The following is a 144,179-nucleotide window of genomic DNA, read 5'->3' on the forward strand; positions in this document are numbered from 1 at the left end:
AACGCTTCTGGTCTAGTTCAAAAGTAAATTACGAAGCGGAATTCCTCAACGCGCAATTGGAGTGACTGCGTGAACCATACCTAGACACATATAGAGAAACTACGGTTGCGTGAGAGCCACTGGAAACGCTTCTGGTCTATTTCAAAAGTAAATTACGAAATGACATTCTTCAATGCGAAATTGGACTGACTGTATAAACAATCCCTAGACACAATAGAGAAACAAAGGGTGTGTGATAGCCACTAGACGCACTTCTGGTCTAGTTCAAAAGTAAATTACGAAGTGAAATTGTTCAACGGGCAATTGGACTGCAGGCATCAACTATCCCTAGACACATATAGAGACACTACGGTTGCGTGAGAGCCATTGGAAACGCTTCTGGTCTAGTTCAAAAGTAAATGACGAAGTGACATTTTTTAACGTGCAGTAGGATTGACTGCATAAACAATCCATAGAGAAATATAGAGAAACAATGGTTGCGTTAGAGCCAGTAGAAACATTCTGGTCTAGTTGAAAAGTAAATTACGAAGTGACATTCTTTAACGCTAAATTGGACTGACTGTATAAACGCTCCCTAGACACAATAGAGAAACAACGGGTGTGTGACAGCCACTAGAAGCTCTTCTGGTCTAGTTCAAAAGTAAATAACGAAGTGAAATTGTTCAACGGGCAATTCGACTGCATGCATAAACAATCCCTAGACACATATAGAGCAACTACGGGTACGTGACAGCCAGTAGAAACACTTCTGGTATTATTCAAAAGTAAATTACGAAGTGAAATTGTTCAACGGGCAATTAGACTGCATGCATAAACAATCCCTAGACACATATACAGATACTACGGGTGCGTGCGAGCCACTAGAAGCGCTTCTGGTCTAGTTCAACAGTAAATTACTTGCGGAATTCTTCAACGCGCAATTGGAGTGACTTCGTGAACCATCCCTAGACACATATAGAGAGACTACGGCTGCGTGACAGCCACTGGAAACGCGTCTGGTCTAGTTCAAAAGTAAATTACGAAGTGACATTATTTAACGCTAAATTGGACTGACTGTATAAACAATCCCTAGACACATAAAGAGAAACCACGGCTGCGTGAGAGCCACTAGAAACGTTTCTGGTCTAGTTCAAAAGTAAATTACGAAGTGACATTCTTCAACACGAAATTGGACTGGATGCATCAACAATCCCTAGACACATATAGAGAATCTACGGTTGCGTGAGAGCCACTGGAAACGCTTTTTGTCTAGTTCAAAAGTAAATTACGAAGTGACATTCTTTAACGCTAAATTGGACTGACTGAATAAACAATCCCTAGACACAATAGAGAAAGTACGGGTGCGTGAGAGCCACTAGAAGCGCTTCTGGTCTAGTTCAAATGTAAATTACGAAGTGGCATTCTTCAACGCGCAATTGTAGTGACTGCGTCAACAATCCCTAGACACATATAGAGAAACTACGGCTGCGTGAGAGCCTCTACAAGCGCTTCTGGTCTAGTTCAAAAGTAAATTACGACGTGAAATTCTTCAACGCGCAATTGGACTGGATGCATAAACAATCCCTAGACACATATAGAGAAACTACGGTTGCGTGACAGCCACTGGAAACGCTTCTGGTCTAGTTCAAAAGTAAATTACGAAGTGACATTCTTTAACGCTAAATTGGACTGACCGTATAAACAATCCCTAGACACAATAGAGAAACTACTTGTGCGTGACAGCCGCTAGAAACGCTTCTGGTATTGTTCAAAAGTAAATAACGAAGTGAAATTGTTCAACGGGAAATTCGACTGCATTCATAAACAATCCCTAGACACATATGGAGAAACTACGGTTGCGTGAGAGCCACTAGAAGCGCTTCTGGTCTAGTTCAAAAGTAAATTACGAAGTGAAATTCTTCAACGCGCAATTGGACTGGAGGCATAATCAATCCCTAGACACATATAGAGAAACTACAATTGCGTGCGAGCCACTAGAAGCGCTTCTGGTCACGTTCAAAAGTAAATTACGAAGTGTAATTCTTCAACGCGCAATTGGAGTGACTGCGTGAACCATCTCTAGACACATATAGAGAAACTACGGTTGCGTGACAGCCACTGGAAACGCTTCTGGTCTAGTTCAAAAGTAAATTACGAAGTGACATTCTTTAACGCTAAATTGGACTGACTGTACAGACAATCCTCAGACACAATAGAGAAACTACGGGTGCGTGACAGCCGCTAGAAACGCTTCTGGTATTGCTAAAAAGTAAATTACGCAGTGAAATTCTTCAACGCGCAATTGGACTGGAAGCATAAACAATCCCTAGACACATAGAGCAACTACGGGTGCGTGAGAGCCACTAGAAGCGCTTCTGATCTAGTTCAAAAGTAAATTACGAAGTGAAATTCTTCAACGCGCAATTGGACTGGATGCATAAACAATCCCTAGACACATATAGAGAAACTACGGTTGCGTGAGAGCCACTGGAAACGCTTCTGGTCTAGTTCAAAAGTAAATTACGAAGTGACATTTTTAACGCTAAATTGGACTGACTGCATGAACAATCTCTAGACACAATAGAGAAACAACGGGTGTGTGATAGCCACTAGACGCACTTCTGGTCTAGTTCAAAAGTAAATTACGAAGTGAAATTGTTCAACGGGCAATTGGACTGCAGGCATCAACTATCCCTTGACACATATAAAGAAACTACGGTTGCGTGAGAGCCATTGGAAATGCTTCTGGTCTAGTTCAAAAGTAAATGACGAAGTGACATTTTTCAACGTGCAAATAGACTGCATGCATAAACAATCCCTATACACATATACAGAAACTACGGGTGCGTGCGAGCCACTAGAAGCGCTTCTGGTCTAGTTCAAAAGTAAATTACGAAGTGAAATTCTTCAACGCCCAATTGCACTGGATGAATAAACAATCCCTAGACACATATAGAGAAACTACAATAGCGTGAGAGCCACTAGAAACGCTTCTGGTCTAGTTCAAAAGTAAATTACGAAGTGGCATTTTTCAACGCGCAATTGTAGTGACTGCATAAACAATCCCTAGACACATATAGAGAAACTACGGCTGCGTGAGAGCCACTACAAACGCTTTTTGTCTAGTTCAAAAGTAAATTACGAAGTGACATTCTTTAACGCTAAATTGTACTGACTGAATAAACAATCCCTAGACACAATAGAGGAACTACGTGTGCACGACAGCCTCTAGAAATGCTTCTGGTCTAGTTCAAAAGTAACTCACGATGTGACATTCTTCAACGCGCAATTGGACTGGAGGCATAATCAATCCCTAGACACATATAGAGAAACTACAATTGCGTGAGAGCCACTAGAAACGCTTCTAGTCTAGTTCAACAGTAAATTGCGAAGTGACATTCTTCAACGCGAAATTGGACTGACTGTATAAACAATCCCTAGACACAATAGAGAAACAACGGGTGCGTGAGAGCCACTAGAAGCGCTTCTGGTCTAGTTCAAATGTAAATTACGAAGTGGCTTTCTTCAACGCGCAATTGTAGTGACTGCATCAACAATCCCTAGACACATATAGAGAAACTACGGGTGCGTGAGAGCCACTGGAAACGCTTCTGGTCTAGTTCAAAAGTAAATGACGAAGTGACATTTTTCAACGTGCAGTTGGATTGACTGCATAAACAATCCATAGACAAATATAGAGAAACAATGGTTGCGTTAGAGCCAGTAGAAACATTCTGGTCTATTTGAAAAGTAAATTACGAAGTGACATTCTTTAACGCTAAATTGGACTGACCGTATAAACAATCCCTAGACACAATAGAGAAACTACTACTGCGTGACAGCCGCTAGAAACGCTTCTGGTATTGTTCAAAAGTAAATAACGAAGTGAAATTGTTCAACGGGCAATTCGACTGCATGCATAAACAATCCATAGACACATATAGAGAAACTACGGGTGCGTGAGAGCCACTAGAAACACTTGCGGTATTGTTCAAAAGTAAATTACGAAGTGAAATTCTTCAACGGGCAATTGGACTGCATGCAGAAACAATCCCCAGCCACATATAGACAAACTACGGGTACGTGAGAGCCACCAGAAGCGCTTCGCGTCTAGTTCAAAAGTAAATTACGATGTGACATTCTTCAACGGGCAATTAGACTGCATGCATAAACAATCCCTAGACACATATACAGAAACTACGGGTGCGTGCGAGCCACTAGAAGCGCTTCTGGTCTAGTTCAACAGTAAATTACGAAGTGGAATTCTTCAACGCGCAATTGGAGTGACTTCGTGAACCATCCCTAGACACATATAGCGAGACTACGGCTGCGTGACAGCCACTGGAAACGCGTCTGGTCTGGTTCAAAAGTAAATTACGAAGTGACATTATTTAACGCTAAATTGCACTGACTGAATAAACAATCCCTAGACACAATGGAGAAACTACGGGTGCGTGAGAGCCACTAGAAGCGCTTCTGGTCTAGTTCAAATGTAAATTACGAAGTGGCATTCTTCAACGCGCAATTGTAGTGACTGCATCAACAATCCCTAGACACATATAAACTACGGCTGCGTGAGAGCCACTAGAAGCGCTTCTGGTCTAGTTCAAAAGTAAATTACGACGTGAAATTCTTCAACGCGCAATTGGACTGGATGCATAAACAATCCCTAGACACATATTGAGAAACTACGGTTGCGTGACAGCCACTGGAAACGCTTCTGGTCTAGTTCAAAAGTAAATTACGAAGTGACATTCTTTAACGCTAAATTGGACTGACCGTATAAACAATCCCTAGACACAATAGAGAAACTACTTGTGCGTGACAGCCGCTAGAAACGCTTCTGGTCTAGTTCAAAAGTAAATTACGAAGTGAAATTCTTCAACGCGCAATTGGACTTAAGGCATAATCAATCCCTAGACACATATAGAGAAACTACAATTGCGTGCGAGCCACTAGAAGCGCTTCTGGTCACGTTCAAAAGTAAATTACGAAGTGTAATTCTTCAACGCGCAATTGGAGTGACTGCGTGAACCATCTCTAGACACATATAGAGAAACTACGGTTGCGTGACAGCCACTGGAAACGCTTCTGGTCTAGTTCAAAAGTAAATTACGAAGTGACATTCTTTAACGCTAAATTGGACTGACTGTACAGACAATCCTTAGACACAATAGAGAAACTACGGGTGCGTGACAGCCGCTAGAAACGCTTCTGGTATTGCTCAAAAGTAAATTACGCAGTGAAATTCTTCAACGCGGAATTGGACTGGAAGCATAAACAATCCCTAGACACATATAGAGAAACTACAATTGCGTGAGAGCCACTGGAAACGCTTTTTGTCTAGTTCAAAAGTAAATTACGAAGTGCAATTCTTTAACGCTAAATTGGACTGACTGAATAAACAATCCCTAGACACAATAGAGGAACTACGTGTGCACGACAGCCTCTATAAATGCTTCTGGTCTAGTTCAAAAGTAACTCACGATGTGACATTCTTCAACGCGCAATTGGACTGGATGCATAAACAACCCCTAGACACATATAGAGAAACTACGGGTGCGTGAGAGCCACTAGAAGCGCTTCTGGTCTAGTTCAAATGTAAATTACGAAGTGGCATTCTTCAACGCGCAATTGTAGTGACTGCATCAACAATCCCTAGACACATATAGAGAAACTACGGGTGCGTGAGAGCCACTAGAAGCGCTTCTGGTCTAGTTCAAATGTAAATTACGACGTGAAGTTCTTCAACGCGCAATTGGACTGGATGCATAAACAATCCCTAGACACATATAGAGAAACTACGGTTGCGTGAGAGCCACTGGAAACGCTTTTTGTCTAGTTCAAAAGTAAATTACGAAGTGACATTCTTTAACGCTAAATTGGACTGACCGTATAAACAATCCCTAGACACAATAGAGAAACTACTTGTGCGTGACAGCCGCTAGAAACGCTTCTGGTATTGTTCAAAAGTAAATAACGAAGTGAAATTGTTCAACGGGCAATTCGACTGCATTCATAAACAATCCCTAGACACATATGGAGAAACTACGGTTGCGTGAGAGCCACTAGAAGCGCTTCTGGTCTAGTTCAAAAGTAAATTACGAAGTGAAATTCTTCAACGCGCAATTGGACTGGAGGCATAATCAATCCCTAGACACATATAGAGAAACTACAATTGCGTGCGAGCCACTAGAAGCGCTTCTGGTCACGTTCAAAAGTAAATTACGAAGTGTAATTCTTCAACGCGCAATTGGAGTGACTGCGTGAACCATCTCTAGACACATATAGAGAAACTACGGTTGCGTGACAGCCACTGGAAACGCTTCTGGTCTAGTTCAAAAGTAAATTACGAAGTGACATTCTTTAACGCTAAATTGGACTGACTGTACAGACAATCCTCAGACACAATAGAGAAACTACGGGTGCGTGACAGCCGCTAGAAACGCTTCTGGTATTGCTAAAAAGTAAATTACGCAGTGAAATTCTTCAACGCGCAATCGGACTGGAAGCATAAACAATCCCTAGACACATAGAGCAACTACGGGTGCGTGAGAGCCACTAGAAGCGCTTCTGATCTAGTTCAAAAGTAAATTACGAAGTGAAATTCTTCAACGCGCAATTGGACTGGATGCATAAACAATCCCTAGACACATATAGAGAAACTACGGTTGCGTGAGAGCCACTGGAAACGCTTCTGGTCTAGTTCAAAAGTAAATTACGAAGTGACATTTTTAACGCTAAATTGGACTGACTGCATGAACAATCTCTAGACACAATAGAGAAACAACGGGTGTGTGATAGCCACTAGACGCACTTCTGGTCTAGTTCAAAAGTAAATTACGAAGTGAAATTGTTCAACGGGCAATTGGACTGCAGGCATCAACTATCCCTTGACACATATAAAGAAACTACGGTTGCGTCAGAGCCATTGGAAATGCTTCTGGTCTAGTTCAAAAGTAAATGACGAAGTGACATTTTTCAACGTGCAAATAGACTGCATGCATAAACAATCCCTATACACATATACAGAAACTACGGGTGCGTGCGAGCCACTAGAAGCGCTTCTGGTCTAGTTCAAAAGTAAATTACGAAGTGAAATTCTTCAACGCCCAATTGCACTGGATGAATAAACAATCCCTAGACACATATAGAGAAACTACAATAGCGTGAGAGCCACTAGAAATGCTTCTGGTCTAGTTCAAAAGTAAATTACGAAGTGGCATTTTTCAACGCGCAATTGTAGTGACTGCATAAACAATCCCTAGACACATATAGAGAAACTACGGCTGCGTGAGAGCCACTACAAACGCTTTTTGTCTAGTTCAAAAGTAAATTACGAAGTGACATTCTTTAACGCTAAATTGTACTGACTGAATAAACAATCCCTAGACACAATAGAGGAACTACGTGTGCACGACAGCCTCTAGAAATGCTTCTGGTCTAGTTCAAAAGTAACTCACGATGTGACATTCTTCAAAGCGCAATTGGACTGGAGGCATAATCAATCCCTAGACACATATAGAGAAACTACAATTGCGTGAGAGCCACTAGAAACGCTTCTGGTCTAGTTCAACAGTAAATTGCGAAGTGACATTCTTCAACGCGAAATTGGACTGACTGTATAAACAAACCCTAGACACAATAGAGAAACAACGGGTGCGTGAGAGCCACTAGAAGCGCTTCTGGTCTAGTTCAAATGTAAATTACGAAGTGGCTTTCTTCAACGCGCAATTGTAGTGACTGCATCAACAATCCCTAGACACATATAGAGAAACTACGGGTGCGTGAGAGCCACTGGAAACGCTTCTGGTCTAGTTCAAAAGTAAATGACGAAGTGACATTTTTCAACGTGCAGTTGGATTGACTGCATAAACAATCCATAGACAAATATAGAGAAACTACGGGTGCGTGAGAGCCACTAGAAACACTTGCGGTATTGTTCAAAAGTAAATTACGAAGTGAAATTGTTCAACGGGCAATTGGACTGCATGCAGAAACAATCCCCAGCCACATATAGACAAACTACGGGTACGTGAGAGCCACCAGAAGCGCTTCGGGTCTAGTTCAAAAGTAAATTACGATGTGACATTCTTCAACGGGCAATTAGACTGCATGCATAAACAATCCCTAGACACATATACAGAAACTACGGGTGCGTGCGAGCCACTAGAAGCGCTTCTGGTCTAGTTCAACAGTAAATTACGAAGTGGAATTCTTCAACGCGCAATTGGAGTGACTTCGTGAACCATCCCTAGACACATATAGCGAGACTACGGCTGCGTGACAGCCACTGGAAACGCGTCTGGTCTGGTTCAAAAGTAAATTACGAAGTGACATTATTTAACGCTAAATTGGACTGACTGAATAAACAATCCCTAGACACAATGGAGAAACTACGGGTGCGTGAGAGCCACTAGAAGCGCTTCTGGTCTAGTTCAAATGTAAATTACGAAGTGGCATTCTTCAACGCGCAATTGTAGTGACTGCATCAACAATCCCTAGACACATATAAACTACGGCTGCGTGAGAGCCACTAGAAGCGCTTCTGGTCTAGTTCAAAAGTAAATTACGACGTGAAATTCTTCAACGCGCAATTGGACTGGATGCATAAACAATCCCTAGACACATATAGAGAAACTACGGTTGCGTGACAGCCACTGGAAACGCTTCTGGTCTAGTTCAAAAGTAAATTACGAAGTGACATTCTTTAACGCTAAATTGGACTGACCGTATAAACAATCCCTAGACACAATAGAGAAACTACTTGTGCGTGACAGCCGCTAGAAACGCTTCTGGTATTGTTCAAAAGTAAATAACGAAGTGAAATTGTTCAACGGGCAATTCGACTGCATTCATAAACAATCCCTAGACACATATGGAGAAACTACGGTTGCGTGAGAGCCAATAGAAGCGCTTCTGGTCTAGTTCAAAAGTAAATTACGAAGTGAAATTCTTCAACGCGCAATTGGACTTAAGGCATAATCAATCCCTAGACACATATAGAGAAACTACAATTGCGTGCGAGCCACTAGAAGCGCTTCTGGTCACGTTCAAAAGTAAATTACGAAGTGTAATTCTTCAACGCGCAATTGGAGTGACTGCGTGAACCATCTCTAGACACATATAGAGAAACTACGGTTGCGTGACAGCCACTGGAAACGCTTCTGGTCTAGTTCAAAAGTAAATTACGAAGTGACATTCTTTAACGCTAAATTGGACTGACTGTACAGACAATCCTTAGACACAATAGAGAAACTACGGGTGCGTGACAGCCGCTAGAAACGCTTCTGGTATTGCTCAAAAGTAAATTACGCAGTGAAATTCTTCAACGCGGAATTGGACTGGAAGCATAAACAATCCCTAGACACATATAGAGAAACTACAATTGCGTGAGAGCCACTGGAAACGCTTTTTGTCTAGTTCAAAAGTAAATTACGAAGTGCAATTCTTTAACGCTAAATTGGACTGACTGAATAAACAATCCCTAGACACAATAGAGGAACTACGTGTGCACGACAGCCTCTATAAATGCTTCTGGTCTAGTTCAAAAGTAACTCACGATGTGACATTCTTCAACGCGCAATTGGACTGGATGCATAAACAACCCCTAGACACATATAGAGAAACTACGGGTGCGTGAGAGCCACTAGAAGCGCTTCTGGTCTAGTTCAAATGTAAATTACGAAGTGGCATTCTTCAACGCGCAATTGTAGTGACTGCATCAACAATCCCTAGACACATATAGAGAAACTACGGGTGCGTGTGAGCCACTAGAAGCGCTTCTGGTCTAGTTCAAAAGTAAATTACGACGTGAAGTTCTTCAACGCGCAATTGGACTGGATGCATAAACAATCCCTAGACACATATAGAGAAACTACGGTTGCGTGAGAGCCACTGGAAACGCTTTTTGTCTAGTTCAAAAGTAAATTACGAAGTGACATTCTTTAACGCTAAATTGGACTGACCGTATAAACAATCCCTAGACACAATAGAGAAACTACTTGTGCGTGACAGCCGCTAGAAACGCTTCTGGTATTGTTCAAAAGTAAATAACGAAGTGAAATTGTTCAACGGGCAATTCGACTGCATTCATAAACAATCCCTAGACACATATGGAGAAACTACGGTTGCGTGAGAGCCACTAGAAGCGCTTCTGGTCTAGTTCAAAAGTAAATAACGAAGTGAAATTCTTCAACGCGCAATTGGACTGGAGGCATAATCAATCCCTAGACACATTTAGAGAAACTACAATTGCGTGCGAGCCACTAGAAGCGCTTCTGGTCACGTTCAAAAGTAAATTACGAAGTGTAATTCTTCAACGCGCAATTGGAGTGACTGCGTGAACCATCTCTAGACACATATAGAGAAACTACGGTTGCGTGACAGCCACTGGAAACGCTTCTGGTCTAGTTCAAAAGTAAATTACGAAGTGACATTCTTTAACGCTAAATTGGACTGACTGTACAAACAATCCCTAGGCACAATAGAGAAACTACGGGTGCGTGACAGCCGCTAGAAACGCTTCTGGTATTGCTCAAAAGTAAATTACGCAGTGAAATTCTTCAACGCGCAATTGGACTGGAAGCATAAACAATCCCTAGACACATATAGAGAAACTACAATTGCGTGAGAGCCACTAGAAACGCTTCTGGTCTAGTGCAAAAGTAAATTACGAAGTGCAATTCTTCAACGCGCAATTGAAGGGACTGCGTGAACCATCCCGACACATATAGAGAAACTACGGTTGCGTGACAGTCACTGGAAACGCTTCTGGTCTAGTTCAAAAGTAAATTGCGAAGTGACATTCTTCAACGCAAAATTGGACTGACTGTACAAACAATCCCTAGGCACAATAGGGAAACTACGGGTGCGTGACAGCCGCTAGAAACGCTTCTGGTATTGTTGAAAAGTAAATAACGAAGTGAAATTGTTCAACGGGCAATTCGACTGCATGCATAAACAATCCCTAGACACATAGAGCAACTACGGGTGCGTGAGAGCCACTAGAAGCGCTTCTGGTCTAGTTCAAAAGTAAATAACGTAGTGAAATTCTTCAACGCCCAATTGCACTGGATGCATAAACAATCCCTAGACACATATAGAGAAAATACAATTGCGTGAGAGCCACTAGGAACGCTTCTGGTCTAGTTCAAAAAAAAATCACGATGTGACATTCTTCAACGCGCAATTGGACTGGATGCATAAACAATCCCTAGACACATATAGAGAAACTACGGGTGCGTGAGAGCCACTAGAAGCGCTTCTGGTCTAGTTCAAAAGTAAATTACGAAGTGACATTCTTCAACACGAAATTGGACTGGATGCATCAACAATCCCTAGACACATATAGAGAACCTACGGTTGCGTGAGAGCCACTGGAAACGCTTTTTGTCTAGTTCAAAAGTAAATTACGAAGTGCAATTCTTTAACGCTAAATTGGACTGACTGAATAAACAATCCCTAGACACAATAGAGGAACTACGTGTGCACGACAGCCTCTAGAAATGCTTCTGGTCTAGTTCAAAAGTAACTCACGATGTGACATTCTTCAACGCGCAATTGGACTGGATGCATAAACAATCCCTAGACACATATAGAGAAACTACGGGTGCGTGAGAGCCACTAGAAGCGCTTCTGGTCTAGTTCAAATGTAAATTACGAAGTGGCATTCTTCAACGCGCAATTGTAGTGACTGCATCAACAATCCCTAGACACATATAGAGAAACTACGGGTGCGTGGGAGCCACTAGAAGCGCTTCTGGTCTAGTTCAAAAGTAAATTACGACGTGAATTCTTCAACGCGCAATTGGACTGGATGCATAAACAATCCCTAGACACATATATAGAAACTACGGTTGCGTGACAGCCACTGGAAACGCTTCTGGTCTAGTTGAAAAGTAAATTACGAAGTGACATTCTTTAACGCTAAATTGGACTGACCGTATAAACAATCACTAGACACAATAGAGAAACTACTTGTGCGTGACAGCCGTTAGAAACGCTTCTGGTATTGTTCAAAAGTAAATAACGAAGTGAAATTGTTCAACGGGCAATTCGACTGCATGCGTAAACAATCCCTAGACACATATGGAGAAACTACAGTTGCGTGAGAGCCACTAGAAGCGCTTCTTGTCTAGTTCAAAAGTAAATTACGAAGTGAAATTCTTCAACGCGCAATTGGACTGGAGGCATAATCAATCCCTAGACACACATAGAGAAACTACAATTGCGTAAGAGCCACTAGAAACGCTTCTGGTCTAGTTCAACAGTAAATTACGAAGTGGAATTCTTCAACGCGCAATTGGAGTGACTGCGTGAACCATCCCTAGACACATATAGAGAAACTACGGTTGCGTGACAGTCACTGGAAACGCTTCTGGTCTAGTTCAAAAGTAAATTGCGAAGTGACATTCTTCAACGCGAAATTGGACTGACTGTATAAACAATCCCTAGACACAATAGAGAAACTACGGGTGCGTGAGAGCCACTAGAAGCGCTTCTGGTCTAGTTCAAATGTAAATTACGAAGTGGCATTCTTCAACGCGCAATTGTAGTGACTGCATCAACAATCCCTAGACACATATAGAGAAACTACAGGTGCGGGAGAGCCACTGGAAACGCTTCTGATCTAGTTCAAAAGTAAATTACGAAGTGACATTCTTTAACGCTAAATTGGACTGACCGTATAAACAATCCCTAGACACTATAGAGAAACTACTTCTGCGTGACAGCCGCTAGAAACGCTTCTGGTATTGTTCAAAAGTAAATAACGAAGTGAAATTGTTCAACGGGCAATTCGACTGCATGCATAAACAATCCATAGACACATATAGACCAACTACGGGTACGTGACAGCCAGTAGAAACGCTTCTGGTATTATTCAAAAGTAAATTACGAAGTGACATTCTTTAACGCTAAATTGGACTGACTGAATAAACAATCCCTAGACACAATAGAGGAACTACGTGTGCACGACAGCCTCTATAAATGCTTCTGGTCTAGTTCAAAAGTAACTCACGATGTGACATTCTTCAACGCGCAATTGGACTGGATGCATAAACAACCCCTAGACACATATAGAGAAACTACGGGTGCGTGAGAGCCACTAGAAGCGCTTCTGGTCTAGTTCAAATGTAAATTACGAAGTGAAATTCTTCAACGCGCAATTGGACTGGATGCATAAACAATCCCTAGACACATATAGAGAAACTACGGTTGCGTGACAGCCACTGGAAACGCTTCTGGTCTAGTTCAAAAGTAAATTACGAAGTGACATTCTTTAACGCTAAATTGGACTGACCGTATAAACAATCCCTAGACACAATAGAGAAACTACTTGTGCGTGACAGCCGCTCGAAACGCTTCTGGTATTGTTCAAAAGTAAATAACGAAGTGAAATTGTTCAACGGGCAATTCGACTGCATTCATAAACAATCCCTAGACACATATGGAGAAACTACGGTTGCGTGAGAGCCACTAGAAGCGCTTCTGGTCTAGTTCAAAAGTAAATTACGAAGTGAAATTCTTCAACGCGCAATTCGACTGGAGGCATAATCAATCCCTAGACACATATAGAGAAACTACAATTGCGTGCGAGCCACTAGAAGCGCTTCTGGTCACGTTCAAAAGTAAATTACGAAGTGTAATTCTTCAACGCGCAATTGGAGTGACTGCGTGAACCATCTCTAGACACATATAGAGAAACTACGGTTGCGTGACAGCCACTGGAAACGCTTCTGGTCTAGTTCAAAAGTAAATTACGAAGTGACATTCTTTAACGCTAAATTGGACTGACTGTACAGACAATCCTTAGACACAATAGAGAAACTACGGGTGCGTGACAGCCGCTAGAAACGCTTCTGGTATTGCTCAAAAGTAAATTACGCAGTGAAATTCTTCAACGCGCAATTGGACTGGAAGCATAAACAATCCCTAGACACATATAGAAAAACTACAATTGCGTGAGAGCCACTAGAAACGCTTCTGGTCTAGTGCAAAAGTAAATTACGAAGTGCAATTCTTCAACGCGCAATTGAAGTGACTGCGTGAACCATCCCGACACATATAGAGAAACTACGGTTGCGTGACAGTCACTGGAAACGCTTCTGGTCTAGTTCAAAAGTAAATTGCGAAGTGACATTCTTCAACGCAAAATTGGACTGACTGTACAAACAATCCCTAGGCACAATAGAGAAACTACGGGTGCGTGACAGCCGCTAGAAACGCTTCTGGTATTGTTGAAAAGTAAATAACGAAGTGAAATTGTTCAACGGGCAATTCGACTGCATGCATAAACAATCCCTAGACACATAGAGCAACTACGGGTGCGTGAGAGCCACTAGAAGCGCTTCTGGTCTAGTTCAAAAGTAAATAACGTAGTGAAATTCTTCAATGCCCAATTGCACTGGATGCATAAACAATCCCTAGACACATATAGAGAAACTACAATTGCGTGAGAGCCACTAGGAACGCTTCTGGTCTAGTTCAAAAGTAAATCACGATGTGACATTCTTCAACGCGCAATTGGACTGGATGCATAAACAATCCCTAGACACATATAGAGAAACTACGGGTGCGTGAGAGCCACTAGAAGCGCTTCTGGTCTAGTTCAAAAGTAAATTACGAAGTGACATTCTTCAACACGAAATTGGACTGGATGCATCAACAATCCCTAGACACATATAGAGAACCTACGGTTGCGTGAGAGCCACTGGAAACGCTTTTTGTCTAGTTCAAAAGTAAATTACGAAGTGCAATTCTTTAACGCTAAATTGGATTGACTGAATAAACAATCCCTAGACACAATAGAGGAACTACATGTGCACGACAGCCTCTAGAAATGCTTCTGGTCTAGTTCAAAAGTAACTCACGATGTGACATTCTTCAACGCGCAATTGGACTGGATGCATAAACAATCCCTAAACACATATAGAGAAACTACGGGCGCGTGAGAGCCCCTAGAAGCGCTTCTGGTCTAGTTCAAATGTAAATTACGAAGTGGCATTCTTCAACGCGCAATTGTAGTGACGGCATCAACAATCCCTAGACACATATAGAGAAACTACGGGTGCGTGAGAGCCACTAGAAGCGCTTCTGGTCTAGTTCAAAAGTAAATTACGACGTGAAGTTCTTCAACGCGCATTTGGACTGGATGCATAAACAATCCCTAGACACATATAGAGAAACTACGGTTGCGTGAGAGCCACTGGAAACGCTTTTTGTCTAGTTCAAAAGTAAATTACGAAGTGACATACTTTAACGCTAAATTGGACTGACTGAATAAACAATCCCTAGACACAATAGACAAACTACGGGTGCGTGAGAGCCACTAGAAGCGCTTCTGGTCTAGTTCAAATGTAAATAACAAAGTGGCATTCTTCAACGAGCAATTGTAGTGACTGCATCAACAATCCCTAGACACATATAGAGAAACTACGGCTGCGTGAGAGCCACTAGAAGCGCTTCTGGTCTAGTTCAAAAGTAAATTACGACGTGAAATTCTTCAACGCGCTATTGGACTGGATGCATAAACAATCCCTAGACACATATAGAGAAACTACGGTTGCGTGACAGCCACTGGAAACGCTTCTGGTCTAGTTCAAAAGTAAATTACGAAGTGACATTCTTTAACGCTAAATTGGACTGACCGTATAAACAATCCCTAGACACAATAGAGAAACTACTTGTGCGTGACAGCCGCTAGAAACGCTTCTGGTATTGTTCAAAAGTAAATAACGAAGTGAAATTGTTCACCGGGCAATTCGACTGCATTCATAAACAATCCCTAGACACATATGGAGAAACTACGGTTGCGTGAGAGCCACTAGAAGCGCTTCTGGTCTAGTTCAAAAGTAAATTACGAAGTGAAATTCTTCAACGCGCAATTGGACTGGATGCATAAACAATCCCTAGACACATATAGAGAAACTACGGTTGCGTGACAGCCACTGGAAACGCTTCTGGTCTAGTTCAAAAGTAAATTACGAAGTGACATTCTTTAACGCTAAATTGGACTGACCGTATAAACAATCCCTAGACACAATAGAGAAACTACTTGTGCGTGACAGCCGCTCGAAACGCTTCTGGTATTGTTGAAAAGTAAATAACGAAGTGAAATTGTTCAACGGGCAATTCGACTGCATTCATAAACAATCCCTAGACACATATGGAGAAACTACGGTTGCGTGAGAGCCACTAGAAGCGCTTCTGGTCTAGTTCAAAAGTAAATTACGAAGTGAAATTCTTCAACGCGCAATTCGACTGGAGGCATAATCAATCCCTAGACACATATAGAGAAACTACAATTGCGTGCGAGCCACTAGAAGCGCTTCTGGTCACGTTCAAAAGTAAATTACGAAGTGTAATTCTTCAACGCGCAATTGGAGTGACTGCGTGAACCATCTCTAGACACATATAGAGAAACTACGGTTGCGTGACAGCCACTGGAAACGCTTCTGGTCTAGTTCAAAAGTAAATTACGAAGTGACATTCTTTAACGCTAAATTGGACTGACTGTACAGACAATCCTTAGACACAATAGAGAAACTACGGGTGCGTGACAGCCGCTAGAGAAACTACGGGTGCGTGACAGCCGCTAGAAACGCTTCTGGTATTGCTCAAAAGTAAATTACGCAGTGAAATTCTTCAACGCGCAATTGGACTGGAAGCATAAACAATCCCTAGACATATAGAAAAACTACAATTGCGTGAGAGCCACTAGAAACGCTTCTGGTCTAGTGCAAAAGTAAATTACGAAGTGCAATTCTTCAACGCGCAATTGAAGTGACTGCGTGAACCATCCCGACACATATAGAGAAACTACGGTTGCGTGACAGTCACTGGAAACGCTTCTGGTCTAGTTCAAAAGTAAATTGCGAAGTGACATTCTTCAACGCGAAATTGGACTGACTGTACAAACAATCCCTAGGCACAATAGAGAAACTACGGGTGCGTGACAGCCGCTAGAAACGCTTCTGGTATTGTTGAAAAGTAAATAACGAAGTGAAATTGTTCAACGGGCAATTCGACTGCATGCATAAACAATCCCTAGACACATAGAGCAACTACGGGTGCGTGAGAGCCACTAGAAGCGCTTCTGGTCTAGTTCAAAAGTAAATAACGTAGTGAAATTCTTCAACGCCCAATTGCACTGGATGCATAAACAATCCCTAGACACATATAGAGAAACTACAATTGCGTGAGAGCCACTAGAAGCGCTTCTGGTCTAGTTCAAAAGTAAATTACGAAGTGACATTCTTCAACACGAAATTGGACTGGATGCATCAACAATCCCTAGACACATATAGAGAACCTACGGTTGCGTGAGAGCCACTGGAAACGCTTTTTGTCTAGTTCAAAAGTAAATTACGAAGTGCAATTCTTTAACGCTAAATTGGATTGACTGAATAAACAATCCCTAGACACAATAGAGGAACTACATGTGCACGACAGCCTCTAGAAATGCTTCTGGTCTAGTTCAAAAGTAACTCACGATGTGACATTCTTCAACGCGCAATTGGACTGGATGCATAAACAATCCCTAGACACATATAGAGAAACTACGGGCGCGTGAGAGCCCCTAGAAGCGCTTCTGGTCTAGTTCAAATGTAAATTACGAAGTGACATTCTTCAACGCGCAATTGTAGTGACGGCATCAACAATCCCTAGACACATATAGAGAAACTACGGGTGCGTGAGAGCCACTAGAAGCGCTTCTGGTCTAGTTCAAAAGTAAATTACGACGTGAAGTTCTTCAACGCGCAATTGGACTGGATGCATAAACAATCCCTAGACACATATAGAGAAACTACGGTTGCGTGAGAGCCACTGGAAACGCTTTTTGTCTAGTTCAAAAGTAAATTACGAAGTGACATACTTTAACGCTAAATTGGACTGACTGAATAAACAATCCCTAGACACAATAGACAAACTACGGGTGCGTGAGAGCCACTAGAAGCGCTTCTGGTCTAGTTCAAATGTAAATAACAAAGTGGCATTCTTCAACGAGCAATTGTAGTGACTGCATCAACAATCCCTAGACACATATAGAGAAACTACGGCTGCGTGAGAGCCACTAGAAGCGCTTCTGGTCTAGTTCAAAAGTAAATTACGACGTGAAATTCTTCAACGCGCTATTGGACTGGATGCATAAACAATCCCTAGACACATATACAGAAACTACGGTTGCGTGACAGCCACTGGAAACGCTTCTGGTCTAGTTCAAAAGTAAATTACGAAGTGACATTCTTTAACGCTAAATTGGACTGACCGTATAAACAATCCCTAGACACAATAGAGAAACTACTTGTGCGTGACAGCCGCTAGAAACGCTTCTGGTATTGTTCAAAAGTAAATAACGAAGTGAAATTGTTCACCGGGCAATTCGACTGCATTCATAAACAATCCCTAGACACATATGGAGAAACTACGGTTGCGTGAGAGCCACTAGAAGCGCTTCTGGTCTAGTTCAAAAGTAAATTACGAAGTGAAATTCTTCAACGCGCAATTGGAGTGACTGCGTGAACCATCTCTAGACACATATAGAGAAACTACGGTTGCGTGACAGCCACTGGAAACGCTTCTGGTCTAGTTCAAAAGTAAATTACGAAGTGACATTCTTTAACGCTAAATTGGACTGACTGTACAGACCATCCTTAGACACAATAGAGAAACTACGGGTGCGTGACAGCCGCTAGAAACGCTTCTGGTATTGCTCAAAAGTAAATTACGCAGTGAAATTCTTCAACGCGCAATTGGACTGGAAGCATAAACAATCCCTAGACACATATAGAGAAACTACAATTGCGTGAGAGCCACTAGAAACGCTTCTGGTCTAGTGCAAAAGTAAATTACGAAGTGCAATTCTTCAACGCGCAATTAAAGTGACTGCGTGAACCATCCCGACACATATAGAGAAACTACGGTTGCGTGACAGTCACTGGAAACGCTTCTGGTCTAGTTCAAAAGTAAATTGCGAAGTGACATTCGTCAACGCAAAATTGGACTGACTGTACAAACAATCCCTAGGCACAATAGAGAAACTACGGGTGCGTGACAGCCGCTAGAAACGCTTCTGGTATTGTTGAAAAGTAAATAACGAAGTGAAATTGTTCAACGGGCAATTCGACTGCATGCATAAACAATCCCTAGACACATAGAGCAACTACGGGTGCGTGAGAGCCACTAGAAGTGCTTCTGGTCTAGTTCAAAAGTAAATAACGTAGTGAAATTCTTCAACGCCCAATTGCACTGGATGCATAAACAATCCCTAGACACATATAGAGAAACTACAATTGCGTGAGAGCCACTAGGAACGCTTCTGGTCTAGTTCAAAAGTAAATCACGATGTGACATTCTTCAACGCGCAATCGGACTGGATGCATAAACAATCCCTAGACACATATAGAGAAACTACGGGTGCGTGAGAGCCACTAGAAGCGCTTCTGGTCTAGTTCAAAAGTAAATTACGAAGTGACATTCTTCAACACGAAATTGGACTGGATGCATCAGCAATCCCTAGACACATATAGAGAACCTACGGTTGCGTGAGAGCCACTGGAAACGCTTTATGTCTAGTTCAAAAGTAAATTACGAAGTGCAATTCTTTAACGCTAAATTGGACTGACTGAATAAACAATCCCTAGACACAATAGAGGAACTACGTGTGCACGACAGCCTCTAGAAATGCTTCTGGTCTAGTTCAAAAGTAACTCACGATGTGACCTTCTTCAACGCGCAATTGGACTGGATGCATAAACAATCCCTAGACACATATAGAGAAACTACGGGTGCGTGAGAGCCATTAGAAGCGCTTCTGGTCTAGTTCAAATGTAAATTACGAAGTGGCATTCTTCAACGCGCAATTGTAGTGACTGCATCAACAATCCCTAGACACATATAGAGAAACTACGGGTGCGTGAGAGCCACTAGAAGCGCTTCTGGTCTAGTTCAAAAGTAAATTACGACGTGAAATTCTTCAACGCGCAATTGGACTGGATGCATAAACAATCCCTAGACACATATAGAGAAACTACGGTTGCGTGACAGCCACTGGAAACGCTTCTGGTCTAGTTGAAAAGTAAATTACGAAGTGACATTCTTTAACGCTAAATTGGACTGAGCGTATAAACAATCACTAGAGACAATAGAGAAACTACTTGTGCGTGACAGCCGCTAGAAACGCTTCTGGTATTGTTCAAAAGTAAATAACGAAGTGAAATTGTTCAACGGGCAATTCGACTGCATGCATAAACAATCCCTAGACACATATGGAGAAACTACGGTTGCGTGAGAGCCACCAGAAGCGCTTCTGGTCTAGTTCAAAAGTAAATTACGAAGTGAAATTCTTCAACGCGCAATTGGACTGGAGGCATAATCAATCCCTAGACACATATAGAGAAACTACAATTGCGTGAGAGCCACTAGAAACGCTTCTGGTCTAGTTGAACAGTAAATTACGAAGTGGAATTCTTCAACGCGCAATTGGAGTGACTGCGTGAACCATCCCTAGACACACATAGAGAAACTACGGTTGCGTGACAGTCACTGGAAACGCTTCTGGTCTAGTTCAAAAGTAAATTGCGAAGTGACATTCTTCAACGCGAAAATGGACTGACTGTATAAACAATACCTAGACACAATAGAGAAACTACGGGTGCGTGAGAGCCCCTAGAAGCGCTTCTGGTCTAGTTCAAATGTAAATTACGAAGTGGCATTCTTCAACGCGCAATTGTAGTGACTGCATCAACAATCCCTAGACACATATAGAGAAACTACAGGTGCGTGAGAGCCACTGGAAACGCTTCTGATCTAGCTCAAAAGTAAATTACGAAGTGACATTCTTTAACGCTAAATTGGACTGACCGTATAAACAATCCCTAGAGAGAAACTACTTCTGCGTGACAGCCGCTAGAAACGCTTCTGGTATTGTTCAAAAGTAAATAACGAAGTGAAATTGTTCAACGGGCAATTCGACTGCATGCATAAACAATCCATAGACACATATAGAGAAACCATGGGGGCGTGAGAGCCACTAGAAACACTTGCGGTATTGTTCAAAAGTAAATTACGAAGTGAAATTGTTCAACGGGCAATTGGACTGCATGCAGAAACAATCCCCAGACACATATAGACAAACTACGGGTACGTGAGAGCCACCAGAAGCGCTTCGGGTCTAGTTCAAAAGTAAATTACGATGTGACATTCTTCAACGCGCAATTGGACTGACTGCATAAACAATCCTTAGACACGTATAGAGAAACTACGGTTTGCGTGAGAGCCACTAGAAACGCTTCTGGTCTAGTTCAAAAGTAAATTACGAAGCGGAATTCCTCAACGCGCAATTGGAGTGACTGCGTGAACCATACCTAGACACATATAGAGAAACTACGGTTGCGTGAGAGCCACTGGAAACGCTTCTGGTCTAGTTCAAAAGTAAATTACGAAATGACATTCTTCAATGCGAAATTGGACTGACTGTATAAACAATCCCTAGACACAATAGAGAAACAAAGGGTGTGTGATAGCCACTAGACGCACTTCTGGTCTAGTTCAAAAGTAAATTACGAAGTGAAATTGTTCAACGGGCAATTGGACTGCAGGCATCAACTATCCCTAGACACATATAGAGAAACTACGGTTGCGTGAGAGCCATTGGAAACGCTTCTGGTCTAGTTCAAAAGTAAATGACGAAGCGACATTTTTCAACGTGCAGTTGGATTGACAGCATAAACAATCCATAGACACAATAGAGAAACAACGGGTGTGTGACAGCCACTAGAAGCACTTCTGGTCTAGTTCAAAGTAAATAACGAAGTGAAATTGTTCAACGGGCAATTCGTCTGCATGCATAAACAATCCCTAGACACATATAGAGCAACTACGGGTACGTGACAGCCAGTAGAAACGCTTCTGGTATTATTCAAAAGTAAATTACGAAGTGACATTCTTTAACGCTAAATTGGACTGACTGAATAAACAATCCCTAGACACAATAGAGAAACTACGGGTGCGTGAGAGCCACTAGAAGCGCTTCTGGTATAGTTCAAATTTAAATTACGAAGTGGCATTCTTCAACGCGCAATTGTAGTGACTGCATCAACAATCCCTAGATACATATAGAGAAACTACGGCTGCGTGAGAGCCACTAGAAGCGCTTCTGGTCTAGTTCAAAAGTAAATTACGACGTGAAATTCTTCAACGCGCAATTGGACTGGATGCATAAACAATCCCTAGACACATATAGAGTAACTACGGTTGCGTGACAGCCACTGGAAACGCTTCTGGTCTAGTTCAAAAGTAAATTACGAAGTGACATTCTTTAACGCTAAATTGGACTGACCGTATAAACAATCCCTAGACACAATAGAGAAACTACTTGTGCGTGACAGCCGCTCGAAACGCTTCTGGTATTGTTCAAAAGTAAATAACGAAGTGAAATTGTTCAACGGGCAATTCGACTGCATTCATAAACAATCCCTAGACACATATGGAGAAACTACGGTTGCGTGAGAGCCACTAGAAGCGCTTCTGGTCTAGTTCAAAAGTAAATTACGAAGTGAAATTCTTCAACGCGCAATTGGACTGGAGGCATAATCAATCCCTAGACACATATAGAGAAACTACAATTGCGTGCGAGCCACTAGAAGCGCTTCTGGTCACGTTCAAAAGTAAATTACGAAGTGTAATTCTTCAACGCGCAATTGGAGTGACTGCGTGAACCATCTCTAGACACATATAGAGAAACTACGGTTGCGTGACAGCCACTGTAAACGCTTCTGGTCTAGTGCAAAAATAAATTACGAAGTGCAATTCTTCAACGCGCAATTGAAGTGACTGCGTGAACCATCCCGACACATATAGAGAAACTACGGTTGCGTGACAGTCACTGGAAACGCTTCTGGTCTAGTTCAAAAGTAAATTGCGAAGTGACATTCTTCAACGCGAAATTGGACAGACTGTACAAACAATCCCTAGGCACAATAGAGAAACTACGGGTGCGTGGAAGCCACTAGAAACGCTTCTGGTATTGTTCAAAAGTAAATAACGAAGTGAAATTGTTCAACGGGCAATTCGACTGCATGCATAAACAATCCCTCGACACATAGAGCAACTACGGGTGCCTGAGAGCCACTAGAAGCGCTTCTGGTCTAGTTCAAATGTAAATTACGAAGTGGCATTCTTCAACGCGCAATTGTAGTGACTGCATCAACAATCCCTAGACACATATAGAGAAACTACAGGTGCGGGAGAGCCACTGGAAACGCTTCTGATCTAGTTCAAAAGTAAATTACGAAGTGACATTCTTTAACGCTAAATTGGACTGACCGTATAAACAATCCCTAGACACTATAGAGAAACTACTTCTGCGTGACAGCCGCTAGAAACGCTTCTGGTATTGTTCAAAAGTAAATAACGAAGTGAAATTGTTCAACGGGCAATTCGACTGCATGCATAAACAATCCATAGACACATATAGAGAAACTACGGGTGCGTGAGAGCCACTAGAAACACTTGCGGTATTGTTCAAAAGTAAATTACGAAGTGACATTCTTTAACGCTAAATTGGACTGACTGTATAAACGCTCCCTAGACACAATAGAGAAACAACGGGTGTGTGACAGCCACTAGAAGCACTTCTGGTCTAGTTCAAAAGTAAATAACGAAGTGAAATTGTTCAACGGGCAATTCGACTACATGCATAAACAATCCCTAGACACATATAGACCAACTACGGGTACGTGACAGCCAGTAGAAACGCTTCTGGTATTATTCAAAAGTAAATTACGAAGTGACATTCTTTAACGCTAAATTGGACTGACTGAATAAACAATCCCTAGACACAATAGAGAAACTACGGGTGCGTGAGAGCCACTAGAAGCGCTTCTGGTATAGTTCAAATGTAAATTACGAAGTGGCATTCTTCAACGCGCAATTGTAGTGACTGCATCAACAATCCCTAGACACATATAGAGAAACTACGGCTGCGTGAGAGCCACTAGAAGCGCTTCTGGTCTAGTTCAAAAGTAAATTACGACGTGAAATTCTTCAACGCGCAATTGGACTGAATGCATAAACAATCCCTAGACACATATAGAGAAACTACGGTTGCGTGACAGCCACTGGAAACGCTTCTGGTCTAGTTCAAAAGTAAATTACGAAGTGACATTCTTTAACGCTAAATTGGACTGACCGTATAAACAATCCCTAGACACAATAGAGAAACTACTTGTGCGTGACAGCCGCTCGAAACGCTTCTGGTATTGTTGAAAAGTAAATAACGAAGTGAAATTGTTCAACGGGCAATTCGACTGCATTCATAAACAATCCCTAGACACATATGGAGAAACTACGGTTGCGTGAGAGCCACTAGAAGCGCTTCTGGTCTAGTTCAAAAGTAAATTACGAAGTGAAATTCTTCAACGCGCAATTCGACTGGAGGCATAATCAATCCCTAGACACATATAGAGAAACTACAATTGCGTGCGAGCCACTAGAAGCGCTTCTGGTCACGTTCAAAAGTAAATTACGAAGTGTAATTCTTCAACGCGCAATTGGAGTGACTGCGTGAACCATCTCTAGACACATATAGAGAAACTACGGTTGCGTGACAGCCACTGGAAACGCTTCTGGTCTAGTTCAAAAGTAAATTACGAAGTGACATTCTTTAACGCTAAATTGGACTGACTGTACAGACAATCCATGGACACAATAGAGAAACTACGGGTGCGTGACAGCCGCTAGAAACGCTTCTGGTATTGCTCAAAAGTAAATTACGCAGTGAAATTCTTCAACGCGCAATTGGACTGGAAGCATAAACAATCCCTAGACACATATAGAAAAACTACAATTGCGTGAGAGCCACTAGAAACGCTTCTGGTCTAGTGCAAAAGTAAATTACGAAGTGCAATTCTTCAACGCGCAATCGAAGTGACTGCGTGAACCATCCCGACACATATAGAGAAACTACGGTTGCGTGACAGTCACTGGAAACGCTTCTGGTCTAGTTCAAAAGTAAATTGCGAAGTGACATTCTTCAACGCGAAAATGGACTGACTGTACAAACAATCCCTAGGCACAATAGAGAAACTACGGGTGCGTGACAGCCGCTAGAAACGCTTCTGGTATTGTTCAAAAGTAAATAACGAAGTGAAATTGTTCAACGGGCAATTCGACTGCATGCATAAACAATCCCTAGACACATAGAGCAACTACGGGTGCGTGAGAGCCACTAGAAGCGCTTCTGGTCTAGTTCAAAAGTAAATAACGTAGTGAAATTCTTCAACGCTCAATTGCACTGGATGCATAAACAATCCCTAGACACATATAGAGAAACTACAATTGCGTGAGAGCCACTAGGAACGCTTCTGGTCTAGTTCAAAAGTAAATCACCATGTGACATTCTTCAACGCGCAATTGGACTGGATGCATAAACAATCCCTAGACACATATAGAGAAACTACGGTTGCGTGACAGCCACTGGAAACGCTTCTGGTCTAGTTCAAAAGTAAATTACGAAGTGACATTCTTTAACGCTAAATTGGACTGACCGTATAAACAATCCCTAGACACAATAGAGAAACTACTTGTGCGTGACAGCCGCTCGAAACGCTTCTGGTATTGTTGAAAAGTAAATAACGAAGTGAATTTTCAACGGGCAATTCGACTGCATTCATAAACAATCCCTAGACACATATGGAGAAACTACGGTTGCGTGAGAGCCACTAGAAGCGCTTCTGGTCTAGCTCAAAAGTAAATTACGAAGTGAAATTCTTCAACGCGCAATTCGACTGGAGGCATAATCAATCCCTAGACACATATAGAGAAACTACAATTGCGTGCGAGCCACTAGAAGCGCTTCTGGTCACGTTCAAAAGTAAATTACGAAGTGTAATTCTTCAACGCGCAATTGGAGTGACTGCGTGAACCATCTCTAGACACATATAGAGAAACTACGGTTGCGTGACAGCCACTGGAAACGCTTCTGGTCTAGTTCAAAAGTAAATTACGAAGTGACATTCTTTAACGCTAAATTGGACTGACTGTACAGACAATCCATGGACACAATAGAGAAACTACGGGTGCGTGACAGCCGCTAGAAACGCTTCTGGTATTGCTCAAAAGTAAATTACGCAGTGAAATTCTTCAACGCGCAATTGGACTGGAAGCATAAACAATCCCTAGACACATATAGAAAAACTACAATTGCGTGAGAGCCACTAGAAACGCTTCTGGTCTAGTTCAACAGTAAATTACGAAGTGGAATTCTTCAACGCGCAATTGGAGTGACTGCGTGAACCATCCCTAGACACATATAGAGAAACTACGGTTGCGTGACAGTCACTGGAAACGCTTCTGGTCTAGTTCAAAAGTAAATTACGAAGTGACATTCTTTAACGCTAAATTGGACTGACCGTATAAACAATCCCTAGACACAATAGAGAAACTACTTGTGCGTGACAGCCGCTCGAAACGCTTCTGGTATTGTTGAAAAGTAAATAACGAAGTGAAATTGTTCAACGGGCAATTCGACTGCATTCATAAACAATCCCTAGACACATATGGAGAAACTACGGTTGCGTGAGAGCCACTAGAAGCGCTTCTGGTCTAGTTCAAAAGTAAATTACGAAGTGAAATTCTTCAACGCGCAATTCGACTGGAGGCATAATCAATCCCTAGACACATATAGAGAAACTACAATTGCGTGCGAGCCACTAGAAGCGCTTCTGGTCACGTTCAAAAGTAAATTACGAAGTGTAATTCTTCAACGCGCAATTGGAGTGACTGCGTGAACCATCTCTAGACACATATAGAGAAACTACGGTTGCGTGACAGCCACTGGAAACGCTTCTGGTCTAGTTCAAAAGTAAATTACGAAGTGACATTCTTTAACGCTAAATTGGACTGACTGTACAGACAATCCATGGACACAATAGAGAAACTACGGGTGCGTGACAGCCGCTAGAAACGCTTCTGGTATTGCTTAAAAGTAAATTACGCAGTGAAATTCTTCAACGCGCAATTGGACTGGAAGCATAAACAATCCCTAGACACATATAGAAAAACTACAATTGCGTGAGAGCCACTAGAAACGCTTCTGGTCTAGTGCAAAAGTAAATTACGAAGTGCAATTCTTCAACGCGCAATTGAAGTGACTGCGTGAACCATCCCGACACATATAGAGAAACTACGGTTGCGTGACAGTCACTGGAAACGCTTCTGGTCTAGTTCAAAAGTAAATTGCGAAGTGACATTCTTCAACGCGAAAATGGACTGACTGTACAAACAATCCCTAGGCACAATAGAGAAACTACGGGTGCGTGACAGCCGCTAGAAACGCTTCTGGTATTGTTCAAAAGTAAATAACGAAGTGAAATTGTTCAACGGGCAATTCGACTGCATGCATAAACAATCCCTAGACACATAGAGCAACTACGGGTGCGTGAGAGCCACTAGAAGCGCTTCTGGTCTAGTTCAAAAGTAAATAACGTAGTGAAATTCTTCAACGCTCAATTGCACTGGATGCATAAACAATCCCTAGACACATATAGAGAAACTACAATTGCGTGAGAGCCACTAGGAACGCTTCTGGTCTAGTTCAAAAGTAAATCACCATGTGACATTCTTCAACGCGCAATTGGACTGGATGCATAAACAATCCCTAGACACATATAGAGAAACTACGGTTGCGTGACAGCCACTGGAAACGCTTCTGGTCTAGTTCAAAAGTAAATTACGAAGTGACATTCTTTAACGCTAAATTGGACTGACCGTATAAACAATCCCTAGACACAATAGAGAAACTACTTGTGCGTGACAGCCGCTCGAAACGCTTCTGGTATTGTTGAAAAGTAAATAACGAAGTGAATTTTCAACGGGCAATTCGACTGCATTCATAAACAATCCCTAGACACATATGGAGAAACTACGGTTGCGTGAGAGCCACTAGAAGCGCTTCTGGTCACGTTCAAAAGTAAATTACGAAGTGTAATTCTTCAACGCGCAATTGGAGTGACTGCGTGAACCATCTCTAGACACATATAGAGAAACTACGGTTGCGTGACAGCCACTGGAAACGCTTCTGGTCTAGTTCAAAAGTAAATTACGAAGTGACATTCTTTAACGCTAAATTGGACTGACTGTACAGACAATCCATGGACACAATAGAGAAACTACGGGTGCGTGACAGCCGCTAGAAACGCTTCTGGTATTGCTCAAAAGTAAATTACGCAGTGAAATTCTTCAACGCGCAATTGGACTGGAAGCATAAACAATCCCTAGACACATATAGAAAAACTACAATTGCGTGAGAGCCACTAGAAACGCTTCTGGTCTAGTTCAACAGTAAATTACGAAGTGGAATTCTTCAACGCGCAATTGGAGTGACTGCGTGAACCATCCCTAGACACATATAGAGAAACTACGGTTGCGTGACAGTCACTGGAAACGCTTCTGGTCTAGTTCAAAAGTAAATTGCGAAGTGACATTCTTCAACGCGAAATTGGACTGACTGTATAAACAATCCCTAGACACAATAGAGAAACTACGGGTGCGTGAGAGCCACTAGAGGCGCTTCTGGTCTAGTTCAAATGTAAATTACGAAGTGGCATTCTTCAACGCGCAATTGTAGTGACTGCATCAACAATCCCTAGACACATATAGAGAAACTACAGGTGCGTGAGAGCCACTGGAAACGCTTCTGATCTAGTTCAAAAGTAAATTACGAAGTGACATTCTTTAACGCTAAATTGGACTGACCGTATAAACAATCCCTAGAGAGAAACTACTTCTGCGTGACAGCCGCTAGAAACGCTTCTGGTATTGTTCAAAAGTAAATAACGAAGTGAAATTGTTCAACGGGCAATTCGACTGCATGCAGAAACAATCCCCAGACACATATAGACAAACTACGGGTACGTGAGAGCCACCAGAAGCGCTTCGGGTCTAGTTCAAAAGTAAATTACGATGTGACATTCTTCAACGCGCAATTGGACTGACTGCATAAACAATCCTTAGACACGTATAGAGAAACTACGGTTTGCGTGAGAGCCACTAGAAACGCTTCTGGTCTAGTTCAAAAGTAAATTACGAAGCGGAATTCCTCAACGCGCAATTGGAGTGACTGCGTGAACCATACCTAGACACATATAGAGAAACTACGGTTGCGTGAGAGCCACTGGAAACCCTTCTGGTCTAGTTCAAAAGTAAATTACGAAATGACATTCTTCAATGCGAAATTGGACTGACTGTATAAACAATCCCTAGACACAATAGAGAAACAAAGGGTGTGTGATAGCCACTAGACGCACTTCTGGTCTAGTTCAAAAGTAAATTACGAAGTGAAATTGTTCAACGGGCAATTGGACTGCAGGCATCAACTATCCCTAGACACATATAGAGAAACTACAGTTGCGTGAGAGCCATTGGAAACGCTTCTGGTCTAGTTCAAAAGTAAATGACGAAGTGACATTTTTCAACGTGCAGTTGGATTGACAGCATAAACAATCCATAGACACAATAGAGAAACAACGGGTGTGTGACAGCCACTAGAAGCACTTCTGGTCTAGTTCAAAGTAAATAACGAAGTGAAATTGTTCAACGGGCAATTCGACTGCATGCATAAACAATCCCTAGACACATATAGAGCAACTACGGGTACGTGACAGCCAGTAGAAACGCTTCTGGTATTATTCAAAAGTAAATTACGAAGTGACATTCTTTAACGCTAAATTGGACTGACTGAATAAACAATCCCTAGACACAATAGAGAAACTACGGGTGCGTGAGAGCCACTAGAAGCGCTTCTGGTATAGTTCAAATTTAAATTACGAAGTGGCATTCTTCAACGCGCAATTGTAGTGACTGCATCAACAATCCCTAGATACATATAGAGAAACTACGGCTGCGTGAGAGCCACTAGAAGCGCTTCTGGTCTAGTTCAAAAGTAAATTACGACGTGAAATTCTTCAACGCGCAATTGGACTGGATGCATAAACAATCCCTAGACACATATAGAGTAACTACGGTTGCGTGACAGCCACTGGAAACGCTTCTGGTCTAGTTCAAAAGTAAATTACGAAGTGACATTCTTTAACGCTAAATTGGACTGACCGTATAAACAATCCCTAGACACAATAGAGAAACTACTTGTGCGTGACAGCCGCTCGAAACGCTTCTGGTATTGTTCAAAAGTAAATACCGAAGTGAAATTGTTCAACGGGCAATTCGACTGCATTCATAAACAATCCCTAGACACATATGGAGAAACTACGGTTGCGTGAGAGCCACTAGAAGCGCTTCTGGTCTAGTTCAAAAGTAAATTACGAAGTGAAATTCTTCAACGCGCAATTGGACTGGAGGCATAATCAATCCCTAGACACATATAGAGAAACTACAATTGCGTGCGAGCCACTAGAAGCGCTTCTGGTCACGTTCAAAAGTAAATTACGAAGTGTAATTCTTCAACGCGCAATTGGAGTGACTGCGTGAACCATCTCTAGACACATATAGAGAAACTACGGTTGCGTGACAGCCACTGGAAACGCTTCTGGTCTAGTGCAAAAGTAAATTACGAAGTGCAATTCTTCAACGCGCAATTGAAGTGACTGCGTGAACCATCCCGACACATATAGAGAAACAACGGGTGTGTGACAGCCACTAGAAGCACTTCTGGTCTAGTTCAAAGTAAATAACGAAGTGAAATTGTTCAACGGGCAATTCGACTGCATGCATAAACAATCCCTAGACACATATAGAGCAACTACGGGTACGTGACAGCCAGTAGAAACGCTTCTGGTATTATTCAAAAGTGAATTACGAAGTGAAATTCTTCAACGCGAAATTGGACTGACTGTACAAACAATCCCTAGGCACAATAGAGAAACTACGGGTGCGTGACAGCCGCTAGAAACGCTTCTGGTATTGTTCAAAAGTAAATAACGAAGTGAAATTGTTCAACGGGCAATTCGACTGCATGCATAAACAATCCCTCGACACATAGAGCAACTACGGGTGCGTGAGAGCCACTAGAAGCGCTTCTGGTCTAGTTCAAATGTAAATTACGAAGTGGCATTCTTCAACGCGCAATTGTAGTGACTGCATCAACAATCCCTAGACACATATAGAGAAACTACAGGTGCGGGAGAGCCACTGGAAACGCTTCTGATCTAGTTCAAAAGTAAATTACGAAGTGACATTCTTTAACGCTAAATTGGACTGACCGTATAAACAATCCCTAGACACTATAGAGAAACTACTTCTGCGTGACAGCCGCTAGAAACGCTTCTGGTATTGTTCAAAAGTAAATAACGAAGTGAAATTGTTCAACGGGCAATTCGACTGCATGCATAAACAATCCATAGACACATATAGAGAAACTACGGGTGCGTGAGAGCCACTAGAAACTTTTGCGGTATTGTTCAAAAGTAAATTACGAAGTGACATTCTTTAACGCTAAATTGGACTGACTGTATAAACGCTCCCTAGACACAATAGAGAAACAACGGGTGTGTGACAGCCACTAGAAGCACTTCTGGTCTAGTTCAAAAGTAAATAACGAAGTGAAATTGTTCAACGGGCAATTCGACTACATGCATAAACAATCCCTAGACACATATAGACCAACTACGGGTACGTGACAGCCAGTAGAAACGCTTCTGGTATTATTCAAAAGTAAATTACGAAGTGACATTCTTTAACGCTAAATTGGACTGACTGAATAAACAATCCCTAGACACAATAGAGAAACTACGGGTGCGTGAGAGCCACTATAAGCGCTTCTGGTATAGTTCAAATGTAAATTACGAAGTGGCATTCTTCAACGCGCAATTGTAGTGACTGCATCAACAATCCCTAGACACATATAGAGAAACTACGGCTGCGTGAGAGCCACTAGAAGCGCTTCTGGTATAGTTCAAATTTAAATTACGAAGTGGCATTCTTCAACGCGCAATTGTAGTGACTGCATCAACAATCCCTAGATACATATAGAGAAACTACGGCTGCGTGAGAGCCACTAGAAGCGCTTCTGGTCTAGTTCAAAAGTAAATTACGACGTGAAATTCTTCAACGCGCAATTGGACTGGATGCATAAACAATCCCTAGACACATATAGAGTAACTACGGTTGCGTGACAGCCACTGGAAACGCTTCTGGTCTAGTTCAAAAGTAAATTACGAAGTGACATTCTTTAACGCTAAATTGGACTGACCGTATAAACAATCCCTAGACACAATAGAGAAACTACTTGTGCGTGACAGCCGCTCGAAACGCTTCTGGTATTGTTCAAAAGTAAATAACGAAGTGAAATTGTTCAACGGGCAATTCGACTGCATTCATAAACAATCCCTAGACACATATGGAGAAACTACGGTTGCGTGAGAGCCACTAGAAGCGCTTCTGGTCTAGTTCAAAAGTAAATTACGAAGTGAAATTCTTCAACGCGCAATTCGACTGGAGGCATAATCAATCCCTAGACACATATAGAGAAACTACAATTGCGTGCGAGCCACTAGAAGCGCTTCTGGTCACGTTCAAAAGTAAATTACGAAGTGTAATTCTTCAACGCGCAATTCGAGTGACTGCGTGAACCATCTCTAGACACATATAGAGAAACTACGGTTGCGTGACAGCCACTGGAAACGCTTCTGGTCTAGTTCAAAAGTAAATTACGAAGTGACATTCTTTAACGCTAAATTGGACTGACTGTACAGACAATCCTTAGACACAATAGAGAAACTACGGGTGCGTGACAGCCGCTAGAAACGCTTCTGGTATTGCTCAAAAGTAAATTACGCAGTGAAATTCTTCAACGCGCAATTGGACTGGAAGCATAAACAATCCCTAGACACATATAGAAAAACTACAATTGCGTGAGAGCCACTAGAAACGCTTCTGGTCACGTTCAAAAGTAAATTACGAAGTGTAATTCTTCAACGCGCAATTGGAGTGACTGCGTGAACCATCTCTAGACACATATAGAGAAACTACGGTTGCGTGACAGCCACTGGAAACGCTTCTGGTCTAGTGCAAAAGTAAATTACGAAGTGCAATTCTTCAACGCGCAATTGAAGTGACTGCGTGAACCATCCCGACACATATAGAGAAACAACGGGTGTGTGACAGCCACTAGAAGCACTTCTGGTCTAGTTCAAAGTAAATAACGAAGTGAAATTGTTCAACGGGCAATTCGACTGCATGCATAAACAATCCCTAGACACATATAGAGCAACTACGGGTACGTGACAGCCAGTAGAAACGCTTCTGGTATTATTCAAAAGTGAATTACGAAGTGAAATTCTTCAACGCGAAATTGGACTGACTGTACAAACAATCCCTAGGCACAATAGAGAAACTACGGGTGCGTGACAGCCGCTAGAAACGCTTCTGGTATTGTTCAAAAGTAAATAACGAAGTGAAATTGTTCAACGGGCAATTCGACTGCATGCATAAACAATCCCTCGACACATAGAGCAACTACGGGTGCGTGAGAGCCACTAGAAGCGCTTCTGGTCTAGTTCAAATGTAAATTACGAAGTGGCATTCTTCAACGCGCAATTGTAGTGACTGCATCAACAATCCCTAGACACATATAGAGAAACTACAGGTGCGGGAGAGCCACTGGAAACGCTTCTGATCTAGTTCAAAAGTAAATTACGAAGTGACATTCTTTAACGCTAAATTGGACTGGCCGTATAAACCATCCCTAGACACTATAGAGAAACTACTTCTGCGTGACAGCCGCTAGAAACGCTTCGGGTATTGTTCAAAAGTAAATAACGAAGTGAAATTGTTCAACGGGCAATTCGACTGCATGCATAAACAATCCATAGACACATATAGAGAAACTACGGGTGCGTGAGAGCCACTAGAAACTTTTGCGGTATTGTTCAAAAGTAAATTACGAAGTGACATTCTTTAACGCTAAATTGGACTGACTGTATAAACGCTCCCTAGACACAATAGAGAAACAACGGGTGTGTGACAGCCACTAGAAGCACTTCTGGTCTAGTTCAAAAGTAAATAACGAAGTGAAATTGTTCAACGGGCAATTCGACTACATGCATAAACAATCCCTAGACACATATAGACCAACTACGGGTACGTGACAGCCAGTAGAAACGCTTCTGGTATTATTCAAAAGTAAATTACGAAGTGACATTCTTTAACGCTAAATTGGACTGACTGAATAAACAATCCCTAGACACAATAGAGAAACTACGGGTGCGTGAGAGCCACTATAAGCGCTTCTGGTATAGTTCAAATGTAAATTACGAAGTGGCATTCTTCAACGCGCAATTGTAGTGACTGCATCAACAATCCCTAGACACATATAGAGAAACTACGGCTGCGTGAGAGCCACTAGAAGCGCTTCTGGTATAGTTCAAATTTAAATTACGAAGTGGCATTCTTCAACGCGCAATTGTAGTGACTGCATCAACAATCCCTAGATACATATAGAGAAACTACGGCTGCGTGAGAGCCACTAGAAGCGCTTCTGGTCTAGTTCAAAAGTAAATTACGACGTGAAATTCTTCAACGCGCAATTGGACTGGATGCATAAACAATCCCTAGACACATATAGAGTAACTACGGTTGCGTGACAGCCACTGGAAACGCTTCTGGTCTAGTTCAAAAGTAAATTACGAAGTGACATTCTTTAACGCTAAATTGGACTGACCGTATAAACAATCCCTAGACACAATAGAGAAACTACTTGTGCGTGACAGCCGCTCGAAACGCTTCTGGTATTGTTCAAAAGTAAATAACGAAGTGAAATTGTTCAACGGGCAATTCGACTGCATTCATAAACAATCCCTAGACACATATGGAGAAACTACGGTTGCGTGAGAGCCACTAGAAGCGCTTCTGGTCTAGTTCAAAAGTAAATTACGAAGTGAAATTCTTCAACGCGCAATTCGACTGGAGGCATAATCAATCCCTAGACACATATAGAGAAACTACAATTGCGTGCGAGCCACTAGAAGCGCTTCTGGTCACGTTCAAAAGTAAATTACGAAGTGTAATTCTTCAACGCGCAATTCGAGTGACTGCGTGAACCATCTCTAGACACATATAGAGAAACTACGGTTGCGTGACAGCCACTGGAAACGCTTCTGGTCTAGTTCAAAAGTAAATTACGAAGTGACATTCTTTAACGCTAAATTGGACTGACTGTACAGACAATCCTTAGACACAATAGAGAAACTACGGGTGCGTGACAGCCGCTAGAAACGCTTCTGGTATTGCTCAAAAGTAAATTACGCAGTGAAATTCTTCAACGCGCAATTGGACTGGAAGCATAAACAATCCCTAGACACATATAGAAAAACTACAATTGCGTGAGAGCCACTAGAAACGCTTCTGGTCACGTTCAAAAGTAAATTACGAAGTGTAATTCTTCAACGCGCAATTGGAGTGACTGCGTGAACCATCTCTAGACACATATAGAGAAACTACGGTTGCGTGACAGCCACTGGAAACGCTTCTGGTCTAGTGCAAAAGTAAATTACGAAGTGCAATTCTTCAACGCGCAATTGAAGTGACTGCGTGAACCATCCCGACACATATAGAGAAACAACGGGTGTGTGACAGCCACTAGAAGCACTTCTGGTCTAGTTCAAAGTAAATAACGAAGTGAAATTGTTCAACGGGCAATTCGACTGCATGCATAAACAATCCCTAGACACATATAGAGCAACTACGGGTACGTGACAGCCAGTAGAAACGCTTCTGGTATTATTCAAAAGTGAATTACGAAGTGAAATTCTTCAACGCGAAATTGGACTGACTGTACAAACAATCCCTAGGCACAATAGAGAAACTACGGGTGCGTGACAGCCGCTAGAAACGCTTCTGGTATTGTTCAAAAGTAAATAACGAAGTGAAATTGTTCAACGGGCAATTCGACTGCATGCATAAACAATCCCTCGACACATAGAGCAACTACGGGTGCGTGAGAGCCACTAGAAGCGCTTCTGGTCTAGTTCAAATGTAAATTACGAAGTGGCATTCTTCAACGCGCAATTGTAGTGACTGCATCAACAATCCCTAGACACATATAGAGAAACTACAGGTGCGGGAGAGCCACTGGAAACGCTTCTGATCTAGTTCAAAAGTAAATTACGAAGTGACATTCTTTAACGCTAAATTGGACTGGCCGTATAAACCATCCCTAGACACTATAGAGAAACTACTTCTGCGTGACAGCCGCTAGAAACGCTTCGGGTATTGTTCAAAAGTAAATAACGAAGTGAAATTGTTCAACGGGCAATTCGACTGCATGCATAAACAATCCATAGACACATATAGAGAAACTACGGGTGCGTGAGAGCCACTAGAAACTTTTGCGGTATTGTTCAAAAGTAAATTACGAAGTGACATTCTTTAACGCTAAATTGGACTGACTGTATAAACGCTCCCTAGACACAATAGAGAAACAACGGGTGTGTGACAGCCACTAGAAGCACTTCTGGTCTAGTTCAAAAGTAAATAACGAAGTGAAATTGTTCAACGGGCAATTCGACTACATGCATAAACAATCCCTAGACACATATAGACCAACTACGGGTACGTGACAGCCAGTAGAAACGCTTCTGGTATTATTCAAAAGTAAATTACGAAGTGACATTCTTTAACGCTAAATTGGACTGACTGAATAAACAATCCCTAGACACAATAGAGAAACTACGGGTGCGTGAGAGCCACTATAAGCGCTTCTGGTATAGTTCAAATGTAAATTACGAAGTGGCATTCTTCAACGCGCAATTGTAGTGACTGCATCAACAATCCCTAGACACATATAGAGAAACTACGGCTGCGTGAGAGCCACTAGAAGCGCTTCTGGTATAGTTCAAATTTAAATTACGAAGTGGCATTCTTCAACGCGCAATTGTAGTGACTGCATCAACAATCCCTAGATACATATAGAGAAACTACGGCTGCGTGAGAGCCACTAGAAGCGCTTCTGGTCTAGTTCAAAAGTAAATTACGACGTGAAATTCTTCAACGCGCAATTGGACTGGATGCATAAACAATCCCTAGACACATATAGAGTAACTACGGTTGCGTGACAGCCACTGGAAACGCTTCTGGTCTAGTTCAAAAGTAAATTACGAAGTGACATTCTTTAACGCTAAATTGGACTGACCGTATAAACAATCCCTAGACACAATAGAGAAACTACTTGTGCGTGACAGCCGCTCGAAACGCTTCTGGTATTGTTCAAAAGTAAATAACGAAGTGAAATTGTTCAACGGGCAATTCGACTGCATTCATAAACAATCCCTAGACACATATGGAGAAACTACGGTTGCGTGAGAGCCACTAGAAGCGCTTCTGGTCTAGTTCAAAAGTAAATTACGAAGTGAAATTCTTCAACGCGCAATTCGACTGGAGGCATAATCAATCCCTAGACACATATAGAGAAACTACAATTGCGTGCGAGCCACTAGAAGCGCTTCTGGTCACGTTCAAAAGTAAATTACGAAGTGTAATTCTTCAACGCGCAATTCGAGTGACTGCGTGAACCATCTCTAGACACATATAGAGAAACTACGGTTGCGTGACAGCCACTGGAAACGCTTCTGGTCTAGTTCAAAAGTAAATTACGAAGTGACATTCTTTAACGCTAAATTGGACTGACTGTACAGACAATCCTTAGACACAATAGAGAAACTACGGGTGCGTGACAGCCGCTAGAAACGCTTCTGGTATTGCTCAAAAGTAAATTACGCAGTGAAATTCTTCAACGCGCAATTGGACTGGAAGCATAAACAATCCCTAGACACATATAGAAAAACTACAATTGCGTGAGAGCCACTAGAAACGCTTCTGGTCTAGTGCAAAAGTAAATTACGAAGTGCAATTCTTCAACGCGCAATTGAAGTGACTGCGTGAACCATCCCGACACATATAGAGAAACTACGGTTGCGTGACAGTCACTGGAAACGCTTCTGGTCTAGTTCAAAAGTAAATTACGAAGTGCAATTCTTCAACGCGCAATTGAAGTGACTGCGTGAACCATCCCGACACATATAGAGAAACAACGGGTGTGTGACAGCCACTAGAAGCACTTCTGGTCTAGTTCAAAGTAAATAACGAAGTGAAATTGTTCAACGGGCAATTCGACTGCATGCATAAACAATCCCTAGACACATATAGAGCAACTACGGGTACTTGACAGCCAGTAGAAACGCTTCTGGTATTATTCAAAAGTGAATTACGAAGTGAAATTCTTCAACGCGAAATTGGACTGACTGTACAAACAATCCCTAGGCACAATAGAGAAACTACGGGTGCGTGACAGCCGCTAGAAACGCTTCTGGTATTGTTCAAAAGTAAATAACGAAGTGAAATTGTTCAACGGGCAATTCGACTGCATGCATAAACAATCCCTCGACACATAGAGCAACTACGGGTGCGTGAGAGCCACTAGAAGCGCTTCTGGTCTAGTTCAAATGTAAATTACGAAGTGGCATTCTTCAACGCGCAATTGTAGTGACTGCATCAACAATCCCTAGACACATATAGAGAAACTACAGGTGCGGGAGAGCCACTGGAAACGCTTCTGATCTAGTTCAAAAGTAAATTACGAAGTGACATTCTTTAACGCTAAATTGGACTGGCCGTATAAACAATCCCTAGACACTATAGAGAAACTACTTCTGCGTGACAGCCGCTAGAAACGCTTCGGGTATTGTTCAAAAGTAAATAACGAAGTGAAATTGTTCAACGGGCAATTCGACTGCATGCATAAACAATCCATAGACACATATAGAGAAACTACGGGTGCGTGAGAGCCACTAGAAACTTTTGCGGTATTGTTCAAAAGTAAATTACGAAGTGACATTCTTTAACGCTAAATTGGACTGACTGTATAAACGCTCCCTAGACACAATAGAGAAACAACGGGTGTGTGACAGCCACTAGAAGCACTTCTGGTCTAGTTCAAAAGTAAATAACGAAGTGAAATTGTTCAACGGGCAATTCGACTACATGCATAAACAATCCCTAGACACATATAGACCAACTACGGGTACGTGACAGCCAGTAGAAACGCTTCTGGTATTATTCAAAAGTAAATTACGAAGTGACATTCTTTAACGCTAAATTGGACTGACTGAATAAACAATCCCTAGACACAATAGAGAAACTACGGGTGCGTGAGAGCCACTATAAGCGCTTCTGGTATAGTTCAAATGTAAATTACGAAGTGGCATTCTTCAACGCGCAATTGTAGTGACTGCATCAACAATCCCTAGACACATATAGAGAAACTACGGCTGCGTGAGAGCCACTAGAAGCGCTTCTGGTATAGTTCAAATTTAAATTACGAAGTGGCATTCTTCAACGCGCAATTGTAGTGACTGCATCAACAATCCCTAGATACATATAGAGAAACTACGGCTGCGTGAGAGCCACTAGAAGCGCTTCTGGTCTAGTTCAAAAGTAAATTACGACGTGAAATTCTTCAACGCGCAATTGGACTGGATGCATAAACAATCCCTAGACACATATAGAGTAACTACGGTTGCGTGACAGCCACTGGAAACGCTTCTGGTCTAGTTCAAAAGTAAATTACGAAGTGACATTCTTTAACGCTAAATTGGACTGACCGTATAAACAATCCCTAGACACAATAGAGAAACTACTTGTGCGTGACAGCCGCTCGAAACGCTTCTGGTATTGTTCAAAAGTAAATAACGAAGTGAAATTGTTCAACGGGCAATTCGACTGCATTCATAAACAATCCCTAGACACATATGGAGAAACTACGGTTGCGTGAGAGCCACTAGAAGCGCTTCTGGTCTAGTTCAAAAGTAAATTACGAAGTGAAATTCTTCAACGCGCAATTCGACTGGAGGCATAATCAATCCCTAGACACATATAGAGAAACTACAATTGCGTGCGAGCCACTAGAAGCGCTTCTGGTCACGTTCAAAAGTAAATTACGAAGTGTAATTCTTCAACGCGCAATTCGAGTGACTGCGTGAACCATCTCTAGACACATATAGAGAAACTACGGTTGCGTGACAGCCACTGGAAACGCTTCTGGTCTAGTTCAAAAGTAAATTACGAAGTGACATTCTTTAACGCTAAATTGGACTGACTGTACAGACAATCCTTAGACACAATAGAGAAACTACGGGTGCGTGACAGCCGCTAGAAACGCTTCTGGTATTGCTCAAAAGTAAATTACGCAGTGAAATTCTTCAACGCGCAATTGGACTGGAAGCATAAACAATCCCTAGACACATATAGAAAAACTACAATTGCGTGAGAGCCACTAGAAACGCTTCTGGTCTAGTGCAAAAGTAAATTACGAAGTGCAATTCTTCAACGCGCAATTGAAGTGACTGCGTGAACCATCCCGACACATATAGAGAAACTACGGTTGCGTGACAGTCACTGGAAACGCTTCTGGTCTAGTTCAAAAGTAAATTGCGAAGTGACATTCTTCAACGCGAAAATGGACTGACTGTACAAACAATCCCTAGGCACAATAGAGAAACTACGGGTGCGTGACAGCCGCTAGAAACGCTTCTGGTATTGTTCAAAAGTAAATAACGAAGTGAAATTGTTCAACGGGCAATTCGACTGCATGCATAAACAATCCCTAGACACACAGAGCAACTACGGGTGCGTGAGAGCCACTAGAAGCGCTTCTGGTCTAGTTCAAAAGTAAATAACGTAGTGAAATTCTTCAACGCTCAATTGCACTGGATGCATAAACAATTCCTAGACACATATAGAGAAACTACAATTGCGTGAGAGCCACTAGGAACGCTTCTGGTCTAGTTCAAAAAAAAATCACGATGTGACATTCTTCAACGCGCAATTGGACTGGATGCATAAACAATCCCTAGACACATATAGAGAAACTACGGGTGCGTGAGAGCCACTAGAAGCGCTTCTGGTCTAGTTCAAAAGTAAATTACTAAGTGACATTCTTCAACACGAAATTGGACTGGATGCATCAACAATCCCTAGACACATATCGAGAACCTACGGTTGCGTGAGAGCCACTGGAAACGCTTTTTGTCTAGTTCAAAAGTAAATTACGAAGTGCAATTCTTTAACGCTAAATTGGACTGACTGAATAAACAATCCCTAGACACAATAGAGGAACTACGTGTGCACGACAGCCTCTAGAAATGCTTCTGGTCTAGTTCAAAAGTAACTCACGATGTGACATTCTTCAACGCGCAATTGGACTGGATGCATAAACAATCCCTAGACACATATAAAGAAACTACGGGTGCGTGAGAGCCACTAGAAGCGCTTCTGGTCTAGTTCAAATGTAAATTACGAAGTGGCATTCTTCAACGCACAATTGGATTGCATGCAGAAACAATCCCCAGACAAATATAGAGAAACTACGGGTGCGTGACAGCCACTGGAAACGCTTCTGGTCTAGTTGAAAAGTAAATTACGAAGTGACATTCTTTAACGCTAAATTGGACTGACCGTATAAACAATCACTAGACACAATAGAGAAACTACTTGTGCGTGAAAGCCGCTAGAAACGCTTCTGGTATTGTTCAAAAGTAAATAACGAAGTCAAATTGTTCAACGGGCAATTCGACTGCATGCATAAACAATCCCTAGACACATATGGAGAAACTACGGTTGCGTGAGAGCCACTAGAAGCGCTTCTGGTCTAGTTCAAAAGTAGATTACGAAGTGAAATTCTTCAACGCACAATTGGATTGCATGCAGAAACAATCCCCAGACAAATATAGAGAAACTACGGGTGCGTGAGAGCCACCAGAAGCGCTTCTGGTCTAGTTCAAAAGTAAATTACGAAGTGAAATTCTTCAACGGGCATGCAGAAACAATCCCCAGCCACATATAGACAAACTACGGGTACGTGAGAGCCACCAGAAGCGCTACGGGTCTAGTTCAAAAGTAAATTACGATGTGACATTCTTCAACGGGCAATTAGACTGCATGCATAAACAATCCCTAGACACATATACAGAAACTACGGGTGCGTGCGAGCCACTAGAAGCGCTTCTGGTCTAGTTCAAAAGTAAATTACGAAGTGACATTCTTCAACACGAAATTGGACTGGATGCATCAACAATCCCTAGACACATATAGAGAACCTACGGTTGCGTGAGAGCCACTGGAAACGCTTTTTGTCTAGTTCAAAAGTAAATTACGAAGTGAAATTCTTCAACGCCCAATTGCACTGGATGCATAAACAATCCCTAGACACATATAGAGAAACTACAATAGCGTGAGAGCCACTAGAAACGCTTCTGGTCTAGTTCAAAAGTAACTTACGAAGTGGCATTTTTCAACGCGCAATTGTAGTGACTGCATAAACAATCCCTAGACACATATAGAGAAACTACGGCTGCGTGAGAGCCACTAGAAACGCTTTTTGTCTAGTTCAAAAGTAAATTACGAAGTGACATTTTTTAACGCTAAATTGGACTGACTGAATAAACAATCCCTAGACACAATAGAGGAACTACGTGTGCACGACAGCCTCTAGAAATGCTTCTGGTCTAGTTCAAAAGTAACTCACGATGTGACATTCTTCAACGCGCATTTGGACTGGAGGCATAATCAATCCCTAGACACATATAGAGAAACTACAATTGCGTGAGAGCCACTAGAAACGCTTCTGGTCTAGTTCAACAGTAAATTGCGAAGTGACATTCTTCAACGCGAAATTGGACTGACTGTATAAACAATCCCTAGACACCATAGAGAAACAACGGGTGCGTGAGAGCCACTAGAAGCGCTTCTGGTCTAGTTCAAATGTAAATAACGAAGTGGCATTCTTCAAAGAGCAATTGTAGTGACTGCATCAACAATCCCTAGACACATATAGAGAAACTACGGCTGCGTGAGAGCCACTAGAAGCGCTTCTGGTCTAGTTCAAAAGTAAATTACGACGTGAAATTCTTCAACGCGCTATTGGACTGGATGCATAAACAATCCCTAGACACATATAGAGAAACTACGGTTGCGTGACAGCCACTGGAAACGCTTCTGGTCTAGTTCAAAAGTAAATTACGAAGTGACATTCTTTAACGCTAAATTGGACTGACCGTATAAACAATCCCTAGACACAATAGAGAAACTACTTGTGCGTGACAGCCGCTAGAAACGCTTCTGGTATTGTTCAAAAGTAAATAACGAAGTGAAATTGTTCAACGGGCCATTCGACTGCATTCATAAACAATCCCTAGACACATATGGAGAAACTACGGTTGCGTGAGAGCCACTAGAAGCGCTTCTGGTCTAGTTCAAAAGTAAATTACGAAGTGAAATTCTTCAACGCGCAATTGGACTGGAGGCATAATCAATCCCTAGACACATATAGAGAAACTACAATTGCGTGCGAGCCACTAGAAGCGCTTCTGGTCACGTTCAAAAGTTAATTACGAAGTGTAATTCTTCAACGCGCAATTGGAGTGACTGCGTGAACCATCTCTAGACACATATAGAGAAACTACGGTTGCGTGACAGCCACTGGAAACGCTTCTGGTCTAGTTCAAAAGTAAATTACGAAGTGACATTCTTTAACGCTAAATTGGACTGACTGTACTGACAATCCATGGACACAATAGAGAAACTACGGGTGCGTGACAGCCGCTAGAAACGCTTCTGGTATTGCTCAAAAGTAAATTACGCAGTGAAATTCTTCAACGCGCAATTGGACTGGAAGCATAAACAATCCCTAGACACATATAGAAAAACTACAATTGCGTGAGAGCCACTAGAAACGCTTCTGGTCTAGTGCAAAAGTAAATTACGAAGTGCAATTCTTCAACGCGCAATTGAAGTGACTGCGTGAACCATCCCGACACATATAGAGAAACTACGGTTGCGTGACAGTCACTGGAAACGCTTCTGGTCTAGTTCAAAAGTAAATTGCGAAGTGACATTCTTCAACGCGAAAATGGACTGACTGTACAAACAATCCCTAGGCACAATAGAGAAACTACGGGTGCGTGACAGCCGCTAGAAACGCTTCTGGTATTGTTCAAAAGTAAATAACGAAGTGAAATTGTTCAACGGGCAATTCGACTGCATGCATAAACAATCCCTAGACACATAGAGCAACTACGGGTGCGTGAGAGCCACTAGAAGCGCTTCTGGTCTAGTTCAAAAGTAAATAACGTAGTGAAATTCTTCAACGCTCAATTGCACTGGATGCATAAACAATCCCTAGACACATATAGAGAAACTACAATTGCGTGAGAGCCACTAGGAACGCTTCTGGTCTAGTTCAAAAGTAAATCACCATGTGACATTCTTCAACGCGCAATTGGACTGGATGCATGAACAATCCCTAGACACATATAGAGAAACTACGGGTGCGTGAGAGCCACTAGAAGCGCTTCTGGTCTAGTTCAAAAGTAAATTACGAAGTGACATTCTTCAACAAGAAATTGGACTGGATGCATCAACAATCCCTAGACACATATAGAGAACCTACGGTTGTGTGAGAGCCACTGGAAACGCTTTTTGTCTAGTTCAAAAGTAAATTACGAAGTGCAATTCTTTAACGCTAAATTGGACTGACTGAATAAACAATCCCTAGACACAATAGAGAAACTACGGGTGCGTGAGAGCCACTAGAAGCGCTTCTGGTCTAGTTCAAATGTAAATTACGAAGTGGCATTCTTCAACGCGCAATTGTAGTGACTGCATCAACAATCCCTAGACACATATAGAGAAACTACAGGTGCGTGAGAGCCACTAGAAGCGCTTCTGGTCTAGTTCAAAAGTAAATTACGAAGTGAAATTCTTCAACGCGCAATTGGACTGGAGGCATAATCAATCCCTAGACACATATAGAGAAACTACAATTGCGTGAGAGCCACTAGAAACGCTTCTGGTCTAGTTCAACAGTAAATTACGAAGTGGAATTCTTCAACGCGCAATTGAAGTGACTGCGTGAACCATCCCTAGACACATATAGAGAAACTACGGTTGCGTGACAGTCACTGGAAACGCTTCTGGTCTAGTTCAAAAGTAAATTGCGAAGTGACATTCTTCAACGCGAAATTGGACTGACTGTATAAACAATCCCTAGACACAATAGAGAAACTACGGGTGCGTGAGAGCCACTAGAAGCGCTTCTGGTCTAGTTCAAATGTAAATTACGATGTGACATTCTTCAACGCGCAATTGGACTGGATGCATAAACAATCCCTAGACACATATAGAGAAACTACGGGTGCGTGAGAGCCACTAGAAGCGCTTCTGGTCTAGTTCAAAAGTAAATTACGAAGTGAAATTCTTCAACGCGCAATTGGACTGGAGGCATAATCAATCCCTAGACACATATAGAGAAACTACAATTGCGTGAGAGCCACTAGAAACGCTTCTGGTCTAGTTCAACAGTAAATTACGAAGTGGAATTCTTCAACGCGCAATTGGAGTGACTGCGTGAACCATCCCTAGACACATATAGAGAAACTACGGTTGCGTGACAGTCACTGGAAACGCTTCTGGTCTAGTTCAAAAGTAAATTGCGAAGTGACATTCTTCAACGCGAAATTGGACTGACTGTATAAACAATCCCTAGACACAATAGAGAAACTACGGGTGCGTGAGAGCCACTAGAAGCGCTTCTGGTCTAGTTCAAAATTAAATTACGAAGTGACATTCTTTAACGCTAAATTGGACTGACCGTATAAACAATCCCTAGAGAGAAACTACTTCTGCGTGACAGCCGCTAGAAACGCTTCTGGTATTGTTCAAAAGTAAATAACGAAGTGAAATTGTTCAACGGGCAATTCGACTGCATGCAGAAACAATCCCCAGACACATATAGACAAACTACGGGTACGTGAGAGCCACCAGAAGCGCTTCGGGTCTAGTTCAAAAGTAAATTACGATGTGACATTCTTCAACGCGCAATTGGACTGACTGCATAAACAATCCTTAGACACGTATAGAGAAACTACGGTTTGCGTGAGAGCCACTAGAAACGCTTCTGGTCTAGTTCAAAAGTAAATTACGAAGCGGAATTCCTCATCGCGCAATTGGAGTGACTGCGTGAACCATACCTAGACACATATAGAGAAACTACGGTTGCGTGAGAGCCACTGGAAACGCTTCTGGTCTAGTTCAAAAGTAAATTACGAAATGACATTCTTCAATGCGAAATTGGACTGACTGTATAAACAATCCCTAGACACAATAGAGAAACAAAGGGTGTGTGATAGCCACTAGACGCACTTCTGGTCTAGTTCAAAAGTAAATTACGAAGTGAAATTGTTCAACGGGCAATTGGACTGCAGGCATCAACTATCCCTAGACACATATAGAGAAACTACAGTTGCGTGAGAGCCATTGGAAACGCTTCTGGTCTAGTTCAAAAGTAAATGACGAAGTAACATTTTTCAACGTGCAGTTGGATTGACAGCATAAACAATCCATAGACACAATAGAGAAACAACGGGTGTGTGACAGCCACTAGAAGCACTTCTGGTCTAGTTCAAAGTAAATAACGAAGTGAAATTGTTCAACGGGCAATTCGACTGCATGCATAAACAATCCCTAGACACATATAGAGCAACTACGGGTACGTGACAGCCAGTAGAAACGCTTCTGGTATTATTCAAAAGTAAATTACGAAGTGACATTCTTTAACGCTAAATTGGACTGACTGAATAAACAATCCCTAGACACAATAGAGAAACTACGGGTGCGTGAGAGCCACTAGAAGCGCTTCTGGTATAGTTCAAATTTAAATTACGAAGTGGCATTCTTCAACGCGCAATTGTAGTGACTGCATCAACAATCCCTAGATACATATAGAGAAACTACGGCTGCGTGAGAGCCACTAGAAGCGCTTCTGGTCTAGTTCAAAAGTAAATTACGACGTGAAATTCTTCAACGCGCAATTGGACTGGATGCATAAACAATCCCTAGACACATATAGAGTAACTACGGTTGCGTGACAGCCACTGGAAACGCTTCTGGTCTAGTTCAAAAGTAAATTACGAAGTGACATTCTTTAACGCTAAATTGGACTGACCGTATAAACAATCCCTAGACACAATAGAGAAACTACTTGTGCGTGACAGCCGCTCGAAACGCTTCTGGTATTGTTCAAAAGTAAATACCGAAGTGAAATTGTTCAACGGGCAATTCGACTGCATTCATAAACAATCCCTAGACACATATGGAGAAACTACGGTTGCGTGAGAGCCACTAGAAGCGCTTCTGGTCTAGTTCAAAAGTAAATTACGAAGTGAAATTCTTCAACGCGCAATTGGACTGGAGGCATAATCAATCCCTAGACACATATAGAGAAACTACAATTGCGTGCGAGCCACTAGAAGCGCTTCTGGTCACGTTCAAAAGTAAATTACGAAGTGTAATTCTTCAACGCGCAATTGGAGTGACTGCGTGAACCATCTCTAGACACATATAGAGAAACTACGGTTGCGTGACAGCCACTGGAAACGCTTCTGGTCTAGTGCAAAAGTAAATTACGAAGTGCAATTCTTCAACGCGCAATTGAAGTTACTGCGTGAACCATCCCGACACATATAGAGAAACAACGGGTGTGTGACAGCCACTAGAAGCACTTCTGGTCTAGTTCAAAGTAAATAACGAAGTGAAATTGTTCAACGGGCAATTCGACTGCATGCATAAACAATCCCTAGACACATATAGAGCAACTACGGGTACGTGACAGCCAGTAGAAACGCTTCTGGTATTATTCAAAAGTGAATTACGAAGTGAAATTCTTCAACGCGAAATTGGACTGACTGTACAAACAATCCCTAGGCACAATAGAGAAACTACGGGTGCGTGACAGCCGCTAGAAACGCTTCTGGTATTGTTCAAAAGTAAATAACGAAGTGAAATTGTTCAACGGGCAATTCGACTGCATGCATAAACAATCCCTCGACACATAGAGCAACTACGGGTGCGTGAGAGCCACTAGAAGCGCTTCTGGTCTAGTTCAAATGTAAATTACGAAGTGGCATTCTTCAACGCGCAATTGTAGTGACTGCATCAACAATCCCTAGACACATATAGAGAAACTACAGGTGCGGGAGAGCCACTGGAAACGCTTCTGATCTAGTTCAAAAGTAAATTACGAAGTGACATTCTTTAACGCTAAATTGGACTGACCGTATAAACAATCCCTAGACACTATAGAGAAACTACTTCTGCGTGACAGCCGCTAGAAACGCTTCTGGTATTGTTCAAAAGTAAATAACGAAGTGAAATTGTTCAACGGGCAATTCGACTGCATGCATAAACAATCCATAGACACATATAGAGAAACTACGGGTGCGTGAGAGCCACTAGAAACTTTTGCGGTATTGTTCAAAAGTAAATTACGAAGTGACATTCTTTAACGCTAAATTGGACTGACTGTATAAACGCTCCCTAGACACAATAGAGAAACAACGGGTGTGTGACAGCCACTAGAAGCACTTCTGGTCTAGTTCAAAAGTAAATAACGAAGTGAAATTGTTCAACGGGCAATTCGACTACATGCATAAACAATCCCTAGACACATATAGACCAACTACGGGTACGTGACAGCCAGTAGAAACGCTTCTGGTATTATTCAAAAGTAAATTACGAAGTGACATTCTTTAACGCTAAATTGGACTGACTGAATAAACAATCCCTAGACACAATAGAGAAACTACGGGTGCGTGAGAGCCACTATAAGCGCTTCTGGTATAGTTCAAATGTAAATTACGAAGTGGCATTCTTCAACGCGCAATTGTAGTGACTGCATCAACAATCCCTAGACACATATAGAGAAACTACGGCTGCGTGAGAGCCACTAGAAGCGCTTCTGGTATAGTTCAAATTTAAATTACGAAGTGGCATTCTTCAACGCGCAATTGTAGTGACTGCATCAACAATCCCTAGATACATATAGAGAAACTACGGCTGCGTGAGAGCCACTAGAAGCGCTTCTGGTCTAGTTCAAAAGTAAATTACGACGTGAAATTCTTCAACGCGCAATTGGACTGGATGCATAAACAATCCCTAGACACATATAGAGTAACTACGGTTGCGTGACAGCCACTGGAAACGCTTCTGGTCTAGTTCAAAAGTAAATTACGAAGTGACATTCTTTAACGCTAAATTGGACTGACCGTATAAACAATCCCTAGACACAATAGAGAAACTACTTGTGCGTGACAGCCGCTCGAAACGCTTCTGGTATTGTTCAAAAGTAAATAACGAAGTGAAATTGTTCAACGGGCAATTCGACTGCATTCATAAACAATCCCTAGACACATATGGAGAAACTACGGTTGCGTGAGAGCCACTAGAAGCGCTTCTGGTCTAGTTCAAAAGTAAATTACGAAGTGAAATTCTTCAACGCGCAATTCGACTGGAGGCATAATCAATCCCTAGACACATATAGAGAAACTACAATTGCGTGCGAGCCACTAGAAGCGCTTCTGGTCACGTTCAAAAGTAAATTACGAAGTGTAATTCTTCAACGCGCAATTCGAGTGACTGCGTGAACCATCTCTAGACACATATAGAGAAACTACGGTTGCGTGACAGCCACTGGAAACGCTTCTGGTCTAGTTCAAAAGTAAATTACGAAGTGACATTCTTTAACGCTAAATTGGACTGACTGTACAGACAATCCTTAGACACAATAGAGAAACTACGGGTGCGTGACAGCCGCTAGAAACGCTTCTGGTATTGCTCAAAAGTAAATTACGCAGTGAAATTCTTCAACGCGCAATTGGACTGGAAGCATAAACAATCCCTAGACACATATAGAAAAACTACAATTGCGTGAGAGCCACTAGAAACGCTTCTGGTCTAGTGCAAAAGTAAATTACGAAGTGCAATTCTTCAACGCGCAATTGAAGTGACTGCGTGAACCATCCCGACACATATAGAGAAACTACGGTTGCGTGACAGTCACTGGAAGCGCTTCTGGTCTAGTTCAAAAGTAAATTGCGAAGTGACATTCTTCAACGCGAAAATGGACTGACTGTACAAACAATCCCTAGGCACAATAGAGAAACTACGGGTGCGTGACAGCCGCTAGAAACGCTTCTGGTATTGTTCAAAAGTAAATAACGAAGTGAAATTGTTCAACGGGCAATTCGACTGCATGCATAAACAATCCCTAGACACACAGAGCAACTACGGGTGCGTGAGAGCCACTAGAAGCGCTTCTGGTCTAGTTCAAAAGTAAATAACGTAGTGAAATTCTTCAACGCTCAATTGCACTGGATGCATAAACAATCCCTAGACACATATAGAGAAACTACGGGTGCGTGAGAGCCACTAGAAGCGCTTCTGGTCTAGTTCAAAAGTAAATTACGAAGTGACATTCTTCAACACGAAATTGGACTGGATGCATCAACAATCCCTAGACACATATCGAGAACCTACGGTTGCGTGAGAGCCACTGGAAACGCTTTTTGTCTAGTTCAAAAGTAAATTACGAAGTGCAATTCTTTAACGCTAAATTGGACTGACTGAATAAACAATCCCTAGACACAATAGAGGAACTACGTGTGCACGACAGCCTCTAGAAATGCTTCTGGTCTAGTTCAAAAGTAACTCACGATGTGACATTCTTCAACGCGCAATTGGACTGGATGCATAAACAATCCCTAGACACATATAGAGAAACTACGGGTGCGTGAGAGCCACTAGAAGCGCTTCTGGTCTAGTTCAAATGTAAATTACGAAGTGGCATTCTTCAACGCACAATTTGATTGCATGCAGAAACAATCTCCAGACAAATATAGAGAAACTACGGGTGCGTGACAGCCACTGGAAACGCTTCTGGTCTAGTTGAAAAGTAAATTACGAAGTGACATTCTTTAACGCTAAATTGGACTGACCGTATAAACAATCACTAGACACAATAGAGAAACTACTTGTGCGTGAAAGCCGCTAGAAACGCTTCTGGTATTGTTCAAAAGTAAATAACGAAGTCAAATTGTTCAACGGGCAATTCGACTGCATGCATAAACAATCCCTAGACACATATGGAGAAACTACGGTTGCGTGAGAGCCACTAGAAGCGCTTCTGGTCTAGTTCAAAAGTAGATTACGAAGTGAAATTCTTCAACGCACAATTGGATTGCATGCAGAAACAATCCCCAGACAAATATAGAGAAACTACGGGTGCGTGAGAGCCACCAGAAGCGCTTCTGGTCTAGTTCAAAAGTAAATTACGAAGTGAAATTCTTCAACGCGCAATTTGACTGGATGCATCAACAATCCCTAGACAAATATTGAGAAACTAAGGTTGCGTGAGAGGCACTGGAAACGCTTCTGGTCTAGTTCAAAAGTAAATTATGAAGTGACATTTTTAACGCTAAACTGGACTGACTGTATAAACAATCTCTAGATACAATAGAGGAACTACGGGTGCGTGAAAGCCACTTCAAACACTTCTGCTCTAGTTCACAAGTAAATCACGATGTGACATTCTTCAACGCGCACTGCATAAACAATCCCTAGACACATATAGAGAAACTACGGTTGCGTGAGAGCCACTGGAAACGCTTCTGGTCTAGTTCAAAAGTAAATTACGAAGTGACATTTTTAACGCTAAATTGGACTGACTGCATGAACAATCTCTAGACACAATAGAGAAACAACGGGTGTGTGATAGCCACTAGACGCACTTCTGGTCTAGTTCAAAAGTAAATTACGAAGTGAAATTGTTCAACGGGCAATTGGACTGCAGGCATCAACTATCCCTTGACACATATAGAGAAACTACGGTTGCGTGAGAGCCATTGGAAATGCTTCTGGTCTAGTTCAAAAGTAAATTACGAAGTGAAATTCTTCAACGCGCAATTGTAGTGACTGCATAAACAATCCCTAGACACATATAGAGAAACTACAATAGCGTGAGAGCCACTAGAAACGCTTCTGGTCTAGTTCAAAAGTAAATTACGAAGTGGAATTTTTCAACGCGCAATTGTAGTGACTGCATAAACAATCCCTAGACACATATAGAGAAACTACAATTGCGTGAGAGCCACTAGAAACGCTTCTGGTCTAGTGCAAAAGTAAATTACGAAGTGCAATTCTTCAACGCGCAATTGAAGTGACTGCGTGAACCATCCCGACACATATAGAGAAACTACGGTTGCGTGACAGTCACTGGAAACGCTTCTGGTCTAGTTCAAAAGTAAATTGCGAAGTGACATTCTTCAACGCGAAATTGGACTGACTGTACAAACAATCCCTAGGCACAATAGAGAAACTACGGGTGCGTGACAGCCGCTAGAAACGCTTCTGGTATTGTTGAAAAGTAAATAACGAAGTGAAATTTTTCAACGGGCAATTCGACTGCATGCATAAACAATCCCTAGACACATAGAGCAACTACGGGTGCGTGAGAGCCACTAGAAGCGCTTCTGGTCTAGTTCAAAAGTAAATAACGTAGTGAAATTCTTCAACGCCCAATTGCACTGGATGCATAAACAATCCCTAGACACATATAGAGAAACTACAATTGCGTGAGAGCCACTAGGAACGCTTCTGGTCTAGTTCAAAAGTAAATCACGATGTGACATTCTTCAACGCGCAATTGGACTGGATGCATAAACAATCCCTAGACACATATAGAGAAACTACGGGTGCGTGAGAGCCACTAGAAGCGCTTCTGGTCTAGTTCAAAAGTAAATTACGAAGTGACATTCTTCAACACGAAATTGGACTGGATGCATCAACAATCCCTAGACACATATAGAGAACCTACGGTTGCGTGAGAGCCACTGGAAACGCTTTTTGTCTAGTTCAAAAGTAAATTACGAAGTGAAATTCTTCAACGCCCAATTGCACTGGATGCATAAACAATCCCTAGACACATATAGAGAAACTACAATAGCGTGAGAGCCACTAGAAACGCTTCTGGTCTAGTTCAAAAGTAACTTACGAAGTGGCATTTTTCAACGCGCAATTGTAGTGACTGCATAAACAATCCCTAGACACATATAGAGAAACTACGGCTGCGTGAGAGCCACTAGAAACGCTTTTTGTCTAGTTCAAAAGTAAATTACGAAGTGACATTTTTTAACGCTAAATTGGACTGACTGAATAAACAATCCCTAGACACAATAGAGGAACTACGTGTGCACGACAGCCTCTAGAAATGCTTCTTGTCTAGTTCAAAAGTAACTCACGATGTGACATTCTTCAACGCGCATTTGGACTGGAGGCATAATCAATCCCTAGACACATATAGAGAAACTACAATTGCGTGAGAGCCACTAGAAACGCTTCTGGTCTAGTTCAACAGTAAATTGCGAAGTGACATTCTTCAACGCGAAATTGGACTGACTGTATAAACAATCCCTAGACACCATAGAGAAACAACGGGTGCGTGAGAGCCACTAGAAGCGCTTCTGGTCTAGTTCAAATGTAAATAACGAAGTGGCATTCTTCAAAGAGCAATTGTAGTGACTGCATCAACAATCCCTAGACACATATAGAGAAACTACGGCTGCGTGAGAGCCACTAGAAGCGCTTCTGGTCTAGTTCAAAAGTAAATTACGACGTGAAATTCTTCAACGCGCTATTGGACTGGATGCATAAACAATCCCTAGACACATATAGAGAAACTACGGTTGCGTGACAGCCACTGGAAACGCTTCTGGTCTAGTTCAAAAGTAAATTACGAAGTGACATTATTTAACGCTAAATTGGACTGACCGTATAAACAATCCCTAGACACAATAGAGAAACTACTTGTGCGTGACAGCCGCTAGAAACGCTTCTGGTATTGTTCAAAAGTAAATAACGAAGTGAAATTGTTCAACGGGCCATTCGACTGCATTCATAAACAATCCCTAGACACATATGGAGAAACTACGGTTGCGTGAGAGCCACTAGAAGCGCTTCTGGTCTAGTTCAAAAGTAAATTACGAAGTGAAATTCTTCAACGCGCAATTGGACTGGAGGCATAATCAATCCCTAGACACATATAGAGAAACTACAATTGCGTGCGAGCCACTAGAAGCGCTTCTGGTCACGTTCAAAAGTTAATTACGAAGTGTAATTCTTCAACGCGCAATTGGAGTGACTGCGTGAACCATCTCTAGACACATATAGAGAAACTACGGTTGCGTGACAGCCACTGGAAACGCCTCTGGTCTAGTTCAAAAGTAAATTACGAAGTGACATTCTTTAACGCTAAATTGGACTGACTGTACAGACAATCCTTAGACACAATAGAGAAACTACGGGTGCGTGACAGCCGCTAGAAACGCTTCTGGTATTGCTCAAAAGTAAATTACGCAGTGAAATTCTTCGACGCGCAATTGGACTGGAAGCATAAACAATCCCTAGACACATATAGAGAAACTACAATTGCGTGAGAGCCACTAGAAACGCTTCTGGTCTAGTGCAAAAGTAAATTACGAAGTGCAATTCTTCAACGCGCAAATAAAGTGACTGCGTGAACCATCCCGACACATATAGAGAAACTACGGTTGCGTGACAGTCACTGGAAACGCTTCTGGTCTAGTTCAAAAGTAAATTGCGAAGTGACATTCTTCAACGCAAAATTGGACTGACTGCACAAACAATCCCTAGGCACAATAGAGAAACTACGGGTGCGTGACAGCCGCTAGAAACGCTTCTGGTATTGTTGAAAAGTAAATAACGAAGTGAAATTGTTCAACGGGCAATTCGACTGCATGCATAAACAATCCCTAGACACATAGAGCAACTACGGGTGCGTGAGAGCCACTAGAAGCGCTTCTGGTCTAGTTCAAAAGTAAATAACGTAGTGAAATTCTTCAACGCCCAATTGCACTGGATGCATAAACAATCCCTAGACACATATAGAGAAACTACAATTGCGTGAGAGCCACTAGGAACGCTTCTGGTCTAGTTCAAAAGTAAATCGCGATGTGACATTCTTCAACGCGCAATTGGACTGGATGCATAAACAATCCCTAGACACATATAGAGAAACTACGGGTGCGTGAGAGCCACTAGAAGCGCTTCTGGTCTAGTTCAAAAGTAAATTACGAAGTGACATTCTTCAACACGAAATTGGACTGGATGCATCAACAATCCCTAGACACATATAGAGAACCTACGGTTGCGTGAGAGCCACTGGAAACGCTTTTTGTCTAGTTCAAAAGTAAATTACGAAGTGCAATTCTTTAACGCTAAATTGGACTGACTGAATAAACAATCCCTAGACACAATAGAGGAACTACGTGTGCACGACAGCCTCTAGAAATGCTTCTGGTCTAGTTCAAAAGTAACTCACGATGTGACATTCTTCAACGCGCAATTGGACTGGATGCATAAACAATCCCAAGACACATATAGAGAAACTACGGGTGCGTGAGAGCCACTAGAAGCGCTTCTGGTCTAGTTCAAATGTAAATTACGAAGTGGCATTCTTCAACGCGCAATTGTAGTGACTGCATCAACAATCCCTAGACACATATAGAGAAACTACGGGTGAGTGAGAGCCACTAGAAGCGCTTCTGGTCTAGTTCAAAAGTAAATTACGACGTGAAATTCTTCAACGCGCAATTGGACTGGATGCATAAACAATCCCTACACACATATAGAGAAACTACGGTTGCGTGACAGCCACTGGAAACGCTTCTGGTCTAGTTGAAAAGTAAATTACGAAGTGACATTCTTTAACGCTAAATTGGACTGACCGTATAAACAATCACTAGACACAATAGAGAAACTACTTGTGCGTGACAGCCGCTAGAAACGCTTCTGGTATTGTTCAAAAGTAAATAACGAAGTGAAATTGTTCAACGGGCCATTCGACTGCATTCATAAACAATCCCTAGACACATATGGAGAAACTACGGTTGCGTGAGAGCCACTAGAAGCGCTTCTGGTCTAGTTCAAAAGTAAATTACGAAGTGAAATTCTTCAACGCGCAATTGGACTGGAGGCATAATCAATCCCTAGACACATATAGAGAAACTACAATTGCGTGCGAGCCACTAGAAGCGCTTCTGGTCACGTTCAAAAGTTAATTACGAAGTGTAATTCTTCAACGCGCAATTGGAGTGACTGCGTGAACCATCTCTAGACACATATAGAGAAACTACGGTTGCGTGACAGCCACTGGAAACGCCTCTGGTCTAGTTCAAAAGTAAATTACGAAGTGACATTCTTTAACGCTAAATTGGACTGACTGTACAGACAATCCTTATACACAATAGAGAAACTACGGGTGCGTGACAGCCGCTAGAAACGCTTCTGGTATTGCTCAAAAGTAAATTACGCAGTGAAATTCTTCAACGCGCAATTGGACTGGAAGCATAAACAATCCCTAGACACATATAGAGAAACTACAATTGCGTGAGAGCCACTAGAAACGCTTCTGGTCTAGTGCAAAAGTAAATTACGAAGTGCAATTCTTCAACGCGCAAATAAAGTGACTGCGTGAACCATCCCGACACATATAGAGAAACTACGGTTGCGTGACAGTCACTGGAAACGCTTCTGGTCTAGTTCAAAAGTAAATTGCGAAGTGACATTCTTCAACGCAAAATTGGACTGACTGCACAAACAATCCCTAGGCACAATAGAGAAACTACGGGTGCGTGACAGCCGCTAGAAACGCTTCTGGTATTGTTGAAAAGTAAATAACGAAGTGAAATTGTTCAACGGGCAATTCGACTGCATGCATAAACAATCCCTAGACACATAGAGCAACTACGGGTGCGTGAGAGCCACTAGAAGCGCTTCTGGTCTAGTTCAAAAGTAAATAACGTAGTGAAATTCTTCAACGCCCAATTGCACTGGATGCATAAACAATCCCTAGACACATATAGAGAAACTACAATTGCGTGAGAGCCACTAGGAACGCTTCTGGTCTAGTTCAAAAGTAAATCGCGATGTGACATTCTTCAACGCGCAATTGGACTGGATGCATAAACAATCCCTAGACACATATAGAGAAACTACGGGTGCGTGAGAGCCACTAGAAGCGCTTCTGGTCTAGTTCAAAAGTAAATTACGAAGTGACATTCTTCAACACGAAATTGGACTGGATGCATCAACAATCCCTAGACACATATAGAGAACCTACGGTTGCGTGAGAGCCACTGGAAACGCTTTTTGTCTAGTTCAAAAGTAAATTACGAAGTGCAATTCTTTAACGCTAAATTGGACTGACTGAATAAACAATCCCTAGACACAATAGAGGAACTACGTGTGCACGACAGCCTCTATAAATGCTTCTGGTCTAGTTCAAAAGTAACTCACGATGTGACATTCTTCAACGCGCAATTGGACTGGATGCATAAACAATCCCTAGACACATATAGAGAAACTACGGGTGCGTGAGAGCCACTAGAAGCGCTTCTGGTCTAGTTCAAATGTAAATTACGAAGTGGCATTCTTCAACGCGCAATTGTAGTGACTGCATCAACAATCCCTAGACACATATAGAGAAACTACGGGTGCGTGAGAGCCACTAGAAGCGCTTCTGGTCTAGTTCAAAAGTAAATTACGACGTGAAATTCTTCAACGCGCAATTGGACTGGATGCATAAACAATCCCTACACACATATAGAGAAACTACGGTTGCGTGACAGCCACTGGAAACGCTTCTGGTCTAGTTGAAAAGTAAATTACGAAGTGACATTCTTTAACGCTAAATTGGACTGACCGTATAAACAATCACTAGACACAATAGAGAAACTACTTGTGCGTGACAGCCGCTAGAAACGCTTCTGGTATTGTTCAAAAGTAAATTACGAAGTGAAATTCTTCAACGCGCAATTGGACTGGAGGCATAATCAATCCCTAGACACATATAGAGAAACTACAATTGCGTGAGAGCCACTAGAAACGCTTCTGGTCTAGTTCAACAGTAAATTACGAAGTGGAATTCTTCAACGCGCAATTGGAGTGACTGCGTGAACCATCCCTAGACACATATAGAGAAACTACGGTTGCGTGACAGTCACTGGAAACGCTTCTGGTCTAGTTCAAAAGTAAATTGCGAAGTGACATTCTTCAACGCGAAATTGGGCTGACTGTATAAACAATCCCTAGACACAATAGAGAAACTACGGGTGCGTGAGAGCCACTAGAAGCGCTTCTGGTCTAGTTCAAATGTAAATTACGAAGTGGCATTCTTCAACGCGCAATTGTAGTGGCTGCATCAACAATCCCTAGACACATATAGAGAAACTACAGGTGCGTGAGAGCCACTGGAAACGCTTCTGATCTAGTTCAAAAGTAAATTACGAAGTGACATTCTTTAACGCTAAATTGGACTGACCGTATAAACAATCCCTAGACACTATAGAGAAACTACTTCTGCGTGAGAGCCACTAGAAACGCTTCTGGTCTAGTTCAAAAGTAAATTACGAAGCGGAATTCCTCAACGCGCAATTGGAGTGACTGCGTGAACCATACCTAGACACATATAGAGAAACTACGGTTGCGTGAGAGCCACTGGAAACGCTTCTGGTCTAGTTCAAAAGTAAATTACGAAATGACATTCTTCAATGCGAAATTGGACTGACTGTATAAACAATCCCTAGACACAATAGAGAAACAAAGGGTGTGTGATAGCCACTAGACGCACTTCTGGTCTAGTTCAAAAGTAAATTACGAAGTGAAATTGTTCAACGGGCAATTGGACTGCAGGCATCAACTATCCCTAGACACATATAGAGAAACTACGGTTGCGTGAGACCCATTGGAAACGCTTCTGGTCTAGTTCAAAAGTAAATGACGAAGTGACATTTTTCAACGTGCAGTTGGATTGACAGCATAAACAATCCATAGACAAATATAGTGAAACAATGGTTGCGTTAGAGCCAGTAGAAACATTCTGGTCTAGTTGAAAAGTAAATTACGAAGTGACATTCTTTAACGCTAAATTGGACTGACTGTATAAACGCTCCCTAGACACAATAGAGAAACAACGGGTGTGTGACAGCCACTAGAAGCACTTCTGGTCTAGTTCAAAAGTAAATAACGAAGTGAAATTGTTCAACGGGCAATTCGACTGCATGCATAAACAATCCCTAGACACATATAGAGCAACTACGGGTACGTGACAGCCAGTAGAAACGCTTCTGGTATTATTCAAAAGTAAATTACGAAGTGACATTCTTTAACGCTAAATTGGACTGACTGAATAAACAATCCCTAGACACAATAGAGAAACTACGGGTGGGTGAGAGCCACTAGAAGCGCTTCTGGTATAGTTCAAATGTAAATTACGAAGTGGCATTCTTCAACGCGCAATTGTAGTGACTGCATCAACAATCCCTAGACACATATAGAGAAACTACGGCTGCGTGAGAGCCACTAGAAGCGCTTCTGGTCTAGTTCAAAAGTAAATTACGACGTGAAATTCTTCAACGCGCAATTGGACTGGATGCATAAACAATCCCTAGACACATATAGAGAAACTACGGTTGCGTGACAGCCACTGGAAACGCTTCTGATGATGATGATGATGATTGTTGTTTATTGGCGCAAGGGCCAGGTGTGGCCAAAGAGCGCCAGGACGATGGTAATGGCTTGTTAGTGTACATGAATAGTGGACTATATGAACATTAAATGTGACATGGCCGTAAATGGGCCTAAAAACAGTCGCTGTAAAGTGCGTAAAATCAATACCTAATAAGATTATGGCAATGACTAATTATGTGTACAATGGACATGAACAATGCTTTGCGAAGGAATGATACGACTTACAAAATATTAAAGATGCGAAAATTAGCCAGAGGCACAAGTGCCTAAACAGAGCTCTTGAAACACAAGGGCCTGGAGGCATGTGCTATAAAAACTATCACAGCAACATCCTCTCGAGAGAGGATGCGCTATGAACTCGTTGGGCTGATAACATGTAGCACAACATCTTTCAAGAATGCGAGGACTGCGTTGGTGTCAAAAAGAGGTTCTTTACTGAGAAACATAGCAGGATGGAGAGGGATACAATAGCGATATGCTAGTGGAAAATGTTTCTTTCTTTCTCTTTCGGCTTCCCGACACTCCAAGAGGACGTGGAGGACGGTGAGCCTCTCGCCACATCTACCACAGGCTGGAGGATCATTACCACTCAATAGAAAGTTGTGAGTACCATATGTATGTCCTATTCTGAGACGACAGAATAGGACGTCAGTTCGCCGTGTTTTCGATGCAGAGGGCCAGAAACCTAACAGTGGCTTTATCAAGTGAAGCTTATTATTTGTTTCCGCATCCCACAAGCGTTGCCAGTGGCTTCGCAGTTTCTTACGCAAGAAAGGTTTCAAATCTGTTACAGGGACAGCAGTTGTAGGATTAATAGCGTGCGATGTTATTGATGTGGCCATTTGGTCGGCAAGAACATTACCCTCAATGTCTCTATGCCCAGGCACCCAGCATATTATGATTTGCTGTTTAGATGCATAAGCAGAGCAAATCAGTGAGTAGAGGTTGATAATTACAGGGTGTTTATGTTTTTGCGGCATCATTAACGCTTTAACAACGCTTAAAGAGTCGGTAAATATTACGGCCTTTTGGAGTTTCAATCTATCAATGTGTTTCACTGCCGATAGTACTGCATAGGCTTCGGCCGTAAAGATACTTGCTTGGGGATAAAGTACATCGGATTCTGAGAAGGACGGACCGACTGCCGCATAGGAAACGCCAGCATGTGACTTTGATGCATCTGTATAAAATTCAGGGCAAGAGTACTTCGACTTTAGTTCTAAAAAGTGCATTTGAATGTGTGCATCTGGCGCGTGTTTTGTGACTTGAATAAACGATGTGTCACATTCAACCAGCAGCCACTGCCACGGCGGTAACAGCTTCGCTGGAGGCATTAGGCAATGTTCAAGTAGTGAAGCACCCATTTCTTCACTGAGCTTTCTCACGCGTAGCGAAAAGGGCTGCTTCGCTGTTGGTCGATTATTGAATAGTGTGGCACATGTGGTATCGTTTATGGTAAAATAGGTAGGATGTGTATGGTTTGAATTTGTTTTAAGGAAATATGTAAAACTGGCATAAGTCCTCCGAAGGTAGAGCGACCACACGTTTGCTTCCACATAAAGGCTTTGTACGGGGCTTGTCCTGAAGGCTCCAGTCGCGAGGCGGATTCCTAAATGGTGAACAGGATCCAACATCTTTAAAGCACTGGGTGCAGCAGACTGATAGACTATCGCGCCGTAGTCAAGTCGTGAGCCGACAAGGCACCTATACAAGTTTAAAATGCATTTCCTGTCACTGCCCCATGTTGTACGTGACAGCAGCTTCAATAAGTTCATTGTTTTCAGGCACTTAGCCTTCAAATATTTGATGTGCGGAACAAATGTGAGTTTCGAGTCCAGTATGATGCCGAGAAACTTGTGCTCTTTGCTTACAGGTAATGTGGTACCAGAGAGCTCAATACACGGGTCTGGTACTATTCCTCTCTTATTAGTGAAAAGTATGCATGTGCTTTTTTGTGGGCTCAACCTAAAACCGTTTTCATCAGCCCATTTAGCCACTTTATTTAAGCCATGCTGGACATGTCGTTCGCAGACAGCAAAGTTGCACGACTTAAAACCAATCTGGACATCATCTACATATACAGAGTAGAACATCGTTCGTGGAATAGCCGTGCGTAGAGAGTTCATTTTAACAATAAATAGTGTGCAGCTAAGCACACCGCCTTGCGGGACACCAGTTTCCTGGGTGAAAGACCTCGACAATGCCCGGCCCACCCTTACACGAAAGGTACGGTTAGAAATGTAGCTTTCGATAGTACTCAACATATTGCCGCGCACACCCATAGCGGATAGGTCTCGGATAATACCGAAGCGCCATGTGGTATCATACGCTTTCTCTAAGTCAAGAAATAAAGATAGAAAAAACTGTTTGTGTATGAAGGCATCCCTTATAATCCCCTCAATACGGACAAGGTGGTCTGTAGTCGACCTACCTTCTCGGAAGCCACACTGGTACGGATCTAGTATTCCATTGCTTTCTAGGAGATAGACAAGGCGCCGGTTAATCATGTTTTCGAAGAGCTTACACAGACAGCTTGTCAAGGCAATGGGTCTGTAACTACTAGGCAAGGACGGGTCCTTGCCTTGTTTAAGTATAGGGATTATTATAGCTTCTTTCCAGGAAGATGGAATGTACCCAGCAGCCCACATGACATTAAAAAGAGACAGGAGGGTCTTTTGTGTTTCAGGGTGTAGGTGCTTGATCATTTCATACATGATACGGTCAGCACCTGGTGCTGAGGTGTTGCAACAAGCGAGAGCAGTTTTAAATTCAGCTAAACTAAACGGGCGGTTGTAATCTTCATTTCGAGCACATTTCCGATTAAGGGGCTGTCGCTCTGCACGTTCTTTGAACCTCATGAATGTTTCTTTGTAATGAGCTGCACTGGATACACATTCAAAGTGTTCGCCCAGACAATCTGCCTGATCTTCCAGGCTATCTCCTTGGGTATTTACTAAGGGCAGAGGGTTCGACTCCCGGCCTTTCAATTTATTCACCCTATGCCATACTTTCGCCTCATCTGTGTAAGAATTTATGCTAGAGAGGTACCTCTCCCAACTCTCTCTTTTTGCACGTCGACGGGTTCTTCTGCCTTGCGACTTAACCTGCTTGAAATTAATGAGGTTTTCGGTGGTTGGAGAATTGCGAAGCAATCCCCAAGCTTTGTTTTGGTTTTTGCGTGCTTTCCTACATTCATTGTTCCACCAAGGGATGCGGCGCTTCTCGGTCAATCCGTTAGTTTGCGTAATAGATCTCGTAGCAGCGTCAATAATAAAACATGTTAGATAAGCCACAGCATCGTCTACATTAAAATCAGCAATGTTATCGCCACATAAACATGTAAGCTCTCGGAACAGTTGCCAGTTGGCCGAGTCCACGTTCCATCGAGGAAAACTTCGCAAGCATCCATCTTGTTTTGTTCAGTTTAACATAATAGGGAAGTGGTCGCTCCCTAAGGGGTTCTTGGGAACAGACCACTCCAGGTACGATATTAGTGTACTCGATACTATACTTAAGTCAATGGATGAGTATGTGTTATGTGTAGCGCTGAAATACGTTGGCTCTTTCTGGTTAAGTATAGATGCACCTGAAGAAAACAGAAAGTTTTCAATTAGGCGCCCTCTCGCATCGCAACGAGAGTCTCCCCACAAAGTGTTATGTGCATTTAAATCTCCGACAACTATATATGGCGGCGGAAGTTCATCTATGTAATTTTGAAACTGTGTCTTGGAAAGTTGATAGCAAGGGGGGATGTAAATCGAACTAACCGTGACTAGTTTACCAAACAGTACTGCTCGGGCAGCAACTGCTTCAAGGGAAGTTCGGAGGTTTAATTGTTGACAGGCAACACCTTTATCGACAATTATAGCGACACCGCCCGACGAGGCGGTAGCGTCGTCACGGTCTTTGCGAAAAACGACGTATTGCTTTAAAAAGTTCGTGTTTCCTGATTTCAGATGCGTCTCCTGGACACACAGCACCCTCGGACTATATTTATGAAGGAGCTCTTTAACGTCATCGAGGTTATGGAGAAGTCCCCTAACGTTCCATTGCAATATTTGCGTGTCCATATTGAGAAGAGGTTTGCGCTGTGTGTGAAGGGACTCTAAATTAGCTTACAGAGCCCTTGTCGGGCCCTGTGATGCGGGGTTTTTCTTTTTTGGAGCGATCGCGAGATTCGCGGAGCTCCTTAGGCGCTGGCGGCGCCGTCTGACCGGTTGTTGTGTCCATCGGCTCTTGCGAGGCGCTGGACACGCGCTCTTGCGAGCGCAGTGTTTGACGTGAGGGCCTCGTCTCGATGGACGAGACCTTTGAGGCCACGAGCCCGGAGGTCGATGGCCCCTTCTTGTGAGATGGCGGAGCAGTGGTAGCCGCAGCCGCCGATAGGGCGGATGGCGTCACCGCCGGCTCACTACGTGTGAGCCGGACAGTAGCCGGAGACCGTTGTGACGCTGCCCCCTGACGCGCCACATCGGCAAAGCTGGTTTTAGACAGGTAGGTCACCCGCCTTCGTGCCTCTTTAAATGAAATATTCTCTTTCACTTTTATAGTAACAATTTCCTTTTCTTTCCTCCAGGGCGGGCAGGACCGCGAGTATGGGGCGTGCTCCCCATCACAGTTCACACAGCGGACAGAGTTTTCACACGATTCAGAGGTGTGTTCCAAGGCACTACATTTAGCACATGTCAGTCGGCCTCGGCAGTTCTGAGAGCTGTGGCCGAATCTTTGGCACTTGAAGCATCGGAGCGGGTTTGGCACGTATGGCCTGACACGTAGTTTGACGTATCCGGCCTCAATGGTCTCGGGTAGAATACTTGAACCAAACGTAAGAATTATGTGTTTTGTCTGAATCTCCTTACCATCGCGCCTCATCTTGATTCGTTTTACAGCCAAAACATTTTGTTCCTTAAATCCTTCCAGAAGTTCATCTTCAGTGAGCTCCAACATGTCGTCATCAGAAATAACACCGCGGGAGGTGTTCATGGTGCGGTGCGGGGTCACAGTCACAGGAAAATTTCCAAACGACACTAGATTCTGTAGTTTATCATGTTGTTTCTTATCGCGGAGTTCCAGAAGGAGATCACCGCTGGCCAACTTCGTCGCCTTGTAACCTGGTCCTATAGTCTCGGTCAGAGTCTTTGCAACAATAAAGGGTGAGATCACTCTCACGGGCTTGTCAGTTTTCTCACTATGTACCACGTGGTATCGTGGAAAGTTCTCAATTTGTCGGCCAAAAAATTGGAATATTTCTTCGGTGCGCCCCCGTTTCGGGCGGCGATCAGCAAGTGCAGGAAAGGAGCTATCCATGTATGTGGGATGAGTTTCGGCGGTGGCGCCAGCCACCCACCATGGAGCCCAACAAGGGGACGCTGCAGAGTCTGTAAGGGACAGGTCCTGCAAGCGCCAACTGTACGCCACCACTATAACCAAATACATATACCCAAGGCAGGATATAATGCACAAGGTTAACCCTTGCTGCCCGCGAAGTCGGAAGTGAAAGGAAAATAAAGAGAGGACAGGAAAGAGTGAAAGTAAGAAAGACGAAGGTTGGAGGGAGAGAGAGACAGGAAAAGGCAACTACCGATTTTCCCCGGGTGGGTCAGTCCGGGGGTGCCGTCTACGTGAAGCAGAGGCCAAAGAGGTGTGTTGCCTCCGCCGGGGGGCCATAAAGGTCCAAACACCCGGCATTGGCTCAACCCCCAGGATCCTCTTTTCCCCGGACACGGCTAAGCCGCGCACGGCTACACGCGGGAGGGTCCAACCCTCGTGTGCTCGGGTACGTGGTGGCGCAACTCACCAAACGCCTGCTTGCGCAGACGCCCCTGCGGGAGAAACGCTTCTGTCTAGTTCAAAAGTAAATTACGAAGTGACATTCTTTAACGCTAAATTGGACTGACCGTATAAACAATCCCTAGACACAATAGAGAAACTACTTGTGCGTGACAGCCGCTCGAAACGCTTCTGGTATTGTTCAAAAGTAAATAACGAAGTGAAATTGTTCAACGGGCAATTCGACTGCATTCATAAACAATCCCTAGACACATATGGAGAAACTACGGTTGCGTGAGAGCCACTAGAAGCGCTTCTGGTCTAGTTCAAAAGTAAATTACGAAGTGAAATTCTTCAACGCGTAATTGGACTGGAGGCATAATCAATCCCTAGACACATATAGAGAAACTACAATTGCGTGCGAGCCACTAGAAGCGCTTCTGGTCACGTTCAAAAGTAAATTACGAAGTGTAATTCTTCAACGCGCAATTGGAGTGACTGCGTGAACCATCTCTAGACACATATAGAGAAACTACGGTTGCGTGACAGCCACTGGAAACGCTTCTGGTCTAGTTCAAAAGTAAATTACGAAGTGACATTCTTTAACGCTAAATTGGACTGACTGTACAGACAATCCTTAGACACAATAGAGAAACTACGGGTGCGTGACAGCCGCTAGAAACGCTTCTGGTATTGCTCAAAAGTAAATTACGCAGTGAAATTCTTCAACGCGCAATTGTACTGGAAGCATAAACAATCCCTAGACACATATAGAGAAACTACAATTGCGTGAGAGCCACTAGAAACGCTTCTGGTCTAGTGCAAAAGTAAATTACGAAGTGCAATTCTTCAACGCGCAATTGAAGTGACTGCGTGAACCATCCCGACACATATAGAAAAACTACGGTTGCGTGACAGTCACTGGAAACGCTTCTGGTCTAGTTCAAAAGTAAATTGCGAAGTGACATTCTTCAACGCGAAATTGGACTGACTGTACAAACAATCCCTAGGCACAATAGAGAAACTACGGGTGCGTGACAGCCGCTAGAAACGGTTCTGGTATTGTTCAAATGTAAATAACGAAGTGAAATTGTTCAACGGGCAATTCGACTGCATGCATAAACAATCCCTAGACACATAGAGCAACTACGGGTGCGTGAGAGCCACTAGAAGCGCTTCTGGTCTAGTTCAATAGTAAATAACGTAGTGAAATTCTTCAACGCTCAATTGCACTGGATGCATAAACAATCCCTAGACACATATAGAGAAACTACAATTGCGTGAGAGCCACTAGGAACGCTTCTGGTCTAGTTCAAAAGTAAATCACGATGCGACATTCTTCAACGCGCAATTGGACTGGATGCATAAACAATCCCTAGACACATATAGAGAAACTACGGGTGCGTGAGAGCCACTAGAAGCGCTTCTGGTCTAGTTCAAAAGTAAATTACGAAGTGACATTCTTCAACACGAAATTGGACTGGATGGATCAACAATCCCTAGACACATATAGAGAACCTACGGTTGCGTGAGAGCCACTGGAAACGCTTTTTGTCTAGTTCAAAAGTAAATTACGAAGTGCACTTCTTTAACGCTAAATTGGACTGACTGAATAAACAATCCCTAGACACAATAGAGGAACTACGTGTGCACGACAGCCTCTAGAAATGCTTCTGGTCTAGTTCAAAAGTAACTCACGATGTGACATTCTTCAACGCGCAATTGGACTGGATGCATAAACAATCCCTAGACACATATAGAGAAACTACGGGTGCGTGAGAGCCACTAGAAGCGCTTCTGGTCTAGTTCAAATGTAAATTACGAAGTGGCATTCTTCAACGCGCAATTGTAGTGACTGCATCAACAATCTCTAGACACATATAGAGAAACTACGGGTGCGTGAGAGCCACTAGAAGCGCTTCTGGTCTAGTTCAAAAGTAAATTACGACGTGAAATTCTTCAACGCGCAATTGGACTGGATGCATAAACAATCCCTAGACACATATAGAGAAACTACGGTTGCGTGACAGCCACTGGAAACGCTTCTGGTCTAGTTGAAAAGTAAATTACGAAGTGACATTCTTTAACGCTAAATTGGACTGACCGTATAAACAATCACTAGACACAATAGAGAAACTACTTGTGCGTGACAGCCGCTAGAAACGCTTCTGGTATTGTTCAAAAGTAAATAACGAAGTCAAATTGTTCAACGGGCAATTCGACTGCATGCATAAACAATCCCTAGACACATATGGAGAAACTACGGTTGCGTGAGAGCCACTAGAAGCGCTTCTGGTCTAGTTCAAAAGTAAATTATGAAGTGAAATTCTTCAACGCACAATTGGATTGCATGCAGAAACAATCCCCAGACACATATAGAGAAACTACGGGTGCGTGAGAGCCACCAGAAGCGCTTCTGGTCTAGTTCAAAAGTAAATTACGAAGTGAAATTCTTCAACGCGCAATTTGACTGGATGCATCAACAATCCCTAGACACATATTGAGAAACTAAGGTTGCGTGAGAGGCACTGGAAACGCTTCTGGTCTAGTTCAAAAGTAAATTATGAAGTGACATTTTTAACGCTAAATTGGACTGACTGTATAAACAATCTCTAGACACAATAGAGGAACTACGGGTGCGTGAAAGCCACTTCAAACACTTCTGCTCTAGTTCACAAGTAAATCACGATGTGACATTCTTCAACGCGCACTGCATAAACAATCCTTAGACACATATAGAGAAACTACGGTTTGCGTGAGAGCCACTAGAAACGCTTCTGGTCTAGTTCAAAAGTAAATGATTACTGTGGTTTATTGGCGCAAGGGCCAGATGTGGCCAAAGAGCGCCAAGACGATGGTAATGGCTTGTTAGTGGTGCGTGAATAGTGGACTATATGAACATTTGATGTGACATGGCTGTAGATGGGCCTGAAAACAGTCGCTGTAAAGTTCGTAAAATCTATACGTAATAAGATTACGGCAATGACTAATTATGCGTACTATGGACATGAACAATGCATTGCGAAGGAATGATACGACTTACAAAATATTAAAGATGTGAAAATTTGCCAGAAGCACAAGTGCCTAAACAGAGCTCTAGAAACACAAGGGCCTGGAGGCATGTGCTATAAAAACTATCACAGCAACATCCTCTCGAGAGAGGATGCGCTATGAACTTATTGGGCTAATAACATGTAGCACAACATCTTTCAAGAATGCGAGGACTGCGTTGGTGTCAAAAAGCGGTTCTTTACCGAGAAACATAGCAGGATGGAGAGGGATACAATAGCGATATGCTAGCGGAAAATGTTTCTTTCTTTCTCTTTCGGCTTCCCGACACTCCAAGAGGACGTGGAGGACGGTGAGCCTCTCGCCACATCTACCACAGGTTGGAGGATCATTACCACTCAATAGAAAGTTGTGAGTACCATATGTGTGTCCTATTCTGAGGCGACAGAATAGGACATCAGTTCGCCGTGTTTTTGATGCAGAGGGCCAGAAACCTAACTGTGGCTTAATCAAGTGCAGCTTATTATTTGTTTGCGCATCCCACAAGCGTTGCCAGTAGCTTCGCAGTTTCTTCCGCAAGAAAGGTTTCAAATCTGTTACAGGGACAGCAGCTGTAGGATTAATAGCGTGCGATGTTATTGATTTGGCCATTAGGTCGGCAAGAACATTACCCTTAATGTCTCTATGCCCAGGCACCCAGTATAATATGAATGAATGTGTGTGGTTTAGTGGCGCAAGGGCCAGGTATGGCCAAAGAGCGCCATGCCAGTGTTTGTTAGTTCGCAGTGAAGTGATGAATTCTGAGAAGTAGATGTGACGGGGCTGTAAAGGGGCCTAAAAATAATCGCTGTAAAGTGCGTAAAATATACATGTACTAAAACCATGGCAATGACTAATGAGGTGTACTATGCAATGAAGAATGCATTGAGAAAGAATGACACGATATTTAAAATATTTAAGATGCAGTGATTATTAAGAAGCACTACTGCCTAGACAGAGCCCTTGAACCACAAGGGCCTGGAGGCATGTGCTATAAGGAACTATCACAGCGGCATCCTCTGGAGAGAGGATGCGTTACGAACTAGTTGGGCTAATAACATGCAGGACCACATCGTTCAAGAAATCGACGACTGCTTTGGCATTAAAAATCGGTTCTTCACCAAGAAACATAATGGGGTGAAGCGGGACATGATATCGGTACGCTTGTGAAAAATATTTCTTCCTTTCTATTTCGGCTTCCCGGCACTCCACGAGGACATGGAGGACAGTCAGCCTCTCACCACATCTACCACAGGTTGGTGGTTCACTACCAGTAAGCAAAAAATTGTGGGTGCCATATGTATGTCCTATTCTGAGACGACAGAATAGGACATCAGTTCGTCGTGTTTTCGTTACGGGAGGCCAGAAACCTAACTGTGGTTTAATAAAGTGAAGCTTATTATTTATTTCAGTGTCCCACAAGCGTTGCCAGTGGCTTCGCAGTTTCTTTCCCAGGAAAGGCTTCAAATCTGTTGAAGGAACAGCAGTTGTAGGGTTGATAGCCTGAGATATAACATATGTGGCCATTTGGTCTGCTCGAACATTACCTTCAATGCCTCTATGGCCTGGCACCCAGCATATAATCACATGCTGGTTAGATATATACGCTTTACACAGAATGGAATAGAGCTCATTAAGTACAGGGATTTTGTGTTTACAGAGTGATTGCAATGCTTTCACAACACTTTGCGAGTCTGTAAATATGATAGTCTTTTTAAGTTTTGATTTCATTATATACTTTAAAGCCGATAATATAGCATAGGCCTCAGCCGTGAAGATACTTGTCTCCGGGTGCAGCACACCGGATTCCGAGAAGGATGGGCCGACGGCTGCATAAGAAACCCCGGCGTGTGACTTAGAAGCGTCTGTGTAATACTCTGTGCACGAGTACTTGGACTGAAGTTCTAGGAAATGCATTTTAATGTGTGCCTCTGATGCGTGTTTCGTGACTTCTATAAATGATGTGTCACAATCTATGAGCTGCCACTGCCACGGAGGTAACAGTTTCACTGGGGCCATAGGACGATGATCAAGCAGCGGAACACCCATTTCCTCACTAAGATTCCTCACACGCAAAGAGAACGGCTTTCTCGCTGCAGGTCGATTGTGGAATAGTGTGGCAGCGGTCACATCGTTTATTGTTGAATAAGACGGATGTTCAATATTTCCTTGCACTTTCAGAAAATATGTAAAACTGCTGTATGACCGCTGCAGATGAAGTGACCACTGATTCGACTCTACGTAGAGGCTCTGGATTGGACTTGTCCTGAAAGCACCAGTCGCGAGGCGGATACCTAAGTGGTGAACAGGGTCTAGTATTTTTAATGCACTTGGCGTTGCAGAATTATAAATTATAGACCCGTAATCAAGGCGTGAGAGGACAAGACTTTTATACAGGTTAAGCAGACACTTTCGGTCACTACCCCAAGTCGTACGTGACAGAAGCTTTAAAAGGTTCATTGTCTTCAGGCATTTGGCCTTAAGATACTTAATATGAGGAATAAATGTAAGCTTGGAATCCAAAATAATGCCTAGAAACTTATGCTCGCTGCTGACAGAGAGTGCATCTCCTTTGATTTGTATACTGGCGACAGGCATTATGCCTCTCTTGTTTGTAAAGAGTACGCAAGTGCTCTTCTGAGCGTTTACTTTAAAACCGTTCTCATCTGCCCATTTGGACAATTTGTTTATTACAAGCTGCACTTGTCGTTCGCAGATGGCAATATTGCATGACTGGAAGGCAATTTGCACATCGTCGACATAAACAGAGTAAAACATTGACCGTGGAATGACTGTGTGCAGGGAATTCATTTTTACAATAAATAGTGTGCAACTAAGCACGCCTCCCTGTGGCACACCGGTCTCTTGGGTGAATGACTTAGACAAAGCGTTGCCCACTCTTACGCGGAATGTGCGGTTAGACAGGTAACTTTCGATTGTGTTTAGCATGTTGCCACGGACACCCATCGCAGAGAGATCTCGGAGAATGCCGTAGCGCCATGTCGTGTCGTAAGCTTTTTCTAGGTCGAGGAACACTGAAAGACAGAACTGCTTATGTATAAAAGCGTCTCTAATATAAGACTCAATGCGAACAAGGTGGTCTGTTGTGGACATACCTTCCCTGAAACCACATTGGAAGGGGTCTAGTAATTTGTTATTTTCAAGGAAACAGATTAAGCGCCTGTTGATCATTTTTTCAAATAGTTTGCACAGACAGCTTGTTAGCGCTATTGGCCTGTAGCTGCTGGCTAGGGACGGGTCTTTGCCTTGTTTAAGCACGGGAATGACTATAGCTTCCTTCCACGAGGACGGGATATATCCATGCGCCCACATCACATTGAAAAGATACAGGAGTGTTTTCAGCGCTTCAGGATTCAGGTGCTTAATCATTTCATATATGACACGATCACCGCCTGGCGCAGAGTTATTGCAGCAAGCGAGGGATGCTTTCAGTTCAGTTAAAGTAAATGGATAGTTGTAGACCTCACTCGATGAACCTTTACGTTTTAGGGGCTGTCGCTCTTCGCGTTCTTTGACTCTCAAAAATGCTTGTGTGTAGTGGGACGCACTGGAGATATATTCAAAGTGTTCGCCCAGACAACCAGCCTGATCTTCCAGGCTCTCTCCTTGAGTACTTACTAAGGGGAGTGGGTGTACCTCCCGGCCTTTTAATTTATTTACTAGATTCCACACTTTCGTCTCATCCGTGTAAGAATTTATACTGGAGATGTACTTCTCCCAACTCTTCCTTTTAGCACGTCGACGTGTTCCTCTAGCCTGGGACTTTATTTGTTTGAAATTAATCAAGTTTTCGGCGGTTGGAGAGTCGCGAAGTCGTCCCCAAGCTTTGTTTTGATTTTTCCGTGCTTCCTTGCATTCTTCGTTCCACCACGGGATACGACGTTTATTAGCCAGTCCGTTAGTTTGACGGATGCATGTTGTGGCAGTCTCAATTATAAAGCCCGTTATATATGCTACAGCATCATCTATATTTAAAAAGGCAATATCATCCCTGCTTAAATAAGTTTGTTCGTGGAAACGTTCCCAGTTAGCCGAGTCAACCTTCCATCGGGGAATGTGTGGGGAACATAGATCTTGTTTTGTGAGTTTTAACATGATTGGGAAGTGGTCGCTCCCAAAAGGGTTCTTCAGAACGGACCACTCCAGGTACGGAATCAGTGTACTCGACACGATACTTAAATCTATGGAGGAGTATGTGTTGTGCGCCATGCTGTAGTAAGTTGGCTCTTTCTTATTAAGTAAACATGCTCCTGAAGAGAAGAGAAAGTTTTCAATTAGGCGTCCTCTCGCATCGCAACGAGAGTCTCCCCACAATGTGTTATGTGCATTTAAATCTCCGACAACTATGTATGGTGCCGGAAGTTCATCTATGTAGTTCTGAAATTCAGTTTTATTAAGATGATAATTAGGAGGGATGTATATAGAGCTAACAGTGTATATAGAGCCTGTCAAACAATACCCCTCGGACAGCAACTGCCTCTAGGGGCGTACGAAGTTTCAGTTCTCGACAGGCAACACCTCTGTCAACTACGATAGCAACACCGCCGGATGACACGGAGGTGTCATCGCGGTCTTTGCGAAAGATGGCGTATTGCCGGAGAAAGTTGCATTGTGTAGGTTTAAGGTGTGTCTCCTGAACACACAGCACCTTCGGATTAAACTTGTGTAGGATTTCTTTGACGTCATCGAGGTTGTGTAGCAGTCCTCTGACGTTCCACTGTATAATTTGTGTATTCATGTTGAAAGTGTTTTTTGTGCTGTGTGTAAAGGAGACTAACTTAAGCTACAGAGCCCTTGTCGGGCCCTGTGATGCGGGCTTTTTCTTTTTTGGAGCGATCGCGAGATTCTCGCGGCTCCTTAGGCGCTGACGGCGCCGTCTGGCCAGTTGTGTCCATCGCCTCTTGCGAGGCGCTGGACACGCGCTCTTGCGAGCGGTTGGTTTGACGGGAAGGCCTCGCCTCGAGGGACGAGGCCCTGGAGGCCACCAGCCCAGAGGTCGATGGCCCCTTCTTGTGAGTTGGCGGAGCAGCGCTAGCTGCAGCCGCCGAGGGGGCGGATGGCGTCACTGCGGGCTCGCTGCTTGCGGGCCGGGCAGGCGCCGGAAGCCGTTGTGTCGCTGCCCCCTGACGCGCCACATCGGCAAAGGTGTTTTGGGGCAGGTATGATACCCGCCTACGTGCCTCCTTGAATGTGATATTTTCTTTGACTTTAATAGTCACAATTTCTTTCTCTTTCTTCCATGACGGGCACGACCGTGAGTATGCGGCGTGCTCACCATCACAGTTGACACAATGTGGAGTGTTATTGCAAGTTTCGGAGGAATGTTCATTGGCACTGCACTTAGCACAAGTTTGCCGGCCTCGGCAATTCTGTGAACTGTGCCCGAATCGCTGGCACTTGAAGCACCTAAGAGGATTTGGCACGTATGGCCTAACACGAAGTCTGAGGTAGCCGGCCTCGATGGACTCGGGCAGGACACTTGAACCAAAAGTAAGTACTAGGTGCTTGGTCTTGATTTCTTTGCCGTCGCGCCTTATCTTAATTCTTTTAACGTTTATCACATTTTGCTCACTAAAGCCCTCCAAGAGTTCAGCCTCGGTTAGCTCCATTAAATCATCATCTGAGATAACGCCACGGGTGGTGTTCATAGTACGATGTGGGGTTACTGTCACTTGGGTGTCCCCAAATGATACTAGATTGGGCAGTTTCTCAAATTGTTTCACATCACGGAGCTCCAAGAGGAGATCCCCGCTTGCCATCCTGGATGCTTTAAAGCCTGGTCCAAAAATATTAGTCAAAGACTTTGAGACAAGAAATGGTGACATTGTTCGTACCTATTTGTTTGAGGTTTCAGAGTGAATGACATGAAATCTGGGGAAATTCTGTGTTTGGCGTCCAAAAAACTGGAACACATCTTCGGTGCGCCCTCTTTTCAGACGGCGATCAGGGAGTGGTGGAAAAGGAGTAGCCATAAGAATATCTGGGTTTTCGGCAGCAACGCCAGCCACCCACCATGGAGCCCAACAAGGGGACGCTGCAGGGCCTGTAAACACAAGGCCTGCAGACGCCAGCTGTACGTCACCACTATAACCAAATATGGAATATCCAAGGTTGGCTACCTACACAAGGTTAACCCTTGCCGCCCAGAAGATCAGAAGTAAAAGGAAGTGAGTAGGAGACAGGAAAGATTGAAAGTCAGAGAGAAAGACGAAGATTGAGGAGGAGGACAGGAAAGGGCGACTGCCGATTTCCCCCGGGTGGGTCAGTCCGGGGGTGCCGTCTATGTGAAGCAGAGGCCGAAGAGGTGTGTTGCCTCCGCCGGGGGGCCTTAAAGGTCCGAACACCCAGCATCGGCTCAACCCCCAGGATCCCCCTTTCCCCAGACACGGCTAAGCCGCGCACGGCTATACGCGGGAGGGTCCAACCCTCGTGTGCTCGGGTACGTGGTGGCGCAACTCACCAAACGCCTGCTGACGCAGACGCCCCTGCGGGGGCCCAGTATAATATGATTTGTTGTTTAGATGCATAAGCAGAGCAGATCAGTGAGTAGAGGTTGATAATTACAGGATGTTTATGTTTTTGCGGCATCATTAACGCTTTAACAACGCTTAAACAGTCGGTAAGTATTACAGCCTTTTGGAGTTTCAATCTATCAATGTGTTTCACTGCCGATAGTACTGCATAGGCTTCGGCCGTAAAGATACTTGCTTGGGGATAAAGTACATCGGATTCTGAGAAGGACGGACCGACTGCCGCATAGGAAACGCCAGCATGTGACTTTGACGCATCTGTGTAAAATTCAGGGCAAGAGTACTTCGACTTTAATTCTAAAAAATTTTAGTGCATTTGAATGTGTGCATCTGGCCCGTGTTTTGTGACTTCAATAAACGATGTGTCACATTCAACCAGCAGCCACTGCCACGGCGGTAGCAGCTTCGCTGGAGGCATTAGGCAATGTTCAACTCACTAGTTGAACATTGCCTCCCAGCACCCATTTCTTCACTGAGCTTTCTCACGCGTAGCGAAAAGGGCTTCCTCGCTGTTGGTCGACTATTAAATAGTGTGGCACATGTGGTATCGTTTATGGTAAAATAGGTAGGATGTGTACGGTTTGAATTTGTTTTAAGGAAATATGTAAAACTGGCATAAGTCCTCTGAAGGTAGAGCGACCACACGTTTGCTTCCACATTAAGGCTTTGTACGGGGCTTGTCCTGAAGGCTCCAGTCGCGAGGCGGATTCCTAAATGGTGAACAGGATCCAACATCTTTAAAGCACTGGATGCAGCAGACTGATAGACTATCGCGCCGTAGTCAAGTCGTGAGCCGACAAGGCATCTATACAAATTTAAAATGCATTTCCTGTCATTGCCCCATGTTGTACGTGACAGCAGCTTCAATAAGTTCATTGTTTTCAGGCACTTAGCCTTCAAATATTTGATGTGCGGAACAAATATGAGTTTCGAGTTCAGTATGATGCCGAGAAACGTGTGCTCTTTGCTTACAGGTAATGTGGTACCAGAGAGCTCAATAGAAGGGTCTGGTACTATTCCTCTCTTATTAGTGAAAAAGACGCATGTGCTTTTTTGTGGGCTCAACCTAAAACCGTTTTCATCAGCCCATTTAGCCACTTTATTTATGATGATTGTTGGAGTTTAGTGGCGCAAGGGCCAGGTATGGCCAAAGAGCGCCATGACAGTATTAGTTCGTATCAATACGATGGTAATGGCTTGTTAGTGGTAGATGAATAGGGAATTATATGAACATTAGATGTGGCATGGCTGTAAAGGGGCCTAAAATCAGTCGCTGTAAAGTGCGTAAAATCTATAAGTAATAAGATTATGGCAATGAGTGATTATGAGTACTATGGACATGAACAATGCATTGCGAAAGAATGATACGAGTTACAAAAAATTTAAGATACAAGAATTGGCCAGAAACACAAGTGCCTAAACAGAGCCCTTGAAACACAAGGGCCTGGAGGCATGTGCAGTTAAAAAACTATCGCAGCAACATCCTCTAGAGAGAGGATGCACTATGAACTTATTGGGCTAATAACATGTAACACAACATCTTTCAAGAAAGCAAGGACTGCGTTGGTGCTAAAAAGTGGTTCTTTACCGAGAAACATAGCGGGATGCAGAGGGACGCAATAGCGATATGCGAGAGGAAAATTTTTCTTTCTTTCTCTTTCGGCTTCCCGACACTCCAAGAGGACGTGGAGGACGGTGAGCCTGTCGCCACATCTACCACATGTTGGGGGATCATTTCCATTCAATAGAAAATTGTGAGTACCATATGTGTGTCCTATTCTGAGACGACAGAATAGGACATCAGTTCGTCGTGTTTTAGTTGTACAGGGCCAGAAACCTAACTGTGGCTTAATCAAGTGGAGTTTATTAGTTGTTTCAGCGTCCCACAGACGCTGCCAGTGGCCTCGCAGTTTCCTTCGCAAAAAAGGCTTCAGATCTGTGGAGGAAATAGCAGCGGCAGGATTAATAGCTTGCGATGTAGTTGATGTGGCCAACTGGTCTGCTAGCACATTGCCCTCGATGCCTCTATGGCCAGGCACCCAGCATATTATTACATGTCTACGAGATTGGTAAATGTTACACAAGAGTGAGTAAAGCTCGATAACAACAGGATTCTTATGCTTTTGTAAAGATGTTAGCGCTTTTACAAGACTCAACGAGTCTGTGAATATTATTGCCTTTTGTAGTTTCAATTTCTCTATATGCTTCACCGCAGACAGTACTGCATAGGCTTCTGCGGTGAAAATGCTTGTTAGGGGGTTTAATACGTCGGATTTTGAAAAAGAGGGGCCAACCGCGGCGTAAGATACGCCAGCATGGGACTTGGATGCGTCGGTATAGAATTCCGAGCACGAGTACTTCGATTGAAGTTCGCGGAAATGCATTGCTATTTCGAGGTCGGGAGCATGCTTTGTGACCTCTACAAAGGATAGATCACATTCTATCACCTGCCACTCCCAGGGCGGTGAAAGCTTAGCTGGAGGCATTAGGCGATGTTCTAGAAGTGGGATATCCATCTCTTCGCTAAGTTCTCTTACACGCAATGAGAAAGGCCGCCTCATAGAGGGTCGATTATAGAAAAGCGTTGCACACTTCAAATCATTAAGGGTTGCAGAACAAGGATGTTCACGATCGGAGTGTACTTTGAGAAAATAGGTGAAGCTGATGTATGTTCTCTGGAAATGGAGTGACCACTCATTGGATTCTACGTATAAACTTTCGACGGGGCTTGTTCTGAATGCGCCAGTGGCCAGGCGGATACCTAGATGGTGGACGGGGTCTAGCATTTTTAGCGCGCTCGGGGCGGCAGAGTGATATACTACGGCACCATAGTCCAATCGTGACCGAATGAGGCTCTTGTGAAGGTTCATTAAACACTTCCTGTCGGTGCCCCAGGATGTGTGAGATAAAATTTTCAGTAAGTTCATTGTTTTTAGGCATTTCGCCCTTAGATGTTTTATGTGGTTAATGAAAGTAAGCTTAGAGTCAAGTATGATGCCTAAAAATTTGTGTTCTTTGTTCACAGGTATTTGTTGTCCATACATTTCGATAGTTGGATCTGCAACAAGACCTTTCTTCCTGGTGAAAAGAACACAAGAACTTTTGTGGGGGTTTACTTTGAAGCCGTTTTCCTCTGCCCACTTAGACACTTTGTTGAGCCCCTGCTGTACCTGTCTCTCGCACACTGCGAGGTTACAGGACTTGAAGCCTATCTGTACGTCGTCCACGTAGATGGAATAAAAGATAGCTGGTGGTAAAGAAGCACGAAGCGTGTTCATTTTAACGATAAAGAGTGTGCAACTGAGCACGCCTCCTTGGGGTACACCAGTTTCCTGCACAAAAGGTCGTGATAAAACATTGCCAACTCGGACACGGAATGTGCGATTCAGCAGATAACTCTCAATCACATTTAACATATTACCACGTATACCAAAGTGGGAGAGGTCTCTCAGTATGCCAAACCGCCATGTGGTGTCGTAGGCCTTTTCTATGTCTAAAAATACAGACAAGAAGAACTGTTTGTGAACAAAAGCTTCGCGTGTCTGCGCCTCAATACGTATCAAGTGGTCAGTGGTGGATCGACGCTCGCGAAAACCACACTGGTATGGATCAAGCAGTCTGTTTGATTCTAGGAAATGTAATAGGCGACGGTTTATCATTTTTTCGAAGACTTTGCAGAGACAGCTTGTTAGCGCTATGGGCCGATAACTCGATACAGAGGATGGATCCTTCCCCTGCTTCAGGATAGGGATCACTATGGCCTCTTTCCAGGCAGAGGGGATCTCGCCGGAGGTCCATATAGAGTTATACAGACAGACAAGGGTTTTCTTCGTTTCAGAGGGTAGGTTCTTCAACATTTCATATAATATGCGGTCAGAGCCTGGGGCAGATTGGTTGCAACAGGCGAGTGATGCATGAAGCTCTGCTAAAGAGAAAGGTAAATTATATGGCTCGTTCCCGGTGCTCTTTCGGTCTAGTTTTTGTTTTTCTATTGCTGCTTTGTATTTTGTGAATTCCGGAGAATAGTGCGATGAACTCGACACATGTTCAAAATGTGCACCCAGGTGGTTCGCTTGGTCTTCCAAGCTGTCGCCCTGTGTATTTACCAAAAGGAGTGAATATGTTTGTCGTCCTCTCACCTTGTTAACCCTGTTCCATACTTTGGCCTCATCTGTATACGAGTGTATACTTGATAAAAACTTCTGCCAACTCTATCTTCTGGCCTTTCGGCGCGTTCTCCTGCCTTGTGACTTTATCTTCTTAAAGTTGATAAGATTCTCCGCAGTAGGTGAATCACGTAGCAACCCCCACGCTTTGTTCTGTTTCCTACGAGAGTTCCTACATTCGTCGTTCCACCATGGGACACGGCGTTTGCATGCCACACCACTTATTTCGGATATGCATTTAGAAGCGGCATCAATTATGAAGGCAGTGAAATACTCTACAGCAGCATCAATTCCTAACGAAGACATGTCAGCCCAGGAGATATTGCTAGTAAGAGTTCGAAATTTCTCCCAATCTGCTGTATCAACCTTCCATCGAGGGGCTTGTGGTGGAGACTTATTTTCTGTGGTTGTTCTCAGTAATATGGGGAAGTGATCGCTCCCGTAAGGATTTTTGGTAACTTCCCATTCAAGTTCAGGAAATAGACACGGGGAAGCTATGCTAAGGTCAATAGAAGAAAAGGTTCCGTTTGCAATACAGTAAAATGTAGGTTCCTTCTTATTCAGGAGGCACGCACCAGACGAGAAAAGAAATTCTTCAACAAGACGACCTCGCGCATCGATACGAGAGTCGCCCCACAGACTGCTGTGCGCATTGAAATCGCCAAGAACAAGATAAGGTTCTGGCAATTCGTCTATAAGGGACTGAAATTCATGTTTCTGTAAGTGGTAATGAGGGGGAATGTAAAGCGAGCAAATGGTGATGAGTTTGTTCAGAAGAACAAGTCGAAAAGGCGAACTGCCACTGCTTCAAGGGGTGTTTGTAGCTGCAAATGTTGACATGCTATGCTTTTGTGAATTATAATGGCAACACCGCCTGATGATGCGATAGCATCGTCACGGTCTTTACGAAACGTAACATAGTGTCGGAGAAAGTTTGTATGTGTTGATTTTAAGTGCGTTTCCTGTACACACAGCACTTTTGGATTGTGTTGGTAAAGAAGTTCTTGGATATCGTCGAGGTTCCTAAGAAGGCCTCTGACGTTCCATTGTATAATTTGTGTATCCATAATGAAATTAAATTGGTGCTGTGTGTACTAAAAACGGAAGTATTGCCTTAGATTACAGAACCCTTTCCAGGCCCTGTAACGCGGGATTTGTCCTTTCTGAAGCGGTCGAGGGAGCCTCGCCGCTCCTGAGGCGCTTGGTGCGCCGTCGGGATGGGTGTAGTGTCCATTGCCTCTTGAGAGGCGCCGGACACGCGCTCTTGCGAGCGAGAAGTTTCGCGAGAGAGTCTCGCCGCGAAGGACGAGACATTTGTGCCCACCAGCCCGGAGGTCGATGGGGCTGCCTTTGGGCCTGAGCTGCGCCGGGTGTTACCACAGCCAGCAATGGCCGGAGAGGGTGAGGCAGCCTTGACTGCACCCACCGTGGGAGCTGCTGGTGGGCCTGCGGGTTCGCTTCGCGTAGCGCAGGCTGCCACCGATGGCTGTTGTGGTGCCGGCAACCCTAGGGTAACCGGGCCTGTTTGCTGGTTAGGTGGAGTAGACTTAGCTACTTCCACCCTGGGGGCAGGAGCCACAAGCGACAGCTCGCTGCGCGCGGGCTGGGCTGGTGGCAGTAGCCGCTGCGACGCTGCCCCTTGACGCGCCGCATCAGCGTAAGTGGTCGTGTGGAATGGTGAGCACCTTTTGCGTGCTTCCCTGAACGATATGTTTTCACGGACTTTCAGTGTTAGAATTTCTTTCTCTTTTTTCCAGCTTGGACAAGACCGGGAGTACGCTGGATGGTCACCATCGCAATTTACGCAGTGAGGTGTAGCCTCGCAATTGTCTGAGGCATGGCCTTGTATTCCACACTTGGCACAGGTGAGTCGACCACGGCAGCTCTGCGAGCCATGGCCGAATCTTTGGCATTGGTAGCATCGTCTAGGATTTGGGATATATGGTCTTACTGCTATTTTTGTGTAGCCTGTTTCGATGCTTTGTGGCAAGACGCTTAATTCAAAGGTAAGTATCAGGTGTTTCGTGGGAATTTCTTTGTTGTCCCGTCTCATAACGATGCGCTGCACATTCGTGACGTGTTTCTCCTTCCAACCTTCCAACAACTCGGTTTCAGATAGGTCGATGAGGTCTGCTTCGGATACTACCCCGCGTACTGTGTTCATGGAGCGATGCGGTGAAACAGTAACTGGGACATCACCAAAAGTCACAAGCTTGCCGAGTCTGTTGTGTTGTTCCTTATCACGTAGCTCAAGCAGAAGGTCCCCGCTTGGCATTTTGGTGACTTTATAGCCAGGGCCTAGCGTGTTCGTCAAGGTTTTCGCAACTACAAATGGGGATATGGTTCTTGCTAGTCTTTCCGTTCTCTCACTATGTACTACTTGATATCGGGGGAAGATGTCTTTAGGCCGGGTGAACAAATTCAGAAACTCATCGGTGCGTCCCCTCTTCTGAGGGAGACGATCAAGAAGTCGAGGAAAAGCGGGCGTTCCCATAACAATTTTGTGTTGTTCGGCAGCAATGGCAGCCACCCACCACGGAGTCCAACAAGGGGACGCTACAGCACTTCACGTGTAAGGCTACAGGCGCCAGCCGTACATTGCTGCTATAACCTTATATAAAAACCCAAGAGAGGGCACCTACACAAGGTTAACCCGAGCCGCCTATGAAAAGTGAGGAAGTAACTGAAGAGAAGAGGTGACAGGACAGTGAGGACAGAAAAATAGAGAAGAAAAAGATCGGAGAGGGGGACAGGAAAAGGCGACCACCGATTTCCCCCGGGTGGGTCAGTCCGGGGGTGCCGTCTATGTGAAGCAGAGGCCAAAGAGGTGTGTTGCCTCAGCCGGGGGGCCTTAAAGGTCCACACACCCGGCATTAGCTCAACCTCCAGGATCCCCCTTTCCCCAGACACGGCTAAGCCACGCACGGCTACGCGTGGGAGGGTCCAACCCCCGTGTGCTCGGGTCCGTGGTGTCGCAACACACCAAACGCCTGCTTCCGCAGACGCCCCTGCGGGCAGCCACTTTATTTAAGCCATGCTGGACATGGCGTTCGCAGACAGCACAGTTGCACGATTTTAAACCAATCTGGACATCATCTACATATACAGAATAGAACATCGTTCGTGGAATAGCCGTGCGTAGAGAGTTCATTTTAACAATAAACAGTGTGCAGCTAAGCACACCGCCTTGCGGGACACCAGTTTCCTGGGTGAAAGACCTCGACAAAGCCCGGCCCACCTTTACACGAAAGGTGCGGTTAGAAAGGTAGCTTTCGATAGTACTCAACATATTGCCGCGCACACCCATAGCGGATAGGTCTCGGATAATACCGAAGCGCCATGTGGTGTCATACGCTTTCTCTAAGTCAAGAAATACAGATAGAAAAAACTGTTTGTGTAAGAAGGCATCCCTTATAATCCCCTCAATACGGACAAGGTGGTCTGTAGTCGACCTACCTTTTCGGAAGCCACACTGGTACGGATCTAGTATTCCGTTGCTTTCTAGGAGATAGACAAGGCGCCGGTTAATCATCTTTTCGAAGAGCTTACACAGACAGCTTGTCAAGGCAATGGGGTCTCTAACTACTAGGAAAGGGCGGGTCCTTGCCTTGTTTAAGTATAGGGATTATTATAGCTTCTTTCCAAGAAGATGGAATGTACCCAGCAGCCCACATGACATTAAAAAGAGAGAGGAGGGTCTTTTGTGTTTCAGGGTGTAGGTGCTTGATCATATCATACATGATACGGTCAGCACCTGGTGCTGAGGTGTTGCAACAAGCGAGAGCAGTTTTAAATTCAGCTAAACTAAACGGGCGGTTGTAATCTTCATTTCGAGCACATTTCCGATTAACGGGCTGTCGCTCTGCACGTTCTTTGAACCTCATGAATGTTTCTGTGTAATGAGATGCACTGGATACATATTCAAAGTGTTCGCCCAGACAATCTGCCTGATCTTCCAGTCTATCTCCTTGGGTACTTACTAAGGGCAGAGGGGTTCGACTCCCGGCCTTTCAATTTATTCACCCTATGCCATACTTTCGCCTCATCTGTGTAAGAATTTATGCCAGAGAGGTACCTCTCCCAACTCTCTCTTTTTGCACGTCGACGGGTTCTTCTGCCTTGTGACTTAACCTGCTTGAAATTAATGAGGTTTTCGGTGGTTGGAGAATGGCGAAGCAATCCCCAAGCTTTGTTTTGGTTTTTGCGTGCTTTCCTACATTCATCGTTCCACCATGGGATGCGGCGCTTCTTGGTCAGTCCGTTAGTTTGCGTAATAGATCTCGTAGCAGCGTCAATAATAAAACATGTTAGATAAGCCACAGCATCGTCTACATTAAAATCAGCAATGTCATCGCCACATAAACATGTAAGATCTCGGAACAGTTGCCAGTTGGCCGAGTCCACGTTCCATCGAGGAAAACTTCGCAAGCATCCATCTTGTTTTGTTCAGTTTAACATAATAGGGAAGTGGTCGCTCCCTAACGGGTTCTTGGGAACAGACCACTCCAGGTACGATATTAGTGTACTCGATACTATACTTAAGTCAATGGATGAGTATGTGTTATGTGTAGCGCTGAAATACGTTGGCTCTTTCTGGTTAAGTATAGATGCACCTGAAGAAAACAGAAAGTTTTCAATTAGGCGCCCTCTCGCATCGCAACGAGAGTCTCCCCACAAAGTGTTATGTGCATTTAAATCCCCGACTATATATGGCGGCGGAAGTTCATCTATGTAATTTTGAAACTGTGTCTTGGAAAGTTGATAGCAAGGGGGGATGTAAATCGAACTAACCGTGACTAGTTTACGAAACAGTACTGCTCGGGCAGCAACTGCTTCAAGGGAAGTTCGGAGGTTTAATTGTTGACAGGCAACACCTTTATCGACAATTATAGCGACACCGCCCGACGAGGCGGTAGCGTCGTCACGGTCTTTGCGAAAAACGGCGTATTGCCTTAAAAAGTTTGTGTTTCCTGATTTCAGATGCGTCTCCTGGACACACAGCACCCTCGGACTATATTTATGAAGGAGCTCTTTAACGTCATCGAGGTTATGGAGAAGTCCCCTAACGTTCCATTGCAATATTTGCGTGTCCATATTGAGAAAGAGGTTTGCGCTGTGTGTGAAGGGACTCTAAATTAGCTTACAGAGCCCTTGTCGGGCCCTGTGATGCGGCGTTTTTCTTTTTTGGAGCGGTCGCGAGATTCGCGGAGCTCCTTAGGCGTTGGCGGCGCCGTCTGACCGGTTGTTGTGTCCATCGGCTCTTGCGAGGCGCTGGACACGCATTCTTGCGAGCGCAGTGTTTGACGTGAGGGCCTCGTCTCGATGGACGAGACCTTTGAGGCCACGAGCCCGGAGGTCGATGGCCCCTTCTTGTGAGATGGCGGAGCAGTGGTAGCCGCAGCCGCCGAGGGGGCGGATGGCGTCACCGCCGGCTCACTACGTGTGAGCCGGACAGTAGCCGGAGACCGTTGTGACGCTGCCCCCTGACGCGCTACATCGGCAAAGCTGGTTTTAGACAGGTAGGTCACCCGCCTTCGTGCCTCTTTAAATGAAATATTCTCTTTCACTTTTATAGTTACAATTTCCTTTTCTTTCCTCCAGGACGGGCAGGACCGCGAGTATGCGGCGTGCTCCCCATCACAGTTCACACAGCGGACAGAGTTTTCACACGATTGAGATGTGTGTTCCAAGGCACTACATTTAGCACATGTCAGTCGGCCTCGGCAGTTCTGCGAGCTGTGGCCGAATCTTTGGCACTTGAAGCATCGGAGCGGGTTTGGCACGTATGGCCTGACACGTAGTTTGACGTATCCGGCCTCAATAGTCTCGGGTAGAACACTTGAACCAAAAGTAAGAATTATGTGTTTTGTCTGAATATCCTTACCATCGCGCCTCATCTTGATTCGTTTTACAGCCAAAACATTTTGTTCCTTAAATCCTTCCAGAAGTTCATCTTCAGTGAGCTCCAACAGGTCGTCATCAGAAATAACACCGCGGGAGGTGTTCATGGTGCGGTGCGGGGTCACAGTCACAGGAAAATGTCCAAACGACACTAGATTCTGTAGTTTATCATGTTGTTTCTTATCGCGGAGTTCCAGAAGGAGATCACCGCTGGCCAACTTCGTCGCCTTGTAACCTGGTCCTATAGTCTCTGTCAGAGTCTTTGCAACAATAAAGGGTGAGATCACTCTCACGGACTTGTCAGTTTTCTCACTATGTACCACGTGGTATCGTGGAAAGTACTCAATTTGTCGGCCAAAAAATTGGAATATTTCTTCGGTGCGCCCCCGTTTCGGGCGGCGATCAGCAATTGCAGGAAACGAGCTATCCATATATGTGGGATAAGTTTCGGCGGTGGCGCAAGCCACCCACCATGGAGCCCAACAAGGGGACGCTGCAGAGTCTGTAAGGGACAGGTCCTGCAAACGCCAACTGTACGCCACCACTACAACCAAATATATATACCCAAGGCAGGGTATAATGCACAAGGTTAACCCTTGCTGCCCGCGAAGTCGGAAGTGAAAGGAAAATGAAGAGAGGACAGGAAAGAGTGAAAGTAAGAAAGACTAAGGTTGGAGCGAGAGAGAGACAGGAAAAGGCAACTACCGATTTCCCCCGGGTGGGTCAGTCCGGGGGTGCCGTCTACGTGAAGCCGAGGCCAAACAGGTGTGTTGCCTCCGCCGGGGGGCAATAATGGTCCAAACACCCGGATTCGGCTCAACCTCCAGGATACCCTTTTCCCCGGACACGGCTAAGCCGCGCACGGTTAGACGCGGGAGGGTCCGACCCTCGTGTGCTCGGGTCCGTGGTGTCGCAACACACCAAACACCTGCTTGCGCAGACGCCCCTGCGGGGAGTTCAAAAGTAAATTACGAAGTGACATTCTTCAACGCGAAATTGGACTGACTGTATAAACAATCCATAGACACAATAGAGAAACAACGGGTGTGTGACAGCCACTAGAAGCACTTCTGGTCTAGTTCAAAAGTAAATAACGAAGTGAAATTGTTCAACGGGCAATTCGACTGCATGCATAAACAATCCCTAGACATATATAGAGCAACTACGGGTGCGTGAGAGCCACTAAAAGCGCTTCTGGTCTAGTTCAAAAGTAAATTACGAAGTGAAATTCTTCAACGCCCAATTGCACTGGTTGCACAAACAATCCCTAGACACATATAGAGAAAATACAATTGCGTAAGAGCCACTAGAAACGCTTCTGGTCTAGTTCAAAGTAAATTACGAAGTGACATTCTTCAACACGAAATTGGACTGGATGCATTAACACTCCCTAGACACATATAGAGAATCTACGGTTGCGGGAGAGCCACTGGAAACGCTTCTTGTCTAGTTCAAAAGTAAATTACGAAGTGACATTCTTTAACGCTAAATTGGACTGACTGAATAAACAATCCGTAGACACAATAGAGGAACCACGTGTGCACGACAGCCTCAAGAAATGTTTCTGGTCTAGTTCAAAAGTAAATCACGATGTGACATTCTTCAACGCGCAATTGGACTGGATGCATAAACAATGCCTAGACACATATAGAGAAACTACGGTTGCGTTAGAGCCACTACAAACATTCTGGTGTTGTTCAAAAGTAAATAACGAAGTGAAATTCTTCAACGCGCAATTTGACTGGATGCATCAACAATCCCTAGACACATATAGAGAAACTAAAGGTGCGTGAGAGCCACTAGAAGCACTTCTGGTCTAGTTCAAAAGTAAATTACGAAGTGAAATTCTTCAACGCGCAATTGGACTGGATGCATAAACAATCCCTAGACACATATAGAGAAACTACGGTTGCGTGAGAGCCACTGGAAACGCTTCTGGTCTAGTTCAAAAGTAAATTACGACGTGACCTTCTTCAACGCGCAATTGGAATGACTGCATAAACAATCCATAGACACATATAGAGTAACTACGGTTGCGTGACAGCCACTGGAAACGCTTCTGGTCTAGTTCAAAAGTAAATTACTAAGTGACATTCTTTAACGCTAAATTGGACTGACCGTATAAACAATCCCTAGACACAATAGAGAAACTACGGGTGCGTGAGAGCCACTAGAAACGCTTGCGGTATTGTTCAAAAGTAAATTACGAAGTGAAATTGTTCAACGGGCTATTGGACTGCGTGCAGAAACAATCCCCAGACACATATAGAGAAACTACGGGTGCGTGAGAGCTACTAGAAGCGCTTCTGGTCTAGTTCAAAAGTAAATTACGAAGTGAAATTCTTCAATGCGCAATTGGACTGGATGCATAAACAATCTCTAGACACATATAGGGAAACTACAATTGCGTGAGAGCCACTAGAAACGCTTCTGGTCTAGTTCAAAACTAAATTACGAAGTGGAATTCTTCCACGCGCAATTGGAGTGACTGCGTGAACCATCCCTAGACACATATAGAGAGACTACGGCTGCGTGACAGCCACTGGAAACGCGTCTGGTCTAGTTCAAAAGTAAATTACGAAGTGACATTCTTTAACGCTAAATTGGACTGACTGTATAAACAATCCCTAGACACATATAAGGAAACTATGGTTGCGTGAGAGGCACTGGAAACGCTTCTGGTCTAGTTGAAAAGTAAATTATAAAGTGACATTTTTAACGCTAAATTGGACTGACTGTATAAACAATCTCTAGACACAATAGAGGAACTACGGGTGCGTGAAAGCCACTTCAAACACTTCTGCTCTAGTTCACAAGTAAATCACGATGTGACATTCTTCAACGCGCAATTGGACTGACTGCATAAACAATCCTTAGACACACATAGAGAAACTACGGTTTGCGTGAGAGCCACTAGAAACGCTTCTGGTCTAGTTCAAAAGTAAATGATTACTGTGGTTTATTGGCGCAAGGGCCAGATATGGCCAAAGAGCGCCAAGACGATGGTAATGGCTTGTTAGTGGTGCATGAATAGTGGACTATATGAACATTAGATGTGACATGGCTGTAGATGGGCCTAAAAACAGTCGCTGTAAAGTGCGTAAAATCTATACGTAATAAGATTATGGCAATGACTAATTATGTGTACTATGGACATGAACAATGCATTGCGAAGGAATGATACGACTTACAAAATAGTAAAGATGTGGAAATTAGCCAGAAGCACAAGTGCCTAAACAGAGATCTTCAAACACAAGGGCCTGGAGGCATGTGCTATAAAAACTATCACAGCAACATCCTCTCGAGAGAGGATGCGCTATGAACTTATTGGGCTAATAACATGTAGCACAACATCTTTCAAGAATGCGAGGACTGCGTTGGTGTCAAAAAGCGGTTCTTTACCGAGAAACATAGCGGGATGAAGAGGGATAGAACAGCGGTATGCCAGAGGAAAATGTTTATTCCTCTCTCTCTCGGCTTCCCTACACTCCAGGAGGACGTGAAGAACGGTGAGCCTCTCGCCACATCTACCACAGGTTGGAGGATCATTACCATTCAATAGAAAATTGTGGGTACCATATGTGTGTCCTATTCTGAGGCGACAGAATAGGACATCAGTTCGCCGTGTTTTTGATGCAGAGGGCCTAACTGTGGCTTAATCAAGTGCAGCTTATTATTTGTTTGCGCATCCCACAAGCGTTGCCAGTAGCTTCGCAGTTTCTTCCGCAAGAAAGGTTTCAAATCGGTTACAGGGACAGCAGCGGTAGGATTAATAGCGTGCGATGTTATTGATGTGGCCATTTGGTCGGCAAGAACATTACCCTCGATGTCTCTATGCCCAGGCACCCAGCATATTATGATTTGTTGTTTAGATGCTTAAAGAGAGCAGATCAGTGAGTAGAGGTTGATAATTACAGGGTGTTTATGTTTTTGCGTCATCATTAACGCTTTAACAACGCTTAAAGAGTCGGTAAATATTACAGCCTTTTGGAGTTTCAATCTATCAATGCGTTTCAACGCCGATAGTACTGCATAGGCCTCTGTCGTAAAGATGCTTGTGTGGGGATAAAGTACATCGGATTCCGAGAAGGACGGACCGACTGCCGCATAGGAAACGCCAGCATGTGACTTTGATGCGTCTGTGTAAAATTCAGGGCAAGAGTATTTTGACTTTAGTTCTAAAAAGTGCATTTGAATATGTGCATTTGGCGCGTGTTTTGTGACTTCAGTAAACGATGTGTCACATTCAACCAGCTGCCACTGCCACGGCGGTAGCAGCTTCGCTGGAGGCATTAGGCAATGTTCAAGTAGTGCAGCACCCATTTCTTCACTGAGCTTTCTCACGCGTAGCGAGAAGGGCTGCTTCGCTGTTGGTCGATTATTAAATAGTGTGGCAAATGTGGTATCGTTTATGGTAAAATAGGTAGGATGTGTACGGTTTGAATTTATTTTAAGGAAATATGTAAAGCTGGCATCAGTCCTCTGAAGGTGGAGCGACCACACGTTCGCTTCCACATAAAGGCTTTGTACGGGCTTGTCCTGAAGGCGCCAGTCGCGAGGCGGATTCCTAAATGGTGAACAGGATCCAACATTTTTAAAGCGCTGGGTGCAGCAGACTGGTAAACTATCGCCCTGTAGTCAAGTCGGGAGCCGACAAGGCACCTGTACAAGTTCAAAATGCATTTCCTGTCACTGCCCCATGCTGTACGCGACAGCAGCTTCAATGAGTTCATTGTTTTCAGGCACTTAGCCTTCAAATATTTGATGTGCGGAACGAATGTGAGTTTTGAGTCCAATATGATGCCTAGCAACTTGTGCTCTTTGCTTACAGGTAATGTGGTACCAGACAGCTCAATAGCAGGGTCTGGTACTATTCCTATCTTATTAGTGAAAAGGACGCATGTGCTTTTCTGTGGGCTCAACCTAAAACCGTTTTCATCAGCCCATTTAGCCACTTTATTTAAGCCATGCTGGACATGTCGTTCGCAGACAGCAAAGTTGCACGATTTAAAACCAATCTGGACATCATCTACATATTGTCACCTGTAGTAGTGGGCATAGGGCAAGCACAGGGGCGCAAGAAGAATGAAGTGTGCGTACTAACCGCCCCGCTCGGTGGTTGCCTCTCGCCGCCGTTTTCGCCAGAGCCCAGCCGCTCTCAATAAACGTCGTCAGCCCCTTTTGAAGACGCGTGGCAAAGTGGTGGAGGTGCGGGGTATTTCTCACTCATGCCACAGACTCCTCCTGGGAGCAGAAGCACCAGCCCTGTGTTAGTCCATACTCCCGTCCATCGGACCAGCCGCAGGATCCGGGGACTGCCCCCTGAAGACACCGTAGTGCTTCAGACTACCCCAACCGGTATGGAACGTGCAATGACGAACCGGTATACGCTTCAGAACCCGCTGGTGCCGAAGTCGTTCCATGGCGACGTCTTCGAAGACGTCGAAGACTGGATGACCGACTTCGAGCGCGTCGCCGAATACAACGAATGGGACGACGCGACTAAACGTAGGAATGTCTACTTTTGCGTCGAGGACGGCGCACGTACATGGCTTCAGAACCGTGAGGAGCAACTGACGTCGTGGCGCGAGTTCCGCCGTCATCTACTGGACACTTACGCCACTCCTGATCGCCGCGAACGAGCCGAACGAGCAATTCAGGTCCGCGTCCAGCTTCCCAACGAAAGCGTTACCGCGTTCGTCGAAGATAAGTCGCGCCTCTTCAGACGAGCAGACCCTGGAATGACCGAGGACAAGAAGTTGCGTCACCTGATGCGAGGGGTGAAGGAGCAGCTCTTCGCTGGTCTGGTGCGCAATCCTCCGAAGACTGTCGCCGAATTTCTATCTGAGGCGGTCAGTATGGAGAAGATGCTTCATCAGCGCTCCAACTTTTACGAGCGGCAAGTGAACGCGACTACGGACATGTCCACGGCCATCGGAAGCCACAATGACAACCTTCGAGACCTCATCCGCACCGTTGTGCGCGAAGAGATACTGAAGGTTTACGGCACCCCACAAGCCACGATGAGCTCCATTGCGAGTGTAATAAGAGATGAAGTGAACCAAGCGCTCCGGTCCACCGTTCCTTTTCCTGGCACCGCGCCTGCACCTTCTGTACACCACCGTGCGACCTACGCAGAAGCCTGATTCGTCCCCGCCGCTGTTTGTTCAGGCCGCTCATCCGGTTACGCTCCCACCAGCCCAACCAGTGCCATACATCGAGGAACGACGCACGCCTCCACCGTTTCCCCATGCCGCTTCTCCGGTTGTGCTTCCGCAAGAGCAACCAGTGCATTACGCCGATGATCGACGCATGTCCCCTCGGAAGTCAGACGTTTGGCGCACTCCGGATCGCTGTCCTCTGTGTTTCCACTGTGGTGAGGCAGATCATTTGTACCGCCAGTGCCCATACCGACGCCTCGGGTTGCGGGGCTTTTCCGCCTATTCGCCGCCACCCCGACTGGGCCAACGCCCTCGGGACATCAAGAATTATCTGGCTCAGCAACGCATGCCACCGCCTACCGGGCGGCAAGGCGGTGGCATGCGTTGCTGAGCCAATCGCTTGCCGTCGCCAAGGCGATTTTCACCATCGCCCCAGCGGTATTCGAGCGGACGGTCGCCAAGTCCCCGCCGGGAAAACTTACAGCGACCTTTGGGGGCGAGGCCGCTGGCAGTCGACGCGCTGAAGACCTCCGATCGACGCGAGTAAACAAGGGCACTGGTCCTACATCAACTGCAGCTGAACGGAATGACCGACTTTCGCTCGACATACCGGTGGTGATCGACGGTTACGCGGTTAGCGCTTTAGTGGATACCGGAGCGGACTATTCTATATTAAGCGGGAAGATGGCGACGTTTCTGAAAAAAGTAGTTACCCCTTGGCATGGCTCCCAGATTCGTACGGCTGGCGGTCACGTCGTTACTCCACTGGGATTCTGCACGACAAGAGTTCGAATTCGAGGATCGACATTCGTGGCGAGTTGCCTTGTCCTACGCGAATGCTCCCGCGACGTCATTCTCGGAGTTGACTTCCTGCAGGAATATAGCGCTGTTATTGACTTACGGGGCGGTGTAGTCACCTTCTCAGCCGACCAAGCAATCGACACAAACGACGACAAACGACGTGACGACGCGCTACGTGTTTCCGCCGAAAGTGTTACGCTTCCTCCACGAGCCAGTGTTCTAGTCGAAGTGATGTGCGGTAGAATGCGCGAAGGTGGAGTGGTCGCGGAAAGTAACTTAGCGCATCTACTGACACAAGGTGTTTGTGCGGCCAGGAGTGTGTTACAGCTTCGTGATGGCCTATCTAAGTTGCTAGTCACCAACTTTAGTAACGAGCATCGACACCTTTTCCGCGGTACTTCGATAGCGTTTGCCGAAGAAATGGAACACGTTGCTGAATGTTTTGCCACTGAACCAGTGAGGCTGGCTGACAAGTGACTGGACACCGTCGACATTAATCCCGAGTTATCTAACGACAAACAGGCAGCACTGCACGAGCTCTTGCTTGAATTCAGGGCATGCTTCGCAAGCTCGTCTAAAGTACGCCAGACTTCGGTTACAAGGCACAGGATCATCACATGCGACGACGCACGCCCGATACACCAGCAGCCTTACCGCGTGTCGGCAAAGGAACGCGCAGTGATTCGTACGCAAGTACAAGAGATGCTTGAAGACGGCGTGATCGAACCTTCCAACAGCTCATGGTCGTCTCCAGTCGTTCTTGTCAAAAAGAAAGACGGAACGCTACGCTTTTGCGTCGACTACCAGAAGCTCAACAACGTAACTAAAAAGGACGTGTACCCACTGCCACGTATCGACGACTCGTTAGATAGACTGCGGCGTGCCCAGTACTTTTCGTCACTCGATTTGAAAAGTGGATACTGGCAGATCGAGGTAGACGAACGGGACCACGAGAAAACTGCCTTTGTGACTCCCGACGGCCTTTACGAATTTTGAGTGCTCCCTTTCGGTTTGTGTTCAGCCCCAGCAACTTTCCAGCGAATGATGGATACTGTCCTAGCTGGATTGAAGTGGCAGACTTGCCTTGTGTATCTTGACGACGTAGTTGTCTTTTCTGAAACATTTGAGCAACATCTTCATCGCCTCCGGCATGTGCTAGAAGCGCTCCGATCGGCTGACCTCACGCTTAAACCAGAGAAGTGCCACTTCGGTTATGAAGAGCTCAAGTTTCTCGGACACGTCGTCAGCGCCAAAGGAGTTCGACCCGATCCCGACAAGCTTGCCGCTGTAGCAGCTTTTCCTCTTCCTGCCGACAAGAAGGCCGTCCGACGCTTCCTGGGCTTGTGTGCGTATTATCGCCGCTTCATAGACAACTTCTCGAAGATTGTGGAACCCCTGACTCGCCTTACCAGGGATGACACGCCATTTGCCTGGAAGAATGAGCAACAAGCGGCCTTCGCTGAACTACGCCAACGCATGCAGTCAGCACCCGTCCTGGCACATTTCGACGAAGAGGCTGACACCGAGGTGCATACTGACGCCAGCAACATCGGCCTTGGCGCAGTACTCGTCCAACGTCAAGACGGCATTGAACGAGGAATAGCCTATGCTAGCCGCTCGCTATTCCGTGCCGAGGCGAACTACAGTACTACAGAAAAAGAGTGTCTCGTGGTCGTCTGGGCGATCACGAAGTTTCGCCCTTATCTCTACGGCCGTTCCTTCAAAGTGGTGACAGACCACCATGCTCTATGTTGGTTGGCGAACATACGCGATCCTTCAGGACGGCTGGCACGGTGGAGCATGCGGCTACAGGATTTCGATGTCACCATAGTATATAAGTCTGGCCGCAAGCACGAAGACGCCGACACGTTGTCGCGTGCTCCCGCCGAATCTTTCAGTCGACAGTCAGAGGACGACGACGGCTTCCTGGGCGCCCTTACTACGTCGGACTTGGTCAAATCGCAGCGTGACGACGCTGAAATTCGACCTCTCATCGACCACTTAGAGGGCCGCGAAACAACCATACCACGCCATCTACGTCGCGTCTTGACGTCCTTCTGTCTACGAGACAATGTGCTGTACAAGAAGAACGCCCGCCCGAATGATCGAGCCTACCTTCTTGTAGTTCCCAAAGACTTGCGGCACGATATTCTTTTCGCTTGCCACGACGAGCCTACATCTGGCCACCTCGGCTCCTCACGAACGCTTGCTAGAGTGCGCGAGATGTATTACTGGCCCGGACTTTCAGCAAGCGTCAAGCAGTATGTGAAAGGCTGCCGTGAATGTCAGCGACGAAAGTCACCTCCCCTGAAGCCCGCCGGGTTATTGCAACCCATTGAACCACCTCATAAGCCATTCGACCAAGTCGGCTTGGACATTCTTGGGCCTTTTCCTCTGTCAACCGACGGCAACAAGTGGGTGATTGTCGCCACTGACTATTTAACCCGCTATGCCGAGACAGAGGCGCTCCCACGAGCCACGGCTTTTGAGGTAGCGCAGTTCTTCATGTGTCACATTGTATTGCGCCATGGTGCCCCAGCCACTGTTATCACAGATAGAGGAACGGCGTTCACGGCACAGCTCACGGACGAAATTTTTCAACTAAGCAACACCAGGCATCGAAAGACGACCGCCTACCATCCGCAGTCCAACGGCCTTATGGAGCGATTAAACAAGACCATCACAGACATGATCTCTATGTACATCGACGTCCAGCACAAAACATGGGATCGTATCCTGCCTTATGTGACCTTCGCGTATAATACCGCCGTACAAGAAACAACGCGCTTCATACCATTTCGTCTTGTCTACGGCCGCGAAGTACAGACGATGCTGGACGCTATGCTTCCGTGCCACGAAGCCGAGAACCTAACTACTGACGCCGAAAAATTTGCTCAACGCGCTGAGGAGGCTCGCCAGCTCGCACGGCTGCACATCGGTGAGCAGCAACACGCAGATGCACGGCGCTATAACATCCGTCACCGGCAAGTGCACTACAGTCCCGGCGACCAAGTGTTGGTGTGGACCCCTGTTCGCCGCCGTGGCCTTTGTGAAAAGTTGCTCAGCCGGTATTTTGGCCCCTACAAAGTGCGGCGCAAACACGGCGCCGACAACCACCTAGTTCTGACGCAGTTCACGTCGTACGCATGAAGCCCTACGTTGCGCGTTAGTGATATTTACGCGCCCATTTGCACCCAATGCACTTACCTCTCCGTATAGTAGAGAATTTTTTCCAGCTACGCTGCTGTAGCTCTCGCTGTGTTCTGTGCGCGAGCATCTTCATTGAGCGTGTGTTGTTTTTTGTTGTTTGTTTTTTTTCCCTTTCCCACACCACTTCTTGAGCATCGAGCCGATGCTCTTTCCGAGGAAGGGGGGAAATGTCACCTGTAGTAGTGGGCATAGGGCAAGCACAGGGGCGCAAGAAGAATGAAGTGCGCGTGCTAACCGCCCCGCTCGGTAGTTGCCTCTCGCCGCCGTTTTCGCCAGAGCCCAGCCGCTCTCAATAAACGTCGTCAGCCCCTTTTGAAGACGCGTGGCAATATACACAGTAGAACATCGTTAGTGGAATAGCCGTGCGTAGAGAATTCATTTTCACAATAAACAGTGTACAGCTAAGCACACCGCCTTGCGGGACACCAGTTTCCTGGGTGAAAGACCTAGACAAGGCCTGGCCCACCCTTACACGAAAGGTACGGTTAGAAAGGTAACTTTGGATAGTACTCAACATGTTGCCGCGGATACCCATAGCGGAAAGGTCTCGGATAATACCGAAGCGCCATGTGGTGTCATATGCTTTCTCTAAATCAAGAAATACGAAGAGAAAAAACTGTTTGTGTATAAAGGCATCCCTTATGATTGCCTCGATGCGGACAAGGTGGTCAGTAGTCGACCTACCTTCTCGGAAGCCACATTGGTAAGGATCAAGTATTCCGTTGCTTTCTAGGACACATATTAGGCGCCGGTTAATCATCTTTTCGAAGAGCTTGCACAGACAGCTTGTCAAAGCAATGGGTCTGTAGCTACTAGGTAAGGACGGGTCCTTGCCCTGTTTAAGTATGGGGATTACTATAGCTTCTTTCCAAGAAGATGGAATGGAACCAGCAGCCCACATGACATTAAAAAGAGAGAGGAGTGTCTTTTGTGTTTCAGGGTGTAGGTGCTTGATCATTTCATACATGATACGGTCAGCACCTGGTGCCGAACCGTTGCAACAAGCAAGAGAAGCTTTAAGTTCAGCTAAACTGAACGGGCAGTTGTAATGTTCATTTCGGGCACATTTCCGATCGAGGGGCTGTCGCTCTGCGCGTTCTTTGAACCTCACGAATGTTTGTGTATAATGAGATGCACTGGAGACATATTCAAAGTGTTCGCCCAGACAGTTTGCCTGATTCTCCAGGCCATCTCCTTGGGTACTCACTAAGGGCAGCGGGTTCGTCTCACGGCCCTTTAATTTATTCACCCTGTTCCATACCCTCCCCCACACGGGACACTAACCAGACCTCAAGCTGTCACACTACGCATGCTTCAGACGGGATCATATCCCAAGCTGAATTTATTTCACTACATCAATCCAGACTGCTTTAGTCCAGACTGCCCTAGCTGCGGACAATGTAGTACTTTGGAACACATGCTCTGGGGATGCCCCTCGTTACAGAGGGGCCCGCATCAATGCACTGCAGAGGAGTGGAGCTCTGCTCTTAGGAGCTCCGACCATTCACGCCAATTTTGGGCTGTCCAGAGAGCCCACGATGCGGCGCTGGAGCTTGGTCTCCCCGTCCCGACGTCGGTGCGGCCCGCGGCTTCGTCGCCTCCCTGAGAGGGGGCAACAGAGCTTCTCAGGACCTCCATTAAAGTTCTTTGTCTGTCTGTCTGTCTGTTCCATACTTTTGCCTCGTCTGTGTAGGAATTTATTCCAGAAATGTACCTCTCCCAACTCTCTCTCTTGGCACGTCGACGTGTCCTTCTGCCTTGCGATTTAACCTGTTTGAAATTAATAAGATTTTCGGGAGTAGGAGAATCGCGAAGCAATCCCCAAGCTTTGTTTTGATTTTTGCGCGCTTTACGACATTCTTCGTTCCACCAAGGAATGCGGCGCTTCTGAGCCAGTCTGCTAGTTTTTTTAATACATTTTGTAGCAGCGTCAATAATAAAACCAGTTAGATATGCTACGGCGTCGTCCACGTTAAGAGCAACAATGTCATCACGGCATAAGTGTGTGAGCTCTCGGAACAGTTCTCAGTTCGCCGAGTCCACGTTCCATCTAGCAGGTGGTGACAAGCATCCATCTCGCTTCGCTGAGTTCAACATAATTGGGAAGTGGTCGCTTCCATAGGGGTTCTTGAGGACGGACCACTCCAGGTATGGCATTAGTGTGCTCGACACTATGCTTAAGTCTATGGACGAGTATGTGTTATGTGTAATACTGTAGTACGTAGGTTTTTTCTTGTTCAATAAACATTCACCTGAAGAAAACAGAAAATTTTTAATAAGGCGCCCTCGCGCATCGCAACGAGAGTCGCCCCACAGGGGGCTATGAGCGTTAAGGTCACCAGCGACTATGTATGGCGGAGGAAGTTCATCGATGAAGCTCTGAAATTCTGTTCTGGAAAGCTGATGGGAAGGGGGAATGTAGATGGAGCTAATTGTGACTAATTTACCAAACAACACTGCTCGGACAGCAACTGCCTCAAGGGACGTTCGGAGGCTTAATTGCTGACATGCAACGCCCTTATCGACCATTACGGCCACACCCCCTGACGAGGCGAGAGCGTCGTCGCGGTCTTTGCGGAAAATGACATATTGCCTTAAAAAGTTCGTCTGTGTTAATTTTAGGTGTGTTTCTTGTACACACATCACCTTTGGACTGAATTTGCGGAGGAGTTCTTTAACATCGTCAAGATTACGTAGAAGTCCTCTCACGTTCCATTGTAATACTTGGGTATCCATATTGGAAAAGAAGTTAGTGATGTGTGTACAGAAAGATATAAGTTAGTTCACGAGACCTTTCCAGGCCCCGTAATACGGGATTTTTCTTTTCTCCCGACGCGCTCCATGGAGCTACGCCGTTCCTTCGGCGCCTGGGACGCCGGAGTAGTGATGATTGCATCCATTGCCTCGTCAGAGGCGCTGGCTGCTGCCCGCTCCGCGGGCACACTAGGGGGTTTTTGGGGCCGGTCTGCACGAGCAGTGGCCCTGGGACCGGCAGGCCCGGAGGACTGCTGGCCCTGCGTTGTAGGGGGCGGAACAGCACTGGCTGCTCCTGCCAGGGGGGCTGATGGTGTCACCGCTGTCACACTCTGTGTGACTCGGGCAGCCGCCGCAGGATGTGACGCTGCCCCCCGGCGCGCCACATCGGTGTAGGAAGGACTGGACTGGTTGTGGGCAGAAAAACGCTTGCGCGCCTGTGGAAAGGGAATGTTTAGCTTGACTTTGAGTTGTTATATTTCTTTTTCTTTCTTCCATGACGGGCACGATCGCGAATAGGCGGGGTGGTCTCCGTTACAGTTGGCACAATGGGTTGTGGAAGTGCAGTTATCTGAGGCGTGTTCTTTATAAGCACATTTTGCACAAGTAGCGCGCCCTCGGCAGCTCTGAGACCCATGCCCAAAACGCTGACACTTCAAGCATCGGCGCGGATTGGGTATGTACGGTCGTACACGGAGCTTATAATATCCCGTCTCGATTGAATCTGGAAGGTCACTTGTTCCAAACGTAATAATTAATGCTTTGTGGGAATTTCCTTGTCGTCACGCCTTAACTTAATTCTTTGAACCTTTACTACGTTTTGGTCTTGCCATCCATCCAACAGCTCGCTTTCGCTGAGTTCTAGAAGAACGTCATCCGAGGTGACACCACGTACAGTGTTCATTGAACTGTGAGGGCCCACTGAGACGGGGATGTCACCAAATGCAACAAGTTTAGACAATTTGTTATACTGGGGTTTATCACGCACTTCCAGAAGGAGGTCTCCGCTTCCCATCTTAGTTACCTTGTAACCTGGGCCGATTGCTTCTGTCAGGCATTTTGCTACGACAAATGGAGATATAGTACAGACTGTCTTCGTTTCGTGTTGGCTATGAATGACATGGTACTTGGGAAATATTTCTTTGGGTTTCATGAAAAAGTTGAAAGTGTCATCGGTGCGCCCCCTTTTCAGGGAGCGATCAGGAAGTGGGGGAAAAGGATTTGCCATATAGAATTGCTAAATTCGGCGTCGATGGTAGCCACCCACCACCGAGCCCAACAAGGGGACGCTACAAGGATGGAATGCTTGCAGACGCCAGCCATGCATCGCCGCTATAACCTAATATAAAATACCCAAGGTTGGATAGCTACACCAGGTTAACCCTTCCCGCCCAGAAATTCGGAAGTGAGAAGAAGTGACTAGAAGACAGGACAGATGGAAAAGTGAGAGCGAAAGACAAAAGATTGAAGAGGGGAACAGGAAAAGGCGACTGCCGATTTCCTCCAGGTGGGTCAGTCTGGAGGTGCCGTCTATGTGAAGCAGAGGCCGAAGAGGTGTGTTGCCTCTGCCGGGGGGCCTTAAAGGTCCAAACACCCGGCATCGGCTCAACCTCCAGGATCCCCCTTTCCCCAGACACGGCTAAGCCGCGCACAGCGACACGCGGGAGGGTCCAACCCTCTTGTGCTCGCGTCCGTGGTGTCGCAGCACACCAAACGCCTGCTCACGCAAACGCCCCTGCGGGCGTGACAGCCACTGTAAACGCGTCTGGTCTAGTTCAAAAGTAAATTACGAAGTGACATTCTTTAACGCTAAATTGGACTGACTGTATAAACAATCCCTAGACACCAGTGCCGTAGCCAGAAATTTTGTTCGGGGGGGGGGGGGGGGGGCTGAAGTTGCAGCGCGGCCTCCTCCTTATAGAATTTGTCGAGGGATCAAATACATGAATAATAACTGCATTGCCAATGCCATTGTATATTAGATGCTGCAAACGAATTATTGAACGCTACGCACTGTCAAGTAAAATATGTGTTTTTTCATAAAAGAATGTATTCGTATGTCCTACAAATTCTGGCAGAAATAACTGATATCAATGCGGCCGCGTTTTTTTTTGTCTATTTAATAAGGAAAGAAAATATCACACGGACATTAGAACTATATGAGTTCGAAACCAGCAAAGCAGTGTATACAGCTGATATGAAGAACGTAAAGGCCATCTAATGAATAAGTTGAGGACAAATATTTTGATGAATCTTCGTCATTCAAGAACCTTGTTTACATTTTTGCACATATGCAACGGCCAGGAAAAAACCTCAATGACGCTGTCCCTCGTTGCAATAGATTGCGCAGGAGCAGCTGTTACCGGTCGTGTATTCTAATTACACCGAGATTATACTCGCAACAGTGAGTACAAATAAAAAGTAGGAGAGAGAGAGAGAAGTCGTAAGGGAAATGCAGGGAGGTTAAACATGCTGAGCCAGGTAGGCGACCCTGCACTGGGGAAGAGGTAGAAGGGATTGAAAGAGAAGGAAGAGAGAAGTTCACAGTTCACACGTTGCACATTTAAAGTTAAGCGTTCATCGCTGAGTTTCGTCACAGGCGGTCATACAGGCTTGTGCACTTCAAAAAACACAGCAGCGCCTTTGTAGCCCTGCACATAGCATACGCACGAGGCCACGCGCCCAAGATATTTTCCTCCGTAAAAAACCTCTCGTTTAAGTGCCCCAAGGCCGTCCGAATGGCAATCCTCTCATCTTCGTATCTGTGGCAGTCACATAAAAGTAGTTCTGCAAAATATACATTAGAAATGCGAAGATAGAATGGAATATACAAATGCGAAGATACAACTCGCTAAGGGCAAAAAAGAGTCGCTAGAAACAAAGTTCAATGCTTGTATACACAACACCTCGCAACAAGATATTTAAATGTACGTCTAAGTCTCTAATAAATCTACGTATTTAAGCAAACTTCACTGTATATTATGCGTCAAACAAGACAAATAAACACGTTGCGGAGTCAGAGATAATAAACTTTGCGCACAGAAAGACAGATGATCTAGGCAAGAACAAAACTATGATCGCAGACATCGTGATATGTACTCGGGCCATGCAGCGGTCGCGACAGCACCATACAGGTAAAATAATACAGGAACAATGCAGACATCAGTACGAAAATGTGTAATTTAACTACCTTCACAGCGGCAACAATTATTCTGCACCCAAAATTGAAGGAGGGTTTTGCTTCGTTTCAAAAAAGAAATAAAAGCAGGTAGCTAAAAAGGAAAGAAAAGGACAAACGAAAGCCACAGATGATGCGGCAAGTTATTACCCAATATCCGAGTGTATTTTTGCCAAATGCATCATGGGCCGGGCTTTCAATGAGCAAGGTCGTCAAAATTGGTTATTGATGTCCTCGTAATTTTCGTATTCGCATGATAATTTTGATCATGATGCTAACTGCTAGAATAAACGGCTAAAATTTCTGCGGTTTTAAAAGCTAACGAACAGTCATACGTTTTCATAATTACGAGCTTACGGACCTGAAGGAATAGAGCTTTTTACTTGCATTGATTTTTGCTGCTTCGCTATCTAAAGGACAAACTTCTCTCGGCGGGGAAGTTGAGAGAAGCGGTCAATGACTTCGGACATGTTGATGCCGACGTCTCTGTGGGTGTATAAAGCACCAGTCTAACCATGCGTTCCACAGACATTGTAGAGCGCAAGTAGTTTTTTAGTAAACTCTTGTAAAAAATATTCTCTCTGCGCTGGCAGTGGTCACTGGAAGGGTGACTAGAATCTGGAACAGTTTGTACACATTTACATAGAACCTGCAGTCTCAATGAGAGATGGGCGTCTATTCCGGTGCTAAAACCTAAAACACTCCCTCGAAGTCGTTGGCATCCTTGTTTAGGTACTTTGCACAAACAGTAGGCTGTTCGATTCCAGCAATATACGTCGTTTCGTCAGGAAGTATGGAGAAGCAGCCTGCTTATGCAACTAGGCTTTCCTTGATAATTTCGCCACAAATTTCTCTAATTTGGTTTTGTGCATCTGGGCATTACGAGGCATTACTGGGGCAACTTTCCAAATGGTTCTTCAGATATGTATCTCCACAATCAGCTCGCATGCGAAGAAGCGCTCTGAAAATACCTGTATTTTCAGGGGGGCCTATGCTTGAATCCATAGGGCCACTGTCCCTGTGGCCAACGAGAGTCAGACATTGTAGCCCGCAAAAAGAATTTCATCAATAATAGGCCATTTCCTTTCTCCTGTTTTCTCAAATTTTACTTTGCCTGACCTAGTCCAGCTGATCGATCACATTGGGCACGCGTCCTGAAAATGTTTGGAGAAAATTATCAGCTGCTAGCTCACAGTCACGGTAATATTTAGTATTTTCGTGTGTGTGGAAGATTGCGAGCGCGTGCTTTCATTTATGGAACGGCTTGGACATGAGGGCTCCAGTGCACGCATGTTGGTCCAAGTTTATAACAGCATTAACCCCATAAAGGTCCAGAATTGAAAATCTTTTGAAGCACGCCTTTGGAAATGTTAGTGCACCTTTCGCGTCAAAAGTTTATGAGAACTTTACACCCAGAAAATTTCGGAAATGAAATCCATGCACTCCGTAGATTCCGCGGCCGCTGCGAGATGCCGCAACGCGCCCGCTCGCTATCGAAAAGCCCTTGAAAGTTTGTGCTCGGATGGGGCTCCCTGCGTTACGTGACTCCAGGTGCAAGGGCGTTGCCACGAAATCCAGCCCGAGTTCGCCATGTTCGTGCCGAAATGTCTTTCGAGCGTGAAAAAGACATTGTAGACAGAATGACGAATGATTGAACATAGCTCGCCTGCAAGAACATGTCGCAGCCTATGACACTAGGACACCTGAACAATGGAACATTCTGCACTCAAGAACGAATTATGGTCAACAAATGCTTCTACATACACTTCCGACTTTACTCAATAACCTCGCCTTACGAGAAACAGACCTTCTGTCCTTATGCAGCCTGCACAACTACTTTCAGTCAAACTAATCCTTGTTCTTTAATGAGTTTGTTCATATGCAATACTGTATGACTTCCCCCCCCCCTTTATTTGCTTTAGTTTATGCTGCACTGAATATAGTGCTATGTTATGTTTTTTTCCTATTTTCCTATAATAAGACTTTTTTATGTAATCTATAATGCTCATGTATATATTCAATATTTCCTTGTTAATGCAGACTACTTGTTTTTCTAATTGTTAAAGTGTATTACTACCTGTCTCGTATACACATTTTTTTTATAATTGACACATTCCCATCTGCATACTCGCATGCGGGCGCCCGACGCCCTCTGTTGCCTTTGATGGGTTTTTGGGCTGGTCAAGTTGCCTGCGTGCAACTGTTTATCCAGAACCCCACCATGTCATTCTTTTTATGGGAAGTAAATTATTATTATTATTATTATTATTATTATTATTATTATTATTATTATTATTATTCCCGGCGTCGGTGGTAGTTTTGGTCGGCGGTGCATGCCGGCACGAAAAAATTTCGGGGGGGGGGGGGGGCTGAAGCCCCATCAGCCCCCCCCCCCCCTGGCTACGCGCCTGCTAGACACATATAAGGAAACTATGGTTGCGTGAGAGCCACTGGAAACGCTTATGCATGGTCTAGTTCAAAAGTAAATTACGAAGTAATATTCTTTAACGCTAAATTGCACTGACTGTATAAACAATCTCTAGACACAATAGAGGAACTACGGGTGCGTGAAAGCCACTTCAAACACTTCTGCTCTAGTTGAAAAGTAAATCACGATGTGACATTTTTCAAGGTGCAGTTGGATTGACTGCATAAACAATCCATAGACACATATAGAGAAACTATGGTTGCGTGAGAGCCACTAGAAACATTCTGGTCTAGTTGAAAAGTAAATTACGAAGTGACATTCTTCAACGCTAAATTGGACTGACTGTATAAACAATCCCTAGACACAATAGAGAAACTACGGGTGCGTGACAGCCACTAGAAACGCTTGTGGTATTGTTCAAAAGTAAATAACCAAGTGAAATTGTTCAATGGGCAATTCGACTGCGTGCATAAACAATCCCTAGACACATATAGAGAAACTATGGGTGCGTGAGAGCCACTAGAAGCGCTGCTGGTGTAGTTCAAAAGTAAATTACGAAGCGGAATTCTTCAAAGTGCAATTGGAGTGACTGCGTGAACCATCCCTAGACACATATAGAGAAACTACGGTTGCGTGACAGCCACTGGAAACGCTTCTGGTCTAGTTCAAAAGTAAATTGCGAAGTGACATTCTTTAACGCTAAATTGTACTGACTGTATAAACAATCCCTAGACACAATAGAGAAACTACTTGTGCGTGACAGCCGCTAGAAACGCTTCTGGTATTGTTCAAAAGTAAATAACGAAGTGAAATTGTTCAACGGGCAATTCGACTGCATGCATAAACAATCCCTAGACACATATAGAGAAACTACGGGTGCGTGAGAGCCACTAGAACCGCTTCTGGTCTAGTTCAAAAGTAAATTACGAAGTGACATTCTTCAACGCTAAATTGGACTGACTGTATAAACAATCCCTAGACTTAATAGAGAAACTACGGGTGCGTGACAGCCACTAGAAACGCTTCTGGTATTGTTCAAAAGTAAATAACCAAGTGAAATTGTTCAACGGGCAATTCGACTGCGTGAACCATCCCTAGACACATATAGAGAAACTACAGTTGCGTGACAGCCACTGGAAACGCTTCTGGTCTAGTTCAAAAGTAAATTACGAAGTGATATTCTTTAACGCGAAATTGGACTGACTGTATAAACAATCCCTAGACACAATAGAGAAACTATGGGTGCGTGACATCCGCTAGAAACGCTTCTTGTATTGTTCAAAAGTAAATAACGAAGAAAAATTGTTCAACGGGCAATTCGAAGGCATGCATAAACAATCCCTAGACACACATAGAGAAAATACGGGTGCGTGAGAGCCATTAGAAGCGCTTCTGTTCTAGTTCAAAAGTAGATTACGAAGTGAAATTCTTCAACGCGCAATTGGAGTGACTGCGTGAACCATCCCTAGACACATATAGAGCAATTACGGGTGCGTGAGAGCCACTAGAAGCGCTTCTGGTCTAGTTCAAAAATAAATTACCAAGTGAAATTCTTCAACGCCCAATTGCACTGGTTGCACAAACAATCCCTAGACACATATAGAGAAACTACAATTGCGTGAGAGCCACTAGAAACGCTTCTGGTCTAGTTCAAAGTAAATTACGAAGTGACATTCTTCAACACGAAATTGGACTGGATGCATTAACACTCCCTAGACAGATATAGAGAATCTACGCTTGCGTGAGAGCCACAAGAAACGCTTCTTGTCTAGTTCAAAAGTAAATTACGAAGTGAAATTCTTTAACGCTAAATTGGACTGACTGAATAAACAATCCCTAGACACAATAGAGGAACTATGTGTGCACGACAGCCTCAAGAAATGTTTCTGGTCTAGTTCAAAAGTAAATCACGATGTGACATTCTTCAACGCGCAATTGGACTGGATGCATAAACAATGCCTAGACACATATAGAGAAACTACGGTTGCGTTAGACCCACTACAAACATTCTGGTATTGTTCAAAAGTAAATGACGAAGTGAAATTCTTCAACGCGCAATTTGACTGGATGCAACAACAATCCCTAGACACATATAGAGAAACTACGGGCGCGTGAGAGCCACTAGAAGCGCTTCTGGTCTAGTTCAAAAGTAAATTACGAAGTGAAATTCTTCAACGCGCAATTGGACTGGATGCATAAACAATCCCTAGACACATATAGAGAAACTACGGTTGCGTGAGAGCCACTGGAAACGCTTCTGGTCTAGTTCAAAAGTAAGTTACGACGTGACCTTCTTCAACGCGCAGTTGGAATGACTGCATAAACAATCCATAGACACATATAGAGTAACTACGGTTGCGTGACAGCCACTGGAAACGCTTCTGGTCTAGTTCAAAAGTAAATTACTAAGTGACATTCTTTAACGCTAAATTGGACTGACCGTATAAACAATCCCTAGACACAATAGAGAAACTACTTGTGCGTGACAGCCGCTAGAAACGCTTCTGGTATTGTTCAAAAGTAATTAACGAAGTGAAATTGTTCAACGGGCAATTTGACTGGATGCAACAACAATCCCTAGACACATATAGAGAAACTACGGGCGCGTGAGAGCCACTAGAAGCGCTTCTGGTCTAGTTCAAAAGTAAATTACGAAGTGAAATTCTTCAACGCGCAATTGGACTGGATGCATAAACAATCCCTAGACACATATAGACAAACTACGGGTGCGTGAGAGCCACCAGAAGCGCTTCTGGTCTAGTTCAAAAGTAAACTACGAAGTGAAATTCTTCAACGCACAATTTGACTGGATGCATCAACAATCCCTAGACACATTGAGAAACTATGGTTGCGTGAGAGCCACTAGAAGCATTCTGGTCTAGTTGAAAAATAAATTTACGAAGTGACATTCTTCAACGCTAAATTGGACTGACTGTATAAACAATCCCTACACACAATAGAGAAACTACAATTGCGTGAGAGCCACTAGAAACGCTTCTGGTCTAGTGCAAAAGTAAATTACGAAGTGGAATTCATCAACGCGCAATTGGAGTGACTGCGTGAACCATCCCTAGACACATATAGAGAAACTACGGTTGCGTGACAGCCACTGGAAACGCTTCGGGTCTAGTTCAAAAGTAAATTACGAAGTGACATTCTTCAGCGCGAAATTGGACTGACTGTATAAACAATCCCTAGAAACAATAGAGAAAATATGGGTGCGTGACAGCCGCTAGAAACGCTTCTTGTATTGTTCAAAAGTAAATAACGAAGTGAAATTGTTCAACGGGCAATTCGAATGCATGCCTAAACAATCCCTAGACACATATAGAGAAACTACGGGTGCGTGAGAGCCGCTAGGAATGCTTCTGGTATTGTTCAAAAGTAAATAACGAAGTGAAATTGTTCAACGGGCAATTCGACTGCATGCCTAAACAATCCCGAGACACATATAGAGAAACTACGGGTGCGTGAGAGCCATTAGAAGCGCTTCTGGTCTATTTCAAAAGTAAATTACGAAGTGAAATTCTTCAACGCGCAATTGGACTGGATGCACAAACAATCCCTAGACACATATAGAGAAACTACAATTGTGTGCGAGCCACTAGAAACGCTTCTGGTCTAGTTCAAAAGTAAATTACGAAGTGGAATTCTTCAACGCGCAATGGGAGTGACTGCGTGAACCATCCCTAGACACATATAGAGAAACTACGGTTGCGTGACAGCCACTGGAAACGCTTCTGGTCTAGTTCAAAAGTAAATTACGAAGTGACATTCTTTAACGCTAAATTGGACTGACTGTATAAACAATCCCTAGACACAATAGAGAAACTACGGGTGCGTGACAGCCTTGGAAACGCTTCTGGTCTAGTTCAAAAGTAAATTACGAAGTGACATTCTTCAGCGCGAAATTGGACTGACTGTATAAACAATCCCTAGACACAATAGAGAAACTAGTTGTGCGTGACAGCCGCTAGAAACGCTTCTGGTATTGTTCAAAAGTAAATAACGATGTGAAATTGTTAGACGGGCAATTAGACTGCATGCATAAACAATCCATAGACACATATAGAGAAACTACGGGTGCGTGAGAGCCACTAGAAACGCTTGCGGTATTCTTCAAAAGTAAATTACGAAGTGAAATTGTTCAACAGGCAATTGGACTGCATGCAGAAACAATCCCCAGACACATATAGACAAACTACGGGTGCGTGAGAGCCACCAGAAGCGCTTCTGGTCTAGTTCAAAAGTAAATTACGAAGTGAAATTCTTCAACGCACAAGTTGACTGGATGCATCAACAATCCCTAGACACATTGAGAAACTAAGGTTGCGTGAGAGTCACTGGAAACGCTTCTGGTCTCGTTCAAAAGTAAATTATGAAGTGACATTTTAACGCTAAATTGGACTGACTGTATAAACAATCTCTAGACACAATAGAGGAACTACGGATGCGTGAAAGCCCCTTCAAACACTTCTGCTCTAGGTCACAAGTAAATCACGATGTGACATTCTTCAATGCGAAATAGGACTGACTGTATAAACAATCCCTAGACACAATAGAGAAACAACGGGTGTGTGACAGCCACTAGAAGCACTTCTGGTCTAGTTCAAAAGTAAATTACGAAGCTACATTTTTCAACGTGCAGTTGGATTGACTACATGAACAATCCATAGACACATATAGAGAAACTATGGTTGCGTGAGAGAAACTAGGAACATTCTGGGCTAGTTGAAAAGTAAATTACGAAGTGACATTCTTCAACGCTCAATTGGACGGACTATATAAACAATCCCTAGACACAATAGAGAAACTACGGGTGCGTGACAGCCACTAGAAACGCTTGTGGTATTGTTCAAAAGTAAATTACGAAGTGAAATTGTTCAACGGGCAATTGGACTGCATGCGTAAACAATCCCTAGACACATATAGAGAAACTACGGTTTGCGTGAGAGCCACTAGAAACGCTTCTGGTCTAGTTCAAATGTAAATTACGAAGCGGAAATCTTCTACGTGCAATTGGAGTGACTGCGTGGACCATCCCTAGAGACATATAGAGAAACTAAGGTTGCGTGAGAGCCACTGGAAACGCTTCTGGTCTAGTTCAAACGTAAATTACGAAGTGACATTCTTCAACGCGAAATTGGACTGACTGTATAAACAATCCATAGACACAATAGAGAAACAACGGATGTGTGAGAGCCACTAGAAGCACTTCTGGTCTAGTTCAAAAGTAAATAACGAAGTGACATTCCTTAACGCTAAATTGAACTGACTGTATAAACAATCTCTAGACACAATAGAGGAACTACGGGTGCGTAAAAGCCACTTCAAACACTTCTGCTCTATTTCAAAAGTAAATCACGATGTGACATTTTTCAACGTGCACTTGGATTGACTGCATGAATAATCCATAGACACATATAGAGAAACTATGGTTGCGTGAGAGCCACTAGAAGCATTCTGGTCTAGTTGAAAAATAAATTTACGAAGTGACATTCTTCAACGCTAAATTGGACTGACTGTATAAACAATCCCTACACACAATAGAGAAACTAAAATTGCGTGAGAGCCACTAGAAACGCTTCTGGTCTAGTGCAAAAGTAAATTACGAAGTGGAATTCATCAACGCGCAATTGGATGATGATGATGATATTTGGTGTTTTGTGGCGCAAGGGCCAAGTGTGGCCAAAGAGCGCCAAGACAATGAATGGTATGTTTGCCATGATCAGTGAGTTCCGATGACAGGATGCAATGTGGCTGTAAAGGGGCCTAAGAACAAATCGCGGTATAGAAGCGTAAAAACATATATCGAATAGAATTATGGCAGTGACGTGTGGAATGATCTATGGGTAGTGAACGGATGAGAAATGGTCATGGTGCTTAGAGTATTAAGAATATAAAAGTAGCACGACGCCTACAGGAAGCCTTTGTAGACAAAGACCAGGAGGCACGTGCTTTCTTAAAAAAAAAAAATACCGCAGCAGCGGCCTCTCCAGAGAGGCCGTGCTACAAGTCACCTGCATATATAACACGAAAGTTAGGTATATCCTTTAAAAACGCGATAACGGATTGGTATTTAAAAAGAGGTTCATTGCCCAAAAACATACATGGATGTTATGGTAGGTTCTGCCGTAATGATAATGAAAAATGTATTTTCCTCTGAGGCTCCAGTTCAGGGCATTGCAGGAGGACGTGAAGTACACTGAGTGGCTCGCCACATTCATTACAGACAGGCGGATCGCCACCGGACAATAAGTATGCGTGTGTACTGTATGTGTGTCCTATTCTGAGTCTGCAAAGTGTAACTTGTGTGCGGCGTGTCTTCGATTCTGGTGGCCAATGAGCGAGATGAGGCTTGATAGTGTGTAATTTGTTGCTCGTTTCTCTGTCCCACAGACGTTGCCAGTAGGCCCTGACCTTTTTCTTGAGAAAGGGTTTTAGGTCCATTACAGGGACAGCTATGGGTGAAGTGGCAGCGTCTGTTTGAACGGATGTGGCTAGCTTGTCGGCCAACTCATTCCCTTCGATCTCGCGGTGCCCTGGCACCCAGCAGAGCACAATTTGCTGCTTCGATATATACGCGGTGCAAATGGTGGAATAAAGAGCTACAATTACGGGGTTTCTGTGCCTTAGAGTTTTTAAACATTTCAATACGCTCAAAGAGTCAGTATAAATGACTGCCTTGGGTATGTCTAACTGTTTGATGTGTTTAACCGCCGCCAGGATGGCGTAGGCCTCCGCTGTAAAGATGGTTGTATTTGGGTGTAGAGCTCCCGCAGCCGAAAAGGATGGACCGACCGCCGCGTAAGACACGCCAGCGAGCGACTTTGAAGCGTCAGTAAAATATTCTGGACAAGAGTACTTGTGCTGCAATTCGAGGAAGTGCATACGGATATGTACGACCGGCGCATGCTTTGTGACCTCAATGAAGGACAGATCACAGTCAATCAGCTGCCACTGCCATGGCGGCAGCTGTACAGGAGGGGGCATGACATTGTGCTCGTGGAGCGACACATTCATTTCTTCGGCAAGACTTCTTACTCGCAGTGCGTAAGGCCTTCTCACGGAGGGGCGGTTCTGAAAGGTTTGGGCACTGGACAGATCATTTATGGTTGTGTAGGTAGGGTGCGTATTGTTTGAGTTCACTTTTAGGAAATATGCAAAGGATAAGTACGTTCTCTGCAGATGGAGCGACCATTCATTTGATTCAGCGTAGAGGCTTTCTACGGGGCTTGTTCTGAACGCACCTGTAGAAAGGCGGATACCCAGATGGTGGACAGGGTCCATCATCTTCAAGGCGCTCAGCGTCGCAGAGTGATATATAATGGAACCGTAGTCTATACGGGATCGGATGAGGCTCTTATAGAGATTCAATAGACATTGTGTGTCACTACCCCACGCAGTGCGAGACAACACTTTCAGGATGTTCATTGTTTTCATGCACTTGTTTCTTAGGTACTTTAGATGTGGGATAAATGTTAGCTTCGCGTCTAGAATTACGCCCAAGAATTTGTGTTCTGTTTTTACAGGTAGACCCTCACCCTGCATCTCGATGTTGGGATCAGGGTGCAGACCTCTTTTTCTGGAAAAGAGGACGCATGTGGACTTTTGTGGGTTAAGCCTAAACCCATTCTCGTCTGCCCACTTAGACAGCTTGTTCAGACCAAGTTGAACTTGTCGCTCACAGATTGCAAGGTTACATGAGGTGAACCCTATCTGTACATCGTCGACATATACTGAATAAAATATGTTGCGTGGGATGTACAGACGCAGAGAGTTCATTTTTATGATAAAAATGGTGCAACTGAGCACACCACCCTGTGGTACTCCAGTTTCCTGCACATATGGTACTGATAAGGCATTACCCACACGGACACGGAATCTGCGGTTGGACAGGTAACTTTCAATGATATTCAGCATATTTCCACGTATTCCAAAGTGTGCGAGGTCTCTCAGTATTCCGAACCGCCACGTGGTGTCGTATGCTTTTTCCATATCGAGGAAAACAGACAGGAAGAATTGCTTGTTGACAAAAGCCTCACGAATCTGAGCCTCTATGCGTATCAGATGGTCAGTGGTGGATCGGCCATCACGAAACCCACATTGGTATGGGTCAAGCAGCTTATTTGATTCTAGGAAATGTATCAGACGGCGGTTTATCATCTTTTCGAAGACTTTGCAGATGCAGCTTGTTAGAGCTATGGGCCGATAGCTGGATACGGACGATGGGTCCTTGCCCTGCTTTAGGATAGGGATCACTATGGCCTCTTTCCAGGCAGAAGGGATCTCGCCGGAGGTCCACATAGAGTTATAGAGACAAAGAAGGGTTTTCTTCGTTTCACTGGACAGGTTTTTCAACATTTCGTATAGTATGCGGTCAGAACCTGGGGTAGATTGTTTGCAACAGGTGAGTGATGCATGCAGCTCTGCAAGAGAGAAAGGCAAGTTATATTGCTCGTTACCGGTGCTCTTTCGGTCTAGTTTTTGTTTTTCTATTGCTGTTTTGTATTTTATAAATGCTGGAGAATAGTGTGATGAACTGGACACATGTTCAAAATGTGCACCCAGATGGTTCGCTTGGTCCTCCAGGCTGTCTCCCTGCGTGTGTACCAGGGGAGGCGGATTTGTTTGTCGCCCTCTTACTCTATTGACCCTGTTCCAAACCTTGGCCTCATCCGTGTACGAATTGATGCTTGATAAGAATTTTTGCCAGCTGTCTCTTCTGGCTTGTCTGCGCGTTCTCCTACCTTGGGATTTTGTTTTCTTGAAATTGATGAGGTTTTCAGTGGTAGGAAAATCGCGAAGCTGCCTCCATGCTTTGTTCTGCTCCCTACGTGCGTTCCGGCATTGTTCATTCCACCACGGGACACGGCGTTTGCTAGAAAGTCCACTTGTTTGTGGAATACATTTAACAGCTGCATCAATTATGAAATTAGTGAAATATTCGACGGCACGGTCAATTCCGAGTGATGAAATGTCTGCCCACGAGAGCGTACTGGTAAGTGTTTGGAATTTCTCCCAGTCCGCTGCATCGGCCTTCCACCGGGGAGCGTGTGGTGGAGATTCGTATTGTCTTGGTGTTCTCAGCAGTATGGGGAAATGGTCGCTCCCATAAGGGTTTTTTTATAACTTCCCATTCAAGTTCAGGAAATATAGATGGAGAAGCTATGCTGAGATCTATAGAAGAAAAAGTTTTGTTTGCAAGACAATAATATGTAGGTTCTTTTTTGTTCAGCAGACACGTACCGGATGAGAAAAGAAAATCTTGAATTAGACGGCCTCGCGCATCGATGCGAGCGTCGCCCCACAGATTGTTGTGTGCATTGAGATCGCCCAGAACAAGATAGGGCTCTGGCAATTCGTCTATCAAGGACTGAAATTCGTGTTTGTGTAAGCGGTAATGTGGGGGTATGTAAAGCGAGCAAATTGTGACGAGTTTGTTTAGGAGAACGAGTCGGACTGCCACTGCTTCAAGTGGCGTTTGCAGCTTCAAACGTTGACACGCTATGCTTTTGTGAATTATAACGGCAACACCGCCTGAGGATGCACGAGCATCATCGCGGTCTTAACGAAACGTAATATACTGTCGGAGAAAGTTCGCATGTTCCGATTTTAAGTGAGTTTCCTGTACACACAGCACTTTTGGATTATGTTCGTGGAGAAGTTCTTGTACATCATCGAGGTTCCTAAGAAGGCCTCTGATGTTCCATTGTATGATTTGTGTATCCATACTGAATGTAAATGGGTGCTGTGTGTACTAAAAAAGGAAGTGTTGCCTTAGATTACAGAGCCCTTTCCAGGCCCTGTAACGCGGGATTTGTCCTTTCTGAAGCGGTCGAGCGAACCTCGCCGCTCCTTAGGCGCTTGGTGCGCCGTCAGGATGGGTGTGGTGTCCATTGCCTCTTGTGAGGCGCCGGACACGCGCTCTTGCGAGCGAGAAGTTTCACGAGAAAGTCTCGCCGCGAAGGACGAGACATTTGCGCCCATCATCCCGGAGGTCGATGGGGTTGCCTTTGGGCCTGAGCTGCGCCGGCTGTTGCCAGCGCCAGCAGGGGCCCGTGAGGGTGTGGCAGCCTTGACTGCACCCACCGTGGGAGCTGCTGGCGGGCCTGCAGGTTCGTTACGCGTAGCGCAGGCTGCTACCGAGGGCTGTTGTGGTGCCGGCAACCCTAGGGTAACCGGGCCTGTTTGCTGGTTGGGTGGAGTAGACTTCGCTACTTCCACCCTAGGGGCAGGAGCCACAAGCGACAGCTCGCTGCGCGCGGGCTGGGCAGGTGGCAATAGCCGCTGCGACGCTGCCCCTTGACGCGCCGCATCAGCGTAAGTGGTCGTGTGGAATGGTGAGCACCTTTTGCGTGCTTCCTTAAACGATATGTTTTCACGGACTTTGAGAGTGATAATTTCTTTTTCTTTCTTCCAGTTCGGACAAGACCGGGAGTAAGCTGGATGCTCACCATCACAGTTTACACAGTGAGGTGTCGCTTCACAGTTGTCTGAGGCATGACCTTGGGTTCCACATTTCGCACATGTCAATCTGCCACGGCAGCTCTGCGAGCCGTGGCCAAATATTTGACATTGGAAGCATCTTCTGGGATTAGGAATGTATGGCCTGACAGCTATCTTCGTATATCCGGTTTCTATGGTTTGTGGCAGATCGCAAGTGGCGATCTGCCACAGTGTCAAGTCAGGATGAGCTGTTTGTGGGAATTTCTTTATTGTCTCTTCTGATAACGATGCGCTGTACGTTTGTTACGTTTTGTTCTTTCCAGCCTTCCAATAGTTCGGTTTCGAACAAGTCGATGAGATCTGCATCAGACACTACTCCACGTGCTGTGTTCATAGACCGATGCGGTGAAACGGTAACAGGTATGTCGCCAAATGCCACAAGCTTGTTTATTTTACTGTGCTGTTCTTTATCACGGATCTCAAGGAGGAGGTCCCCGCTCGCCATTTTGGTAACCTTATAACCAGGGCCAAGGGCTTCAGTCAGGCCTTTTGCGACTAGAAAAGGTGATACGGTTCTAGCTGGTTTTTCTGTTTTTTCGCTGTGAACAACTTGGAAACGGGGAAAGATTTCTCTCGGTTTGAATAGGCTCATTAGTTCTTCGGTGCGTCCCCTCTTGTGAGGGTGACGATCAAGTAAACGGGGAAATGCAGGCGTTCCCATATTATTTTCGTTTATTTCGGCGGCAATGGCGGCCACCCACCACGGAGCCCAACTAGGGGACGCTGCAGCACTTAACGTGTAAGGCTGCAGACGCCAGCCGTGCATTGCTGCTATAACCCAATATAAAATACCCAAGGGAGGGCACATACACAGGGTTAACCCAAGCCACCTATGAAAATGTAGAAGTAACAGAAGAGAGGAGATGATAGGATAGTAAAAGAAAGGAGACAGGAAAGCAAAAGTTTGGAGAGGGGGATAGGAAAAGGCGACCACCGATTTCCCCCGGGTGGGTCAGTCCGGGGGTGCCGTCTACGTGAAGCCGAGGCCAAAGGGGTGTGTTGCCTCTGCCGAGGGGCCTTAAAGGTCCAAACACTCAGCGTCGGCTCAACCCCCAGGATCCCCTTTTCCCCGGACACGGCTAAGCCGCGCACGGTTAGACGCGGGAGGGTCCAACCCTCGTGTGCTCGGGTCCGTGGTGTCGCAACAAACGCGCAATTGGAGTGACTGCGTGAACCATCCCTAGACACATATAGAGAAACTACGGTTGCGTGACAGCCACTGGAAACGCTTCGGGTCTAGTTCAAAAGTAAATTAGGAAGTGACATTCTTCAGCGCGAAATTGGACTGACTCTATAAACAATCCCTAGACACAATAGAGAAAATATGGGTGCGTGACAGCCGCTAGAAACGCTTCTTGTATTGTTCAAAAGTAAATAACGAAGTGAAATTGTTCAACGGGCAATTCGAATGCATGCCTAAACAATCCCTAGACACATATAGAGAAACTACGGGTGCGTGAGAGCCACTAGAAGCGCTTCTGGTCTGGTTCAAAAGTAAATTACGAAGTGAAATTTCTTCAAAGCGCAATTGGACTGGATGCATAAACAATCCCTAGACACATATAGAGAAACTACGGTTGCGTGAGAGACACTGGAAATGCTTCTGGTCTAGTTCAAAAGCAAATTACGACGTGACCTTCTTCAACGCGCAATTGGACTGGATGCATAAACAATCCCTAGACACATATAGAGAAACTACAATTGTCTGCGAGCCACTAGAAACGCTTCTGGTCTAGTTCAAAAGTAAATTACGACGTGGAATTCTTCAACGCGCAATGGGAGTGACTGCGTGAACCATCCCTAGACACATATAGAGAAACTACGGTTGCATGACAGCCACTGGAAACGCTTCTGGTCTAGTTCAAAAGTAAATTACGACGTGACCTTCTTCAACGCGCAATTGGACTGACTGTATAAACAATCCCTACACACAATAGAGAAACTACAATTGCGTGAGAGCCACTAGAAACGCTTCTGGTCTAGTGCAAAAGTAAATTACGAAGTGGAATTCATCAACGCGCAATTGGAGTGACTGCGTGAACCATCCCTAGACACATATAGAGAAACTACGGTTGCGTGACAGCCACTGGAAACGCTTCGGGTCTAGTTCAAAAGTAAATTACGAAGTGACATTCTTCAGCGCGAAATTGGACTGACTGTATAAACAATCCCTAGACACAATAGAGAAAATATGGGTGCGTGACAGCCGCTAGAAACGCTTCTTGTATTGTTCAAAAGTAAATAACGAAGTGAAATTGTTCAACGGGCAATTCGAATGCATGCCTAAACAATCCCTAGACACATATAGAGAAACTACGGGTGCGTGAGAGCCACTAGAAGCGCTTCTGGTCTGGTTCAAAAGTAAATTACGAAGTGAAATTTCTTCAACGCGCAATTGGACTGGATGCATAAACAATCCCTAGACACATATAGAGAAACTACGGTTGCGTGAGAGCCACTGGAAATGCTTCTGGTCTAGTTCAAAAGCAAATTACGACGTGACCTTCTTCAACGCGCAATTGGACTGGATGCATAAACAATCCCTAGACACATATAGAGAAACTACAATTGTCTGCGAGCCACTAGAAACGCTTCTGGTCTAGTTCAAAAGTAAATTACGACGTGGAATTCTTCAACGCGCAATGGGAGTGACTGCGTGAACCATCCCTAGACACATATAGAGAAACTACGGTTGCATGACAGCCACTGGAAACGCTTCTGGTCTAGTTCAAAAGTAAATTACGAAGTGACATTCTTTAACGCTAAATTGGACTGACTGTATAAACAATCTCTAGACACAATAGAGGAACTACGGGTGCGTAAAAGCCACTTCAAACACTTCTGCTCTAGTTCAAAAGTAAATCACGATGTGACATTTTTCAACGTGCATTTGGATTGACTGCATAAATATTCCATAGACACATATAGAGAAACTATGGTTGCGTGAGAGCCACTAGAAGCATTCTGGTCTAGTTGAAAAATAAATTACGAAGTGACATTCTTCAACGCTAAATTGGACTGACTGTATAAACAATCCCTAGACACAACAGAGAAACTACTTGTGCGTGACAGCCGCTAGGAACCCTTCTGGTATTGTTCAAAAGTAAATAACGAAGCGAAATTGTTCAACGGGCAATTCGACTGCATGCCTAAACAATCCTTAGACACAATGGAGAAACTACGGGTGCGTGACAGCCGCTAGGAATGCTTCTGGTATTGTTCAAAAGTAAATAACGAAGTGAAATTGTTCAACGGGCAATTCGACTGCATGCCTAAACAATCCCTAGACACATATAGAGAAACTACGGGTGCGTGAGAGCCATTAGAAGCGCTTCTGGTCTATTTCAAAAGTAAATTACGAAGTGAAATTCTTCAACGCGCAATTGGACTGGATGCACAAACAATCTTTAGACACATATAGAGAAACTACAATTGTGTGCGAGCCACTAGAAACGCTTCTGGTCTAGTTCAAAAGTAAATTACGAAGTGGAATTCTTCAACGCGCAATGGGAGTGACTGCGTGAACCATCCCTAGACACATATAGAGAAACTACGGTTGCGTGAGAGCCACTGGAAACGCTTCTGGTCTAGTTCAAAAGTAAATTACGACGTGACCTTCTTCAACGCGCAATTGGAATGACTGCATAAATAATCCATAGACACATATAGAGAAACTACGGTTGCGTGACAGCCACTGGAAACGTTTCTGGTCTAGTTCAAAAGTAAATTACTAAATGACATTCTTTAACGCTAAATTGGACTGACCGTATAAACAATCCCTAGACACAATAGAGAAACTACTTGTGCGTGACAGCCGCTATAAACGCTTCTGGTATTGTTCAAAAGTAAATAACGAAGTGAAATTGTTCAACGGGCAATTCGACTGCATTAATAAACAATCCATAGACACATATAGAGAAACTACTGGTGCGTGAGAGCCACTAGAAACGCTTGCGGTATTCTTCAAAAGTAAATTACGAAGTGAAATTGTTCAACGGGCAATTGGACTGCATGCAGAAACAATCCCCAGACACATATAGAGAAACTACGGGTGCGTGAGAGCCACCAGAAGCGTTTCTGGTCTAGTTCAAAAGTAAATTACGAAGTGAAATTCTTCAACGCGCAATTTGACTGGATGCATCAACAATCCCTAGACACATTGAGAAACTAAGGTTGCGTGAGAGTCACTGGAAACGCTTATGGTCTAGTTCAAAAGTAAATTATGAAGTGACATTTTTAACGCTAAATTGGACTCACAGTATAAACAATCTCTAGACACAATAGAGGAACTACGGGTGCGTGAAAGCCCCTTGAAACACTTCTGCTCTAGTTCACAAGTAAATCACGATGTGACATTCTTCAACACGCAATTGGACTGACTGCATAAACAATGCTTAGACACATATAGAGAAACTACGGTTTGCGTGAGAGCCACTAGAAACGCTTCTGGTCTAGTTCAAAATTAAATTACGAAGTGGAATTCTTCAACGCGCAATTGGAGTGACTGCGTGAACGATCCCTAGACACATGGAGAAACTATGGTTGCGTGAGAGTCACTGGAAACGCTTCTCGTCTAGTTCAAAAGTAAATTACGAAGTGACATTCTTCAATGCGAAATTGGACTGACTGTATAAACAATCCCTAGACACAATAGAGAAACTACGGGTGTGTGACAGCCACTAGAAACGCTTGTGGTATTGTTCAAAAGTAAATTACGAAGTGAAATTGTTCAACGGGCAATTGGAGTGACTGCATGAACCATCCCTAGACACATATAGAGAAACTACGGTTGCGTGACAGCCACTGGAGACGCTTCTGGTCTATTTGAAAAGTAAATTACGAAGTGACATTCTTTAACGCTAAATTGGACTGACTGTATAAACAATCCTTAGACACAATAGAGGAACTACGGGTGCGTGAGAGCCACTACAAACATTCTGGTATTGTTCAAAAGTAAATTACGAAGTGAAATTCTTCAACACGCAATTTGACTGGATGCATCAACAATGCCTAGACACATATAGAGAAACTACGGGTGCGTGAGAGTCACTAGAAGCGCTTCTGGGCTAGTTCAAAAGAAAATTACGAAGTGACATTCTTTAACGCTAAATTGGACTGACCGTATAAACAATCCCTAGACACAATAGAGAAACTACTTGTGCGTGACAGCTGCTAGAAACGCTTCTGGTATTGTTCAAAAGTAAATAACGAAGTGAAATTGTTCAACGGGCAATTCGACTGCATGCATAAACAATCCCTAGACACATATAGAGCAACTACGGGTGCGTGAGAGCCACTAGAAGCGCTTCTGGTCTAGTTCAAAAGTAAATTACGAAGTGAAAAGTCGTTGGAAGTGGTCAAGTTGGTATCAATAGGTGGATTCAAAAGCTGCACATACGCAGTACCACATACCCAGTGAACCAAGCTGGCGTCAACGAGGTTCATTGAAGTGTGACATATGCGCTGTTGGACATACCCGGTGACCCATGGTGTCAAAGTTCATTCACGCACGACACATACCCTACCGCATATCATTGGAAGTGGTCAAGTTGGTATCAATTGGTACATTGAAAAGTGGCACATACACAGTGCTACATACACAGTGACTCAAGATTGCATCAAAGAGGCTCATTGAAGTGCGGCATAAGCGCTGTTGCTCATGCCGAGTGACCCAAGTTGATGTCAAAGTTGATTCAGGTTCGACAAGTACCCTGCTGCATCTCGTTGGAAGTGGTCAAGTTCGTATCAATAGGTAGATTTAAAAGCGGCACATACACAGTCCTTGCAATAACTTGCAATAACACTCCACATTGTATCAACTGTGATGGTGAGCACGCCGCATACTCACGGTCGTGCCCGTCATGGAAGAAAGAGAAAGAAATTGTGACTATTAAAGTCAAAGAAAATATCACATTCAAGGAGGCACGTAGGCGGGTATCATACCTGCCCAAAAGCACCTTTGCCGATGTGGCGCGTCAGGGGGCAGCGACACACCGGCTTCCGGCGCCTGCCCGGCCCGCAAGCAGCGAGCCCGCAGTGACGCCATCCGCCCCCTCGGCGGCTGCAGCTAGCGCTGCTCCGCCAACTCACAAGAAGGGGCCATCGACCTCTGGGCTGGTGGCCTCCAAGGCCTCGTCCCTCGAGGCGAGGCCTTCCCGTCAAACCAACCGCTCGCAAGAGCGCGTGTCCAGCGCCTCGCAAGAGGCGATGGACACAACAACTGGCCAGACGGCGCCGTCAGCGCCTAAGGAGCCGCGAGAATCTCGTGATCGCTCCAAAAAAGAAAAAGCCCGCATCACAGGGCCCGACAAGGGCTCTGTAGCTTAAGTTAGTCTCCTTTACACACAGCACAAAAAACACTTTCAACATGAATACACAAATTATACAGTGGAACGTCAGAGGACTCCTACACAACCTCGATGACGTCAAAGAAATCCTACACAAGTTTAATCCGAAGGTGCTGTGTGTTCAGGAGACACACCTTAAACCTACACAATACAACTTTCTCCGGCAATACGCCATCTTTCGCAAAGACCGCGATGACACCTCCGTGTCATCCGGCGGTGTTGCTATCGTAGTTGACAGAGGTGTTGCCTGTCGAGAACTGAAACTTCGTACGCCCCTAGAGGCAGTTGCTGTCCGAGGGGTATTGTTTGACAGGCTAGTCACTGTTAGCTCTATATACATCCCTCCTAATTATCATCTTAATAAAACTGAATTTCAGAACTACATAGATGAACTTCCGGCACCATATATAGTTGTCGGAGATTTAAATGCACATGAGACATTGTGGGGAGACTCTCGTTGCGATGCGAGAGGACGCCTAATTGAAAACTTTCTATTTTCTTCAGGAGCATGTTTACTTAATAAGAAAGAGCCAACTTACTACAGCATGGCGCACAACACATACTCCTCCATAGATTTAAGTATCGTGTCGAGTACACTGATTCCGTACCTGGAGTGGTCCGTTCTGAAGAACCCTTTTGGGAGCGACCACTTCCCAATCATGTTAAAACTGACAAAACAAGATCTATGTTCCCCACACATTCCCCGATGGAAGGTTGACTCGGCTAACTGGGAACGTTTCCACGAACAAACTTATTTAAGCAGGGATGACATTGCCTTTTTAAATATAGATGATGCTGTAGCATATATAACGGGCTTTATAATTGAGACTGCCACAACATGCATCCGTCAAACTAACGGACTGGCTAATAAACGTCGTATCCCGTGGTGGAACGAAGAATGCAAGGAAGCACGGAAAAATCAAAACAAAGCTTGGGGACGACTTCGCGACTCTCCAACCGCCGAAAACTTGATTAATTTCAAACAAATAAAGTCCCAGGCTAGAAGAACACGTCGACGTGCTAAAAGGAAGAGTTGGGAGAAGTACATCTCTAGTATAAATTCTTACACGGATGAGACGAAAGTGTGGAATCGAGTAAATAAATTAAAAGGCCGGGAGGTACACCCACCCGCCTTAGTAAGTACTCAAGGAGAGAGCCTGGAAGATCAGGCTGGTTGTCTGGGCGAACACTTTGAATATATCTCCAGTGCGTCCCACTACACACAAGCATTTTTGAGAGTCAAAGAACGCGAAGAGCGACAGCCCCTAAAACGTAAAGGCTCATCGAGTGAGGTCTACAACTATCCATTTACTTTAACTGAACTGAAAGCATCCCTCGCTTGCTGCAATAACTCTGCGCCAGGCGGTGATCGTGTCATATATGAAATGATTAAGCACCTGAATCCTGAAGCGCTGAAAACACTCCTGTATCTTTTCAATGTCATGTGGGCGCATGGATATATCCCGTCCTCGTGGAAGGAAGCTATAGTCATTCCCGTGCTTAAACAAGGCAAAGACCCGTCCCTAGCCAGCAGCTACAGGCCAATAGCGCTAACAAGCTGTCTGTGCAAACTATTTGAAAAATGATCAACAGGCGCTTAATCTGTTTCCTTGAAAATAACAAATTACTAGACCCCTTCCAATGTGGTTTCAGGGAAGGTATGTCCACAACAGACCACCTTGTTCGCATTGAGTCTTATATTAGAGACGCTTTTATACATAAGCAGTTCTGTCTTTCAGTGTTCCCCGACCTAGAAAAAGCTTACGACACGACATGGCGCTACGGCATTCTCCGAGATCTCTCTGCGATGGGTGTCCGTGGCAACATGCTAAACACAATCGAAAGTTACCTGTCTAACCGCACATTCCGCGTAAGAGTGGGCAACGCTTTGTCTAAGTCATTCACCCAAGAGACCGGTGTGCCACAGGGAGGCGTGCTTAGTTGCACACTATTTATTGTAAAAATGAATTCCCTGCACACAGTCATTCCACGGTCAATGTTTTACTCCGTTTATGTCGACGATGTGCAATTTGCCTTCCAGTCATGCAATATTGCCATCTGCGAACGACAAGTGCAGCTTGTAATAAACAAATTGTCCAAATGGGCAGATGAGAACGGTTTTAAAGTAAACGCTCAGAAGAGCACTTGCGTACTCTTTACAAACAAGAGAGACATAATGCCTGTCGCCAGTATACAAATCAAAGGAGATGCACTCTCTGTCAGCAGCGAGCATAAGTTTCTAGGCATTATTTTGGATTCCAAGCTTACATTTATTCCTCATATTAAGTATCTTAAGGCCAAATGCCTCAAGACAATGAACCTTTTAAAGCTTCTGTCACGTACGACTTGGGGTAGTGACCGAAAGTGTCTGCTTAACCTGTATAAAAGTCTTGTCCTCTCACGCCTTGATTACGGGTCTATAATTTATAATTCTGCAACGCCAAGTGCATTAAAAATACTAGACCCTGTTCACCACTTAGGTATCCGCCTCGCGACTGGTGCTTTCAAGACAAGTCCAATCCAGAGCCTCTACGTAGAGTCGAATCAGTGGTCACTTCATCTGCAGCAGTCATACAGCAGTTTTACATATTTTCTGAAAGTGCAAGGAAATATTGAACATCCGTCTTATTCAACAATAAACGATGTGACCGCTGCCACACTATTCCACAATCGACCTGCAGCGAGAAAGCCGTTCTCTTTGCGTGTGAGGAATCTTCTCGCTGTCAGGAAACACTCGCTGTCAGATACATTTAAAAAATCGATTACGGCTGAAGAATCTTTGGTTAGGAAAGGATCCACCACCTCGAGGAGTCTCAGGTTAGTTTGCAGGAATTCCGCGACGCACTTCTGCCATGTCCCAGATTCGGAAACAATGACACGAAAAGGACAGTCATCCTTATGGGTCTTGGCGGTGAAAAACATTTCTAAGCAGTCTCCGTCAGTGCCATTGATTTTCTTAACAACATTAGCCAAATTAAGGCCCTTACACATCTGCTTAGCTCGCGACCTTACTTTCTTCAACGAAACGCGTCGAATAGGATTAAACACAGCAAGTACCGCCGCAGAAGCCTTATCACGGAAATCACCTTGCGTAAGCACTACGAATCCCCCCTCCTTGTCCGCGGGCAGGACACAGAGCCTGCGATCCCGCAGTGTAGCGGCCACCCGACCGATCCGCACTCCCGTGCGCTCATGTCCACCACGAAGGAGCACGTTGACTCCCTGAGAAACACAGGACTCACGTTCCTCCAACGGCGCCAGCTTAGCCACATCATGGACACAACTGAGAAGTTCCGCGGCATCTTTCCGAGGTTGGACTGCGAACTTGGGTCCAAGACGCAGAATCCGGCGAACTTCCTCAGGAACGTCGGCGTCACCTATAGTGTGGAGCCTGTCCTCGCTAGGCGTGACCCTGCGGGACGCCAAGGGACGAAGGACATCCAGAACACTGCGCCAGAAGGTTTCGGTGGAAAACGCCAACAGCCTGGAGTGCTCCCGCCATTTCTGGTGGGCACGCCTAACGTCGTCGTCACAAAAGATGCTAGCATATAACCAGTCTCGGTAGAACGCAGCCTGTCGTCGCCACTCAGCTCGGAAAATCTTGCACAACCTTCTGCCATGGTTTAGAGACGGAGGGAACCCCCCAAGCATAGCCAGAATTGCAGGAGGTAAGATCCTGGATCGAACGCAGAAAGAGAGGGCCCGAGCTTGGACCTCGGCATAGGCCGCACGAGTAACCAAAGAACAGAGATCTGGAGGAACAGCATAGGAAAGGCCCAAGGTACCAGAAAAAGCTTTTATCATTTTATTTGAGGTCCACATTCGTTGAATTTGACAATAACATTTACCTGCAAAAGCAGGGTGTTTGCATAGGCTCATGCATAGCCCCTGTATTAAGTGATTTGTTTTTAGCTCGTTGTGACAAAGCCATTTCCGCGCAGCTGGGCGACTTGGATGTTGTTAAGGTTTTTAGATATGTGGATTATTTTTTGGTTTTTTTAGATAGATCACGTGTTGATCCGGCGGCCAGCTCTCTTGTAGACTGCTGTTTAGATTGTTCAAACCCTGCTGTTGATAGCATTCTTGCCGCGTTCAATGAGTATTTTAGGCCACTCACGTTCACCACTGAATTCCCTGCGCAGGGCAATATCAGGTTTTTAGATTTGCGTTTGCATTTTAAAGCTGCACACGTGTGTTGGGTGTATGAGCCCAGAGCAAACAAGCCGCCCTTAAGGTACGGTTCTGCTCACTCGAAACTCATAAAAAGAAGTATTGTACGTTCTTTCTTATCTTGCGCTCTTTCGAAGTCTTGTACCCACATGTTGGATGAAGGACTTACTAAACAGGTGGCTCGCTTGGAAGCAGCGAACTATCCGAGACACATCATTATCTCGGTTGCTGAAAGCCTGCATCGTCGAAGGAAGGCAACTTCACGCCTGAGTGAAGAGCAGAGAGCGGATGACGCAAGAAGGAAGAAAGAACTAAGGGACAAACAAAAGGTGGCTGTAATTCCCTATTTTCATAGGGTTTCCCACAACCTAAAAAAAGTAGGGCAACGGTCGGGTGTAAACGTTGTCTTTACAGCTCCTAACAAACTTTTGAGTTTGAGTGGGCTGAGCTGTCCTACGAGGAAGCGGAAGCCTGTTTGCACTACTACACACAAGGAACCTTTTGTCACGTGCACTCGGAACGTAGTGTATAAGATTCCACTTTCGTGTGGGAAGTACTACGTGGGCCAGACGGGCAGATGTTTAAACGTGCGGCTGGCGGAGCATAATAATAAAGTAGAGAGCACCGCAATAGATGGGCACCTGGCTGCCCACTGTAGAAAATGTGACGCGAAGGAACCATGCTACCCTCTCGTTAAACAAACTGTTGTTGTGTATCGCCACAGGAATAAGATAACGAGGGAAATTGTCGAAGCAGCAGAGATAGCTAGAGGATGTGATGATTGCGTTAGCACGCCGTCTATTCTTTTATCCAAGAAAGAGCTTGTACTTTTGGCACAGTAGCCGCATGACTGTTTTTCCTTTCTTCTTTCCTTCCGAGTTTTTTGCAGTGCCTTTCCCAGTGAGTATATATATGCTTACTACTGCAATAAAGCAATTGTTGAAAGTTAGCGCTCGTCCCGTGTTCTTCCTCGTCCTTGTGTCGTTTTAGCGCTATGAATCCCAGTTAAGATTACAATGACCCACCAACACGCCCAAACTTCTTCCCTGCTGATATCAATAGGTAGATTGAAAAGAGGCACATACACAGTCCTACATAACCAGTGACTCAAGCTGGCATCAAAGAGGCTCATTGAAGTGTGGCATATGCGTTGTTGCTCATGCCCAGTGACCCAAGTTAATGTCAAAGTTGATTCAGGTTCGACACGTACCCTGCTGGTCTCATTGGAAGTGGTCAAGTTGGTATCAATAGGTAGATTGAAAAGCGGCACATACACAGTGGTACATACCCAGTGACTCAAGTTGGCATCAAAGAGGTTCATTGAAATGCGGCATATGCGCTGTTGCTCATGCCCAGTGACCCAATTGATGTCAAAGTTCATTCACGCTCGACACAGACCCTGCTGCATATCGTTGGAAGCGGTCAATTGGTATGAATAAGTACATTGAAAAGCTGCACACATGCAGTACACCATACCCAGTGACCTAGGTTGGCATCAGCGAGGTTCACTGAAGTGCGGCATATGCGCTGTTGCACATAACCAGTGACCCAAGTTGATGTCAAAGTTGATTCAGGTTCGACACATACCCCGATGCATATCGTTGGAAGCGGTCAATTAGTATCAATAGGTACATTGAAAAGCTGCACATACGCAGTACCACATACCCAGTGACCTAGGTTGGCATCAGCGAGTTTCACTGAAGTGCGGCATATGAGCTGTTGCAGATACCAAGTCACCCAAGGTGTCAAAGTTCATACACGCTCGACACATACCCTGCCGCATATCGTTGGAAGTGGTCAAGTTGGTATCAATTGGTACATTGAAAAGTGGCACATACACAGTGCTACATACCCAGTGACTCAAGTTGGCATCAAAGAGGTTCATTGAAGTGCGGCATATGCGCTGTTGCACATTCCCAGTGCCCCAAGTTGATGTCAAAGTTCATTCATGTTCGACACGTACCCTGCTGCATCTCGTTGGAGGTGGTCAAGTTGGTATCAATTGGTACATTGAAAAGTGGCACATACACAGTGCTACATACCCAGTGTCTCAAGATGGCGTCAAAGAGGTTTATTGAAGTGCGGCAAATTCGCTGTTGCACATACCCAGTGACCCAAATTGATGTCAAAGTTCATTCATGCACGACACGTACCCTGCTGCATATTGTTGGAAGTGGAAGTCGTCAAGTTGGTATCAATAGGTAGATATAAAAGCGGCACATACACAGTCCTACATACCCAGTGACTCAACTGGCATCAAAGAGCCTCATTGAAGTACGGCCTATGTGCTGTTGCTCACGCCCAGTGACCCAAGTTGATGTCAAAGTTGATTCAGGTTCGACACATACCCCACTGCATATCGTTGGAAGCGGTCAATTGGTATCAATAGGTACATTGAAAAGCGCCACATATGCAGTACCACATACCCAGTGACTCAAGTTGGCATCAAAGAGGTTCAGTGAAGTGCGGCATATGAGCTGTTGCACATACCAAGTCACCCAAGGTGTCAAAGTTCATACACGCTCGACACATACCCTGCCGCATATCGTTGGAAGTGGTCAAGTTGGTATCAATTGGTACATACCCAGTGACTTAAGCTGGCATCAAAGAGGCTGATTGAAGTGCAGCCTATGTGATGTTGCTCATACCCAGTGACCCAAGTTGTTGTCAAAGTTCATTCATGCTCGACACGTACCCTGCTGCATCTCGTTGGAAGTGGTTAAGTTGGTTTCAATAGGTAGATTTAAAAGCGGCACATACATAGTGCTACATACCCAGTGACTCAACTGGCATCAAAGAGCCTCATTGAAGTGCGGCCTATGTGCTGTTGCTCACGCCCAGTGACCCAAGTTGATGTCAAAGTTGATTCAGGTTCGACACATACCCCACTGCATATCGTTGGAAGCGGTCAATTGGTATCAATAGGTACATTGAAAAGCTCCACATATGCAGTACCACATACCCAGTGACTCAAGTTGGCATCAAAGAGGTTCACCGAAGTGCGGCATACGAGCTGTTGCACATACTAAGTCACCCAAGGCGTCAAAGTTCATACACGCTCGACACATACCCTGCCGCATATCGTTGGAAGTGGTCAAGTTGGTATCAATTGGTACATTGAAAAGTGGCACATACACAGTGCTACATACCCAGTGACTCAAGTTGGCATCAAAGAGGTTCATTGAAGTGCGGCATATGCGCTGTTGCACATACCCAGTGACCCAAGTTGATGTCAAAGTTCATTCATGTTCGACACGTACCCTGCTGCATCTCGTTGGAAGTGGTCAAGTTGGTATCAATAGGTAGAGTGAAATGCGGCACATACACAATGCTACATACCCAGTGACTCAAGTTGGCATCAAAGAGGTTCATTGAAGTGCGGCCTATGTCCTGTTGCTCACGCCAAGTGACCCAAGTTGATGTTAAAGTTGATTCAGGTTCGACACATACCCCACTGCATATTGTTGGAAGCGGTCAATTGGTATCAATAGGTACATTGAAAAGCTCCACATACGCAGTACCACATACCCAGTGACTCATCTTTTGGCATCAAAGAGGTTCACTGAAAAGCGGCATATGAGCTGTTGCACATACCCAGTGACCAAAGATGTCAAAGTTCATACAAGCTCGACACATACCCTGCTGCATATCGTTGGAAGTGGTCAAGTTGGTATCAATTGGTACATTGAAAAGTAGCACATACACAGTGCTACCTACCCATTGACTTAAGTTGGCATCAAAGAGGTTCATTGAAGTGCGGCATATGCGCTGTTGCACATACCCAGTGACCCAAGATGTCAAAGTTCATACAAGCTCGACACAAACCCTGCTGCATATCGTTGGAAGTGGTCAAATTGGTAACAATACGTAGATTTAAAATCGGCCCATACCAGTGCTTTATACCCAGTGACTCAAGCTGGCATCAAAGAGGCTGATTGAAGTGCAGCCTATGTGATGTTGCTCATACCCAGTGACCCAAGTTGTTGTCAAAGTTCATTCATGCTCGACACGTACCCTGCTGCATCTCGTTGGAAGTGGTCAAGTTGGTATCAATATGTAGATTGAAAAGCGGCACATACACAGTCCTACATAACCAGTGACTCAACTGGCATCAAAGAGCCTCATTGAAGTAAGGCCTATGTGCTGTTGCTCACGCCCAGTGACCCAAGTTGATGTCAAAGTTGATTCAGGTTCGACACACACCCCACTGCATATCGTTAGAAGCGGTCAATTGGTATCAATAGGTACATTGAAAAGCTCCACATATGCAGTACCACATACCCAAAGACTCAAGTTGGCATCAAAGAGGTTCACTGAAGTGCGGCATACGAGCTGTTGCACATACCAAGTCACCCAAGGTGTCAAAGTTCATACACGCTCGACACATACCCTGCCGCATATCGTTGGAAGTGGTCAAGTTGGTATCAATTGGTACATACCCAGTGACTTAAGCTGGCATCAAAGAGGCTGATTGAAGTGCAGCCTATGTGATGTTGCTCATACCCAGTGACCCAAGTTGTTGTCAAAGTTCATTCATGCTCGACACGTACCCTGCTGCATCTCGTTGGAAGTGGTCAAGTTGGTTTCAATAGGTAGATTGAAAAGCGGCACATACGCGGTATCACATACCCAGTGACTCAAGTTGGCATCAAAGAGGTTCACTGAAGTGCGGTATATGAGCTGTTGCACATACCAAGTCAGCCAAGGTGTCAAACTTCATACAGCTCGACACATACCCTGCCGCATATTGTTGGAAGTGGTCAAGTTGGTATCAATTGGTACATTGAAAGGTGGCACATACACAGTGCTACATAGCCAGTCACTCAAGTTGGCATCAAAGAGGTTCATTGAAATGCGGTATATGCGCTGTTGCTCATGCCCAGTGACCCAAGTTGATGTCAAAGTTTATTCATGCACGACACGTACCCTGCTGCATATTGTTGGAAGTCGTCAAGTTGGTATCAATAGGTAGATTTAAAGGCGGCACATACACTGTCCTACATACCCAGTGACTCAACTGGCATCAAAGAGCCTCATTGAAGTAAGGCCTATGTGCTGTTGCTCACGCCCAGTGACCCAAGTTGATGTCAAAGTTGATTCAGGTTCGACACATACCCCACTGCATATCGTTAGAAGCGGTCAATTGGTATCAATAGGTACATTGAAAAGCTCCACATATGCAGTACCACATACCCAGTGACTCAAGCTGGCATCAAAGAGGCTCATTGAAGTGCGGCATATGCGCCGTTGCTCATGCCCAGTGACCCAAGTTGATGTCAAAGTTGATTCAGGTTCGACACATACCCTGCTGCATATCGTTGGAAGTGGTCAAGTTGGTATCAATTGGTACATTGAAAAGTAGCACATACACAGTGCTACCTACCCATTGACTTAAGTTCGCATCAAAGAGGTTCATTGAAGTGCGGCATATGCGCTGTTGCACATACCCAGTGACCCAAGATGTCAAAGTTCATACAAGCTCGACACAAACCCTGCAGCATATCGTTGGAAGTGGTCAAGTTGGTATCAATTGGTACATTGAAAAGTAGCACATACACAGTGCTACCTACCCATTGACTTAAGTTGGCATCAAAGAGGTTCATTGAAGTGGGGCATATGCGCTGTTGCACATACCCAGTGACCCAAGATGTCAAAGTTCATACAAGCTCGACAGAAACCCTGCTGCATATCGTTGGAAGTGGTCAAATTGGTAACAATACGTAGATTTAAAATCGACCCATACCAGTGCTTTATACCCAGTGACTCAAGCTGGCATCAAAGAGGCTGATTGAAGTGCAGCCTATGTGATGTTGCTCATACCCAGTGACCCAAGTTGTTGTCAAAGTTCATTCATGCTCGACACGTACCCTGCTGCATCTCGTTGGAAGTGGTCAAGTTGGTATCAATATGTAGATTGAAAAGCGGCACATACGCGGTATCACATACCCAGTGACTCAAGTTGGCATCAAAGAGGTTCACTGAATTGCGGTATATGAGCTGTTGCACATACCAAGTCAGACAAGGTGTCAAAGTTCATACAGCTCGACACATACCCTGCCGCATATTGTTGGAAGTGGTCAAGTTGGTATCAATTGGTACATTGAAAGGTGGCACATACACAGTGCTACATAGCCAGTCACTCAAGTTGGCATCAAAGAGGTTCATTGAAGTGCGGCATATTCGCTGTTGCACATACCCAGTGACCCATGTTGACGTCAAAGTTCATTCATGCTCGACACATACCCTGCTGCATATCGTTGGATGTCGTGAAGTTGGTATCAATAGGTAGATTTAAAAGCGGCACATACATAGTGCTACATACCCAGTGACTCAACTGGCATCAAAGAGCCTCATTGAAGTGCGGCCTATGTGCTGTTGCTCACGCCCAGTGACCCAAGTTGATGTCAAAGTTTGATTCAGGTTCGACACATACCCCACTGCATATCGTTGGAAGCGGTCAATTGGTATCAATAGGTACATTGAAAAGCTCCACATATGCAGTACCACATACCCAGTCACTCAAGTTGGCATCAAAGAGGTTCACTGAAGTGCGGCATACGAGCTGTTGCACATACCAAGTCACCCAAGGTGTCAAAGTTCATACACGCTCCACACATACCCTGCCGCCTATCGTAGGAAGTGGTCAAGTTGGTATCAATAGGTAGATTGAAAAGCGGCACATACACAGTGGTACATACCCAGTGACTCAAGTTGGCATCAAAGAGGTTCATTGAAATGTCGCATATGCGCTGTTGCTCATGCCCAGTGACCCAAGTTGATGTCAAAGTTTATTCATGCACGACACGTACCCTGCTGCATATTGTTGGAAGTCGTCAAGTTGGTATCAATAGGTAGATTTAAAGGCGGCACATACACAGTCCTACATACCCAGTGACTCAACTGGCATCAAAGAGCCTCATTGAAGTAAGGCCTATGTGCTGTTGCTCACGCCCAGTGACCCAAGTTGATGTCAAAGTTGATTCAGGTTCGACACATACCCCACTGCATATCGTTAGAAGCGGTCAATTGGTATCAATAGGTACATTGAAAAGCTCCACATATGCAGTACCACATACCCAGTGACTCAAGCTGGCATCAAAGAGGCTCATTGAAGTGCGGCATATGCGCCGTTGCTCATGCCCAGTGACCCAAGTTGATGTCAAAGTTGATTCAGGTTCGACACATACCCCACTGCATATCGTTGGAAGCGGTCAATTGGTATCAATAGGTACATTGAAAAGATCCACATATGCAGTACCACATACCCAGTGACTCAAGTTGGCATCAAAGAGGTTCACTGAAGTGCGGCATACGAGCTGTTGCACATACCAAGTCACCCAAGGTGTCAAAGTTCATACACGCTCGACACATACCCTGCCGCATATCGTTGGAAGTGGTCAAGTTGGTATCAATTGGTACATACCCAGTGACTTAAGCTGGCATCAAAGAGGCTGATTGAAGTGCAGCCTATGTGATGTTGCTCATACCCAGTGACCCAAGTTGTTGTCAAAGTTCATTCATGCTCGACACGTACCCTGCTGCATCTCGTTGGAAGTGGTCAAGTTGGTTTCAATAGGTAGATTGAAAAGCGGCACATACGCGGTATCACATACCCAGTGACTCAAGTTGGCATCAAAGAGGTTCACTGAAGTGCGGTATATGAGCTGTTGCACATACCAAGTCAGCCAAGGTGTCAAAGTTCATACAGCTCGACACATACCCTGCCGCATATTGTTGGAAGTGGTCAAGTTGGTATCAATTGGTACATTGAAAGGTGGCACATACACAGTGCTACATAGCCAGTCACTCAAGTTGGCATCAAAGAGGTTCATTGAAGTGCGGCATATTCGCTGTTGCACATACCCAGTGACCCATGTTGACGTCAAAGTTCATTCATGCTCGACACATACCCTGCTGCATATCGTTGGATGTCGTCAAGTTGGTATCAATAGGTAGATTTAAAAGCGGCACATACATAGTGCTACATACCCAGTGACTCAACTGGCATCAAAGAGCCTCATTGAAGTGCGGCCTATGTGCTGTTGCTCACGCCCAGTGACCCAAGTTGATGTCAAAGTTATTCAGGTTCGACACATACCCACTGCATATCGTTGGAAGCGGTCAATTGGTATCAATAGGTACATTGAAAAGCTCCACATATGCAGTACCACATACCCAGTGACTCAAGTTGGCATCAAAGAGGTTCACTGAAGTGCGGCATATGAGCTGTTGCTCATACCAAGTCACCCAAGTGATGTCAAAGTTCATACACGCTCCACACATACCCTGCCGCATATCGTAGGAAGTGGTCAAGTTGGTATCAATAGGTAGATTGAAAAGCGGCACATACACAGTGGTACATACCCAGTGACTCAAGTTGGCATCAAAGAGGTTCATTGAAATGCGGCATATGCGCTGTTGCTCATGCCCAGTGACCCAAGTTGATGTCAAAGTTTATTCATGCACGACACGTACCCTGCTGCATATTGTTGGAAGTCGTCAAGTTGGTATCAATAGGTAGATTTAAAAGCGGCACATACACAGTCCTACATACCCAGTGACTCAACTGGCATCAAAGAGCCTCATTGAAGTGCGGCCTATGTGTTGTTGCTCACGCCCAGTGACCCAAGTTGATGTCAAAGTTGATTCAGGTTCGACACATACCCCACTGCATATCGTTAGAAGCGGTCAATTGGTATCAATAGGTACATTGAAAAGCTCCACATATGCAGTACCACATACCCAGTGACTCAAGCTGGCATCAAAGAGGCTCATTGAAGTGCGGCATATGCGCCGTTGCTCATGCCCAGTGACCCAAGTTGATGTCAAAGTTGATTCAGGTTCGACACATACCCCACTGCATATCGTTGGAAGCGGTCAATTGGTATCAATAGGTACATTGAAAAGCTCCACATATGCAGTACCACATACCCAAAGACTCAAGTTGGCATCAAAGAGGTTAACTGAAGTGCGGCATACGAGCTGTTGCACATACCAAGTCACCCAAGGTGTCAAAGTTCATACACGCTCGACACATACCCTGCCGCATATCGTTGGAAGTGGTCAAGTTGGTATCAATTGGTACATACCCAGTGACTTAAGCTGGCATCAAAGAGGCTGATTGAAGTGCAGCCTATGTGATGTTTCTCATACCCAGTGACCCAAGTTGTTGTCAAAGTTCATTCATGCTCGACACGTACCCTGCTGCATCTCGTTGGAAGTGGTCAAGTTGGTTTCAATAGGTAGATTGAAAAGCGGCACATACGCGGTATCACATACCCAGTGACTCAAGTTGGCATCAAAGAGGTTCACTGAAGTGCGGTATATGAGCTGTTGCACATACCAAGTCAGCCAAGGTGTCAAAGTTCATACAGCTGGACACATACCCTGCCGCATATTGTTGGAAGTGGTCAAGTTGGTATCAATTGGTACATTGAAAGGTGGCACATACACAGTGCTACATAGCCAGTCACTCAAGTTGGCATCAAAGAGGTTCATTGAAGTGCGGCATATTCGCTGTTGCACATACCCAGTGACCCATGTTGACGTCAAAGTTCATTCATGCTCGACACATACCCTGCTGCATATCGTTGGAATGTCGTCAAGTTGGTATCAATAGGTAGATTGAAAAGCGGCACATACACAGTGCTACATACCCAGTGACTCAAGCTGGCATCAAAGAGGCCTCATTGAAGTGCGGCCTATGTGCTGTTGCTCACGCCCAGTGACCCAAGTTGATGTCAAAGTTGATTCAGGTTCGACACATACCCATGCTGCATATCGTTGGAAGCGGTCAATTGGTATCAATAGGTAGATTTAAAATCGGCCCATACCAGTGCTTTATACCCAGTGACTCAAGCTGGCATCAAAGAGGCTGATTGAAGTGCAGCCTATGTGATGTTGCTCATACCCAGTGACCCAAGTTGTTGTGAAAGTTCATTCATGCTCGACACGTACCCTGCTGCATCTCGTTGGAAGTGGTCAAGTTGGTATCAATATGTAGATTGAAAAGCGGCACATACACAGTCCTACATAACCAGTGACTCAAGCTGGCATCAAAGAGGCTCATTGAAGTGCGGCATATGCACTGTTGCTCATGCCCAGTGACCCAAGTTGATGTCAAAGTTGATTCACGTTCGACACGTACCCTGCTGGTCTCGTTGGAAGTGGTCAAGTTGGTATCAATAGGTAGATTGAAAAGCGGCACATACACAGTGGTACATACCCTGTGACTCAAGTTGGCATCAAAGAGGTTCATTGAAATGCGGCATATGCGCTGTTGCTCATGCCCAGTGACCCAAGTTGATGTCAAAGTTTATTCATGCACGACACGTACCCTGCTGCATATTGTTGGAAGTCGTCAAGTTGGTATCAATAGGTAGATTTAAAAGCGGCACATACACAGTCCTACATACCCAGTGACTCAACTGGCATCAAAGAGCCTCATTGAAGTGCGGCCTATGTGCTGTTGCTCACGCCCAGTGACCCAAGTTGATGTCAAAGTTGATTCAGGTTCGACACATACCCCACTGCATATCGTTAGAAGCGGTCAATTGGTATCAATAGGTACATTGAAAAGCTCCACATATGCAGTACCACATACCCAGTGACTCAAGCTGGCATCAAAGAGGCTCATTGAAGTGCGGCATATGCGCCGTTGCTCATGCCCAGTGACCCAAGTTGATGTCAAAGTTGATTCAGGTTCGACACATACCCCACTGCATATCGTTGGAAGCGGTCAATTGGTATCAATAGGTACATTGAAAAGCTCCACATATGCAGTACCACATACCCAAAGACTCAAGTTGGCATCAAAGAGGTTCACTGAAGTGCGGCATACGAGCTGTTGCACATACCAAGTCACCCAAGGTGTCAAAGTTCATACACGCTCGACACATACCCTGCCGCATATCGTTGGAAGTGGTCAAGTTGGTATCAATTGGTACATACCCAGTGACTTAAGCTGGCATCAAAGAGGCTGATTGAAGTGCAGCCTATGTGATGTTGCTCATACCCAGTGACCCAAGTTGTTGTCAAAGTTCATTCATGCTCGACACGTACCCTGCTGCATCTCGTTGGAAGTGGTCAAGTTGGTTTCAATAGGTAGATTGAAAAGCGGCACATACGCGGTATCACATACCCAGTGACTCAAGTTGGCATCAAAGAGGTTCACTGAAGTGCGGTATATGAGCTGTTGCACATACCAAGTCAGCCAAGGTGTCAAAGTTCATACAGCTCGACACATACCCTGCCGCATATTGTTGGAAGTGGTCAAGTTGGTATCAATTGGTACATTGAAAGGTGGCACATACACAGTGCTACATAGCCAGTCACTCAAGTTGGCATCAAAGAGGTTCATTGAAGTGCGGCATATTCGCTGTTGCACATACCCAGTGACCCATGTTGACGTCAAAGTTCATTCATGCTCGACACATACCCTGCTGCATATCGTTGGATGTCGTCAAGTTGGTATCAATAGGTAGATTTAAAAGCGGCACATACATAGTGCTACATACCCAGTGACTCAACTGGCATCAAAGAGCCTCATTGAAGTGCGGCCTATGTGCTGTTGCTCACGCCCAGTGACCCAAGTTGATGTCAAAGTTGATTCAGGTTCGACACATACCCCACTGCATATCGTTGGAAGCGGTCAATTGGTATCAATAGGTACTATTGAAAAGCTCCACATATGCAGTACCACATACCCAGTGACTCAAGTTGGCATCAAAGAGGTTCACTGAAGTGCGGCATATGAGCTGTTGCACATACCAAGTCACCCAAGGTGTCAAAGTTCATACACGCTCCACACATACCCTGCCGCCTATCGTAGGAAGTGGTCAAGTTGGTATCAATAGGTAGATTGAAAAGCGGCACATACACAGTGGTACATACCCAGTGACTCAAGTTGGCATCAAAGAGGTTCATTGAAATGCGGCATATGCGCTGTTGCTCATGCCCAGTGACCCAAGTTGATGTCAAAGTTTATTCATGCACGACACGTACCCTGCTGCATATTGTTGGAAGTCGTCAAGTTGGTATCAATAGGTAGATTTAAAGCGGCACATACACAGTCCTACATACCCAGTGACTCAACTGGCATCAAAGAGCCTCATTGAAGTGCGGCCTATGTGCTGTTGCTCACGCCCAGTGACCCAAGTTGATGTCAAAGTTGATTCAGGTTCGACACATACCCCACTGCATATCGTTAGAAGCGGTCAATTGGTATCAATAGGTACATTGAAAAGCTCCACATATGCAGTACCACATACCCAGTGACTCAAGCTGGCATCAAAGAGGCTCATTGAAGTGCGGCATATGCGCCGTTGCTCATGCCCAGTGACCCAAGTTGATGTCAAAGTTGATTCAGGTTCGACACATACCCCACTGCATATCGTTGGAAGCGGTCAATTGGTATCAATAGGTACATTGAAAAGCTCCACATATGCAGTACCACATACCCAGTGACTCAAGTTGGCATCAAAGAGGTTCACTGAAGTGCGGCATACGAGCTGTTGCACATACCAAGTCACCCAAGGTGTCAAAGTTCATACACGCTCGACACATACCCTGCCGCATATCGTTGGAAGTGGTCAAGTTGGTATCAATTGGTACATACCCAGTGACTTAAGCTGGCATCAAAGAGGCTGATTGAAGTGCAGCCTATGTGATGTTGCTCATACCCAGTGACCCAAGTTGTTGTCAAAGTTCATTCATGCTCGACACGTACCCTGCTGCATCTCGTTGGAAGTGGTCAAGTTGGTTTCAATAGGTAGATTGAAAAGCGGCACATACGCGGTATCACATACCCAGTGACTCAAGTTGGCATCAAAGAGGTTCACTGAAGTGCGGTATATGAGCTGTTGCACATACCAAGTCAGCCAAGGTGTCAAAGTTCATACAGCTCGACACATACCCTACCGCATATTGTTGGAAGTGGTCAAGTTGGTATCAATTGGTACATTGAAAGGTGGCACATACACAGTGCTACATAGCCAGTCACTCAAGTTGGCATCAAAGAGGTTCATTGAAGTGCGGCATATTCGCTGGTGCACATACCCAGTGACCCATGTTGACGTCAAAGTTCATTCATGTTCGACACGTACCCTGCTGCATCTCGTTGGAAGTGGTCAAGTTGGTATCAATAGGTAGATTGAAATGCGGCACATACACAATGCTACATACCCAGTGACTCAAGTTGGCATCAAAGAGGTTCATTGAAGTGCGGCCTATGTGCTGTTGCTCACGCCCAGTGACCCAAGTTGATGTTAAAGTTGATTCAGGTTCGACACATACCCCACTGCATATCGTTGGAAGCGGTCAATTGGTATCAATACGTACATTGAAAAGCTCCACATACGCAGTACCACATACCCAGTGACTCATCTTTTGGCATCAAAGAGGTTCATTGAAGTGCGGCATATGCGCTGTTGCACATACCCAGTGACCCAAGATGTCAAAGTTCATACAAGCTCGACACATACCCTGCTGCATATCGTTGGAAGTGGTCAAATTGGTAACAATACGTAGATTTAAAATCGGCCCATACCAGTGCTTTATACCCAGTGACTCAAGCTGGCATCAAAGAGGCTGATTGAAGTGCAGCCTATGTGATGTTGCTCATACCCAGTGACCCAAGTTGTTGTCAAAGTTCATTCATGCTCGACACGTACCCTGCTGCATCTCGTTGGAAGTGGTCAAGTTGTTATCAATATGTAGATTGAAAAGCGGCACATACACAGTCCTACATAACCAGTGACTCAAGCTGGCATCAAAGAGGCTCATTGAAGTGTGGCATATGCGCTGTTGCTCATGCCCAGTGACCCTAGTTGATGTCAAAGTTGATTCACGTTCGACACGTACCCTGCTGGTCTCGTTGGAAGTGGTCAAGTTGGTATCAATAGGTAGATTGAAAAGCGGCACATACACAGTGGTACATACCCTGTGACTCAAGTTGGCATCAAAGAGGTTCATTGAAATGCGGCATATGCGCTGTTGCTCATGCCCAGTGACCCAAGTTGATATCAAAGTTTATTCATGCACGACACGTACCCTGCTGCATATTGTTGGAATTCGTCAAGTTGCTATCAATAGGTAGATTTAAAAGCGGCAAATACACAGTCCTACATACCCAGTGACTCAACTGGCATCAAAGAGCCTCATTGAAGTGTGGCCTATGTGCTGTTGCTCACGCCCAGTGACCCAAGTTGATGTCAAAGTTGATTCAGGTTCGACACATACCCCACTGCATATCGTTGGAAGCGGTCAATTGGTATCAATAGGTACATTGAAAAGCTCCACATATGCAGTACCACATACCCAGTGACTCAAGCTGGCATCAAAGAGGCTCATTGAAGTGCGGCATATGCGCCGTTGCACATGCGCAGTGACCCAAGTTGATGTCAAAGTTGATTCAGGTTCGACACATACCCCACTGCATATCGTTGGAAGCGGTCAATTGGTATCAATAGGTACATTGAAAAGCTCCACATATGCAGTACCACATACCTAGTGACTCAAGTTGGCATCAAAGAGGTTCACTGAAGTGCGGCATACGAGCTGTTGCACATACCAAGTCACCCAAGGTGTCAAAGTTCATACACGCTCGACACATACCCTGCCGCATATCGTTGGAAGTGGTCAAGTTGGTATCAATTCGTACATACCCAGTGACTTAAGCTGGCATCAAAGAGGCTGATTGAAGTGCAGCCTATGTGATGTTGCTCATACCCAGTGACCCAAGTTGTTGTCAAAGTTCATTCATGCTCGACACGTACCCTGCTGCATCTCGTTGGAAGTGGTCAAGTTGGTTTCAATAGGTAGATTGAAAAGCGGCACATACGCGGTATCACATACCCAGTGACTCAAGTTGGCATCAAAGAAGTTCACTGAAGTGCGGTATATGGGCTGTTGCACATACCAAGTCAGCCAAGGTGTCAAAGTTCATACAGCTCGACACATACCCTGCCGCCTATTGTTGGAAGTGGTCAAGTTGGTATCAATTGGTACATTGAAAGGTGGCACATACACAGTGCTACATAGCCAGTCACTCAAGTTGGCATCAAAGAGGTTCATTGAAGTGCGGCATATTCGTTGTTGCACATACCCAGTGACCCATGTTGACGCCAAAGTTCATTCATGCTCGACACATACCCTGCTGCATATCGTTGGATGTCGTCAAGTTGGTATCAATAGGTAGATTTAAAAGCGGCACATACATAGTGCTACATACCCAGTGACTCAACTGGCATCAAAGAGCCTCATTGAAGTGCGGCCTATGTGCTGTTGCTCACGCCCAGTGACCCAAGTTGATGTCAAAGTTGATTCAGGTTCGACACATACCCCACTGCATATCGTTGGAAGCGGTCAATTGGTATCAATAGGTACATTGAAAAGCTCCACATATGCAGTACCACATACCCAGTGACTCAAGCTGGCATCAAAGAGGCTCATTGAAGTGCGGCATATGCGCCGTTGCTCATGCCCAGTGACCCAAGTTGATGTCAAAGTTGATTCAGGTTCGACACGTACCCTGCTGGTCTCGTTGGAAGTGGTCAAGTTGGTATCAATAGGTATATTGAAAAGCTGCACATACGCAGTACACCATACCCAGTGACCTAGGTTGGCATCAGCGAGGTTCACTGAAGCGCGGCATATGCGCTGTTGCACATACCCAGTGACCCAATTTGATGTCAAAGTTGATTCAGGTTCGACACATACCCCGCTGCATATCGTTGGAAACGGTCAATTAGTATCAATAGGTACATTGAAAAGCTACACATACGCAGTACCACATACCCAGTGACCTAGGCTGGCATCAGCAAGGTTCACTGAAGTGCGGCATATGAGCTGTTGCACATACCAAGCCACCCAAGGTGTCAAAGTTCATACACGCTCGACACATACCCTGCCGCATATCGTTGGAAGTGGTCAAGTTGGTATCAATTGGTACATTGAAATGCGGCACATAAACAGTTCTACATACCCAGTGGCTCACGTTGGCATCAAAGAGGTTCATTGAAGTGCGGCATATGCGCAATTGCAGATAACCAGTGACCCATCTTGACGTCAAAGTTCATTCATGCTCGACACATACCCTGCTGCATATCGTTGGACTCGTCAAGTTGGTATCAATAGGTAGATTGAAAAGCGGCACATACACAGTGCTACATACCCATTGACTCAAGTTGGCATCAAAGATGTTCACTGAAGTGCGGCATATGAGCTGTTGCACATACCCAGTGACCAGAGTTGATGTCAAAGTTCATTCATGCTCGACACGTACATTGCTGCATCTCGTTGGAAGTGGTCAAGTTGGTAACAATAGGTACAATGAAAAGCGGCACATACGTAGGGCCGCATACCCAGTGACTCCAGTTGGCGTCAGCGAGGTTTCTTGAAGTGCGGCGTATGCGCTGTTCCACATACCCAGAGACCCAAGTTGATGTCAAAGTTCATTCATGTTTGACACATACCCTGCTGCATCTCGTTAGGAGTGGTCAAATTGGTATGAAAAGGTACATTGAAAAGCGGCACATACGCAGTGCCACATACCCAGTGACTCACGATGGCATCAAAGAGGCTCATTGAACTACGGCATATGCGCTGTTGCTTATGCCCAGTGACGCAAGTTGATGTCAAAGTTCATTCACGCTCGACACAGACCCTGATGCGTATCGTAGAAAGTGGTCAAGTTGTTATCATTAGGTGGATTGAAAAGCGGCACATACACAGTTCTACATACCCAGTGACTCAAGTTGGCATCAAAGAGGTTCATCGAAGTGCCGCATATGCGCTATTGCAGATACCCAGTGACTCTAGTTGATGTCAAAGTTCATTCATGCTCGACACATGCCCTGCTGCATATCGTTGGAAGTCGTCAAGTTGGTATCAATAGGTAGATTCAAAAGCGGCACATACACAGTCCTACATACCCAGTGACTCAAGCTGGAATCAAAGAGGCTCATTGAAGTGCGGCCTATGTGCTGTTGCTCATACCATGTTACCCAAGTTGTCAAAGTTGATTCACGCCACAGACAGTGGTCAAGTTGGTATCAATAGGTACATTGAAAACTGGCACATACATAGTGCTACATACCCAGTGACATCAAAGAGGTTCATTGAAGTGCGGCATATGCACTGTTGCTCACGTCCAGTGACCCAAGTTGATGTCAAAGTTGATTCAGGTTCGACACATACCCCGCTGCATATCGTTGGAAGCGGTCAATTGGTATCAATAGGTACATTGAAAAGCTGCACATACGCAGTACCACATACCCAGTGACCCAAGCTGGCGTCAACGAGGTTCATTGAAGTGTGACATATGCGCTGTTGCACATACCCAGTGACCCAAAGTGTCAAAGTTCATTCACGCACGACACATACCCTGCCGCCTATCATTGAAAATGGTCAAGTTGGTATCAATTGGTACATTAAAAAGCGGCACATACGCAGTGCCACATACCCAGTGACTCAAGATGGCATCAAAGAGGCTCATTGAAGTGCGGCATATGCGCTGTTGCTCATGCCCAATGACCCAAGTTGATGTCAAAGTTGCTTCAGGTTCGACACATACCCTGCTGAATCTCGTTGGAAGTAGTCAAGTTGGTATCAATAGGTAGATTGAAAAGCGGCACATACGCCGTGCCACATACCCAGTGACACAAGATGGCATCAAAGAGGCTCATTGAAGGCCAGCATATGCGCCCAGTGACCCAAGCTGATGTCAAAGTTCATCCAGGTTCGACACATACCCCGCTGCATATCGTTGGAAGCGGTCAATTGGTATCAATAGGTACATTGAAAAGCTGCACATACGCAGTTCCACATACCCAGTGACTCAAGATGGCATCAAAGAGGTTCACTGAAGTGCGGCATATGAGCTGTTGCACATACCAAGTCACCCAAGGTGTCAAAGTTCATACACGCTCGACACATACCCTGCCGCATATCGTTGGAAGTGGTCAAGTTGGTATCAATTGGTACATTGAAAAGTGGCATATACAGAGTGCTACATACCCAGTGACTCAAGTTGGCATCAAAGAGGTTCATTTAGGTGCGGCATATGCGCTATTGCACATACCCAGTGACACAAGTTGATGTCAAAGTTCATTCATGCTCGACACGTACCTTGCTGCATCTCGTTGGAAGTGGTCAAGTTGGTATGAAAAGGTACATTGAAAAGCGGCACATACGCAGTGCCACATACCCAGTGACTCAAGATGGCATCAAAGAGGCTCATTGAAGTACGGCATATGCGCTGTTGCTCATGCCCAGTGACCCAAGTTGATGTCAAAGTTTATTCACGCTCGACACAGACCCTGCTGCGTATCGTAGAAAGTAGTCAAGTTGGTATCAATAGGTACATTGAAAAGCGGCACATACATAGTGCTACATACCCAGTGACTCTAGTTGGCATCAAAGAGGTTCATTGAGTTGCCGCATATGCGCTATTGCAGATACCGAGTGACCCAAGTTGATGTCAAAGTTCATTCATGCACGACACATACCCTGTTGCATATCGTTGGAAGTGGTCAAGTTGGTAACAATAGGTACAATGAAAAGCGGCACATACGTAGGGCCGCATACCCAGCGACTCCAGTTGGCGTCAGCGACGTTCCTTGAAGTGCGGCGTATGCGCTGTTCCACATACCCAGAGACCCAAGTTGATGTCAAAGTTCACTCATGTTTGACACATACTCTGCTGCATCTCGTTGGAAGTGGTCAAGTTGGTATGAAAAGATACATTGAAAAGCGGCACATACGCAGTGCCACATACCCAGTGACTCAAGTTGGCATCAAAGAGGTTCATTGAAGTGTACCTTGCTGCATCTCGTTGGAAGTGGTCAAGTTGGTATGAAAAGGTACATTGAAAAGCGGCACATACGCAGTGCCACATACCCAGTGACTCAAGATGGCATCAAAGAGGCTCATTGAAGTACGGCATATGCGCTGTTGCTCATGCCCAGTGACCCAAGTTGATCTCAAAGTTCATTCACGCTCGACACAGACCCTGCTGCGTATCGTAGAAAGTAGTCAAGTTGGTATCAATAGGTACATTGAAAAGCGGCACATACATAGTGCTACATACCCAGTGACTCTAGTTGGCATCAAAGAGGTTCATTGAGTTGCCGCATATGCGCTATTGCAGATACCCAGTGACCCAAGTTGATGTCAAAGTTCATTCATGCACGACACATACCCTGTTGCATGATGATGATTATTGTTGTTTATTGGCGCAAGGGCCAGGTGTGGCCAAAGAGCGCCAGGACGATGGTAATGGCTTGTTAGTGGTATATGAATAGTCAATTATATGAAGGTTAGATGTGGCATGGCTGTATAGGGGCCTAAAAGCAGTCGCTGTAAAGTGCGTAAAATCTATACGTAATAAGATTATGGCAATGACTAATGATGTGTACTATAGACATGAACAATACATTGCGAAAGAATGATATGACTTCCAAAATATTGTAGATGCAAGAATTAGCCAGAAGCACAAATGCCTAAACAGAGCCCTTGAGACACAAGGGCCTGGAGGCATGTGCTATAAAAAACAATCACAGCAACATCCTCTGGAGAGAGGATGCGCTACGAACTTGTTGGGCTAATAACATGTAGCACGACATCATTCAGGAATGCGAGGACTGCTTTGGTGTTAAAGAGCGGTTCTTTACCGAGGAACATAGCGGGATGTAGAGGGGCATAATAGCGATATGCTAGAGGAAAGTCTTTCTTTCTTTCTCTTTCGGCTTCCCGACACTCCAGG

The sequence above is a fragment of the Dermacentor silvarum genome, chromosome 5 (assembly GCF_013339745.2).
Source record: "Dermacentor silvarum isolate Dsil-2018 chromosome 5, BIME_Dsil_1.4, whole genome shotgun sequence".
NCBI lineage: Eukaryota > Metazoa > Arthropoda > Arachnida > Ixodida > Ixodidae > Dermacentor > Dermacentor silvarum.